The sequence below is a fragment of the Capricornis sumatraensis genome, unplaced genomic scaffold (genome assembly GCF_032405125.1).
Source record: "Capricornis sumatraensis isolate serow.1 unplaced genomic scaffold, serow.2 scaffold1, whole genome shotgun sequence".
NCBI classification, from domain to species: Eukaryota; Metazoa; Chordata; class Mammalia; order Artiodactyla; family Bovidae; genus Capricornis; species Capricornis sumatraensis.
Window position 1 is genome coordinate 10,465,664 of NW_027184612.1, and position 139,927 is coordinate 10,605,590.

A 139,927-nucleotide genomic window follows, 5' to 3' on the forward strand; every position below is an offset into this window, starting at 1 on the left:
CTGCAAGTCTTGATATAAAGTCTTCATATAGCTCTTCTGGTTTTTGTTTAACATTTGAGAAGGAAGAGGTAGATTCTTTCCCTTCAGGCAACAAACGCCAAGCCCCAAGGGCGCAGGCGGTTACTTGATCTAAAGTGGTTTTATCTAATCCCATTTGATCTCTAAGTGTTCCAAAATCATTAGTCCCTGCCAACATATTTTTTATAATATATCTTGGGCCATATTTTTGGTTAGCATCAGCCTGTTTTTGGGCTAGATCTTCATATTCAGTTCTCCAAAGTACATATTGACCTCCAGACAGACAAGCTTTAGCGACTGTCTTCCAGTCATGGGGTGTCATCCATCTGCCCGCTAAAGCTTCCACCAATGATACAGTGTACGGGGCTTTAGGCCCATACAAAGCACAAGCCTGTTTGAGTTCTTTAATCATTTTCATTGGAATGGGTTCCCAGTGGGGGGCTGTTCTCCCACCACTTCCACCAAATATTATGGGGAAACAAGCCTCAAGGTGGGGATCAAGTTCATCATCTGGGCTAGAGAAAACTCTTCTTCGGGGAGCTTCTAGTGGAGGCCCCTCACCCTTATAGGGAGGGGGGGGCAAGGGGTGTCCTATGTCACTTTCTTCGTACTTTGGGAATTTTTTATCCGTTCTGTGTTTAGGTCTTACGGATGTTTTATCTGGGGAATCTGGCCTTAAACTCTCAGGTGCATATAATCTGATGGGGGACATTTGTCTTGAGCCTCTGGAAGCAGAAGGCTTAATTAAGGAAATTTCTCTTGAATTTGTGGAAGCAGGTGGTCTGGTTGGGGAAGTTTTTATTAAGCTCTTTGGAGCAGATAATCTAATTGGAGAAGTTTCTCTTAAACTCCTTGGAGCATCTTTATTTAATAAAGACCAGTCCTCATCAGAATGATCTTGACTTACTTCCTCTTCCAAATCTTCCTCATCTGAAAGCTGCTCTTTTTTGTCATCTCTATCTATTACCTTTTCTTGGGCAGTCATTGCAGCTATCATTTGACTCAACTGCCGATAGTTAGGTGTAGCCTCCTTTTCATCACTCTCCTCTTCGATAGATACCTTTTTCTCTGCACTTTCCTCTTTAAGATGTACCTTTTCAGATTCAGGGGCAGGGTCTAGAGCGTCCCTAATTATATTCCATAAGGAAAAGGCGTCAGTAGGCACCTTTTGTGAGCCATGTTCAGCATGGTAAGTTTTTAGTTGTTTTCCTACTCTCTCCCAGGTGTCTAAGTTAACAGTGCCTTCTTCTGGAAACCAGGGACACTGTTCTTGTACAAAGGAAAAAAATGAATGAATATTGGATTTTTTAACTTTAATTCCTCGTTTAGTTAGTAACTGCAAGATTACTCCTGTAAAAAGCTGTCTTTCTTTTGATTCACTGTTACCCATGTCAGAAAATTAAGTCTTATAGAAAAGTCTACCTCAACAAAAAGGTTTTACCTTTGGCGAGGGGGGTTTTGTTTTCAACCCTAAGATAGCAGGTTTCTTTTCAACCTCTAGAGCACCAGGTTTCTCTTAAACCCTTGAACACTTCCCACTCCTCCTCACCCTGTCTATCCTACAGGGGGGTCCGCGGCACCCTGAGTGGGGTCCTAGCCGTCCCGAACACTCAACACTGGGGGAGTACCCGAAAGTACTCCGGGGGGAGTGATTAAGTCACTCCGGGGGGGAGCAACAGAGAGTGCTCCGGGGGGAGCAACAGAGAGTGCTCCGGGGGGAGCTACAGAGAGTGCTCCGGGGGGAGCTTTTGCTCCGAGGAACCTACCTTCGAATAGCCTGTTCCGGGCGCCACTTGCCGGGGTCCAGCCCCGGTGGATCCAGGGAATTCGAAGGGTGGACGGCGTTGGCGTGGAAAGACTTGTTTATTTATTAATATAAGATTAGATTAAGAAACTGTAGTGCAGTAGGAAGATTAAGTGGAGAAAGAGGGCTGAATAGCTTGGTTTACGCGGAAGACCAATAAAATTCCAGACAAGGAATTTGCACCATCTACGTTGGGCCACCGGTGCCCGCTTGAATATCTAAGGGTGCCTCGCCTTAAGCTGCCTTTCTCGCGGATCTTAATAACCAGGGCAAATAAGTAGACCTGGCGAGCCTCCGCGCCCCAGATGGAAATTCAGCCTGAAATTAAAGTAAAGAGCAGAGGGAAGAAAAGGGAGAGAAAAAGAGAGAGAGAGAGAGACAGGGGGGGAGCCAGATTCCCAAGAAACCAGGCCGAGACTAGTCCGAGAAACTGGTCTGAGAATCTGGTCCCGTCCTTTATTGTTCAGAAGGCCTTTTATACTTTTGATAAAACATGGAGATCAATGGGTAACACAAAGTTATGCAGCGTTAGCAGTCCAGACTCTTATCAAAACCAGGCTTTTCTCTCTGCATACCTAATTGTATACACAAGTCTTAGGTAATTTACATCATCTTCCAACCAAAAGGGCCAATTAACATTTTACAGCCTTTTTTCTGATAAGGGTTTGTCAACCACAAGACTTATTTGTGTTGATCTTCCCAAGGTCTGGTGCCACTCTCGGAAAGCACTAAAGAAAGTTACATTCTTAGACAGCAAGGATACAGCAACTTATAACAAGTAGAGGGAGTGCAGTGATTTATAGCAAAAGAGAAGCAATTAACTCAAAAGTCTAGTGTTGCTAACATCAAAACTACTATGTATCTTTTTCTACATCCTGCTTACATTAACATCCTTCCAGGTGCCTAAAAGATAAAGAATAAGGAGGTCTGGCAGCAATCCTTGAGTCAACAGTGAAAACCCTCTACCAATATAATTTTTAACTCTTTAGAAAAGGCTCTGTATCTTTAAGATGCTTTTAAGCTTTGTGCCTCCCGCGGTTGGGGGGCTGTAAGCAATTCACAAGCTGTAAGCTTTGTGCCTCTCGCGGTTGGGGGGCTGTAAGCAATTCACAAGCTGTAAGAGGTCTGGGGAACCTGTTAGGCAGACTAGAGAGCTATCAGAGGGGTTTAACTGAAACATCCCTTTCAAATGCAGAAGACTAAAACCCTGAATTGACTTTTTTCCAGAGAATATCAGAAAAGTGGAAAAGCAGAGCACAAAAGCCAGCAGATTTTTGCTGGGGTACATGCTTAGGAATATCCAGAGGGGTCCCTGAAGTCTGAGCACGCCTTGCGTATGTCAGCTTCCTTCCTCATGACCTTGTCACGGGCGGGATTCCTCACACTGGCTTCCGGCAGGGTATGGTGGTGAACTTCTTGAGTTGCAGCAAGGCTGTGAAAGACCCTTTCGAAGTTCCAGAGGTAAGGTGTCATTAGTCTCCAGACGCCTCATCGGAAATAGGCCTCATCTCGCCTGGAAGGGAGAACTTCCTGGATTTTCTCGAGTTGCGGCAGGTGTTCTCGAGTTACGACGGGGACCTCAGGGACCCGCCCTGGTGGCCTCAGGAGAGGCCAGTCCCTATGCGAGTTGCTAAGGGGCCTCTCGGGATTCCTCTCCCGTCGATACCGGGGCCAAAAACCTTGTGTGGAGTCAGGGCCGGAACCGAGGATTCCTCTCAGGGGCTGACATGGATCTTTGGGTACTTCTGGAGTCTCCCCAGGGGAGTCAGGCCTCGTCTCGAGTGGGGGCATGCACGTGCACTTTCCTTCCAGGCTGTAGCAGCAATGTCACGCTACCTGTCGCGTGGATCAAATGATCTGTGGTTTTCCCTCGAGGCTTTCCCACAGGGCTGTCCCACGTGCCACCGTGGTGTGAGTCGATCCTCGGCGTGAAAGATGAGCCAGTGCAGGGCAAAGAGGTTCCTCTGGAATGGACTGAGACATCTGGGGGACTCTTGGAATGGTGGTACGACCATGGAGTTCCTCTCGCCTTTCCTGTTGAGAGTGCCTCCTCTTGAGATGCGACGGGAACGCCGGGAATTCTTTCCCGTTGAAAGCAGGGAAAGGATCCCTCATCTCGAGCTACGAGGGGGAAACGGGGCTCCTCTGGATGTGGGCGGGACCATCGTGCTTCCTCTCGAGTGGAGACGGGTATGGCGGTGAACTTCTTGAGTTGCACCAAGGGTGTGAAAGACCCTTTCGAAGTTCAAGAGGTTTGGTGTCATTAGTCTCCAGAGGCCTCATCGGAAATAGGCCTCATCTCGCCTGGAAGGGAGAACTTCCTGGATTTTCTCGAGTTGCGGCAGGTGTTCTCGAGTTACGACGGGGACCTCAGGGACCCGCCCTGGTGGCCTCCGGAGAGGCCAGTCCCCATGCGAGTTGCTAGGGGGCCTCTCGGGATTCCTCTCCCGTCGATACCGGGGCCAAAAACCTTGTGTGGAGTCAGGGCCGGAACCGAGGATTCCTCTCAGGGGCTGACATGGATCTTTGGGTACTTCTGGAGTCTCCCCAGTGGAGTCAGACCTCGTCTCGAGTGGTGGCATGCACGTGCGCTTTCCTTCCAGGCTGTAGCAGCAATGTCACGCTTCCCGTCGCGTGGATCAAAGGATCTGTGGTTTTCCCTCGAGGCTTTCCCTCGAGGCTTTCCCACAGGGCTGTCCCACGTGCCACCGTGGTGTGAGTCGATCCTCGGCGTGAAAGATGAGCCAGTGCAGGGCAAAGAGGTTCCTCTGGAATGGACTGAGACATCTGGGGGACTCTTGGAATGGTGGTACGACCATGGAGATCCTCTCGCCTTTCCTGTTGAGAGTGCCTCCTCTTGAGATGCGACGGGAACGCCGGGAATTCTTTCCCGTTGAAAGCAGGGAAAGGATCCCTCATCTCGAGCACCGAGGGGAAAACGGGGCTCCTCTGGATGTGGGCGGGACCATCGTGCTTCCTCTCGAGTGGAGACGGGTATGGCGGAGAACTTCTTGAGTTGCAGCAAGGGTGTGAAAGACCCTTTCAAAGTTCCAGAGGTTAGGTGTCATTAGTCTCCAGACGCCTCATAGGAAATAGGCCTCATCTCGCCTGGAAGGGAGAACTTCCTGGATTTTCTCGAGTTGCGGCAGGTGTTCTCGAGTTACGACGGGGACCTCAGGGACCCGCCCTGGTGGCCTCAGGAGAGGCCAGTCCCCATGCGAGTTGCTAGGGGGCATCTCGGGATTCCTCTCCCGTCGATACCGGGGCCAAAAACCTTGTGTGGAGTCAGGGCCGGAACCGAGGATTCCTCTCAGGGGCTGACATGGATCTTTGGGTACTTCTGGAGTCTCCCCAGGGGAGTCAGGCCTCGTCTCGAGTGGGGGCATGCACGTGCACTTTCCTTCCAGGCTGTAGCAGCAATGTCACGCTTCCCGTCGCGTGGATCAAAGGATCTGTGGTTTTCCCTCGAGGCTTTCCCACAGGGCTGTCCCACGTGCCACCGTGGTGTGAGTCGATCCTCGGCGTGAAAGATGAGCCAGTGCAGGGCAAAGAGGTTCCTCTGGAATGGCCTGAGACATCTGGGGGACTCTTGGAATGGTGGTACGACCATGGAGTTCCTCTCGCCTTTCCTGTTGAGAGTGCCTCCTCTTGAGATGCGACGGGAACGCCGGGAATTCTTTCCCGTTTAAAGCAGGGAAAGGATCCCTCATCTCGAGCTACGAGGGGGAAACGGGGCTCCTCTGGATGTGGGCGGGACCATCGTGCTTCCTCTCGAGTGGAGACGGGTATGGCGGTGAACTTCTTGAGTTGCAGCAAGGGTGTGAAAGACCCTTTCGAAGTTCCAGAGGTTTGGTGTCATTAGTCTCCAGAGGCCTCATCGGAAATAGGCCTCATCTCGCCTGGAAGGGAGAACTTCCTGGATTTTCTCGAGTTGCGGCAGGTGTTCTCGAGTTACGACGGGGACCTCAGGGACCCGCCCTGGTGGCCTCAGGAGAGGCCAGTCCCCATGCGAGTTGCTAGGGGGCCTCTCGGGATTCCTCTCCCGTCGATACCGGGGCCAAAAAGCTTGTGTGGAGTCAGGGCCGGAACCGAGGATTCCTCTCAGGGGCTGACATGGATCTTTGGGTACTTCTGGAGTCTCCCCAGGGGAGTCAGGCCTCGTCTCGAGTGGGGGCATGCACGTGCGCTTTCCTTCCAGGCTGTAGCAGCAATGTCACGCTTCCCGTCGCGTGGATCAAAGGATCTGTGGTTTTCCCTCGAGGCTTTCCCTCGAGGCTTTCCCACAGGGCTGTCCCACGTGCCACCGTGTTGTGAGTCGATCCTCGGCGTGAAAGATGAGCCAGTGCAGGGCAAAGAGGTTCCTCTGGAATGGACTGAGACATCTGGGGGACTCTTGGAATGGTGGTACGACCATGGAGTTCCTCTCGCCTTTCCTGTTGAGAGTGCCTCCTCTTGAGATGCGACGGGAACGCCGGGAATTCTTTCCCGTTGAAAGCAGGGAAAGGATCCCTCATCTCGAGCTACGAGGGGGAACGGGGCTCCTCTGGATGTGGGCGGGACCATCGTGCTTCCTCTCGAGTGGAGACGGGTATGGCGGTGAACTTCTTGAGTTGCAGCAAGGGTGTGAAAGACCCTTTCGAAGTTCCAGAGGTTTGGTGTCATTAGTCTCCAGAGGCCTCATCGGAAATAGGCCTCATCTCGCCTGGAAGGGAGAACTTCCTGGATTTTCTCGAGTTGTGGCAGGTGTTCTCGAATTACGACGGGGACCTCAGGGACCCGCCCTGGTGGCCTCCGGAGAGGCCAGTCCCCATGCGAGTTGCTAGGGGGCCTCTCGGGATTCCTCTCCCGTCGATACCGGGGCCAAAAACCTTGTGTGGAGTCAGGGCCGGAACCGAGGATTCCTCTCAGGGGCTGACATGGATCTTTGGGTACTTCTGGAGTCACCCCAGTGGAGTCAGGCCTCGTCTCGAGTAGGGGCATGCACGTGCGCTTTCCTTTCAGGCTGTAGCAGCAATGTCACGCTTCCCGTCACGTGGATCAAAGGATCTGTGGTTTTCCCTCGAGGCTTTCCCTCGAGGCTTTCCCACAGGGCTGTCCCACGTGCCACCGTGGTGTGAGTCGATCCTCGGCGTGAAAGATGAGCCAGTGCAGGGCAAAGAGGTTCCTCTGGAATGGACTGAGACATCTGGGGGACTCTTGGAATGGTGGTACGACCATGGAGTTCCTCTCGCCTTTCCTGTTGAGAGTGCCTCCTCTTGAGATGCGACGGGAACGCCGGGAATTCTTTCCCGTTGAAAGCAGGGAAAGGATCCCTCATCTCGAGCTACGAGGGGGAAACGGGGCTCCTCTGGATGTGGGCGGGACCATCGTGCTTCCTCTCTAGTGGAGACGGGTATGGCGGTGAACTTCTTGAGTTGCAGCAAGGGTGTGAAAGACCCTTTCGAAGTTCCAGAGGTAAGGTGTCATTAGTCTCCAGACGCCTCATCGGAAATAGGCCTCATTTCGCCTGGAAGGGAGAACTTCCTGGATTTTCTCCAGTTGCGGCAGGTGTTCTCGAGTTACGACGGGGACCTCAGGGACCCGCCCTGGTGGCCTCAGGAGAGGCCAGTCCCTATGCGAGTTGCTAGGGGGCCTCTCGGGATTCCTCTCCCGTCGATACCGGGGCCAAAAAGCTTGTGTGGAGTCAGGGCCGGAACCGAGGATTCCTCTCAGGGGCTGACATGGATCTTTGGGTACTTCTGGAGTCTCCCCAGGGGAGTCAGGCCTCGTCTCGAGTGGGGGCATGCACGTGCACTTTCCTTCCAGGCTGTAGCAGCAATGTCACGCTTCCCGTCGCGTGGATCAAATGATGTGTGGTTTTCCCTAGAGGCTTTCCCACAGGGCTGTCCCACGTGCCACCGTGGTGTGAGTCGATCCTCGGCGTGAAAGATGAGCCAGTGCAGGGCAAAGAGGTTCCTCTGGAATGGACTGAGACATCTGGGGGACTCTTGGAATGGTGGTACGACCATGGAGTTCCTCTCGCCTTTCCTGTTGAGAGTGCCTCCTCTTGAGATGCGACGGGAACGCCGGGAATTTTTTGCCGTTGAAAGCAGGGAAAGGATCCCTCATCTCGAGCTACGAGGGGGAAACGGGGCTCCTCTGGATGTGGGCGGGACCATCGTGCTTTCTCTCGAGTGGAGACGGGTATGGCGGTGAACTTCTTGAGTTGCAGCAAGGGTGTGAAAGACCCTTTCGAAGTTCCAGAGGTTAGGTGTCATTAGTCTCCAGACGCCTCATCGGAAATAGGCCTCATCTCGCCTGGAAGGGAGAACTTCCTTGATTTTCTCGAGTTGCGGCAGGTGTTCTCGAGTAACGTCGGGGACCTCAGGGACCCGCCCTGTTGGCCTCAGGAGAGGCCAGTCCCTATGCGTGTTGCTAGGGGGCCTCTCGGGATTCCTCTCCCGTCGATACCGGGGCCAAAAACCTTGTGTGGAGTCAGGGCCGGAACCGAGGATTCCTCTCAGGGACTGATATGGATCTTTGGGTACTTCTGGAGACTCGCCAGGGGAGACAGGCCTCGTCTCGTGTGGGGGCATGCACGTGCACTTTCCTTCCAGGCTGTAGCAGCAATGTCACGCTTCCCGTCGCGTGGATCAAAGGATCTGCGGTTTTTGCTCAAGGCTTTCCCTCGAGGCTTTCCCACAGGGCTGTCCCACGTGACACCGTGGTGTGAGTCGATTCTCGGCGTGAAAAATGAGCCAGTGCAGGGCAAAGAGGTTCCTCTGGAATGGACTGAGACATCTGGGGGACTCTTGGAATGGTGGTACGACCATGGAGTTCCTCTCGCCTTTCCTGTGGAGAGTGCCTCCTCTTGAGATGCGACGGGAACGCCGGGAATTTTTTGCCGTTGAAAGCAGGGAAAGGATCCCTCATCTCGAGCTACGAGGGGGAAACGGGGCTCCTCTGGATATGGGCGGGACCATCGTGCATCCTCTCGAGTGGAGACGGGTATGGCGGTGAACTTCTTGAGTTGCAGCAAGGGTGTGAAAGACCCTTTCGAAGTTCCAGAGGTTAGGTGTCATTAGTCTCCAGAGGCCTCATCGGAAATAGGCCTAATCTCGCCTGGAAGGGAGAACTTCCTGGATTTTCTCGAGTTGCGGCAGGTGTTCTCGAGTTACGTCGGGGACCTCAGGGACCCGCCCTGGTGGCCTCAGGAGAGGCCAGTCCCCATGCGAGTTGCTAGGGGGCCTCTCGGGATTCCTCTCCCGTCGATACCGGGGCCAAAAACCTTGTGTGGAGTCAGGGCCGGAACCGAGGATTCCTCTCAGGGGCTGACATGGATCTTTGGGTACTTCTGGAGTCTCCCCAGGGGAGTCAGGCCTCGTCTCGAGTGGGGGCATGCACGTGCACTTTCCTTCCAGGCTGTAGCAGCAATGTCACGCTTCCCGTCGCGTGGATCAAAGGATCTGTGGTTTTCCCTCGAGGCTTTCCCACAGGGCTGTCCCACGTGCCACTGTGTTGTGAGTCGATCCTCGGCGTGAAAGATGAGCCAGTGCAGGGCAAAGAGGTTCCTCTGGAATGGACTGAGACATCTGGGGGACTCTTGGAATGGTGGTACGACCATGGAGTTCCTCTCGCCTTTCCTGTTGAGAGTGCCTCCTCTTGAGATGCGACGGGAACGCCGGGAATTCTTTCCCGTTGAAACCAGGGAAAGGATCCCTCATCTCGAGCTACAAGGGGGAAACGGGGCTCCTCTGGATGTGGGCGGGACCATCGTGCTTCCTCTCGAGTGGAGACGGGTATGGCGGTGAACTTCTTGAGTTGCAGCAAGGGTGTGAAAGATCCTTTCGAAGTTCCAGAGGTTAGGTGTCATTAGTCTCCAGACGCCTCATCGGAAATAGGCCTCATCTCGCCTGGAAGGGAGAACTTCCTGGATTTTCTCGAGTTGCGGCAGGTGTTCTCGACTTACGACGGGGACCTCAGGGACCCGCCCTGGTGGCCTCAGGAGAGGTCAGTCCCCATGCGAGTTGCTAGGGGGCCTCTCGGGATTCCTCTCCCGTCGATACCGGGGCCAAAAAGCTTGTGTGGAGTCAGGGCCGGAACCGAGGATTCCTCTCAGGGGCTGACATGGATCTTTGGGTACTTCTGGAGTCTCCCCAGGGGAGTCAGGCCTCGTCTCAAGTGGGGGCATGCACGTGCGCTTTCCTTCCAGGCTGTAGCAGCAATGTCACGCTTCCCGTCGCGTGGATCAAAGGATCTGTGGTTTTCCCTCGAGGCTTTCCCTCGAGGCTTTCCCACAGGGCTGTCCCACGTGCCACCGTGTTGTGAGTCGATCCTCGGCGTGAAAGATGAGCCAGTGCAGGGCAAAGAGGTTCCTCTGGAATGGACTGAGACATCTGGGGGACTCTTGGAATGGTGGTACGACCATGGAGTTCCTCTCGCCTTTCCTGTTGAGAGTGCCTCGGCTTGAGATGCGACGGGAACGCCGGGAATTCTTTCCCGTTGAAACCAGGGAAAGGATCCCTCATCTCGAGCTACGAGGGGGAAACGGGGCTCCTCTGGATGTGGGCGGGACCATCGTGCTTCCTCTCGAGTGGAGACGGGTATGGCGGTGAACTTCTTGAGTTGCAGCAAGGGTTTGAAAGACCCTTTCGAAGTTCCAGAGGTTTGGTGTCATTAGTCTCCAGAGGCCTCATCGGAAATAGGCCTCATCTCGCCTGGAAGGGAGAACTTCCTGGATTTTCTCGAGTTGTGGCAGGTGTTCTCGAATTACGACGGGGACCTCAGGGACCCGCCCTGGTGGCCTCCGGAGAGGCCAGTCCCCATGCGAGTTGCTAGGGGGCCTCTCGGGATTCCTCTCCCGTCGATACCGGGGCCAAAAACCTTGTGTGGAGTCAGGGCCGGAACCGAGGATTCCTCTCAGGGGCTGACATGGATCTTTGGGTACTTCTGGAGTCACCCCAGTGGAGTCAGGCCTCGTCTCGAGTAGGGGCATGCACGTGCGCTTTCCTTTCAGGCTGTAGCAGCAATGTCACGCTTCCCGTCACGTGGATCAAAGGATCTGTGGTTTTCCCTCAAGGCTTTCCCTCGAGGCTTTCCCACAGGGCTGTCCCACGTGCCACCGTGGTGTGAGTCGATCCTCGGCGTGAAAGATGAGCCAGTGCAGGGCAAAGAGGTTCCTCTGGAATGGACTGAGACATCTGGGGGACTCTTGGAATGGTGGTACGACCATGGAGTTCCTCTCGCCTTTCCTGTTGAGAGTGCCTCCTCTTGAGATGCGACGGGAACGCCGGGAATTCTTTCCCGTTGAAAGCAGGGAAAGGATCCCTCATCTCGAGCTACGAGGGGGAAACGGGGCTCCTCTGGATGTGGGCGGGACCATCGTGCTTCCTCTCTAGTGGAGACGGGTATGGCGGTGAACTTCTTGAGTTGCAGCAAGGGTGTGAAAGACCCTTTCGAAGTTCCAGAGGTAAGGTGTCATTAGTCTCCAGACGCCTCATCGGAAATAGGCCTCATTTCGCCTGGAAGGGAGAACTTCCTGGATTTTCTCCAGTTGCGGCAGGTGTTATCGAGTTACGACGGGGACCTCAGGGACCCGCCCTGGTGGCCTCAGGAGAGGCCAGTCCCTATGCGAATTGCTAGGGGGCCTCTCGGGATTCCTCTCCAGTCGATACCGGGGCCAAAAACCTTGTGTGGAGTCAGGGCCGGAACCGAGGATTCCTCTCAGGGGCTGACATGGATCTTTGGGTACTTCTGGAGTCTCCCCAGGGGAGTCAGGCCTCGTCTCGAGTGGGGGCATGCACGTGCACTTTCCTTCCAGGCTGTAGCAGCAATGTCACGCTTCCCGTCGCGTGGATCAAATGATGTGTGGTTTTCCCTAGAGGCTTTCCCACAGGGCTGTCCCACGTGCCACCGTGGTGTGAGTCGATCCTCGGCGTGAAAGATGAGCCAGTGCAGGGCAAAGAGGTTCCTCTGGAATGGACTGAGACATCTGGGGGACTCTTGGAATGGTGGTACGACCATGGAGTTCCTCTCGCCTTTCCTGTTGAGAGTGCCTCCTCTTGAGATGCGACGGGAACGCCGGGAATTTTTTGCCGTTGAAAGCAGGGAAAGGATCCCTCATCTCGAGCTACGAGGGGGAAACGGGGCTCCTCTGGATGTGGGCGGGACCATCGTGCTTTCTCTCGAGTGGAGACGGGTATGGCGGTGAACTTCTTGAGTTGCAGCAAGGGTGTGAAAGACCCTTTCGAAGTTCCAGAGGTTAGGTGTCATTAGTCTCCAGACGCCTCATCGGAAATAGGCCTCATCTCGCCTGGAAGGGAGAACTTCCTTGATTTTCTCGAGTTGCGGCAGGTGTTCTCGAGTTACGACGGGGACCTCAGGGACCCGCCCTGTTGGCCTCAGGAGAGGCCAGTCCCTATGCGTGTTGCTAGGGGGCCCCTCGGGATTCCTCTCCCGTCGATACCGGGGCCAAAAACCTTGTGTGGAGTCAGGGCCGGAACCGAGGATTCCTCTCAGGGACTGATATGGATCTTTGGGTACTTCTGGAGTCTCGCCAGGGGAGACAGGCCTCGTCTCGTGTGGGGGCATGCACGTGCACTTTCCTTCCAGCTGTAGCAGCAATGTCACACTTCCCGTCGCGTGGATCAAAGGATCTGCGGTTTTCGCTCAAGGCTTTCCCTCGAGGCTTTCCCACAGGGCTGTCCCACGTGACACCGTGGTGTGAGTCGATTCTCGGCGTGAAAAATGAGCCAGTGCAGGGCAAAGAGGTTCCTCTGGAATGGACTGAGACATCTGGGGGACTCTTGGAATGGTGGTACGACCATGGAGTTCCTCTCGCCTTTCCTGTTGAGAGTGCCTCCTCTTGAGATGCGACGGGAACGCCGGGAATTTTTTGCCGTTGAAAGCAGGGAAAGGATCCCTCATCTCGAGCTACGAGGGGGAAACGGGGCTCCTCTGGATGTGGGCGGGACCATCGTGCATCCTCTCGAGTGGAGACGGGTATGGCGGTGAACTTCTTGAGTTGCAGCAAGGGTGTGAAAGACCCTTTCGAAGTTCCAGAGGTTAGGTGTCATTAGTCTCCAGAGGCCTCATCGGAAATAGGCCTCATCTCGCCTGGAAGGGAGAACTTCCTGGATTTTCTCGAGTTGCGGCAGGTGTTCTCGAGTTACGACGGGGACCTCAGGGACCCGCCCTGGTGGCCTCAGGAGAGGCCAGTCCCCATGCGAGTTGCTAGGGGGCCTCTCGGGATTCCTCTCCCGTCGATACCGGGGCCAAAAACCTTGTGTGGAGTCAGGGCCGGAACCGAGGATTCCTCTCAGGGGCTGACATGGATCTTTGGGTACTTCTGGAGTCTCCCCAGGGGAGTCAGGCCTCGTCTCGAGTGGGGGCATGCACGTGCACTTTCCTTCCAGGCTGTAGCAGCAATGTCACGCTTCCCGTCGCGTGGATCAAAGGATCTGTGGTTTTCCCTCGAGGCTTTCCCACAGGGCTGTCCCACGTGCCACCGTGGTGTGAGTCGATCCTCGGCGTGAAAGATGAGCCAGTGCAGGGCAAAGAGGTTCCTCTGGAATGGCCTGAGACATCTGGGGGACTCTTGGAATGGTGGTACGACCATGGAGTTCCTCTCGTCTTTCCTGTTGAGAGTGCCTCCTCTTGAGATGCGACGGGAACGCCGGGAATTCTTTCCCGTTTAAAGCAGGGAAAGGATCCCTCATCTCGAGCTACGAGGGGGAAACGGGGCTCCTCTGGATGTGGGCGGGACCATCGTGCTTCCTCTCGAGTGGAGACGGGTATGGCGGTGAACTTCTTGAGTTGCAGCAAGGGTGTGAAAGACCCTTTCGAAGTTCCAGAGGTTTGGTGTCATTAGTCTCCAGAGGCCTCATCGGAAATAGGCCTCATCTCGCCTGGAAGGGAGAACTTCCTGGATTTTCTCGAGTTGCGGCAGGTGTTCTCGAGTTACGACGGGGACCTCAGGGACCCGCCCTGGTGGCCTCAGGAGAGGCCAGTCCCCATGCGAGTTGCTAGGGGGCCTCTCGGGATTCCTCTCCCGTCGATACCGGGGCCAAAAAGCTTGTGTGGAGTCAGGGCCGGAACCGAGGATTCCTCTCAGGGGCTGACATGGATCTTTGGGTACTTCTGGAGTCTCCCCAGGGGAGTCAGGCCTCGTCTCGAGTGGGGGCATGCACGTGCGCTTTCCTTCCAGGCTGTAGCAGCAATGTCACGCTTCCCGTCGCGTGGATCAAAGGATCTGTGGTTTTCCCTCGAGGCTTTCCCTCGAGGCTTTCCCACAGGGCTGTCCCACGTGCCACCGTGTTGTGAGTCGATCCTCGGCGTGAAAGATGAGCCAGTGCAGGGCAAAGAGGTTCCTCTGGAATGGACTGAGACATCTGGGGGACTCTTGGAATGGTGGTACGACCATGGAGTTCCTCTCGCCTTTCCTGTTGAGAGTGCCTCCTCTTGAGATGCGACGGGAACGCCGGGAATTCTTTCCCGTTGAAAGCAGGGAAAGGATCCCTCATCTCGAGCTACGAGGGGGAACGGGGCTCCTCTGGATGTGGGCGGGACCATCGTGCTTCCTCTCGAGTGGAGACGGGTATGGCGGTGAACTTCTTGAGTTGCAGCAAGGGTGTGAAAGACCCTTTCGAAGTTCCAGAGGTTTGGTGTCATTAGTCTCCAGAGGCCTCATCGGAAATAGGCCTCATCTCGCCTGGAAGGGAGAACTTCCTGGATTTTCTCGAGTTGTGGCAGGTGTTCTCGAATTACGACGGGGACCTCAGGGACCCGCCCTGGTGGCCTCCGGAGAGGCCAGTCCCCATGCGAGTTGCTAGGGGGCCTCTCGGGATTCCTCTCCCGTCGATACCGGGGCCAAAAACCTTGTGTGGAGTCAGGGCCGGAACCGAGGATTCCTCTCAGGGGCTGACATGGATCTTTGGGTACTTCTGGAGTCACCCCAGTGGAGTCAGGCCTCGTCTCGAGTAGGGGCATGCACGTGCGCTTTCCTTTCAGGCTGTAGCAGCAATGTCACGCTTCCCGTCACGTGGATCAAAGGATCTGTGGTTTTCCCTCGAGGCTTTCCCTCGAGGCTTTCCCACAGGGCTGTCCCACGTGCCACCGTGGTGTGAGTCGATCCTCGGCGTGAAAGATGAGCCAGTGCAGGGCAAAGAGGTTCCTCTGGAATGGACTGAGACATCTGGGGGACTCTTGGAATGGTGGTACGACCATGGAGTTCCTCTCGCCTTTCCTGTTGAGAGTGCCTCCTCTTGAGATGCGACGGGAACGCCGGGAATTCTTTCCCGTTGAAAGCAGGGAAAGGATCCCTCATCTCGAGCTACGAGGGGGAAACGGGGCTCCTCTGGATGTGGGCGGGACCATCGTGCTTCCTCTCTAGTGGAGACGGGTATGGCGGTGAACTTCTTGAGTTGCAGCAAGGGTGTGAAAGACCCTTTCGAAGTTCCAGAGGTAAGGTGTCATTAGTCTCCAGACGCCTCATCGGAAATAGGCATCATTTCGCATGGAAGGGAGAACTTCCTGGATTTTCTCCAGTTGCGGCAGGTGTTCTCGAGTTACGACGGGGACCTCAGGGACCCGCCCTGGTGGCCTCAGGAGAGGCCAGTCCCTATGCGAGTTGCTAGGGGGCCTCTCGGGATTCCTCTCCCGTCGATACCGGGGCCAAAAAGCTTGTGTGGAGTCAGGGCCGGAACCGAGGATTCCTCTCAGGGGCTGACATGGATCTTTGGGTACTTCTGGAGTCTCCCCAGGGGAGTCAGGCCTCGTCTCGAGTGGGGGCATGCACGTGCACTTTCCTTCCAGGCTGTAGCAGCAATGTCACGCTTCCCGTCGCGTGGATCAAATGATGTGTGGTTTTCCCTAGAGGCTTTCCCACAGGGCTGTCCCACGTGCCACCGTGGTGTGAGTCGATCCTCGGCGTGAAAGATGAGCCAGTGCAGGGCAAAGAGGTTCCTCTGGAATGGACTGAGACATCTGGGGGACTCTTGGAATGGTGGTACGACCATGGAGTTCCTCTCGCCTTTCCTGTTGAGAGTGCCTCCTCTTGAGATGCGACGGGAACGCCGGGAATTTTTTGCCGTTGAAAGCAGGGAAAGGATCCCTCATCTCGAGCTACGAGGGGGAAACGGGGCTCCTCTGGATGTGGGCGGGACCATCGTGCTTTCTCTCGAGTGGAGACGGGTATGGCGGTGAACTTCTTGAGTTGCAGCAAGGGTGTGAAAGACCCTTTCGAAGTTCCAGAGGTTAGGTGTCATTAGTCTCCAGACGCCTCATCGGAAATAGGCCTCTTCTCGCCTGGAAGGGAGAACTTCCTTGATTTTCTCGAGTTGCGGCAGGTGTTCTCGAGTAACGTCGGGGACCTCAGGGACCCGCCCTGTTGGCCTCAGGAGAGGCCAGTCCCTATGCGTGTTGCTAGGGGGCCTCTCGGGATTCCTCTCCCGTCGATACCGGGGCCAAAAACCTTGTGTGGAGTCAGGGCCGGAACCGAGGATTCCTCTCAGGGACTGATATGGATCTTTGGGTACTTCTGGAGTCTCGCCAGGGGAGACAGGCCTCGTCTCGTGTGGGGGCATGCACGTGCACTTTCCTTCCAGGCTGTAGCAGCAATGTCACGCTTCCCGTCGCGTGGATCAAAGGATCTGCGGTTTTCGCTCAAGGCTTTCCCTCGAGGCTTTCCCACAGGGCTGTCCCACGTGACACCGTGGTGTGAGTCGATTCTCGGCGTGAAAAATGAGCCAGTGCAGGGCAAAGAGGTTCCTCTGGAATGGACTGAGACATCTGGGGGACTCTTGGAATGGTGGTACGACCATGGAGTTCCTCTCGCCTTTCCTGTGGAGAGTGCCTCCTCTTGAGATGCGACGGGAACGCCGGGAATTTTTTGCCGTTGAAAGCAGGGAAAGGATCCCTCATCTCGAGCTACGAGGGGGAAACGGGGCTCCTCTGGATGTGGGCGGGACCATCGTGCATCCTCTCGAGTGGAGACGGGTATGGCGGTGAACTTCTTGAGTTGCAGCAAGGGTGTGAAAGACCCTTTCGAAGTTCCAGAGGTTAGGTGTCATTAGTCTCCAGAGGCCTCATCGGAAATAGGCCTAATCTCGCCTGGAAGGGAGAACTTCCTGGATTTTCTCGAGTTGCGGCAGGTGTTCTCGAGTTACGTCGGGGACCTCAGGGACCCGCCCTGGTGGCCTCAGGAGAGGCCAGTCCCCATGCGAGTTGCTAGGGGGCCTCTCGGGATTCCTCTCCCGTCGATACCGGGGCCAAAAACCTTGTGTGGAGTCAGGGCCGGAACCGAGGATTCCTCTCAGGGGCTGACATGGATCTTTGGGTACTTCTGGAGTCTCCCCAGGGGAGTCAGGCCTCGTCTCGAGTGGGGGCATGCACGTGCACTTTCCTTCCAGGCTGTAGCAGCAATGTCACGCTTCCCGTCGCGTGGATCAAAGGATCTGTGGTTTTCCCTCGAGGCTTTCCCACAGGGCTGTCCCACGTGCCACCGTGTTGTGAGTCGATCCTCGGCGTGAAAGATGAGCCAGTGCAGGGCAAAGAGGTTCCTCTGGAATGGACTGAGACATCTGGGGGACTCTTGGAATGGTGGTACGACCATGGAGTTCCTCTCGCCTTTCCTGTTGAGAGTGCCTCCTCTTGAGATGCGACGGGAACGCCGGGAATTCTTTCCCGTTGAAACCAGGGAAAGGATCCCTCATCTCGAGCTACAAGGGGGAAACGGGGCTCCTCTGGATGTGGGCGGGACCATCGTGCTTCCTCTCGAGTGGAGACGGGTATGGCGGTGAACTTCTTGAGTTGCAGCAAGGGTGTGAAAGATCCTTTCGAAGTTCCAGAGGTTAGGTGTCATTAGTCTCCAGACGCCTCATCGGAAATAGGCCTCATCTCGCCTGGAAGGGAGAACTTCCTGGATTTTCTCGAGTTGCGGCAGGTGTTCTCGACTTACGACGGGGACCTCAGGGACCCGCCCTGGTGGCCTCAGGAGAGGTCAGTCCCCATGCGAGTTGCTAGGGGGCCTCTCGGGATTCCTCTCCCGTCGATACCGGGGCCAAAAAGCTTGTGTGGAGTCAGGGCCGGAACCGAGGATTCCTCTCAGGGGCTGACATGGATCTTTGGGTACTTCTGGAGTCTCCCCAGGGGAGTCAGGCCTCGTCTCAAGTGGGGGCATGCACGTGCGCTTTCCTTCCAGGCTGTAGCAGCAATGTCACGCTTCCCGTCGCGTGGATCAAAGGATCTGTGGTTTTCCCTCGAGGCTTTCCCTCGAGGCTTTCCCACAGGGCTGTCCCACGTGCCACCGTGTTGTGAGTCGATCCTCGGCGTGAAAGATGAGCCAGTGCAGGGCAAAGAGGTTCCTCTGGAATGGACTGAGACATCTGGGGGACTCTTGGAATGGTGGTACGACCATGGAGTTCCTCTCGCCTTTCCTGTTGAGAGTGCCTCGGCTTGAGATGCGACGGGAACGCCGGGAATTCTTTCCCGTTGAAACCAGGGAAAGGATCCCTCATCTCGAGCTACGAGGGGGAAACGGGGCTCCTCTGGATGTGGGCGGGACCATCGTGCTTCCTCTCGAGTGGAGACGGGTATGGCGGTGAACTTCTTGAGTTGCAGCAAGGGTTTGAAAGACCCTTTCGAAGTTCCAGAGGTTTGGTGTCATTAGTCTCCAGAGGCCTCATCGGAAATAGGCCTCATCTCGCCTGGAAGGGAGAACTTCCTGGATTTTCTCGAGTTGTGGCAGGTGTTCTCGAATTACGACGGGGACCTCAGGGACCCGCCCTGGTGGCCTCCGGAGAGGCCAGTCCCCATGCGAGTTGCTAGGGGGCCTCTCGGGATTCCTCTCCCGTCGATACCGGGGCCAAAAACCTTGTGTGGAGTCAGGGCCGGAACCGAGGATTCCTCTCAGGGGCTGACATGGATCTTTGGGTACTTCTGGAGTCACCCCAGTGGAGTCAGGCCTCGTCTCGAGTAGGGGCATGCACGTGCGCTTTCCTTTCAGGCTGTAGCAGCAATGTCACGCTTCCCGTCACGTGGATCAAAGGATCTGTGGTTTTCCCTCAAGGCTTTCCCTCGAGGCTTTCCCACAGGGCTGTCCCACGTGCCACCGTGGTGTGAGTCGATCCTCGGCGTGAAAGATGAGCCAGTGCAGGGCAAAGAGGTTCCTCTGGAATGGACTGAGACATCTGGGGGACTCTTGGAATGGTGGTACGACCATGGAGTTCCTCTCGCCTTTCCTGTTGAGAGTGCCTCCTCTTGAGATGCGACGGGAACGCCGGGAATTCTTTCCCGTTGAAAGCAGGGAAAGGATCCCTCATCTCGAGCTACGAGGGGGAAACGGGGCTCCTCTGGATGTGGGCGGGACCATCGTGCTTCCTCTCTAGTGGAGACGGGTATGGCGGTGAACTTCTTGAGTTGCAGCAAGGGTGTGAAAGACCCTTTCGAAGTTCCAGAGGTAAGGTGTCATTAGTCTCCAGACGCCTCATCGGAAATAGGCCTCATTTCGCCTGGAAGGGAGAACTTCCTGGATTTTCTCCAGTTGCGGCAGGTGTTCTCGAGTTACGACGGGGACCTCAGGGACCCGCCCTGGTGGCCTCAGGAGAGGCCATTCCCTATGCGAATTGCTAGGGGGCCTCTCGGGATTCCTCTCCAGTCGATACCGGGGCCAAAAACCTTGTGTGGAGTCAGGGCCGGAACCGAGGATTCCTCTCAGGGGCTGACATGGATCTTTGGGTACTTCTGGAGTCTCCCCAGGGGAGTCAGGCCTCGTCTCGAGTGGGGGCATGCACGTGCACTTTCCTTCCAGGCTGTAGCAGCAATGTCACGCTTCCCGTCGCGTGGATCAAATGATGTGTGGTTTTCCCTAGAGGCTTTCCCACAGGGCTGTCCCACGTGCCACCGTGGTGTGAGTCGATCCTCGGCGTGAAAGATGAGCCAGTGCAGGGCAAAGAGGTTCCTCTGGAATGGACTGAGACATCTGGGGGACTCTTGGAATGGTGGTACGACCATGGAGTTCCTCTCGCCTTTCCTGTTGAGAGTGCCTCCTCTTGAGATGCGACGGGAACGCCGGGAATTTTTTGCCGTTGAAAGCAGGGAAAGGATCCCTCATCTCGAGCTACGAGGGGGAAACGGGGCTCCTCTGGATGTGGGCGGGACCATCGTGCTTTCTCTCGAGTGGAGACGGGTATGGCGGTGAACTTCTTGAGTTGCAGCAAGGGTGTGAAAGACCCTTTCGAAGTTCCAGAGGTTAGGTGTCATTAGTCTCCAGACGCCTCATCGGAAATAGGCCTCATCTCGCCTGGAAGGGAGAACTTCCTTGATTTTCTCGAGTTGCGGCAGGTGTTCTCGAGTTACGACGGGGACCTCAGGGACCCGCCCTGTTGGCCTCAGGAGAGGCCAGTCCCTATGCGTGTTGCTAGGGGGCCCCTCGGGATTCCTCTCCCGTCGATACCGGGGCCAAAAACCTTGTGTGGAGTCAGGGCCGGAACCGAGGATTCCTCTCAGGGACTGATATGGATCTTTGGGTACTTCTGGAGTCTCGCCAGGGGAGACAGGCCTCGTCTCGTGTGGGGGCATGCACGTGCACTTTCCTTCCAGCTGTAGCAGCAATGTCACACTTCCCGTCGCGTGGATCAAAGGATCTGCGGTTTTCGCTCAAGGCTTTCCCTCGAGGCTTTCCCACAGGGCTGTCCCACGTGACACCGTGGTGTGAGTCGATTCTCGGCGTGAAAAATGAGCCAGTGCAGGGCAAAGAGGTTCCTCTGGAATGGACTGAGACATCTGGGGGACTCTTGGAATGGTGGTACGACCATGGAGTTCCTCTCGCCTTTCCTGTTGAGAGTGCCTCCTCTTGAGATGCGACGGGAACGCCGGGAATTTTTTGCCGTTGAAAGCAGGGAAAGGATCCCTCATCTCGAGCTACGAGGGGGAAACGGGGCTCCTCTGGATGTGGGCGGGACCATCGTGCATCCTCTCGAGTGGAGACGGGTATGGCGGTGAACTTCTTGAGTTGCAGCAAGGGTGTGAAAGACCCTTTCGAAGTTCCAGAGGTTAGGTGTCATTAGTCTCCAGAGGCCTCATCGGAAATAGGCCTCATCTCGCCTGGAAGGGAGAACTTCCTGGATTTTCTCGAGTTGCGGCAGGTGTTCTCGAGTTACGACGGGGACCTCAGGGACCCGCCCTGGTGGACTCAGGAGAGGCCAGTCCCTAGGCGAGTTGCTAGGGGGCCTCTCGGGATTCCTCTCCCGTTGATACCGGGGCCAAAAAGCTTGTGTGGAGTCAGGGCCGGAACCGAGGATTCCTCTCAGGGGCTGACATGGATCTTTGGGTACTTCTGGAGTCTCCCCAGGGGAGTCAGGCCTCGTCTCGAGTGGGGGCATGCACGTGCGCTTTCCTTCCAGGCTGTAGCAGCAATGTCACGCTTCCCGTCGCGTGGATCAAAGGATCTGTGGTTTTCCCTCGAGGCTTTCCCTCGAGGCTTTCCCACAGGGCTGTCCCACGTGCCACCGTGGTGTGAGTCAATCCTGGGCGTGAAAGATGAGCCAGTGCAGGGCAAAGAGGTTCCTCTGGAATGGACTGAGACATCTGGGGGACTCTTGGAATGGTGGTACGACCATGGAGTTCCTCTCGCCTTTCCTGTTGAGAGTGCCTCCTCTTGAGATGCGACGGGAACGCCGGGAATTTTTTGCCGTTGAAAGCAGGGAAAGGATCCCTCATCTCGAGCTACGAGGGGGAAACGGGGCTCCTCTGGATGTGGGCGGGACCATCGTGCTTCCTCTCTAGTGGAGACGGGTATGGTGGTGAACTTCTTGAGTTGCAGCAAGGGTGTGAAAGACCCTTTCGAAGTTCCAGAGGTAAGGTGTCATTAGTCTCCAGACGCCTCATCGGAAATAGGCCTCATTTCGCCTGGAAGGGAGAACTTCCTGGATTTTCTCGAGTTGCGGCAGGTGTTCTCGAGTTACGACGGGGACCTCAGGGACCCGCCCTGGTGGCCTCAGGAGAGGCCAGTCCCCATGCGAGTTGCTAGGGGGCCTCTCGGGATTCCTCTCCCGTCGATACCGGGGCCAAAAACCTTGTGTGGAGTCAGGGCCGGAACCGAGGATTCCTCTCAGGGGCTGACATGGATCTTTGGGTACTTCTGGAGTCTCCCCAGGGGAGTCAGGCCTCGTCTCGAGTGGGGGCATGCACGTGCACTTTCCTTCCAGGCTGTAGCAGCAATGTCACGCTTCCCGTCGCGTGGATCAAATGATGTGTGGTTTTCCCTAGAGGCTTTCCCACAGGGCTGTCCCACGTGCCACCGTGGTGTGAGTCAATCCTGGGCGTGAAAGATGAGCCAGTGCAGGGCAAAGAGGTTCCTCTGGAATGGACTGAGACATCTGGGGGACTCTTGGAATGGTGGTACGACCATGGAGTTCCTCTCGCCTTTCCTGTTGAGAGTGCCTCCTCTTGAGATGCGACGGGAACGCCGGGAATTTTTTGCCGTTGAAAGCAGGGAAAGGATCCCTCATCTCGAGCTACGAGGGGGAAACGGGGCTCCTCTGGATGTGGGCGGGACCATCGTGCTTTCTCTCGAGTGGAGACGGGTATGGCGGTGAACTTCTTGAGTTGCAGCAAGGGTGTGAAAGACCCTTTCGAAGTTCCAGAGGTTAGGTGTCATTAGTCTCCAGACGCCTCATCGGAAATAGGCCTCATCTCGCCTGGAAGGGAGAACTTCCTTGATTTTCTCGAGTTGCGGCAGGTGTTCTCGAGTTACGACGGGGACCTCAGGGACCCGCCCTGTTGGCCTCAGGAGAGGCCAGTCCCTATGCGGGTTGCTAGGGGGCCCCTCGGGATTCCTCTCCCGTCGATACCGGGGCCAAAAACCTTGTGTGGAGTCAGGGCCGGAACCGAGGATTCCTCTCAGGGACTGATATGGATCTTTGGGTACTTCTGGAGTCTCGCCAGGGGAGACAGGCCTCGTCTCGTGTGGGGGCATGCACGTGCACTTTCCTTCCAGGCTGTAGCAGCAATGTCACGCTTCCCATCGCGTGGATCAAAGGATCTGCGGTTTTCGCTCAAGGCTTTCCCTCGAGGCTTTCCCACAGGGCTGTCCCACGTGCCACCGTGGTGTGAGTCGACCCTCGGCGTGAAAAATGAGCCAGTGCAGGGCAAAGAGGCTCCTCTGGAATGGACTGAGACATCTGGGGGACTCTTGGAATGGTGGTACGACCATGGAGTTCCTCTCGCCTTTCCTGTTGAGAGTGCCTCCTCTTGAGATGCGACGGGAACGCCGGGAATTTTTTGCCGTTGAAAGCAGGGAAAGGATCCCTCATCTCGAGCTACGAGGGGGAAACGGGGCTCCTCTGGATGTGGGCGGGACCATCATGCATCCTCTCGAGTGGAGACGGGTATGGCGGTGAACTTCTTGAGTTGCAGCAAGGGTGTGAAAGACCCTTTCGAAGTTCCAGAGGTTACGTGTCATTAGTCTCCAGACGCCTCATCGGAAATAGGCCTCATCTCGCCTGGAAGGGAGAACTTCCTGGATTTTCTCGAGTTGCGGCAGGTGTTCTCGAGTTACGACGGGGACCTAAGGGACCCGCCCTGGTGGCCTCAGGAGAGGCCAGTCCCCATGCGAGTTGCTAGGGGGCCTCTCGGGATTCCTCTCCCGTCGATACCGGGGCCAAAAACCTTGTGTGGAGTCAGGGCCGGAACCGAGGATTCCTCTCAGGGGCTGACATGGATCTTTGGGTACTTCTGGAGTCTCCCCAGGGGAGTCAGGCCTCGTCTCGAGTCGGGGCATGCACGTGCACTTTCCTTCCAGGCTGTAGCAGCAATGTCACGCTTCCCGTCGCGTGGATCAAAGGATCTGTGGTTTTCCCTCGAGGCTTTCCCACAGGGCTGTCCCACGTGCCACCGTGGTGTGAGTCGATCCTCGGCGTGAAAGATGAGCCAGTGCAGGGCAAAGAGGTTCCTCTGGAATGGACTGAGACATCTGGGGGACTCTTGGAATGGTGGTACGACCATGGAGTTCCTCTCGCCTTTCCTGTTGAGAGTGCCTCCTCTTGAGATGCGACGGGAACGCCGGGAATTCTTTCCCGTTGAAAGCAGGGAAAGGATCCCTCATGTCGAGCACCGAGGGGAAAACGGGGCTCCTCTGGATGTGGGCGGGACCATCGTGCTTCCTCTCGAGTGGAGACGGGTATGGCGGTGAACTTCTTGAGTTGCAGCAAGGGTGTGAAAGACCCTTTCGAAGTTCCAGAGGTTTGGTGTCATTAGTCTCCAGAGGCCTCATCGGAAATAGGCCTCATCTCGCCTGGAAGGGAGAACTTCCTGGATTTTCTCGAGTTGCGGCAGGTGTTCTCGAGTTACGACGGGGACCTCAGGGACCCGCCCTGGTGGCCTCCGGAGAGGCCAGTCCCCATGCGAGTTGCTAGGGGGCCTCTCGGGATTCCTCTCCCGTCGATACCGGGGCCAAAAACCTTGTGTGGAGTCAGGGCCGGAACCGAGGATTCCTCTCAGGGGCTTACATGGATCTTTGGGTACTTCTGGAGTCTCCCCAGTGGAGTCAGGCCTCGTCTCGAGTGGGGGCATGCACGTGCGCTTTCCTTCCAGGCTGTAGCAGCAATGTCACGCTTCCCGTCGCGTGCATCAAAGGATCTGTGGTTTTCCCTCGAGGCTTTCCCTCGAGGCTTTCCCACAGGGCTGTCCCACGTGCCACCGTGGTGTGAGTCGATCCTCGGCGTGAAAGATGAGCCAGTGCAGGGCAAAGAGCTTCCTCTGGAATGGACTGAGACATCTGGGGGACTCTTGGAATGGTGGTACGACCATGGAGTTCCTCTCGCCTTTCCTGTTGAGAGTGCCTCCTCTTGAGATGCGACGGGAACGCCGGGAATTCTTTCCCGTTGAAAGCAGGAAAAGGATCCCTCATCTCGAGCTACGAGGGGGAAACGGGGCTCCTCTGGATGTGGGCGGGACCATCGTGCTTCCTCTCGTGTGGAGACGGGTATGGCGGTAAAATTCTTGAGTTGCTGCAAGGGTGTGAAAGACCCTTTCGAAGTTCCAGAGGTTAGGTGTCATTAGTCTCCAGACGCCTCATCGGAAATAGGCCTCATCTCGCCTGGAAGGGAGAACTTCCTGGATTTTCTCGAGTTGCGGCAGGTGTTCTCGAGTTACGACGGGGACCTCAGGGACCGGCTCTGGTGGCCTCAGGAGAGGCCAGTCCCCATGCGAGTTGCTAGGGGGCCTCTCGGGATTCCTCTCCCGTCGATACCGGGGCCAAAATCCTTGTGTGGAGTCAGGGCCGGAACCGAGGATTCCTCTCAGGGGCTGACATGGATCTTTGGGTACTTCTGGAGTCTCCCCAGGGGAGTCAGGCCTCGTCTCGAGTGGGGGCATGCACGTGCGCTTTCCTTCCAGGCTGTAGCAGCAATGTCACGCTTCGCATCGCGAGGATTAAAGGATCTGTGGTTTTCCCTCGAGGCTTTCCCTCGAGGCTTTCCCACAGGGCTGTCCCACGTGCCACCGTGGTGTGAGTCGATCCTCGGCGTGAAAGATGAGCCAGTGCAGGGCAAAGAGGTTCCTCTGGAATGGACTGAGACATCTGGGGGACTCTTGGAATGGTGGTACGACCATGGAGTTCCTCTCGCCTTTCCTGTTGAGAGTGCCTCCTCTTGAGATGCGACGGGAATGCCGGGAATTCTTTCCCGTTGAAAGCAGGGAAAGGATCCCTCATCTCAAGCTACGAGGGGGAAACGTGGCTCCTCTGTATGTGGGCGGGACCATCGTGCTTTCTCTCGTGTGGAGACGGGTATGGCGGTAAACTTCTTGAGTTGCAGCAAGGGTGTGAAAGACCCTTTCGAAGTTCCAGAGGTTAGGTGTCATTAGTCTCCAGACGCCTCATCAGAAATAGGCCTCATCTCGCCTGGAAGGGAGAACTTCCTGGATTTTCTCGAGTTGCGGCAGGTGTTCTCGAGTTACGACGGGGACCTCAGGGACCCGCCCTGGTGGCCTCAGGAGAGGCCAGTCCCCATGCGAGTTGCTAGGGGGCCTCTCGGGATTCCTCTCCCGTCGATACCGGGGCCAAAAACCTTGTGTGGAGTCACGGCCGGAACCGAGGATTCCTCTCAGGGGCTGACATGGATCTTTGGGTACTTCTGGAGTCTCCCCAGGGGAGTCAGGCCTCCTCTCGAGTGGGGGCATGCACGTGTGCTTTCCTTCCAGGCTGTAGCAGCAATGTCACGCTTCCCGTCGCGTGGATCAAAGGATCTGTGGTTTTCCCTCGAGGCTTTCCCTCGAGGCTTTCCCACAGGGCTGTCCCACGTGCCACCGTGGTGTGAGTCGATCCTCGGCGTGAAAGATGAGCCAGTGCAAGGCAAAGAGGTTCCTCTGGAATGGACTGAGACATCTGGGGGACTCTTGGAATGGTGGTACGACCATGGAGTTCCTCTCGCCTTTCCTGTTGAGAGTGCCTCCTCTTGAGATGCGACGGGAATGCCGGGAATTCTTTCCCGTTGAAAGCAGGGAAAGGATCCCTCATCTCAAGCTACGAGGGGGAAACGTGGCTCCTCTGTATGTGGGCGGGACCATCGTGCTTTCTCTCGTGTGGAGACGGGTATGGCGGTAAACTTCTTGAGTTTCAGCAAGGGTGTGAAAGACCCTTTCGAAGTTCCAGAGTTTAGGTGTCATTAGTCTCCAGACGCCTCATCAGAAATAGGCCTCATCTCGCCTGGAAGGGAGAACTTCCTGGATTTTCTCGAGTTGCGGCAGGTGTTCTCGAGTTACGACGGGGACCTCAGGGACCCGCCCTGGTGGCCTCAGGAGAGGCCAGTCCCCATGCGAGTTGCTAGGGGGCCTCTCGGGATTCCTCTCCCGTCGATACCGGGGCCAAAAACCTTGTGTGGAGTCACGGCCGGAACCGAGGATTCCTCTCAGGGGCTGACATGGATTTTTGGGTACTTCTGGAGTCTCCCCAGGGGAGTCAGGCCTCGTCTCGAGTGGGGGCGTGCACGTGTGCTTTCCTTCCAGGCTGTAGCAGCAATGTCACGCTTCCCGTCGCGTGGATCAAAGGATCTGTGGTTTTCCCTCGAGGCTTTCCCTCGAGGCTTTCCCACAGGGCTGTCCCACGTGCCACCGTGGTGTGAGTCGATCCTCGGCGTGAAAGATGAGCCAGTGTAGGGCAAAGAGGTTCCTCTGGAATGGACTGAGACATCTGGGGGACTCTTGGAATGGTGGTACGACCATGGAGTTCCTCTCGCCTTTCCTGTTGAGAGTGCCTCCTCTTGAGATGCGACGGGAACGCCGGGAATTCTTTCCCGTTGAAAGCAGGGAAAGGATCCCTCATCTCGAGCTACGAGGGGGAAACGGGGCTCCTCGGGATGTGGGCGGGACCATCGTGCTTCCTCTCGAGTGGACACGGGTATGTCGGTGAACTTCTTGAGTTGCAGCAAGGGTGTGAAAGACCCTTTCGAAGTTCCAGAGGTTAGGTGTCATTAGTCTCCAGACGCCTCATCGGAAATAGGCCTCATCTCGCCTGGAAGGGAGAACTTCCTGGATTTTCTCGAGGTGCGGCAGGTGTTTTCGAGTTACGACGGGTACCACAGGGACCCGCCCTGATGGCCTCAGGAGAGGCCAGTCCCCATGCGAGTTGCTAGGGGGCCTCTCGGGATTCCTCTCCCGTCGATACCGGCGCCAAAAACCTTGTGTGTAGTCAGGGCCAGAACCGAGGATTCCTCTCAGGGGCTGACATGGATCTTTGGGTACTTCTGGAGTCTCCCCAGGGGAGTCAGGCCTCGTCTCGAGTGGGGGCATGCACGTGCGCTTTCCTTCCAGGCTGTAGCAGCAATGTCACGCTTCCCGTCGCGTGGATCAATGGATCTGTGGTTTTCCCTCGAGGCTTTCCCTCGAGGCTTTCCCACAGGGCTGTCCCACGTGCCACCGTGGTGTGAGTCGATCCTCGGCGTGAAAGATGAGCCAGTGCAGGGCAAAGAGGTTCCTCTGGAATGGACTGAGACATCTGGGGGACTCTTGGAATGGTGGTACGACCATGGAGTTCCTCTCGCCTTTCCTGTTGAGAGTGCCTCCTCTTGAGTTGTGACGGGAACGCCGGGAATTCTTTCCCGTTGAAAGCAGGGAAAGGATCCCTCATCTCGAGCTACGAGGGGGAAACGGGGCTCCTCGGGATGTGGGCGGGACCATCGTGCTTCCTCTCGAGTGGACACGGGTATGTCGGTGAACTTCTTGAGTTGCAGCAAGGGTGTGAAAGACCCTTTCGAAGTTCCAGAGGTTAGGTGTCATTAGTCTCCAGACGCCTCATCGGAAATAGGCCTCATCTAGCCTGGAAGGGAGAACTTCCTGGATTTTCTCGAGGTGCGGCAGGTGTTCTCGAGTTACGACGGGTACCACAGGGACCCGCCCTGATGGCCTCAGGAGAGGCCAGTCCCCATGCGAGTTGCTAGGGGGCCTGCCGGGATTCCTCTCCAGTCGATACCGGGGCCAAAAACCTTGTGTGGAGTCAGGGCCAGAACCGAGGATTCCTCTCAGGGGCTGACATGGATCTTTGGGTACTTCTAGAGTCTCCCCAGGGGAGTCAGGCCTCGTCTCGAGTGGGGGCATGCACGTGCGCTTTCCTTCCAGGCTGTAGCAGCAATGTCACGCTTCCCGTCGCGTGGATCAAATGATCTGTGGTTTTCCCTCGAGGCTTTCCCTCGAGGCTTTCCCACAGGGCTGTCCCATGTGCCACCGTGGTGTGAGTCGATCCTCGGAGTGAAAGATGAGCCAGTGCAGGGCAAAGAGGTTCCTCTGGAATGGACTGAGACATCTGGGGGACTCTTGGAATGGTGGTACGACCATGGAGTTCCTCTCGCCTTTCCTGTTGAGAGTGCCTCCTCTTGAGATGCGACGGGAACGCTGGGAATTCTTTCCCGTTGAAAGCAGGGAAAGGATCCCTCATGTCGAGCTACGAGGGGGAAACGGGGCTCCTCTGGATGTGGGCGGGACCATCGTGCTTCCTCTCGAGTGGAGACGGGTATGGCGGTGAACTTCTTGAGTTGCAGCAAGGGTGTGAAAGACCCTTTCGATGTTCCAGAGGTTACGTGTCAGTCTCCAGACGCCTCATCGGAAATAGACCTCATCTCGCCTGGAAGGGAGAACTTCCTGGATTTTCTCGAGTTGCGGCAGGTGTTCTCGAGTTACGACGGGGACCTCAGGGACCCGCCCTGGTGGCCTCAGGAGAGGCCAGTCCCCATGCGAGTTGCTAGGGGGCCTCTCGGGATTCCTCTCCCGTCGATACCGGGGCCAAAAACCTTGTGTGGAGTCAGGGCCGGAACCGAGGATTCCTCTCAGGGGCTGACATGGATCTTTGGGTACTTCTGGAGTCTCCCCAGGGGAGTCAGGCCTCGTCTCGAGTGGGGGCATGCACGTGCGCTTTCCTTCCAGGCTGTAGCAGAAATGTCACGCTTCCCGTCGCGTGGATCAAAGGATCTGTGGTTTTCCCTCGAGGCTTTCCCTCGAGGCTTTCCCACAGGGCTGTCCCACGTGCCACCGTGGTTTGAGTCGATTCTCGGCGTGAAAGATGAGCCAGTGCAGGGCAAAGAGGTTCCTCTGGAATGGACTGAGACATCTGGGGGACTCTTGGAATGGTGGTACGACCATGGAGTTCCTCTCGCCTTTCCTGTTGAGAGTGCCTCCTCTTGAGATGCGACGGGAATGCCGGGAATTCTTTCCCGTTGAAAGCAGGGAAAGGATCCCTCATCTCGAGCTACGAGGTGGAAACGGGGATCCTCTGGATGTGGGCGGGACCATCGTGCTTTCTCTCGTGTGGAGACGGGAATGGCGGTAAACTTCTTGAGTTGCAGCAAGGGTGTGAAAGACCCTTTCGAAGTTCCAGAGATTAGGTGTCATTAGTCTCCAGACGCCTCATCGGAAATAGGCCTCATCTCGCCTGGAAGGGAGAACTTCCTGGATTTTCTCGAGTTGCGGCAGGTGTTTTCGAGTTACGACGGGGACCTCAGGGACCGGCCCTGGTGGCCTCAGGAGAGGCCAGTCCCCATGCGAGTTGCTAGGGGGCCTCTCGGGATTCCTCTCCCGTCGATACCGGGGCCAAAAACCTTGTGTGGAGTCAGGGCCAGAACCGAGGATTCCTCTCAGGGGCTGACATGGATCTTTGGGTACTTCTGGAGTCTCCCCAGGGGAGTCAGGCCTCGTCTCGAGTGGGGGCATGCACGTGCGCTTTCCTTCCAGGCTGTAGCAGCAATGTCACGCTTCCCGTCGCGTGGATCAAAGGATCTGTGGTTTTCCCTCGAGGCTTTCCCTCGAGGCTTTCCCACAGGGCTGTCCCACGTGCCACCGTGGTGTGAGTCGATCCTCGGCGCGAATGATGAGCCAGTGCAGGGCAAAGAGGTTCCTCTGGAATGGACTGAGACATCTGGGGGACTCTTGGAATGGTGGTACGACCATGGAGTTCCTCTCGCCTTTCCTGTTGAGAGTGCCTCCTCTTGAGATGCGACGGGAATGCCGGGAATTCTTTCCCGTTGAAAGCAGGGAAAGGATCCCTCATCTCGAGCTACGAGGGGGAAACGGGGCTCCTCTGGATGTGGGCGGGACCATCGTGCTTTCTCTCGTGTGGAGACGGGTATGGCGGTAAACTTCTTGAGTTGCAGCAAGGGTGTGAAAGACCCTTTCGAAGTTCCAGAGTTTGGGTGTCATTAGTCTCCAGACGCCTCATCGGAAATAGGCCTCATCTCGCCTGGAAGGGAGAACTTCCTGGATTTTCTCGAGTTGCGGCAGGTGTTCTCGAGTTACGACGGGGACCTCAGGGACCCGCCCTGGTGGCCTCAGGAGAGGCCAGTCCCCATGCGAGTTGCTAGGGGGCCTCTCGGGATTCCTCTCCCGTCGATACCGGGGCCAAAAACCTTGTGTGGAATCAGGGCCGGAACCGAGGATTCCTCTCAGGGGCTGACATGGATCTTTGGGTACTTCTGGAGTCTCCCCAGGGGAGTCAGGCCTCGTCTCGAGTGGGGGCATGCACGTGCGCTTTCCTTCCAGGCTGTAGCAGCAATGTCACGCTTCCCGTCGCGTGGATCAAAGGATCTGTGGTTTTCCCTCGAGGCTTTCCCTCGAGGCTTTCCCACAGGGCTGTCCCACGTGCCACCGTGGTGTGAGTCGATCCTCGGCGTGAAAGATGAGCCAGTGCAGGGCAAAGAGGTTCCTCTGGAATGGACTGAGACATCTGGGGGACTCTTGGAATGGTGGTACGACCATGGAGTTCCTCTCGCCTTTCCTGTTGAGAGTGCCTCCTCTTGAGTTGTGACGAGAACGCCGGGAATTCTTTCCCGTTGAAAGCAGGGAAAGGATCCCTCATCTCGAGCTACGAGGGGGAAACGGGGCTCCTCGGGATGTGGGCGGGACCATCGTGCTTCCTCTCGAGTGGACACGGGTATGTCGGTGAACTTCTTGAGTTGCAGCAAGGGTGTGAAAGACCCTTTCGAAGTTCCAGAGGTTAGGTGTCATTAGTCTCCAGACGCCTCATCGGAAATAGGCCTCATCTAGCCTGGAAGGGAGAACTTCCTGGATTTTCTCGAGGTGCGGCAGGTGTTCTCGAGTTACGACGGGTACCACAGGGACCCGCCCTGATGGCCTCAGGAGAGGCCAGTCCCCATGCGAGTTGCTAGGGGGCCTCTCGGGATTCCTCTCCAGTCGATACCGGGGCCAAAAACCTTGTGTGGAGTCAGGGCCAGAACCGAGGATTCCTCTCAGGGGCTGACATGGATCTTTGGGTAATTCTAGAGTCTCCCCAGGGGAGTCAGGCCTCTTCTCGAGTGGGGGCATGCACGTGCGCTTTCCTTCCAGGCTGTAGCAGCAATGTCACGCTTCCCGTCCCGTGGATCAAATGATCTGTGGTTTTCCCTCGAGGCTTTCCCTCGAGGCTTTCCCACAGGGCTGTCCCATGTGCCACCGTGGTGTGAGTCGATCCTCGGAGTGAAAGATGAGCCAGTGCAGGGCAAAGAGGTTCCTCTGGAATGGACTGAGACATCTGGGGGACTCTTGGAATGGTGGTACGACCATGGAGTTCCTCTCGCCTTTCCTGTTGAGAGTGCCTCCTCTTGAGTTGTGACGGGAACTCCGGGAATTCTTTCCCGTTGAAATCAGGGAAAGGATCCCTCATCTCAAGCTACGAGGGGGAAACGGGGCTCCTCGGGATGTGGGCGGGACCATCGTGCTTCCTCTCGAGTGGACACGGGTATGTCGGTGAACTTCTTGAGTTGCAGCAAGGGTGTGAAAGACCCTTTCGAAGTTCCAGAGGTTACGTGTCAGTCTCCAGACGCCTCATCGGAAATAGACCTCATCTCGCCTGGAAGGGAGAACTTCCTGGATTTTCTCGAGGTGCGGCAGGTGTTCTCGAGTTACGACTGGTACCACAGGGACCCGCCCTGATGGCCTCAGGAGAGGCCAGTCCCCATGCGTGTTGCTAGGGGGCCTCTCGGGATTCCTCTCCCGTCGATACTGGGGCCAAATACCTTGTGTGGTGTCAGGGCCGGAACCGAGGATTCCTCTCAGGGGCTGACATGGATCTTTGGGTACTTCTGGAGTCTCCCCAGGGGAGTCAGGCCTCGTCTCGAGTGGGGGCATGCACGTGCGCTTTCCTTCCAGGCTATAGCAGCAATGTCACGCTTCCCGTCGCGTGGATCAAAGTATCTGTGGTTTTCCCTCTAGGCTTTCCCTCGAGGCTTTCCCACAGGGCTGTCCCACGTGCCACCGTGGTTTGAGTCGATTCTCGGCGTGAAAGATGAGCCAGTGCAGGGCAAAGAGGTTCCTCTGGAATGGACTGAGACATCTGGGGGACTCTTGGAATGGTGGTACGACCATGGAGTTCCTCTCGCCTTTCCTGTTGAGAGTGCCTCCTCTTGAGATGCGACGGGAATGCCGGGAATTCTTTCCCGTTGAAAGCAGGGAAAGGATCCCTCATCTCGAGCTACGAGGTGGAAACGGGGATCCTCTGGATGTGGGCGGGACCATCGTGCTTTCTCTCGTGTGGAGACGGGAATGGCGGTAAACTTCTTGAGTTGCAGCAAGGGTGTGAGAGACCCTTTCGAAGTTCCAGAGATTAGGTGTCATTAGTCTCCAGACGCCTCATCGGAAATAGGCCTCATCTCGCCTGGTAGGGAGAACTTCCTGGATTTTCTCGAGTTGCGGCTGGTGTTTTCGAGTTACGACGGGGACCTCAGGGACCCGCCCTGGTGGCCTCAGGAGAGGCCAGTCCCCATGCGAGTTGCTAGGGGGCCTCTCGGGATTCCTCTCCCGTCGATACCGGGGCCAAAAACCTTGTGTGGAGTCAGGGCCAGAACCGAGGATTCCTCTCAGGGGCTGACATGGACCTTTGGGTACTTCTGGAGTCTCCCCAGGGGAGTCAGGCCTCGTCTCGAGTGGGGGCATGCACGTGCGCTTTCCTTCCAGGCTGTAGCAGCAATGTCACGCTTCCCGTCGCGTGGATCAAAGGATCTGTGGTTTTCCCTCGAGGCTTTCCCTCGAGGCTTTCCCACAGGGCTGTCCCATGTGCCACCGTGGTGTGAGTCGATCCTCGGCGCGAATGATGAGCCAGTGCAGGGCAAAGAGGTTCCTCTGGAATGGACTGAGACATCTGGGGGACTCTTGGAATGGTGGTACGACCATGGAGTTCCTCTCGCCTTTCCTGTTAAGAGTGCCTCCTCTTGAGATCCGACGGGAACGCCGGGAATTCTTTCCCGTTGAAAGCAGGGAAAGGATCCCTCATCTCGAGCTACGAGGGGGAAACGGGGCTCCTCTGGATGTGGGCGGGACCATCGTGCTTCCTCTCGAGTGGAGACGGGTATGGCGGTGAACTTCTTGAGTTGCAGCAAGGGTGTGAAAGACCCTTTCGAAGTTCCAGAGGTTAGGTGTCATTAGTCTCCAGACGCCTCATCGGAAATAGGCCTCATCTCGCCTGGAAGGGAGAATTTCCTGGATTTTCTCGAGTTGGGGCAGGTGTTCTCGAGTTACGACGGGGACCTCAGGGACCCGCCCTGGTGGCCTCAGGAGAGGCCAGTCCCCATGCGAGTTGCTAGGGGGCCTCTCGGGATTCCTCTCCCGTCGATACCGGGGCCAAAAACCTTGTGTGGAGTCAGGGCCGGAACCGAGGATTCCTCTCAGGGGCTGACATGGATCTTTGGGTACTTCTGGAGTCTCCCCAGGGGAGTCAGGCCTCGTCTCGAGTGGGGGCATGCACGTGCGCTTTCCTTCCAGGCTGTAGCAGCAATGTCACGCTTCCCGTCGCGTGGATCAAATGATCTGTGGTTTTCCCTCGAGGCTTTCCCTCGAGGCTTTCCCACAGGGCTGTCCCACGTGCCACCGTGGTGTGAGTCGATCCTCGGCGTGAAAGATGAGCCAGTGCAGGGCAAAGGGGTTCCTCTGGAATGGACTGAGACATCTGGGGGACTCTTGGAATGGTGGTACGACCATGGAGTTCCTCTCGCCTTTCCTGTTGAGAGTGCCTCCTCTTGAGATGCGACGGGAACGCCGGGAATTCTTTCCCGTTGAAAGCAGGGAAAGGATCCCTCATCTCGAGCTCCGAGGGGGAAACGGGGCTCCTCTGGATGTGGGCGGGACCATCGTGCTTCCTCCCAAGTGGACACGGGTATGGCGGTGAACTTCTTTAGTTGCAGCAAGGGTGTGAAAGACCCTTTCGAAGTTCCAGAGGTTAGGTGTCATTAGTCTCCAGACGCCTCATCGGAAATAGGCCTCATCTCGCCTGGAAGGGAGAACTTCCTGGATTTTCTCGAGTTGCGTCAGGTGTTCTCGAGTTACGACGGGGACCTCAGGGACCCGCCCTGGTGGCCTCAGTAGAGGCCAGTCCCCATGCGAGTTGCTAGGGGGCCTCTCGGGATTCCTCTCCCGTCGATACCGGGGCCAAAAGCCTTGTGTGGAGTCAGGGCCGGAACCGAGCATTCCTCTCAGGGGTTACATGGATCTTTGGGTACTTCTGGAGTCTCCCCAGGGGAGTCAGGCCTCGTCTCGAGTGGGGGCATGCACGTGCGCTTTCCTTCCAGGCTGTAGCAGCAATGTCACGCTTCCCATCGCGAGGATTAAAGGATCTGTGGTTTTCCCTCGAGGCTTTCCCTCGAGGCTTTCCCACAGGGCTGTCCCACGTGCCACCTTTCTGTGAGTCGATCCTCGGCGTGAAAGATGAGCCAGTGCAGGGCAAAGAGGTTCCTCTGGAATGGACTGAGACATCTGGGGGACTCTTGGAATGGTGGTACGACCATGGAGTTCCTCTCGCCTTTCCTGTTGAGAGTGCCTCCTCTTGAGCTGCGACGGGAATGCCGGGAATTCTTTCCCGTTGGAAGCAGCGAAAGGATCCCTCATCTCGAGCTCCGAGGGGGAAACGTGGCTCCTCTGTATGTGGGCGGGACCATCATGCTTTCTCTCGTGTGGAGACGGGTATGGCGGTAAACTTCTTGAGTTGCAGCAAGGGTGTGAAAGACCCTTTCGAAGTTCCAGAGGTTAGGTGTCATTAGTCTCGAGACGCCTCATCGGAAATAGGCCTCATCTCGCCTGGAAGGGAGAACTTCCTGGATTTTCTCGAGTTGCAGCAGGTGTTCTCGAGTTACGACGGGGACCTCAGGGACCCGCCCTGGTGGCCTCAGGAGAGGCCAGTCCCCATGCAAGTTGCTAGGGGGCCTCTCGGGATTCCTCTCCCGTCGATACCGGGGCCAAAAAACTTGTGTGGTGTCAGGGCCGGAACCGAGGATTCCTCTCAGGGGCTGACATGGATCTTTGGGTACTTCTAGAGTCTCCCCAGGGGAGTCAGGCCTCGTCTCGAGTGGGGGCATGCACGTGCGCTTTCCTTCCAGGCTGTAGCAGCAATGTCACGCTTCCCGTCTTGTGGATTAAAGGATCTGTGGTTTTCCCTCGAGGCTTTCCCTCGAGGCTTTCCCACAGGGCTGTCCCACGTGCCACCGTGGTGTGAGTCGATCCTCGGCGTGAAAGATGAGCCAGTGCAGGGCAAAGAGGTTCCTCTGGAATGGACTGAGACATCTGGGGGACTCTTGGAATGGTGGTACGACCATGGAGTTCCTCTCGCCTTTCCTGTTGAGAGTGCCTCCTCTTGAGATTCGACGGGAATGCCGGGAATTCTTTCCCGTTGAAAGCAGGGAAAGGATCCCTCATCTCGAGCTCCGAGGGGGAAACGGGGCTCCTCTGGATGTGGGCGGGACCATCGTGCTTTCTCTCGTGTGGAGACGGGTATGGCGATAAACTTCTTGAGTTGCAGCAAGGGTGTGAAAGGCCCTTTCGAAGTTCCAGAGGTTAGGTGTCATTAGTCTCCAGACGCCTCATCGGAAATAGGCCTCATCTCGCCTGGAAGGGAGAACTTCCCGGATTTTCTCGAGGTGCGTCCGGTGTTCTCGAGTTACGACGGGGACCTCAGGGACCCGCTCTGGTGGCCTCAGGAGAGGCCAGTCCCCATGCGAGTTGCTAGGGGGCCTCTCGGGATTCCTCTCCCGTCGATACCGGGGCCAAAAACCTTGTGTGGAGTCAGGGCTGGAACCGAGGATTCCTCTAAGGAGCTGACATGGATCTTTGGGTACTTCTGGAATCCCACCAGGGGAGTCAGGCCTCTTCTCGATTGGGGGCATGCACGTGTGCTTTCCTTCCAGGCTGTAGCAGCAATGTCTCGCTTCCCGTCGCGTGGATCAAAGGATCTGTGGTTTTCCCTCGAGGCTTTCCCACAGGGCTGTCCCACGTGCCACCGTGGTGTGAGTCGATCCTCGGCGTGAAAGATGAGCCAGTGCAGGGCAAAGAGGTTCCTCTGGAATGGACTGAGACATCTGGGGGACTCTTGGAATGGTGGTACGACCATGGAGTTCCTCTCGCCTTTCCTGTTGAGAGTGCCTCCTCTTGAGATGCGACGGGAACGCCGGGAATTCTTTCCCGTTGAAAGCAGGGAAAGGATCCCTCATCTCGAGCTCCGAGGGGGAAATGGGGCTCCTCTGGATGTGGGCGGGACCATCGTGCTTCCTCCCGAGTGGACACGGGTATGGCGGTGAACTTCTTGAGTTGCAGCAAGGGTGTGAAAGACCCTTTCGAAGTTCCAGAGTTTAGGTGTCATTAGTCTGCAGACGCCTCATCGGAAATAGGCCTCATCTCGCCTGGAAGGGAGAACTTCCTGGATTTTCTCGAGTTGCGGCAGGTGTTCTCGAGTTACGACGGGGACCTCAGGGACCCGCCCTGGTGGCCTCAGGAGAGGCCAGTCCCCATGCGAGTTGCTAGGGGGCCTCTCGGGATTCCTCTCCCGTCGATACCGGGGCCAAAAGCCTTGTGTGGAGTCAGGGCCGGAACCGAGCATTCCTCTCAGGGGTGACATGGATCTTTGGATACTTCTGGAGTCTCCCCAGGGGAGTCAGGCCTCGTCTCGAGTGGGGGCATGCACGTGCGCTTTCCTTCCAGGCTGTAGCAGCAATGTCACGCTTCCCGTCGCGTGCATCAAAGGATCTGTGGTTTTCCCTCGAGGCTTTCCCACAGGGCTGTCCCACGTGCCACCGTGGTGTGAGTCGATCCTCGGCGTGAAAGATGAGCCAGTGCAGGGCAAAGAGGTTCCTCTGGAATGGACTGAGACATCTGGGGGACTCTTGGAATGGTGGTACGACCATGGAGTTCCTCTCGCCTTTCCTGTTGAGAGTGCCTCCTCTTTGGATGCGACGGGAACGCCGGGAATTCTTTCCCGTTGAAAGCAGGGAAAGGATCCCTCATCTCGAGCTACGAGGGGGAAACGGGGCTCATCTGGATGTGGGCGGGACCATCGTGCTTCCTCTCGAGTGGACACGGGTATGGCGGTGAACTTCTTGAGTTGCAGCAAGGGTGTGAAAGACCCTTTCGACGTTCCAGAGGTTAGGTGTCATTAGTCTCCAGACGCCTCATCGGAAATAGGCCTCATCTCGCCTGGAAGGGAGAACTTCCAGGATTTTCTCGAGTTGCGGCAGGTGTTCTCGAGTTACGACGGGGACCTCAGGGACCCGCCCTGGTGGCCTCAGGAGAGGCCAGTCCCCATGCGAGTTGCTAGGGGGCCTCTCGGGATTCCTCTCCCGTCGATACCGGGGCCAAAAACCTTGTGTGGAGTCAGGGCCGGAACCGAGGATTCCTCTCAGGGGCTGACATGGATCTTTGGGTACTTCTGGAGTCTCCCCAGGGGAGTCAGGCCTCGTCTCGAGAGGGGGCATGCACGTGCGCTTTCCTTCCAGGCTGTAGCAGCAATGTCACGCTTCCCGTCGCGTGCATCAAAGGATCTGTGGTTTTCCCTCGAGGCTTTCCCTCGAGGCTTTCCAGCAGGGCTGTCCCACGTGCCACCGTGGTGTGAGTCGATCCTCGGCGTGAAAGATGAGCCAGTGCAGGGCAAAGAGGTTCCTCTGGAATGGACTGAGACATCTGGGCGACTCTTGGAATGGTGGTACGACCATGGAGTTCCTCTCGCCTTTCCTGTTGAGAGTGCCTCCTCTTGAGATGCGACGGGAACGCCGGGAATTCTTTCCCGTTGAAAGCAGGGAAAGGATCCCTCATCTCGAGCTACGAGGGTGAAACGGGGCTCCTCTGGATGTGGGCGGGACCATCGTGCTTCCTCTCGAGTGGACACGGGTATGGCGCTGAACTTCTTGAGTTGCAGCAAGGGTGTGAAAGACCCTTTCGAAGTTCCAGAGGTTAGGTGTCATTAGTATCCAGACGCCTCATCGGAAATAGGCCTCATCTCGACTGGAAGGGAGAACTTCCTGGATTTTCTCGAGTTGCGGCAGGTGTTCTCGAGTTACGACGGGGACCTCAGGGACCCGCCCTGGTGGCCTCAGGAGAGGCCAGTCCCCATGCGAGTTGCTAGGGGGCCTCTCGGGATTCCTCTCCCGTCGATACCGGGGCCAAAAACCTTGTGTGGAGTCAAGGCCGGAACCGAGGATTCCTCTCAGGGGCTGACATGGATCTTTGGGTACTTCTGGAGTCTCCCCAGGGGAGTCAGGCCTCGTCTCCAGTGGGGGCATGCACGTGCGCTTTCCTTCCAGGCTGTAGCAGCAATGTCACGCTTCCCGTGGCGTGGATCAAAGGATCTGTGGTTTTCCCTCGAGGCTTTCCCTCGAGGCTTTCCCACAGGGCTGTCCCACGTGCCACCGTGTTGTGAGTCGATCCTCGGCGTGAAAGATGAGCCAGTGCAGGGCAAAGAGGTTCCTCTGGAATGGACTGAGACATCTGGGGGACTCTTGGAATGGTGGTACGACCATGGAGTTCCTCTCGCCTTTCCTGTTGAGAGTGCCTCCTCTTGAGATGCGACGGGAACGCCGGGAATTCTTTCCCGTTGAAAGCAGGGAAAGGATCCCTCATCTCGAGCTACGAGGGGGAACGGGGCTCCTCTGGATGTGGGCGGGACCATCGTGCTTCCTCTCGAGTGGAGACGGGTATGGCGGTGAACTTCTTGAGTTGCAGCAAGGGTGTGAAAGACCCTTTCGAAGTTCCAGAGGTTTGGTGTCATTAGTCTCCAGAGGCCTCATCGGAAATAGGCCTCATCTCGCCTGGAAGGGAGAACTTCCTGGATTTTCTCGAGTTGTGGCAGGTGTTCTCGAATTACGACGGGGACCTCAGGGACCCGCCCTGGTGGCCTCCGGAGAGGCCAGTCCCCATGCGAGTTGCTAGGGGGCCTCTCGGGATTCCTCTCCCGTCGATACCGGGGCCAAAAACCTTGTGTGGAGTCAGGGCCGGAACCGAGGATTCCTCTCAGGGGCTGACATGGATCTTTGGGTACTTCTGGAGTCACCCCAGTGGAGTCAGGCCTCGTCTCGAGTAGGGGCATGCACGTGCGCTTTCCTTTCAGGCTGTAGCAGCAATGTCACGCTTCCCGTCACGTGGATCAAAGGATCTGTGGTTTTCCCTCGAGGCTTTCCCTCGAGGCTTTCCCACAGGGCTGTCCCACGTGCCACCGTGGTGTGAGTCGATCCTCGGCGTGAAAGATGAGCCAGTGCAGGGCAAAGAGGTTCCTCTGGAATGGACTGAGACATCTGGGGGACTCTTGGAATGGTGGTACGACCATGGAGTTCCTCTCGCCTTTCCTGTTGAGAGTGCCTCCTCTTGAGATGCGACGGGAACGCCGGGAATTCTTTCCCGTTGAAAGCAGGGAAAGGATCCCTCATCTCGAGCTACGAGGGGGAAACGGGGCTCCTCTGGATGTGGGCGGGACCATCGTGCTTCCTCTCTAGTGGAGACGGGTATGGCGGTGAACTTCTTGAGTTGCAGCAAGGGTGTGAAAGACCCTTTCGAAGTTCCAGAGGTAAGGTGTCATTAGTCTCCAGACGCCTCATCGGAAATAGGCATCATTTCGCATGGAAGGGAGAACTTCCTGGATTTTCTCCAGTTGCGGCAGGTGTTCTCGAGTTACGACGGGGACCTCAGGGACCCGCCCTGGTGGCCTCAGGAGAGGCCAGTCCCTATGCGAGTTGCTAGGGGGCCTCTCGGGATTCCTCTCCCGTCGATACCGGGGCCAAAAAGCTTGTGTGGAGTCAGGGCCGGAACCGAGGATTCCTCTCAGGGGCTGACATGGATCTTTGGGTACTTCTGGAGTCTCCCCAGGGGAGTCAGGCCTCGTCTCGAGTGGGGGCATGCACGTGCACTTTCCTTCCAGGCTGTAGCAGCAATGTCACGCTTCCCGTCGCGTGGATCAAATGATGTGTGGTTTTCCCTAGAGGCTTTCCCACAGGGCTGTCCCACGTGCCACCGTGGTGTGAGTCGATCCTCGGCGTGAAAGATGAGCCAGTGCAGGGCAAAGAGGTTCCTCTGGAATGGACTGAGACATCTGGGGGACTCTTGGAATGGTGGTACGACCATGGAGTTCCTCTCGCCTTTCCTGTTGAGAGTGCCTCCTCTTGAGATGCGACGGGAACGCCGGGAATTTTTTGCCGTTGAAAGCAGGGAAAGGATCCCTCATCTCGAGCTACGAGGGGGAAACGGGGCTCCTCTGGATGTGGGCGGGACCATCGTGCTTTCTCTCGAGTGGAGACGGGTATGGCGGTGAACTTCTTGAGTTGCAGCAAGGGTGTGAAAGACCCTTTCGAAGTTCCAGAGGTTAGGTGTCATTAGTCTCCAGACGCCTCATCGGAAATAGGCCTCTTCTCGCCTGGAAGGGAGAACTTCCTTGATTTTCTCGAGTTGCGGCAGGTGTTCTCGAGTAACGTCGGGGACCTCAGGGACCCGCCCTGTTGGCCTCAGGAGAGGCCAGTCCCTATGCGTGTTGCTAGGGGGCCTCTCGGGATTCCTCTCCCGTCGATACCGGGGCCAAAAACCTTGTGTGGAGTCAGGGCCGGAACCGAGGATTCCTCTCAGGGACTGATATGGATCTTTGGGTACTTCTGGAGTCTCGCCAGGGGAGACAGGCCTCGTCTCGTGTGGGGGCATGCACGTGCACTTTCCTTCCAGGCTGTAGCAGCAATGTCACGCTTCCCGTCGCGTGGATCAAAGGATCTGCGGTTTTCGCTCAAGGCTTTCCCTCGAGGCTTTCCCACAGGGCTGTCCCACGTGACACCGTGGTGTGAGTCGATTCTCGGCGTGAAAAATGAGCCAGTGCAGGGCAAAGAGGTTCCTCTGGAATGGACTGAGACATCTGGGGGACTCTTGGAATGGTGGTACGACCATGGAGTTCCTCTCGCCTTTCCTGTGGAGAGTGCCTCCTCTTGAGATGCGACGGGAACGCCGGGAATTTTTTGCCGTTGAAAGCAGGGAAAGGATCCCTCATCTCGAGCTACGAGGGGGAAACGGGGCTCCTCTGGATGTGGGCGGGACCATCGTGCATCCTCTCGAGTGGAGACGGGTATGGCGGTGAACTTCTTGAGTTGCAGCAAGGGTGTGAAAGACCCTTTCGAAGTTCCAGAGGTTAGGTGTCATTAGTCTCCAGAGGCCTCATCGGAAATAGGCCTAATCTCGCCTGGAAGGGAGAACTTCCTGGATTTTCTCGAGTTGCGGCAGGTGTTCTCGAGTTACGTCGGGGACCTCAGGGACCCGCCCTGGTGGCCTCAGGAGAGGCCAGTCCCCATGCGAGTTGCTAGGGGGCCTCTCGGGATTCCTCTCCCGTCGATACCGGGGCCAAAAACCTTGTGTGGAGTCAGGGCCGGAACCGAGGATTCCTCTCAGGGGCTGACATGGATCTTTGGGTACTTCTGGAGTCTCCCCAGGGGAGTCAGGCCTCGTCTCGAGTGGGGGCATGCACGTGCACTTTCCTTCCAGGCTGTAGCAGCAATGTCACGCTTCCCGTGGCGTGGATCAAAGGATCTGTGGTTTTCCCTCGAGGCTTTCCCACAGGGCTGTCCCACGTGCCACCGTGTTGTGAGTCGATCCTCGGCGTGAAAGATGAGCCAGTGCAGGGCAAAGAGGTTCCTCTGGAATGGACTGAGACATCTGGGGGACTCTTGGAATGGTGGTACGACCATGGAGTTCCTCTCGCCTTTCCTGTTGAGAGTGCCTCCTCTTGAGATGCGACGGGAACGCCGGGAATTCTTTCCCGTTGAAACCAGGGAAAGGATCCCTCATCTCGAGCTACAAGGGGGAAACGGGGCTCCTCTGGATGTGGGCGGGACCATCGTGCTTCCTCTCGAGTGGAGACGGGTATGGCGGTGAACTTCTTGAGTTGCAGCAAGGGTGTGAAAGATCCTTTCGAAGTTCCAGAGGTTAGGTGTCATTAGTCTCCAGACGCCTCATCGGAAATAGGCCTCATCTCGCCTGGAAGGGAGAACTTCCTGGATTTTCTCGAGTTGCGGCAGGTGTTCTCGACTTACGACGGGGACCTCAGGGACCCGCCCTGGTGGCCTCAGGAGAGGTCAGTCCCCATGCGAGTTGCTAGGGGGCCTCTCGGGATTCCTCTCCCGTCGATACCGGGGCCAAAAAGCTTGTGTGGAGTCAGGGCCGGAACCGAGGATTCCTCTCAGGGGCTGACATGGATCTTTGGGTACTTCTGGAGTCTCCCCAGGGGAGTCAGGCCTCGTCTCAAGTGGGGGCATGCACGTGCGCTTTCCTTCCAGGCTGTAGCAGCAATGTCACGCTTCCCGTCGCGTGGATCAAAGGATCTGTGGTTTTCCCTCGAGGCTTTCCCTCGAGGCTTTCCCACAGGGCTGTCCCACGTGCCACCGTGTTGTGAGTCGATCCTCGGCGTGAAAGATGAGCCAGTGCAGGGCAAAGAGGTTCCTCTGGAATGGACTGAGACATCTGGGGGACTCTTGGAATGGTGGTACGACCATGGAGTTCCTCTCGCCTTTCCTGTTGAGAGTGCCTCGGCTTGAGATGCGACGGGAACGCCGGGAATTCTTTCCCGTTGAAACCAGGGAAAGGATCCCTCATCTCGAGCTACGAGGGGGAAACGGGGCTCCTCTGGATGTGGGCGGGACCATCGTGCTTCCTCTCGAGTGGAGACGGGTATGGCGGTGAACTTCTTGAGTTGCAGCAAGGGTTTGAAAGACCCTTTCGAAGTTCCAGAGGTTTGGTGTCATTAGTCTCCAGAGGCCTCATCGGAAATAGGCCTCATCTCGCCTGGAAGGGAGAACTTCCTGGATTTTCTCGAGTTGTGGCAGGTGTTCTCGAATTACGACGGGGACCTCAGGGACCCGCCCTGGTGGCCTCCGGAGAGGCCAGTCCCCATGCGAGTTGCTAGGGGGCCTCTCGGGATTCCTCTCCCGTCGATACCGGGGCCAAAAACCTTGTGTGGAGTCAGGGCCGGAACCGAGGATTCCTCTCAGGGGCTGACATGGATCTTTGGGTACTTCTGGAGTCACCCCAGTGGAGTCAGGCCTCGTCTCGAGTAGGGGCATGCACGTGCGCTTTCCTTTCAGGCTGTAGCAGCAATGTCACGCTTCCCGTCACGTGGATCAAAGGATCTGTGGTTTTCCCTCAAGGCTTTCCCTCGAGGCTTTCCCACAGGGCTGTCCCACGTGCCACCGTGGTGTGAGTCGATCCTCGGCGTGAAAGATGAGCCAGTGCAGGGCAAAGAGGTTCCTCTGGAATGGACTGAGACATCTGGGGGACTCTTGGAATGGTGGTACGACCATGGAGTTCCTCTCGCCTTTCCTGTTGAGAGTGCCTCCTCTTGAGATGCGACGGGAACGCCGGGAATTCTTTCCCGTTGAAAGCAGGGAAAGGATCCCTCATCTCGAGCTACGAGGGGGAAACGGGGCTCCTCTGGATGTGGGCGGGACCATCGTGCTTCCTCTCTAGTGGAGACGGGTATGGCGGTGAACTTCTTGAGTTGCAGCAAGGGTGTGAAAGACCCTTTCGAAGTTCCAGAGGTAAGGTGTCATTAGTCTCCAGACGCCTCATCGGAAATAGGCCTCATTTCGCCTGGAAGGGAGAAGTTCCTGGATTTTCTCCAGTTGCGGCAGGTGTTCTCGAGTTACGACGGGGACCTCAGGGACCCGCCCTGGTGGCCTCAGGAGAGGCCAGTCCCTATGCGAATTGCTAGGGGGCCTCTCGGGATTCCTCTCCAGTCGATACCGGGGCCAAAAACCTTGTGTGGAGTCAGGGCCGGAACCGAGGATTCCTCTCAGGGGCTGACATGGATCTTTGGGTACTTCTGGAGTCTCCCCAGGGGAGTCAGGCCTCGTCTCGAGTGGGGGCATGCACGTGCACTTTCCTTCCAGGCTGTAGCAGCAATGTCACGCTTCCCGTCGCGTGGATCAAATGATGTGTGGTTTTCCCTAGAGGCTTTCCCACAGGGCTGTCCCACGTGCCACCGTGGTGTGAGTCGATCCTCGGCGTGAAAGATGAGCCAGTGCAGGGCAAAGAGGTTCCTCTGGAATGGACTGAGACATCTGGGGGACTCTTGGAATGGTGGTACGACCATGGAGTTCCTCTCGCCTTTCCTGTTGAGAGTGCCTCCTCTTGAGATGCGACGGGAACGCCGGGAATTTTTTGCCGTTGAAAGCAGGGAAAGGATCCCTCATCTCGAGCTACGAGGGGGAAACGGGGCTCCTCTGGATGTGGGCGGGACCATCGTGCTTTCTCTCGAGTGGAGACGGGTATGGCGGTGAACTTCTTGAGTTGCAGCAAGGGTGTGAAAGACCCTTTCGAAGTTCCAGAGGTTAGGTGTCATTAGTCTCCAGACGCCTCATCGGAAATAGGCCTCATCTCGCCTGGAAGGGAGAACTTCCTTGATTTTCTCGAGTTGCGGCAGGTGTTCTCGAGTTACGACGGGGACCTCAGGGACCCGCCCTGTTGGCCTCAGGAGAGGCCAGTCCCTATGCGTGTTGCTAGGGGGCCCCTCGGGATTCCTCTCCCGTCGATACCGGGGCCAAAAACCTTGTGTGGAGTCAGGGCCGGAACCGAGGATTCCTCTCAGGGACTGATATGGATCTTTGGGTACTTCTGGAGTCTCGCCAGGGGAGACAGGCCTCGTCTCGTGTGGGGGCATGCACGTGCACTTTCCTTCCAGCTGTAGCAGCAATGTCACACTTCCCGTCGCGTGGATCAAAGGATCTGCGGTTTTCGCTCAAGGCTTTCCCTCGAGGCTTTCCCACAGGGCTGTCCCACGTGACACCGTGGTGTGAGTCGATTCTCGGCGTGAAAAATGAGCCAGTGCAGGGCAAAGAGGTTCCTCTGGAATGGACTGAGACATCTGGGGGACTCTTGGAATGGTGGTACGACCATGGAGTTCCTCTCGCCTTTCCTGTTGAGAGTGCCTCCTCTTGAGATGCGACGGGAACGCCGGGAATTTTTTGCCGTTGAAAGCAGGGAAAGGATCCCTCATCTCGAGCTACGAGGGGGAAACGGGGCTCCTCTGGATGTGGGCGGGACCATCGTGCATCCTCTCGAGTGGAGACGGGTATGGCGGTGAACTTCTTGAGTTGCAGCAAGGGTGTGAAAGACCCTTTCGAAGTTCCAGAGGTTAGGTGTCATTAGTCTCCAGAGGCCTCATCGGAAATAGGCCTCATCTCGCCTGGAAGGGAGAACTTCCTGGATTTTCTCGAGTTGCGGCAGGTGTTCTCGAGTTACGACGGGGACCTCAGGGACCCGCCCTGGTGGACTCAGGAGAGGCCAGTCCCTAGGCGAGTTGCTAGGGGGCCTCTCGGGATTCCTCTCCCGTTGATACCGGGGCCAAAAAGCTTGTGTGGAGTCAGGGCCGGAACCGAGGATTCCTCTCAGGGGCTGACATGGATCTTTGGGTACTTCTGGAGTCTCCCCAGGGGAGTCAGGCCTCGTCTCGAGTGGGGGCATGCACGTGCACTTTCCTTCCAGGCTGTAGCAGCAATGTCACGCTTCCCGTCGCGTGGATCAAATGATGTGTGGTTTTCCCTAGAGGCTTTCCCACAGGGCTGTCCCACGTGCCACCGTGGTGTGAGTCGATCCTCGGCGTGAAAGATGAGCCAGTGCAGGGCAAAGAGGTTCCTCTGGAATGGACTGAGACATCTGGGGGACTCTTGGAATGGTGGTACGACCATGGAGTTCCTCTCGCCTTTCCTGTTGAGAGTGCCTCCTCTTGAGATGCGACGGGAACGCCGGGAATTTTTTGCCGTTGAAAGCAGGGAAAGGATCCCTCATCTCGAGCTACGAGGGGGAAACGGGGCTCCTCTGGATGTGGGCGGGACCATCGTGCTTTCTCTCGAGTGGAGACGGGTATGGCGGTGAACTTCTTGAGTTGCAGCAAGGGTGTGAAAGACCCTTTCGAAGTTCCAGAGGTTAGGTGTCATTAGTCTCCAGACGCCTCATCGGAAATAGGCCTCATCTCGCCTGGAAGGGAGAACTTCCTTGATTTTCTCGAGTTGCGGCAGGTGTTCTCGAGTTACGACGGGGACCTCAGGGACCCGCCCTGTTGGCCTCAGGAGAGGCCAGTCCCTATGCGGGTTGCTAGGGGGCCCCTCGGGATTCCTCTCCCGTCGATACCGGGGCCAAAAACCTTGTGTGGAGTCAGGGCCGGAACCGAGGATTCCTCTCAGGGACTGATATGGATCTTTGGGTACTTCTAGAGTCTCCCCAGGAGAGTCAGGCCTCGTCTCGAGAGGGGGCATGCACGTGTGCTTTCCTTTCAGGCTGTAGCAGCAATGTCACGCTTCCCGTCGCGTGGATCAAATGATCTGTGGTTTTCCCTCGAGGCTTTCCCTCGAGGCTTTCCCACAGGGCTGTCCCACGTGCCACCGTGGTGTGAGTCGATCCTCGGCGTGAAAGATGAGCCAGTGCAGGGCAAAGGGGTTCCTCTGGAATGGACTGAGACATCTGGGGGACTCTTGGAATGGTGGTACGACCATGGAGTTCCTCTCGCCTTTCCTGTTGAGAGTGCCTCCTCTTGAGATGCGACGGGAACGCCGGGAATTCTTTCCCGTTGAAAGCAGTGAAAGGATCCCTCATCTCGAGCTACGAGGGGGAAACGGGGCTCCTCGGGATGTGGGCGGGACCATCGTGCTTCCTCTCGAGTGGACACGGGTATGTCGGTGAACTTCTTGAGTTGCAGCAAGGGTGTGAAAGACCCTTCCGAAGTTCCAGAGGTTAGGTGTCATTAGTCTCCAGACGCCTCATCGGAAATAGGCCTCATCTCGCCTGGAAGGGAGAACTTCCTGGATTTTCTCGAGGTGCGGCAGGTGTTTTCGAGTTACGACGGGTACCACAGGGACCCGCCCTGATGGCCTCAGGAGAGGCCAGTCCCCATGCGAGTTGCTAGGGGGCCTCTCGGGATTCCTCTCCCGTCGATACCGGCGCCAAAAACCTTGTGTGGAGTCAGGGCCAGAACCGAGGATTCCTCTCAGGGGTGACATGGATCTTTGGGTACTTCTGGAGTCGCCCCAGGGGAGTCAGGCCTCGTCTCGAGTGGGGGCATGCACGTGCGCTTTCCTTCCAGGCTGTAGCAGCAATGTCACGCTTCCCGTCGCGTGGATCAAAGGATCTGTGGTTTTCCCTCGAGGCTTTCCCTCGAGGCTTTCCCACAGGGCTGTCCCATGTGCCACCGTGGTGTGAGTCGATCCTCGGAGTGAAAGATGAGCCAGTGCAGGGCAAAGAGGTTCCTCTGGAATGGACTGAGACATCTGGGGGACTCTTGGAATGGTGGTACGACCATGGAGTTCCTCTCGCCTTTCCTGTTGAGAGTGCCTCCTCTTGAGATGGGACGGGAACGCTGGGAATTCTTTCCCGTTGAAAGCAGGGAAAGGATCCCTCATGTCGAGCTATGAGGGGGAAACGGGGCTCCTCTGGATGTGGGCGGGACCATCGTGCTTCCTCTCGAGTGGAGACGGGTATGGCGGTGAACTTCTTGAGTTGCAGCAAGGGTGTGAAAGACCCTTTCGAAGTTCCAGAGGTTACGTGTCAGTCTCCAGACGCCTCATCGGAAATAGACCTCATCTCGCCTGGAAGGGAGAACTTCCTGGATTTTCTCGAGGTGCGGCAGGTGTTCTCGAGTTACGACTGGTACCACAGGGACCCGCCCTGATGGCCTCAGGAGAGGCCAGTCCCCATGCGTGTTGCTAGGGGGCCTCTAGGGATTCCTCTCCCGTCGATACTGAGGCCAAATACCTTGTGTGGAGTCAGGGCCGGAACCGAGGATTCCTCTCAGGGGCTGACATGGATCTTTGGGTACTTCTGGAGTCTCCCCAGGGGAGTCAGGCCTCGTCTCGAGTGGGGGCATGCACGTGCGCTTTCCTTCCAGGCTGTAGCAGCAATGTCACGCTTCCCGTCCCGTGGATCAAATGATCTGTGGTTTTCCCTCGAGGTTTCCCTCGAGGCTTTCCCACAGGGCTGTCCCACGTGCCACCGTGGTGTGAGTCGATCCTCGGCGTGAAAGATGAGCCAGTGCAGGGCAAAGAGGTTCCTCTGGAATGGACTGAGACATCTGGGGGACTCTTGGAATGTTGGTACGACCATGGAGTTCCTCTCGCCTTTCCTGTTGAGAGTGCCTCCTCTTGAGATGCGACGGGAACGCCGGGAATTCTTTCCCGTTGAAAGCAGGGAAAGGATCCCTCATCTCGAGCTACGAGGGGGAAACGGGGCTCCTCGGGATGTGGGCGGGACCATCGTGCTTCCTCTCGAGTGGACACGGGTATGTCGGCGAACTTCTTGAGTTGCAGCAAGGGTGTGAAAGACCCTTCCGAAGTTCCAGAGGTTAGGTGTCATTAGTCTCCAGACGCCTCATCGGAAATAGGCCTCATCTCGCCTGGAAGGGAGAACTTCCTGGATTTTCTCGAGGTGCGGCAGGTGTTTTCGAGTTACGACGGGTACCACAGGGACCCGCCCTGATGGCCTCAGGAGAGGCCAGTCCCCATGCGAGTTGCTAGGGGGCCTCTCGGGATTCCTCTCCCGTCGATACTGGCGCCAAAAACCTTGTGTGGAGTCAGGGCCAGAACCGAGGATTCCTCTCAGGGGCTGACATGGATCTTTGGGTACTTCTGGAGTCTCCCCAGGGGAGTCAGGCCTCGTCTCGAGTGGGGGCATGCACGTGCGCTATCCTTCCAGGCTGTAGCAGCAATGTCACGCTTCCCGTCGCGTGGATCAAAGGATCTGTGGTTTTCCCTCGAGGCTTTCCCTCGAGGCTTTCCCACAGGGCTGTCCCACGTGCCACCGTGGTGTGAGTCGATCCTCGGCGTGAAAGATGAGCCAGTGCAGGGCAAAGAGGTTCCTCTGGAATGGACTGAGACATCTGGGAGACTCTTGGAATGGTGGTACGACCATGGAGTTCCTCTCGCCTTTCCTGTTGAGAGTGCCTCCTCTTGAGTTGTGACGAGAACGCCGGGAATTCTTTCCCGTTGAAAGCAGGGAAAGGATCCCTCATCTCGAGCTACGAGGGGGAAACGGGGCTCCTCGGGATGTGGGCGGGACCATCGTGCTTCCTCTCGAGTGGACACGGGTATGTCGGTGAACTTCTTGAGTTGCAGCAAGGGTGTGAAAGACCCTTTCGAAGTTCCAGAGGTTAGGTGTCATTAGTCTCCAGACGCCTCATCGGAAATAGGCCTCATCTAGCCTGGAAGGGAGAACTTCCTGGATTTTCTCGAGGTGCGGCAGGTGTTCTCGAGTTACGACGGGTACCACAGGGACCCGCCCTGATGGCCTCAGGAGAGTCCAGTCCCCATGCGAGTTGCTAGGGGGCCTCTCGGGATTCCTCTCCAGTCGATACCGGGGCCAAAAACCTTGTGTGGAGTCAGGGCCAGAACCGAGGATTCCTCTCAGGGGCTGACATGGATCTTTGGGTACTTCTAGAGTCTCCCCAGGGGAGTCAGGCCTCTTCTCGAGTGGGGGCATGCACGTGCGTTTTCCTTTCAGGCTGTAGCAGCAATGTCACGCTTCCCGTCCCGTGGATCAAATGATCTGTGGTTTTCCCTCGAGGCTTTCCCTCGAGGCTTTCCCACAGGGCTGTCCCATGTGCCACCGTGGTTTGAGTCGATCCTCGGAGTGAAAGATGAGCCAGTGCAGGGCAAAGAGGTTCCTCTGGAATGGACTGAGACATCTGGGGGACTCTTGGAATGGTGGTACGACCATGGAGTTCCTCTCGCCTTTCCTGTTGAGAGTGCCTCCTCTTGAGTTGTGACGGGAACTCCGGGAATTCTTTCCCGTTGAAAGCAGGGAAAGGATCCCTCATCTCGAGCTACGAGGGGGAAACGGGGCTCCTCGGGATGTGGGCGGGACCATCGTGCTTCCTCTCGAGTGGACACGGGTATGTCGGTGAACTTCTTGAGTTGCAGCAAGGGTGTGAAAGACCCTTTCGAAGTTCCAGAGGTTACGTGTCAGTCTCCAGACGCCTCATCGGAAATAGACCTCATCTCGCCTGGAAGGGAGAACTTCCTGGATTTTCTCGAGTTGCGGCAGGTGTTCTCGAGTTACGACGGGGACCTCAGGGACCCGCCCTGGTGGCCTCAGGAGAGGCCAGTCCCCATGCGAGTTGCTAGGGGGCCTCTCGGGATTCCTCTCCCGTCGATACCGGGGCCAAAAGCCTTGTGTGGAGTCAGGGCCGGAACCGAGCATTCCTCTCAGGGGTTACATGGATCTTTGGGTACTTCTGGAGTCTCCCCAGGGGAGTCAGGCCTCGTCTCGAGTGGGGGCATGCACGTGCGCTTTCCTTCCAGGCTGTAGCAGCAATGTCACGCTTCCCATCGCGAGGATTAAAGGATCTGTGGTTTTCCCTCGAGGCTTTCCCTCGAGGCTTTCCCACAGGGCTGTCCCACGTGCCACCTTTCTGTGAGTCGATCCTCGGCGTGAAAGATGAGCCAGTGCAGGGCAAAGAGGTTCCTCTGGAATGGACTGAGACATCTGGGGGACTCTTGGAATGGTGGTACGACCATGGAGTTCCTCTCGCCTTTCCTGTTGAGAGTGCCTCCTCTTGAGCTGCGACGGGAATGCCGGGAATTCTTTCCCGTTGGAAGCAGCGAAAGGATCCCTCATCTCGAGCTCCGAGGGGGAAACGTGGCTCCTCTGTATGTGGGCGGGACCATCGTGCTTTCTCTCGTGTGGAGACGGGTATGGCGGTAAACTTCTTGAGTTGCAGCAAGGGTGTGAAAGACCCTTTCGAAGTTCCAGAGGTTAGGTGTCATTAGTCTCGAGACGCCTCATCGGAAATAGGCCTCATCTCGCCTGGAAGGGAGAACTTCCTGGATTTTCTCGAGTTGCAGCAGGTGTTCTCGAGTTACGACGGGGACCTCAGGGACCCGCCCTGGTGGCCTCAGGAGAGGCCAGTCCCCATGCAAGTTGCTAGGGGGCCTCTCGGGATTCCTCTCCCGTCGATACCGGGGCCAAAAAACTTGTGTGGTGTCAGGGCCGGAACCGAGGATTCCTCTCAGGGGCTGACATGGATCTTTGGGTACTTCTAGAGTCTCCCCAGGGGAGTCAGGCCTCGTCTCGAGTGGGGGCATGCACGTGCGCTTTCCTTCCAGGCTGTAGCAGCAATGTCACGCTTCCCGTCTTGTGGATTAAAGGATCTGTGGTTTTCCCTCGAGGCTTTCCCTCGAGGCTTTCCCACAGGGCTGTCCCACGTGCCACCGTGGTGTGAGTCGATCCTCGGCGTGAAAGATGAGCCAGTGCAGGGCAAAGAGGTTCCTCTGGAATGGACTGAGACATCTGGGGGACTCTTGGAATGGTGGTACGACCATGGAGTTCCTCTCGCCTTTCCTGTTGAGAGTGCCTCCTCTTGAGATTCGACGGGAATGCCGGGAATTCTTTCCCGTTGAAAGCAGGGAAAGGATCCCTCATCTCGAGCTCCGAGGGGGAAACGGGGCTCCTCTGGATGTGGGCGGGACCATCGTGCTTTCTCTCGTGTGGAGACGGGTATGGCGATAAACTTCTTGAGTTGCAGCAAGGGTGTGAAAGGCCCTTTCGAAGTTCCAGAGGTTAGGTGTCATTAGTCTCCAGACGCCTCATCGGAAATAGGCCTCATCTCGCCTGGAAGGGAGAACTTCCCGGATTTTCTCGAGGTGCGTCCGGTGTTCTCGAGTTACGACGGGGACCTCAGGGACCCGCTCTGGTGGCCTCAGGAGAGGCCAGTCCCCATGCGAGTTGCTAGGGGGCCTCTCGGGATTCCTCTCCCGTCGATACCGGGGCCAAAAACCTTGTGTGGAGTCAGGGCTGGAACCGAGGATTCCTCTAAGGAGCTGACATGGATCTTTGGGTACTTCTGGAATCCCACCAGGGGAGTCAGGCCTCTTCTCGATTGGGGGCATGCACGTGTGCTTTCCTTCCAGGCTGTAGCAGCAATGTCTCGCTTCCCGTCGCGTGGATCAAAGGATCTGTGGTTTTCCCTCGAGGCTTTCCCACAGGGCTGTCCCACGTGCCACCGTGGTGTGAGTCGATCCTCGGCGTGAAAGATGAGCCAGTGCAGGGCAAAGAGGTTCCTCTGGAATGGACTGAGACATCTGGGGGACTCTTGGAATGGTGGTACGACCATGGAGTTCCTCTCGCCTTTCCTGTTGAGAGTGCCTCCTCTTGAGATGCGACGGGAACGCCGGGAATTCTTTCCCGTTGAAAGCAGGGAAAGGATCCCTCATCTCGAGCTCCGAGGGGGAAATGGGGCTCCTCTGGATGTGGGCGGGACCATCGTGCTTCCTCCCGAGTGGACACGGGTATGGCGGTGAACTTCTTGAGTTGCAGCAAGGGTGTGAAAGACCCTTTCGAAGTTCCAGAGTTTAGGTGTCATTAGTCTGCAGACGCCTCATCGGAAATAGGCCTCATCTCGCCTGGAAGGGAGAACTTCCTGGATTTTCTCGAGTTGCGGCAGGTGTTCTCGAGTTACGACGGGGACCTCAGGGACCCGCCCTGGTGGCCTCAGGAGAGGCCAGTCCCCATGCGAGTTGCTAGGGGGCCTCTCGGGATTCCTCTCCCGTCGATACCGGGGCCAAAAGCCTTGTGTGGAGTCAGGGCCGGAACCGAGCATTCCTCTCAGGGGTGACATGGATCTTTGGATACTTCTGGAGTCTCCCCAGGGGAGTCAGGCCTCGTCTCGAGTGGGGGCATGCACGTGCGCTTTCCTTCCAGGCTGTAGCAGCAATGTCACGCTTCCCGTCGCGTGCATCAAAGGATCTGTGGTTTTCCCTCGAGGCTTTCCCACAGGGCTGTCCCACGTGCCACCGTGGTGTGAGTCGATCCTCGGCGTGAAAGATGAGCCAGTGCAGGGCAAAGAGGTTCCTCTGGAATGGACTGAGACATCTGGGGGACTCTTGGAATGGTGGTACGACCATGGAGTTCCTCTCGCCTTTCCTGTTGAGAGTGCCTCCTCTTTGGATGCGACGGGAACGCCGGGAATTCTTTCCCGTTGAAAGCAGGGAAAGGATCCCTCATCTCGAGCTACGAGGGGGAAACGGGGCTCATCTGGATGTGGGCGGGACCATCGTGCTTCCTCTCGAGTGGACACGGGTATGGCGGTGAACTTCTTGAGTTGCAGCAAGGGTGTGAAAGACCCTTTCGACGTTCCAGAGGTTAGGTGTCATTAGTCTCCAGACGCCTCATCGGAAATAGGCCTCATCTCGCCTGGAAGGGAGAACTTCCAGGATTTTCTCGAGTTGCGGCAGGTGTTCTCGAGTTACGACGGGGACCTCAGGGACCCGCCCTGGTGGCCTCAGGAGAGGCCAGTCCCCATGCGAGTTGCTAGGGGGCCTCTCGGGATTCCTCTCCCGTCGATACCGGGGCCAAAAACCTTGTGTGGAGTCAGGGCCGGAACCGAGGATTCCTCTCAGGGGCTGACATGGATCTTTGGGTACTTCTGGAGTCTCCCCAGGGGAGTCAGGCCTCGTCTCGAGAGGGGGCATGCACGTGCGCTTTCCTTCCAGGCTGTAGCAGCAATGTCACGCTTCCCGTCGCGTGCATCAAAGGATCTGTGGTTTTCCCTCGAGGCTTTCCCTCGAGGCTTTCCAGCAGGGCTGTCCCACGTGCCACCGTGGTGTGAGTCGATCCTCGGCGTGAAAGATGAGCCAGTGCAGGGCAAAGAGGTTCCTCTGGAATGGACTGAGACATCTGGGCGACTCTTGGAATGGTGGTACGACCATGGAGTTCCTCTCGCCTTTCCTGTTGAGAGTGCCTCCTCTTGAGATGCGACGGGAACGCCGGGAATTCTTTCCCGTTGAAAGCAGGGAAAGGATCCCTCATCTCGAGCTACGAGGGTGAAACGGGGCTCCTCTGGATGTGGGCGGGACCATCGTGCTTCCTCTCGAGTGGACACGGGTATGGCGCTGAACTTCTTGAGTTGCAGCAAGGGTGTGAAAGACCCTTTCGAAGTTCCAGAGGTTAGGTGTCATTAGTATCCAGACGCCTCATCGGAAATAGGCCTCATCTCGACTGGAAGGGAGAACTTCCTGGATTTTCTCGAGTTGCGGCAGGTGTTCTCGAGTTACGACGGGGACCTCAGGGACCCGCCCTGGTGGCCTCAGGAGAGGCCAGTCCCCATGCGAGTTGCTAGGGGGCCTCTCGGGATTCCTCTCCCGTCGATACCGGGGCCAAAAACCTTGTGTGGAGTCAAGGCCGGAACCGAGGATTCCTCTCAGGGGCTGACATGGATCTTTGGGTACTTCTGGAGTCTCCCCAGGGGAGTCAGGCCTCGTCTCCAGTGGGGGCATGCACGTGCGCTTTCCTTCCAGGCTGTAGCAGCAATGTCACACTTCCCGTCGCGTGGATCAAAGGATCTGTGGTTTTCCCTCGAGGCTTTCCCTCGAGGCTTTCCCACAGGGCTGTCCCACGTGCCACCGTGGTGTGAGTCGATCCTGGGCGTGGAAGATGAGCCAGTGCAGGGCAAAGAGGTTCCTCTGGAATGGACTGAGACATCTGGGGGACTCTTGGAATGGTGGTACGACCCTGGAGTTCCTCTCGACTTTCCTGTTGAGAGTGCCTCCTCTTGAGATGCGACGGGAACGCCGGGAATTCTTTCCCGTTGAAAGCAGGGAAAGGATCCCACATCTCGAGCTCCGAGGGGGAAACGGGGCTCCTCTGGAAGTGGGCGGGACCATCGTGCTTCCTCTCGAGTGGAGACGGGTATGGCGGTGAACTTCTTGAGTTGCAGCAAGGGTGTGAAAGACCCTTTCGAAGTTCCAGAGGTTAGGTGTCATTAGTCTCCAGACGCCTCATCGGAAATGCGCCTCATCTCGCCTGGAAGGGAGAACTTCCTGGATTTTCTCGAGTTGCGGCAGGTGTCCTCGAGTAATGACGGGGACCTCAGGGACACGCCCTGGTGGCCTCAGGAGAGGCCAGTCCCCATGCGAGTTGCTAGGGGGCCTCTCGGGATTCCTCTCCCCTCGATACCGGGGCCAAAAACCTTGTGTGGAGTCAGGGCCGGAACCGAGGATTCCTCTCAGGGGTGATATGGATCTTTGGGTACTTCTGGAGTCTCCCCAGGGGAGTCAGGCCTCGTCTCGAGTGGGGGCATGCACGTGCGCTTTCCTTCCAGGCTGTAGCAGCAATGTCACGCTTCCCGTCGCGTGCATCAAAGGATCTGTGGTTTTCCCTCGAGGCTTTCCCTCGAGGCTTTACCACAGGGCTGTCCCACGTGCCACCGTGTTGTGAGTCGATCCTCGGCGTGAAAGATGAGCCAGTGCAGGGCAAAGAGGTTCCTCTGGAATGGACTGAGACATCTGGGGGACTCTTGGAATGGTGGTACGACCATGGAGTTCCTCTCGCCTTTCCTGTTGAGAGTGCCTCCTCTTGAGATGCGACGGGAACGCCGGGAATTCTTTCCCGTTGAAAGCAGGGAAAGGATCCCTCATCTGGAGTTACGAGGGGGAAACGGGGCTCCTCTGGATGTGGGTGGGACCATCGTGCTTCCTCTCGAGTGGAGACGGGTATGGCGGTGAACTTCTTGAGTTGCAGCAAGGGTGTGAAAGACCCTTTCGAGTTCCAGAGGTTACGTGTCAGTCTCCAGATGCCTCATCGGAAATAGACCTCATCTCGCCTGGAAGGGAGAACTTCCTGGATTTTCTCGAGGTGCGGCAGGTGTTCTCGAGTTACGACGGGTACCACAGGGACCCGCCCTGATGGCCTCAGGAGAGGCCAGTCCCCATGCGAGTTGCTAGGGGGCCTCTCGGGATTCCTCTCCCGTCGATACTAGGGCCAAAAACCTTGTGTGGAGTCAGGGCCGGAACCGAGGATTCCTCACAGGGGTGACATGGATCTTTGGGTACTTCTGGAGTCTCCCCAGGGGAGTCAGGCCTCGTCTCGAGTGGGGGCATGCACGTGCGCTTTCCTTCCAGGCTGTAGCAGCAATGTCACGCTTCCCGTCGCGTGCATCAAAGGATCTGTGGTTTTCCCTCGAGGCTTTCCCTCGAGGCTTTCCCGCAGGGCTGTCCCACGTGCCACCGTGGTGTGAGTCGATCCTCGGCGTCAAAGATGAGCCAGTGCAGGGCAAAGAGGTTCCTCTGGAATGGACTGAGACATCTGGGGGACTCTTGGAATGGTGGTACGACCATGGAGTTCCTCTCGCCTTTCCTGTTGAGAGTGCCTCCTCTTGAGATGCGACGGGAACGCCGGGAATTCTTTCCCATTGAAAGCAGGGAAAGGATCCCTCATCTCGAGCTATGAGGGGGAAACGGGGCTCCTCTGGATGTGGGCGGGACCATCGTGCTTCCTCTCGAGTGGAGACGGGTATGGCGGTGAACTTCTTGAGTTGCAGCAAGGGTGTGAAAGACCCTTTCGAAGTTCCAGAGGTTAGGTGTCATTAGTCTCCAGACGCCTCATCGGAAATAGGCCTCATCTCGCCTGCAAGGGAGAACTTCCTTGATTTTCTCGAGTTGCGGCAGGTGTTCTCGAGTTACGACGGGGACCTCAGGGACCCGCCCTGGTTGCCTCAAGAGGCCAGTCCCCATGCGATTTGATACGGGGCCTCTCGGGATTCCTCTCCCGTCGATACCGGGGCCAAAAACCTTGTGTGGAGTCAGGGCCAGAACCGAGGATTCCTCTCAGGGGCTGATATGGATCTTTGGGTACTTCTGGAGTCTCGCCAGGGGAGACAGGCCTCGTCTCGTGAGGGGGTATGCACGTGCACTTTCCTTCCAGGCTGTAGCAGCAATGTCACGCTTCCCGTCGCGTGGATCATAGGATCTGTGGTTTTCCCTCGAGGCTTTCCCTCGAGGCTTTCCCACAGGGCTGTCCCACGTGCCACCGTGGTGTGAGTCGATCCTCGGCGTGAAAGATGAGCCAGTGCAGGGCAAAGAGCTTCCTCTGGAATGGACTGAGACATCTGGGGGACTCTTGGAATGGTGGTACCACCATGGAGTTCCTCTCGCCTTTCCTGTTGAGAGTGCCTCCTCTTGAGATGCGACGGGAACGCCGGGAATTCTTTCCCGTTGAAACCAGGGAAAGGATCCCTCATCTCGAGCTACGAGGGGGAAACGGGGCTCCTCTGGATGTGGGCGGGACCATCCTGCTTCCTCTCGAGTGGAGACGGGTATGGAAGTGAACTTCTTGAGTTGCAGCAAGGGTGTGAAAGACCCTTTCGAAATTCCAGAGGTTAGGTGTCATTAGTCTCCAGACGCCTCATCGGAAATAGGATTCTTCTCGCCTGGAAGGGAGAACTTCCTGGATTTTCTCGAGATGCGGCAGGTGTCCTCGAGTTACGACGGGGACCTCAGGGACCCGCCCTGGTGGCCTCAGGAGAGGCCAGTCCCTATGCGAGTTGCTAGGGGGCCTCTCGGGATTCCTCTCCCGTCGATACCGGGGCCAAAAACCTTGTGTGGAGTCAGGGCCGGAACCGAGGATTCCTCTCAGGGGCTGACATGGATCTTTGGGTACTTCTGGAGTCTCCGCAGGGGAGTCAGGCCTCGTCTCGAGTGGGGGCATGCACGTGCGTTTTCTTTCCAGGCTGTAGCAGCAATGTCACGCTTCCCGTCGCGTGGATCAAAGGATCTGTGGTTTTCCCTCGAGGCTTTCCCACAGGGCTGTCCCACGTGCCACCGTGGTGTGAGTCGATCCTCGGCGTGAAAGATGAGCCAGTGCAGGGCACAGAGGTTCCTCTGGAATGGACTGAGACATCTGGGGGACTCTTGGAATGGTGGTACGACCATGGAGTTCCTCTCGCCTTTCCTGTTGAGAGTGCCTCCTCTTGAGATGTGACGGGAACGCCGGGAATTCTTTCCCGTTGAAAGCAGGGAAAGGATCCCTCATCTCGAGCTACGAGGGGTAAACGGGGCTCCTCTGGATGTGGGCGGGACCATCGTGCTTCCTCTCTAGTGGAGACGGGTATTGCCGGGGTCCAGCCCCGGTGGATCCAGGGAATTCGTAGGGTGGACGGCGTTGGCGTGGAAAGACTTGTTTATTTATTAATATAAGATTAGATTAAGAAACTGTAGTGCAGTAGGAAGATTAAGTGGAGAAATAGGGCTGAATAGCTTGGTTTATGCGGAAGACCAATAAAATTCCAGACAAGGAATTTGCACCATCTACGTTGGGCCACCGGTGCCCGCTTGAATATCTAAGGGTGCCTCGCCTTAAGCTCCCTTTCTCGCGGATCTTAATAACCAGGGCAAATAAGTAGACCTGGCGAGCCTCCGCGCCCCAGATGGAAATTCAGCCTGAAATTAAAGTAAAGAGCAGAGGGAAGAAAAGGGAGAGAAAAAGAGAGAGAGAGAGAGACACGGGGGGAGCCATATTCCCAAGACACCAGGCCGAGACTAGTCCGAGAAACTGGTCTGAGAATCTGGTCCCGTCCTTTATTGTTCAGAAGGCCTTTTATACTTTTGATAAAACATGGAGATCAATGGGTAACACAAAGTTATGCAGCGTTAGCAGTCCAGACTCTTATCAAAACCAGGCTTTTCTCTCTGCATACCTAATTGTATACACAAGTCTTAGGTAATTTACATCATCTTCCAACCAAAAGGGCCAATTAACATTTTACAGCCTTTTTTCTGATAAGGGTTTGTCAACCACAAGACTTATTTGTGTTGATCTTCCCAAGGTCTGGTGCCACTCTCGGAAAGCACTAAAGAAAGTTACATTCTTAGACAGCAAGGATACAGCAACTTATAACAAGTAGAGGGAGTGCAGTGATTTATAGCAAAAGAGAAGCAATTAACTCAAAAGTCTAGTGTTGCTAACATCAAAACTACTATGTATCTTTTTCTACATCCTGCTTACATTAACATCCTTCCAGGTGCCTAAAAGATAAAGAATAAGGAGGTCTGGCAGCAATCCTTGAGTCAACAGTGAAAACCCTCTACCAATATAATTTTTAACTCTTTAGAAAAGGCTCTGTATCTTTAAGATGCTTTTAAGCTTTGTGCCTCCCGCGGTTGGGGGGCTGTAAGCAATTCACAAGCTGTAAGCTTTGTGCCTCTCGCGGTTGGGGGGCTGTAAGCAATTCACAAGCTGTAAGAGGTCTGGGGAACCTGTTAGGCAGACTAGAGAGCTATCAGAGGGGTTTAACTGAAACATCCCTTTCAAATGCAGAAGACTAAAACCCTGAATTGACTTTTTTCCAGAGAATATCAGAAAAGTGGAAAAGCAGAGCACAAAAGCCGGCAGATTTTTGCTGGGGTACATGCTTAGGAATATCCAGAGGGGTCCCTGAAGTCTGAGCACGCCTTGCGTATGTCAGCTTCCTTCCTCATGACCTTGTCACGGGCGGGATTCCTCACACTGGCTTCCGGCAACTCCCCCTTCTTTATTAGTTTTTTAAAAAAATTAGGTGCAGTTCAGTCGCGAGATTCCGAATGCTCTGCCGAAGAGTCCTGACAACACAAGGAAGCAGGATTACAAGGAGCAGGATTATGGCACCCACAGCAGCATAGCTAGAGACAGTAGTCAGAAGAGTTTTTCCAGAAATGAAGTCAGAGAAGGTGTGGAAAAAGTCATTGGCTTCTCCTGCGGCGGTAAAATCTAATCGGGAGTGTTCCAAGGTCTGAATCTGATTATGAAGTTTCCCTAAATCTAAACTAATATCTGAGCTGTTCCAGACACCTAAAATATGATTTTTGACCCTCTCCCATTTAAAATCTGTCTCATTTACTTTCAGGGATGTAACACATATCCACCGGTAATCGGCATGACATGAAAGAGCCAATTTCATTTTCAGACTCTGTAATTCATTCCCAATATGCATTACTGCTTCTTCTAAGGCATCAATCCTTATTTCTAGCTTCCTATCTATAATTTCCTGGGTTGCCAGCGTTAGAGAAACATTTTTGGATACGGTGTCAACATATTGGGCAGTATACACTTGTTGAGACAATGATAATGCCGCCACAGTAACAGAAGTAATTGCGGTTATCAAAGCTGATATTCCCAAAACAAGTAAGCCCACAAACCGTCGTGTTCGCATTAAATCTTGTAGCTGTTGCAGTACAGCTAGGCCATGGTTATCATACCAATACGTGGCTACAGTTACAGGTACCATGAGATAGGGCGGACGTTTTAAAACCATGAAAGAGCAAACTTTATATTGAGGAGTTAAACAGGATGAAAGCATACATTGTTCACAAGACACTACATGGGGTCCACCTGTATAATTCAATTGTATGTTAAGTCTTTCAGAATCATTAGTGAAAAGAAAAACATAAGGAGAGAGTAGACAAGCTAAAATAGAGTAAATAGAGGTATTTTTTTGTCGGATTAAAATAATAGGGGCGGTAGCCGCAAGGGCTCTCCAAATTTCTGGCTGCCAAAAGGTTTTACCTCTAGTTATATAAGACAGCATAGGGGGAACAAATTGGTTATGATGCCGTCTGGTGGCAACTAACGGCCAAGAAATTGAATATTCTTTCCAATTATCCAATCTATTGATAAAGTCATCGTCAGACTCAGGGTCTTGACCTGGATTTGGGTTGCTCCAGTCCTGAATCGCACAATTTCTTCCTCCCGGCATATTGTAATCTACTCTCGAATTATAAATACAAGATTTCCAAATCGGATATCCTGAATGATCATCTATAGTTTTCCAAATAACATCTGAGGGAGCAACATCATCACAATTTGGATATTCTGATGGAGTTTTGAGAGACAAAGACTTATAGGGGCCAAGGACCCCAGGCATACGGGCTCGTAATATCCAAGCAGACCGATCCCCTATAGATGCAAATTTAGAGGTTGGGGAATCTGTCATAACTGCTTTTGTGGAGGCTCCAATGCATCCTGTCTTGGTAAAGAAGTCTCCTGTAAGGCCAGGAGGAAAATTAAAGCAGACAGGAAAATCATCTGCTAGTCCTTTAAAGGTATAATTGAAATTAATAGGGTATTGGTCTTTTGTATAGGAAGTATAAGATCCTCCCAAAAGGCGAGGCTGGTCTGTACTAACTCGTATGGGGTCACTGTTCCAAGTAACAACTTGGAAAGTTGGAGGATCCGGGAGAAACGCCCAATATTTGGTTGGAATGGAAGCAGCGCTTACCTGGCAAGAGAGCAAGGCAAGCATGGCAATAAACACCTTTTCAGGAGAGACTGACGATCCCTGTAGGGTAGCTATCCCCTGTGCCTGGCGACAAAGAGCTTTAATCTGTCCCCAGGTGGGCAAGGAGGCTTGTTGGGTTGACTGAGCTGGGCGTCCTAATGGATTCCTGCGAGGCAAAATGTCAGGGGGTGCAATATCCTGTATCTGAAGTCGTGACATCTGTCCAGTGGGTGGCTCCGATCCGCGCCTATCCGGGATCTCCAATGTCAGCTGTCCTGGGGTCAGCGGCGTTTCCCGTGCTGGCGGAGGGAGCGGGGGAAGAGGGAGTTTCTTCCTTTTTAGAGATCGCGGTGGCGGGGGATTCTGGTATCCGGGGAGCTGAGACATGGCGAATTAGTCTGTCTGGAACCCAAATCGGAGCGTCCGCGTCCTGTGGAAAAACACAAGCATACCCTCGCCCATTGGTTAATAAGGGGTCAGGACCTTTCCATTGTCCGGAAAGAAGGTCCCTCCATTTTACTAATGGTTTTGCATTCAATTGCTCTGGGCACCAATGGCGAAGCATTGCAGTGTTTCCGGATGAATCAGCATTTAAGTTATTTATTACGAAAAGAGCATGTTGCAAAATCTGATGGGGGGAACTATATTTAAATTCCCCTTCTTTTAGTTTTTGAATATGGATTTTCAGTGTTTGATGTGCTCTTTCCACAATGGCTTGTCCTTGTGGGTTATAAGGGATGCCGGTGTTATGTTTAATTTGAAATCTTGTACAGAATTGCTGAAAAGATTTAGAAGTGTAAGCAGGAGCATTATCAGTTTTTAAAGCTTTTGGCAAGCCCAGATAGGAAAAGCATGTAAAAAGATGTTGTATTACATCTTTAACTGCTTCCCCTGTACGAGCAGTGGCAATAATAACATGAGAGAAGGTATCTACAGTTACATGAACAAAAGACAGTTTTCCAAATGAAGAGACATGGGTTACATCCATTTGCCAGAGTGCATTAGGTTTGAGACCGCGAGGGTTAACTCCCAGAGGCAAAGCATTCACGGTAGTAGGACAATGTGAACAAGAACGAACAATCTCTCGGGCAGATTCTCGAGGAATTTGAAACTGGTATCGTAAGGCAGTGGCATTTTGGTGATGAAGTGAGTGAGAAGCTCGAGCTTCTTCAAAAACAGAAGCCACTGAAATCCTGGTTAACGAATCTGCCAATTCATTGAGAGCATTTAAAGGGCCAGGCAGGCCGGAATGAGCCCGAATGTGGCCGATAAAGAACGCCCGATTTCTTTTCCATATTTGCTGCTGCAGTTTAGTTAACAAATGGAAGATAGCAGTTTTGTTTTCAGGCAAAACTGCAGTCTCAATGTGTGGAAACAGCCTGACCACATACTGAGAGTCAGAATAAAGGTTAAATTCTTTCTCCGCAAACATAACAAAGGCCTCAATAACAGCTGTGATTTCAGCCCTTTGAGCTGAAGTTTCTTGTGTTTCCAAAAGTTTTTGATGATCTCTTGTGACTATAGAGGCTCTACCGTTAGCCGATCCATCAGTAAAGACTACCTGAGCATCTGAAATAGGGAACTGTTTACACCGGACAGGAAAAATAACTGGATGGTTAGACATAAAATTTAGTAAAACATGCGAGGGTAAATGATGCAAAATTTGACCACAGTAATTCCCTATGGCAATCTGCCAGTCTTCATCAAACATTAAAAGAGCATCAAGCTGCTCCTTATTATATGGAATTACAATCTCTGATGGCTCTTTACCAAACAATTCAATGCTCCGCTTCCTTCCTTTTAGCATTAATGTGGCAATTAAACCAGGATAAGAAGCCACGACTTTTTTAGCTTGGGTAGGAAGATGGATCCATTCTAAAGGGCCGCGTTGCCACAGAACTCCCATAGGCGCCGTTGGAGTAGCTAGGCAAAGGAACTGCCACGTCATCGTCAAATCAATTCTTTTTACATAGCTATTTGATAAGGCTGCTTCTACTTTGCCTAGGGCTTCTTGAGCCTCAGCTGTTAATTGTCTTTTTGAGGTTGGATCAGGATCCCCGCGTAAAGTGTTAAAAAGAGGTTTTAATTCGGCAGTGGTTAATTTTAAATATGGTCTAATCCAATTAATATCACCTAAGAGTTTTTGATAATCATTTAAAGTAATAAGATGGTCTTTTCTCAATTGCAGCGGGGTATGAGTCACCGTTTCCGAATTTATGACTCTTCCTAAGTAAGTTATGGGCGGATTGATTTGAATTTTTTCTGGGGCAATTTTTAGGCCTCTGTCTGTCAATGCCTGGGTCAGGTCCTGGAGCACAGTCTGCAGGTGAACTCTATCAGGATGAGCTATTAAAATATCATCCATATAGTGAATCATATACACGTGTTCATATTTAGCCCTAGTATCTTCTAGAGCGGCATTAACAAATTTTTGGCATAAAGTAGGGCTATTTTTCATTCCCTGAGGCAGAACCTTCCACTGAAACCGTAAATAAGGCTGTTTAAGATTTTCTGATGGCAGACTAAAGGCAAATCGCTTTTTATCCTCAGGATTTAAGGGAATAGTGAAAAAACAATCTTGTAAATCAATAACAATTATATTATATCCCTCTGGAACGGCTACTGGGGAAGGGAGCCCAGGCTGTAAGGCCCCCATGTCCTCCATGGTGGCATTAATAGCTCTCAAATCCTGTAAAAGTCGCCATTTACCAGATTTTTTCTTAATGACAAAAATAGGAGTGTTCCAGGGGCTATTGGAGGGCTCAATATGTCCCAATTCTAATTGTTCAAAGATTAATGCTTTAGCTGCCAATAATTTTTCCTTATGCAGAGGCCACTGTTCTACCCACACCGGATCTTGAGATTTCCATGTGATGGGGTCGGCAGCAAAAACAATGGCCTCAATTATAAATTTGGATATCCCAATCCAGCACGTAGCTTGCGAGGAGTTGGGCAAATTGGCTCAATTATTCCTGTCTGTTGTTTACCCAATCCTTTTGATGGATCATAGCCCATCTGCAACATCTGAGAGGTCACTTTATCATCAGGGCTAAAAAGTAACACTCCCATTTGAGATAGCACGTCCCTCCCCCACAGGGTAAGGGGGAGCGAAGGAACGACATAAGGTTGGAAAGTTCCACGGGTATCCTCAAATTGCCAATCTAAAATTTTTGCACTTTTGGCTATTGTGGGGGCTCTTCCTATCCCCACCAAGTTATTTTCAGTAGTATGTGTGGGCCAGGAGCTGGGCCAGTCTTTTCCTGAAATGCAAGAAACATCTGCTCCTGTGTCTAATAACCCCACAATAGACTTGCCATTAATCAGGATAGTCTTCATAGGACGTTTCTGAGTAATTTCTGTTATCCAAAAAACCATATCACTAGACCCAAATCCTTTATCCTGCCTTTCATTTTGAGTAGCTGTGCGCCCAATTGCAGTGTGGTAAGGCAAAAGCAAAAGTTGGGCTATTCTTTGTCCCTGATGTATTTGGAAAGTTTTAGTTGGGGGTGAAATCATTATCTGGATTTCTCCTGTATAATCTGAGTCAATTACTCCAGGGATGATTGTGAGACCTTGCATAGCTAAGGAACTTCTGCCTAGTATAATTCCTACTAAACCTGTTGGTAATGGGCCTTTAACTCCTGTAGGTATTTTTACAGTGGGGCTATCTGGTGTTAATATTGCTGAGGTGGTGGAACTGAGGTCCAGTCCTGCGCTGCCTGGGGTTGCTCTGATGAGTTCTGCGATGGGACGAAGGGAATGAATGGGTTCAGTGAGGCTGCCCCAATTGTTGTCGGGGCCTGAGGCTGGCCCCTCAATCCGTTTCCCGACTGCTGGTCGGGGCCCAAAAAGGCTCCATTTCTATGGAATTGTGACCTACATTCTTTTGCCCAGTGATATCCTTTTTGACAACGAGGGCAGAGAGATCTAGGGAGATTAGTAGGCACAGCCGGGGAGGGAGAATTCGGCAGAGAAGAACCGGCTGCTTTTTGGGGACAAGCTCGCATAAGGTGCCCTTCCCGTCCGCAAGAGAAGCAGGCCTTGGATAAACCAATATTCTGGCCTGGACTACTGGAATGACTCTTTGACGGGTTATTTCTATTTGTAAAAAAAGACTGTACTGCCTGCTGGTAAGAATTTCCCTTTATGGCTGCAGCTATGGCAACGCCCTGCATCATCGCTGGTCCTACATCTGCACATTGCCTGATATAATCTATTATTTCCCCAGTTTTTTTAATAGGACGTAAAATGGCCTGGCAGGTAGAATTAGCATTTTCAAATGCCAGTTGTTTTATCAATATACTAGCTGCCTCAGTGTTGGAAATTACTCTGTTGACTGCCTCTGCAAGTCTTGATATAAAGTCTTCATATAGCTCTTCTGGTTTTTGTTTAACATTTGAGAAGGAAGAGGTAGATTCTTTCCCTTCAGGCAACAAACGCCAAGCCCCAAGGGCGCAGGCGGTTACTTGATCTAAAGTGGTTTTATCTAATCCCATTTGATCTCTAAGTGTTCCAAAATCATTAGTCCCTGCCAACATATTTTTTATAATATATCTTGGGCCATATTTTTGGTTAGCATCAGCCTGTTTTTGGGCTAGATCTTCATATTCAGTTCTCCAAAGTACATATTGACCTCCAGACAGACAAGCTTTAGCGACTGTCTTCCAGTCATGGGGTGTCATCCATCTGCCCGCTAAAGCTTCCACCAATGATACAGTGTACGGGGCTTTAGGCCCATACAAAGCACAAGCCTGTTTGAGTTCTTTAATCATTTTCATTGGAATGGGTTCCCAGTGGGGGGCTGTTCTCCCACCACTTCCACCAAATATTATGGGGAAACAAGCCTCAAGGTGGGGATCAAGTTCATCATCTGGGCTAGAGAAAACTCTTCTTCGGGGAGCTTCTAGTGGAGGCCCCTCACCCTTATAGGGAGGGGGGGGCAAGGGGTGTCCTATGTCACTTTCTTCGTACTTTGGGAATTTTTTATCCGTTCTGTGTTTAGGTCTTACGGATGTTTTATCTGGGGAATCTGGCCTTAAACTCTCAGGTGCATATAATCTGATGGGGGACATTTGTCTTGAGCCTCTGGAAGCAGAAGGCTTAATTAAGGAAATTTCTCTTGAATTTGTGGAAGCAGGTGGTCTGGTTGGGGAAGTTTTTATTAAGCTCTTTGGAGCAGATAATCTAATTGGAGAAGTTTCTCTTAAACTCCTTGGAGCATCTTTATTTAATAAAGACCAGTCCTCATCAGAATGATCTTGACTTACTTCCTCTTCCAAATCTTCCTCATCTGAAAGCTGCTCTTTTTTGTCATCTCTATCTATTACCTTTTCTTCGGCAGTCATTGCAGCTATCATTTGACTCAACTGCCGATAGTTAGGTGTAGCCTCCTTTTCATCACTCTCCTCTTCGATAGATACCTTTTTCTCTGCACTTTCCTCTTTAAGATGTACCTTTTCAGATTCAGGGGCAGGGTCTAGAGCGTCCCTAATTATATTCCATAAGGAAAAGGCGTCAGTAGGCACCTTTTGTGAGCCATGTTCAGCATGGTAAGTTTTTAGTTGTTTTCCTACTCTCTCCCAGGTGTCTAAGTTAACAGTGCCTTCTTCTGGAAACCAGGGACACTGTTCTTGTACAAAGGAAAAAAATGAATGAATATTGGATTTTTTAACTTTAATTCCTCGTTTAGTTAGTAACTGCAAGATTACTCCTGTAAAAAGCTGTCTTTCTTTTGATTCACTGTTACCCATGTCAGAAAATTAAGTCTTATAGAAAAGTCTACCTCAACAAAAAGGTTTTACCTTTGGCGAGGGGGGTTTTGTTTTCAACCCTAAGATAGCAGGTTTCTTTTCAACCTCTAGAGCACCAGGTTTCTCTTAAACCCTTGAACACTTCCCACTCCTCCTCACCCTGTCTATCCTACAGGGGGGTCCGCGGCACCCTGAGTGGGGTCCTAGCCGTCCCGAACACTCAACACTGGGGGAGTACCCGAAAGTACTCCGGGGGGAGTGATTAAGTCACTCCGGGGGGGAGCAACAGAGAGTGCTCCGGGGGGAGCAACAGAGAGTGCTCCGGGGGGAGCTACAGAGAGTGCTCCGGGGGGAGCTTTTGCTCCGAGGAACCTACCTTCGAATAGCCTGTTCCGGGCGCCACTTGCCGGGGTCCAGCCCCGGTGGATCCAGGGAATTCGAAGGGTGGACGGCGTTGGCGTGGAAAGACTTGTTTATTTATTAATATAAGATTAGATTAAGAAACTGTAGTGCAGTAGGAAGATTAAGTGGAGAAAGAGGGCTGAATAGCTTGGTTTACGCGGAAGACCAATAAAATTCCAGACAAGGAATTTGCACCATCTACGTTGGGCCACCGGTGCCCGCTTGAATATCTAAGGGTGCCTCGCCTTAAGCTGCCTTTCTCGCGGATCTTAATAACCAGGGCAAATAAGTAGACCTGGCGAGCCTCCGCGCCCCAGATGGAAATTCAGCCTGAAATTAAAGTAAAGAGCAGAGGGAAGAAAAGGGAGAGAAAAAGAGAGAGAGAGAGAGACAGGGGGGGAGCCAGATTCCCAAGAAACCAGGCCGAGACTAGTCCGAGAAACTGGTCTGAGAATCTGGTCCCGTCCTTTATTGTTCAGAAGGCCTTTTATACTTTTGATAAAACATGGAGATCAATGGGTAACACAAAGTTATGCAGCGTTAGCAGTCCAGACTCTTATCAAAACCAGGCTTTTCTCTCTGCATACCTAATTGTATACACAAGTCTTAGGTAATTTACATCATCTTCCAACCAAAAGGGCCAATTAACATTTTACAGCCTTTTTTCTGATAAGGGTTTGTCAACCACAAGACTTATTTGTGTTGATCTTCCCAAGGTCTGGTGCCACTCTCGGAAAGCACTAAAGAAAGTTACATTCTTAGACAGCAAGGATACAGCAACTTATAACAAGTAGAGGGAGTGCAGTGATTTATAGCAAAAGAGAAGCAATTAACTCAAAAGTCTAGTGTTGCTAACATCAAAACTACTATGTATCTTTTTCTACATCCTGCTTACATTAACATCCTTCCAGGTGCCTAAAAGATAAAGAATAAGGAGGTCTGGCAGCAATCCTTGAGTCAACAGTGAAAACCCTCTACCAATATAATTTTTAACTCTTTAGAAAAGGCTCTGTATCTTTAAGATGCTTTTAAGCTTTGTGCCTCCCGCGGTTGGGGGGCTGTAAGCAATTCACAAGCTGTAAGCTTTGTGCCTCTCGCGGTTGGGGGGCTGTAAGCAATTCACAAGCTGTAAGAGGTCTGGGGAACCTGTTAGGCAGACTAGAGAGCTATCAGAGGGGTTTAACTGAAACATCCCTTTCAAATGCAGAAGACTAAAACCCTGAATTGACTTTTTTCCAGAGAATATCAGAAAAGTGGAAAAGCAGAGCACAAAAGCCAGCAGATTTTTGCTGGGGTACATGCTTAGGAATATCCAGAGGGGTCCCTGAAGTCTGAGCACGCCTTGCGTATGTCAGCTTCCTTCCTCATGACCTTGTCACGGGCGGGATTCCTCACACTGGCTTCCGGCAGGGTATGGTGGTGAACTTCTTGAGTTGCAGCAAGGCTGTGAAAGACCCTTTCGAAGTTCCAGAGGTAAGGTGTCATTAGTCTCCAGACGCCTCATCGGAAATAGGCCTCATCTCGCCTGGAAGGGAGAACTTCCTGGATTTTCTCGAGTTGCGGCAGGTGTTCTCGAGTTACGACGGGGACCTCAGGGACCCGCCCTGGTGGCCTCAGGAGAGGCCAGTCCCTATGCGAGTTGCTAAGGGGCCTCTCGGGATTCCTCTCCCGTCGATACCGGGGCCAAAAACCTTGTGTGGAGTCAGGGCCGGAACCGAGGATTCCTCTCAGGGGCTGACATGGATCTTTGGGTACTTCTGGAGTCTCCCCAGGGGAGTCAGGCCTCGTCTCGAGTGGGGGCATGCACGTGCACTTTCCTTCCAGGCTGTAGCAGCAATGTCACGCTACCTGTCGCGTGGATCAAATGATCTGTGGTTTTCCCTCGAGGCTTTCCCACAGGGCTGTCCCACGTGCCACCGTGGTGTGAGTCGATCCTCGGCGTGAAAGATGAGCCAGTGCAGGGCAAAGAGGTTCCTCTGGAATGGACTGAGACATCTGGGGGACTCTTGGAATGGTGGTACGACCATGGAGTTCCTCTCGCCTTTCCTGTTGAGAGTGCCTCCTCTTGAGATGCGACGGGAACGCCGGGAATTCTTTCCCGTTGAAAGCAGGGAAAGGATCCCTCATCTCGAGCTACGAGGGGGAAACGGGGCTCCTCTGGATGTGGGCGGGACCATCGTGCTTCCTCTCGAGTGGAGACGGGTATGGCGGTGAACTTCTTGAGTTGCACCAAGGGTGTGAAAGACCCTTTCGAAGTTCAAGAGGTTTGGTGTCATTAGTCTCCAGAGGCCTCATCGGAAATAGGCCTCATCTCGCCTGGAAGGGAGAACTTCCTGGATTTTCTCGAGTTGCGGCAGGTGTTCTCGAGTTACGACGGGGACCTCAGGGACCCGCCCTGGTGGCCTCCGGAGAGGCCAGTCCCCATGCGAGTTGCTAGGGGGCCTCTCGGGATTCCTCTCCCGTCGATACCGGGGCCAAAAACCTTGTGTGGAGTCAGGGCCGGAACCGAGGATTCCTCTCAGGGGCTGACATGGATCTTTGGGTACTTCTGGAGTCTCCCCAGTGGAGTCAGACCTCGTCTCGAGTGGTGGCATGCACGTGCGCTTTCCTTCCAGGCTGTAGCAGCAATGTCACGCTTCCCGTCGCGTGGATCAAAGGATCTGTGGTTTTCCCTCGAGGCTTTCCCTCGAGGCTTTCCCACAGGGCTGTCCCACGTGCCACCGTGGTGTGAGTCGATCCTCGGCGTGAAAGATGAGCCAGTGCAGGGCAAAGAGGTTCCTCTGGAATGGACTGAGACATCTGGGGGACTCTTGGAATGGTGGTACGACCATGGAGATCCTCTCGCCTTTCCTGTTGAGAGTGCCTCCTCTTGAGATGCGACGGGAACGCCGGGAATTCTTTCCCGTTGAAAGCAGGGAAAGGATCCCTCATCTCGAGCACCGAGGGGAAAACGGGGCTCCTCTGGATGTGGGCGGGACCATCGTGCTTCCTCTCGAGTGGAGACGGGTATGGCGGAGAACTTCTTGAGTTGCAGCAAGGGTGTGAAAGACCCTTTCAAAGTTCCAGAGGTTAGGTGTCATTAGTCTCCAGACGCCTCATAGGAAATAGGCCTCATCTCGCCTGGAAGGGAGAACTTCCTGGATTTTCTCGAGTTGCGGCAGGTGTTCTCGAGTTACGACGGGGACCTCAGGGACCCGCCCTGGTGGCCTCAGGAGAGGCCAGTCCCCATGCGAGTTGCTAGGGGGCATCTCGGGATTCCTCTCCCGTCGATACCGGGGCCAAAAACCTTGTGTGGAGTCAGGGCCGGAACCGAGGATTCCTCTCAGGGGCTGACATGGATCTTTGGGTACTTCTGGAGTCTCCCCAGGGGAGTCAGGCCTCGTCTCGAGTGGGGGCATGCACGTGCACTTTCCTTCCAGGCTGTAGCAGCAATGTCACGCTTCCCGTCGCGTGGATCAAAGGATCTGTGGTTTTCCCTCGAGGCTTTCCCACAGGGCTGTCCCACGTGCCACCGTGGTGTGAGTCGATCCTCGGCGTGAAAGATGAGCCAGTGCAGGGCAAAGAGGTTCCTCTGGAATGGCCTGAGACATCTGGGGGACTCTTGGAATGGTGGTACGACCATGGAGTTCCTCTCGCCTTTCCTGTTGAGAGTGCCTCCTCTTGAGATGCGACGGGAACGCCGGGAATTCTTTCCCGTTTAAAGCAGGGAAAGGATCCCTCATCTCGAGCTACGAGGGGGAAACGGGGCTCCTCTGGATGTGGGCGGGACCATCGTGCTTCCTCTCGAGTGGAGACGGGTATGGCGGTGAACTTCTTGAGTTGCAGCAAGGGTGTGAAAGACCCTTTCGAAGTTCCAGAGGTTTGGTGTCATTAGTCTCCAGAGGCCTCATCGGAAATAGGCCTCATCTCGCCTGGAAGGGAGAACTTCCTGGATTTTCTCGAGTTGCGGCAGGTGTTCTCGAGTTACGACGGGGACCTCAGGGACCCGCCCTGGTGGCCTCAGGAGAGGCCAGTCCCCATGCGAGTTGCTAGGGGGCCTCTCGGGATTCCTCTCCCGTCGATACCGGGGCCAAAAAGCTTGTGTGGAGTCAGGGCCGGAACCGAGGATTCCTCTCAGGGGCTGACATGGATCTTTGGGTACTTCTGGAGTCTCCCCAGGGGAGTCAGGCCTCGTCTCGAGTGGGGGCATGCACGTGCGCTTTCCTTCCAGGCTGTAGCAGCAATGTCACGCTTCCCGTCGCGTGGATCAAAGGATCTGTGGTTTTCCCTCGAGGCTTTCCCTCGAGGCTTTCCCACAGGGCTGTCCCACGTGCCACCGTGTTGTGAGTCGATCCTCGGCGTGAAAGATGAGCCAGTGCAGGGCAAAGAGGTTCCTCTGGAATGGACTGAGACATCTGGGGGACTCTTGGAATGGTGGTACGACCATGGAGTTCCTCTCGCCTTTCCTGTTGAGAGTGCCTCCTCTTGAGATGCGACGGGAACGCCGGGAATTCTTTCCCGTTGAAAGCAGGGAAAGGATCCCTCATCTCGAGCTACGAGGGGGAACGGGGCTCCTCTGGATGTGGGCGGGACCATCGTGCTTCCTCTCGAGTGGAGACGGGTATGGCGGTGAACTTCTTGAGTTGCAGCAAGGGTGTGAAAGACCCTTTCGAAGTTCCAGAGGTTTGGTGTCATTAGTCTCCAGAGGCCTCATCGGAAATAGGCCTCATCTCGCCTGGAAGGGAGAACTTCCTGGATTTTCTCGAGTTGTGGCAGGTGTTCTCGAATTACGACGGGGACCTCAGGGACCCGCCCTGGTGGCCTCCGGAGAGGCCAGTCCCCATGCGAGTTGCTAGGGGGCCTCTCGGGATTCCTCTCCCGTCGATACCGGGGCCAAAAACCTTGTGTGGAGTCAGGGCCGGAACCGAGGATTCCTCTCAGGGGCTGACATGGATCTTTGGGTACTTCTGGAGTCACCCCAGTGGAGTCAGGCCTCGTCTCGAGTAGGGGCATGCACGTGCGCTTTCCTTTCAGGCTGTAGCAGCAATGTCACGCTTCCCGTCACGTGGATCAAAGGATCTGTGGTTTTCCCTCGAGGCTTTCCCTCGAGGCTTTCCCACAGGGCTGTCCCACGTGCCACCGTGGTGTGAGTCGATCCTCGGCGTGAAAGATGAGCCAGTGCAGGGCAAAGAGGTTCCTCTGGAATGGACTGAGACATCTGGGGGACTCTTGGAATGGTGGTACGACCATGGAGTTCCTCTCGCCTTTCCTGTTGAGAGTGCCTCCTCTTGAGATGCGACGGGAACGCCGGGAATTCTTTCCCGTTGAAAGCAGGGAAAGGATCCCTCATCTCGAGCTACGAGGGGGAAACGGGGCTCCTCTGGATGTGGGCGGGACCATCGTGCTTCCTCTCTAGTGGAGACGGGTATGGCGGTGAACTTCTTGAGTTGCAGCAAGGGTGTGAAAGACCCTTTCGAAGTTCCAGAGGTAAGGTGTCATTAGTCTCCAGACGCCTCATCGGAAATAGGCCTCATTTCGCCTGGAAGGGAGAACTTCCTGGATTTTCTCCAGTTGCGGCAGGTGTTCTCGAGTTACGACGGGGACCTCAGGGACCCGCCCTGGTGGCCTCAGGAGAGGCCAGTCCCTATGCGAGTTGCTAGGGGGCCTCTCGGGATTCCTCTCCCGTCGATACCGGGGCCAAAAAGCTTGTGTGGAGTCAGGGCCGGAACCGAGGATTCCTCTCAGGGGCTGACATGGATCTTTGGGTACTTCTGGAGTCTCCCCAGGGGAGTCAGGCCTCGTCTCGAGTGGGGGCATGCACGTGCACTTTCCTTCCAGGCTGTAGCAGCAATGTCACGCTTCCCGTCGCGTGGATCAAATGATGTGTGGTTTTCCCTAGAGGCTTTCCCACAGGGCTGTCCCACGTGCCACCGTGGTGTGAGTCGATCCTCGGCGTGAAAGATGAGCCAGTGCAGGGCAAAGAGGTTCCTCTGGAATGGACTGAGACATCTGGGGGACTCTTGGAATGGTGGTACGACCATGGAGTTCCTCTCGCCTTTCCTGTTGAGAGTGCCTCCTCTTGAGATGCGACGGGAACGCCGGGAATTTTTTGCCGTTGAAAGCAGGGAAAGGATCCCTCATCTCGAGCTACGAGGGGGAAACGGGGCTCCTCTGGATGTGGGCGGGACCATCGTGCTTTCTCTCGAGTGGAGACGGGTATGGCGGTGAACTTCTTGAGTTGCAGCAAGGGTGTGAAAGACCCTTTCGAAGTTCCAGAGGTTAGGTGTCATTAGTCTCCAGACGCCTCATCGGAAATAGGCCTCATCTCGCCTGGAAGGGAGAACTTCCTTGATTTTCTCGAGTTGCGGCAGGTGTTCTCGAGTAACGTCGGGGACCTCAGGGACCCGCCCTGTTGGCCTCAGGAGAGGCCAGTCCCTATGCGTGTTGCTAGGGGGCCTCTCGGGATTCCTCTCCCGTCGATACCGGGGCCAAAAACCTTGTGTGGAGTCAGGGCCGGAACCGAGGATTCCTCTCAGGGACTGATATGGATCTTTGGGTACTTCTGGAGACTCGCCAGGGGAGACAGGCCTCGTCTCGTGTGGGGGCATGCACGTGCACTTTCCTTCCAGGCTGTAGCAGCAATGTCACGCTTCCCGTCGCGTGGATCAAAGGATCTGCGGTTTTTGCTCAAGGCTTTCCCTCGAGGCTTTCCCACAGGGCTGTCCCACGTGACACCGTGGTGTGAGTCGATTCTCGGCGTGAAAAATGAGCCAGTGCAGGGCAAAGAGGTTCCTCTGGAATGGACTGAGACATCTGGGGGACTCTTGGAATGGTGGTACGACCATGGAGTTCCTCTCGCCTTTCCTGTGGAGAGTGCCTCCTCTTGAGATGCGACGGGAACGCCGGGAATTTTTTGCCGTTGAAAGCAGGGAAAGGATCCCTCATCTCGAGCTACGAGGGGGAAACGGGGCTCCTCTGGATGTGGGCGGGACCATCGTGCATCCTCTCGAGTGGAGACGGGTATGGCGGTGAACTTCTTGAGTTGCAGCAAGGGTGTGAAAGACCCTTTCGAAGTTCCAGAGGTTAGGTGTCATTAGTCTCCAGAGGCCTCATCGGAAATAGGCCTAATCTCGCCTGGAAGGGAGAACTTCCTGGATTTTCTCGAGTTGCGGCAGGTGTTCTCGAGTTACGTCGGGGACCTCAGGGACCCGCCCTGGTGGCCTCAGGAGAGGCCAGTCCCCATGCGAGTTGCTAGGGGGCCTCTCGGGATTCCTCTCCCGTCGATACCGGGGCCAAAAACCTTGTGTGGAGTCAGGGCCGGAACCGAGGATTCCTCTCAGGGGCTGACATGGATCTTTGGGTACTTCTGGAGTCTCCCCAGGGGAGTCAGGCCTCGTCTCGAGTGGGGGCATGCACGTGCACTTTCCTTCCAGGCTGTAGCAGCAATGTCACGCTTCCCGTCGCGTGGATCAAAGGATCTGTGGTTTTCCCTCGAGGCTTTCCCACAGGGCTGTCCCACGTGCCACCGTGTTGTGAGTCGATCCTCGGCGTGAAAGATGAGCCAGTGCAGGGCAAAGAGGTTCCTCTGGAATGGACTGAGACATCTGGGGGACTCTTGGAATGGTGGTACGACCATGGAGTTCCTCTCGCCTTTCCTGTTGAGAGTGCCTCCTCTTGAGATGCGACGGGAACGCCGGGAATTCTTTCCCGTTGAAACCAGGGAAAGGATCCCTCATCTCGAGCTACAAGGGGGAAACGGGGCTCCTCTGGATGTGGGCGGGACCATCGTGCTTCCTCTCGAGTGGAGACGGGTATGGCGGTGAACTTCTTGAGTTGCAGCAAGGGTGTGAAAGATCCTTTCGAAGTTCCAGAGGTTAGGTGTCATTAGTCTCCAGACGCCTCATCGGAAATAGGCCTCATCTCGCCTGGAAGGGAGAACTTCCTGGATTTTCTCGAGTTGCGGCAGGTGTTCTCGACTTACGACGGGGACCTCAGGGACCCGCCCTGGTGGCCTCAGGAGAGGTCAGTCCCCATGCGAGTTGCTAGGGGGCCTCTCGGGATTCCTCTCCCGTCGATACCGGGGCCAAAAAGCTTGTGTGGAGTCAGGGCCGGAACCGAGGATTCCTCTCAGGGGCTGACATGGATCTTTGGGTACTTCTGGAGTCACCCCAGTGGAGTCAGGCCTCGTCTCGAGTAGGGGCATGCACGTGCGCTTTCCTTTCAGGCTGTAGCAGCAATGTCACGCTTCCCGTCACGTGGATCAAAGGATCTGTGGTTTTCCCTCAAGGCTTTCCCTCGAGGCTTTCCCACAGGGCTGTCCCACGTGCCACCGTGGTGTGAGTCGATCCTCGGCGTGAAAGATGAGCCAGTGCAGGGCAAAGAGGTTCCTCTGGAATGGACTGAGACATCTGGGGGACTCTTGGAATGGTGGTACGACCATGGAGTTCCTCTCGCCTTTCCTGTTGAGAGTGCCTCCTCTTGAGATGCGACGGGAACGCCGGGAATTCTTTCCCGTTGAAAGCAGGGAAAGGATCCCTCATCTCGAGCTACGAGGGGGAAACGGGGCTCCTCTGGATGTGGGCGGGACCATCGTGCTTCCTCTCTAGTGGAGACGGGTATGGCGGTGAACTTCTTGAGTTGCAGCAAGGGTGTGAAAGACCCTTTCGAAGTTCCAGAGGTAAGGTGTCATTAGTCTCCAGACGCCTCATCGGAAATAGGCCTCATTTCGCCTGGAAGGGAGAACTTCCTGGATTTTCTCCAGTTGCGGCAGGTGTTCTCGAGTTACGACGGGGACCTCAGGGACCCGCCCTGGTGGCCTCAGGAGAGGCCAGTCCCTATGCGAATTGCTAGGGGGCCTCTCGGGATTCCTCTCCAGTCGATACCGGGGCCAAAAACCTTGTGTGGAGTCAGGGCCGGAACCGAGGATTCCTCTCAGGGGCTGACATGGATCTTTGGGTACTTCTGGAGTCTCCCCAGGGGAGTCAGGCCTCGTCTCGAGTGGGGGCATGCACGTGCACTTTCCTTCCAGGCTGTAGCAGCAATGTCACGCTTCCCGTCGCGTGGATCAAATGATGTGTGGTTTTCCCTAGAGGCTTTCCCACAGGGCTGTCCCACGTGCCACCGTGGTGTGAGTCGATCCTCGGCGTGAAAGATGAGCCAGTGCAGGGCAAAGAGGTTCCTCTGGAATGGACTGAGACATCTGGGGGACTCTTGGAATGGTGGTACGACCATGGAGTTCCTCTCGCCTTTCCTGTTGAGAGTGCCTCCTCTTGAGATGCGACGGGAACGCCGGGAATTTTTTGCCGTTGAAAGCAGGGAAAGGATCCCTCATCTCGAGCTACGAGGGGGAAACGGGGCTCCTCTGGATGTGGGCGGGACCATCGTGCTTTCTCTCGAGTGGAGACGGGTATGGCGGTGAACTTCTTGAGTTGCAGCAAGGGTGTGAAAGACCCTTTCGAAGTTCCAGAGGTTAGGTGTCATTAGTCTCCAGACGCCTCATCGGAAATAGGCCTCATCTCGCCTGGAAGGGAGAACTTCCTTGATTTTCTCGAGTTGCGGCAGGTGTTCTCGAGTTACGACGGGGACCTCAGGGACCCGCCCTGTTGGCCTCAGGAGAGGCCAGTCCCTATGCGTGTTGCTAGGGGGCCCCTCGGGATTCCTCTCCCGTCGATACCGGGGCCAAAAACCTTGTGTGGAGTCAGGGCCGGAACCGAGGATTCCTCTCAGGGACTGATATGGATCTTTGGGTACTTCTGGAGTCTCGCCAGGGGAGACAGGCCTCGTCTCGTGTGGGGGCATGCACGTGCACTTTCCTTCCAGCTGTAGCAGCAATGTCACACTTCCCGTCGCGTGGATCAAAGGATCTGCGGTTTTCGCTCAAGGCTTTCCCTCGAGGCTTTCCCACAGGGCTGTCCCACGTGACACCGTGGTGTGAGTCGATTCTCGGCGTGAAAAATGAGCCAGTGCAGGGCAAAGAGGTTCCTCTGGAATGGACTGAGACATCTGGGGGACTCTTGGAATGGTGGTACGACCATGGAGTTCCTCTCGCCTTTCCTGTTGAGAGTGCCTCCTCTTGAGATGCGACGGGAACGCCGGGAATTTTTTGCCGTTGAAAGCAGGGAAAGGATCCCTCATCTCGAGCTACGAGGGGGAAACGGGGCTCCTCTGGATGTGGGCGGGACCATCGTGCATCCTCTCGAGTGGAGACGGGTATGGCGGTGAACTTCTTGAGTTGCAGCAAGGGTGTGAAAGACCCTTTCGAAGTTCCAGAGGTTAGGTGTCATTAGTCTCCAGAGGCCTCATCGGAAATAGGCCTCATCTCGCCTGGAAGGGAGAACTTCCTGGATTTTCTCGAGTTGCGGCAGGTGTTCTCGAGTTACGACGGGGACCTCAGGGACCCGCCCTGGTGGCCTCAGGAGAGGCCAGTCCCCATGCGAGTTGCTAGGGGGCCTCTCGGGATTCCTCTCCCGTCGATACCGGGGCCAAAAACCTTGTGTGGAGTCAGGGCCGGAACCGAGGATTCCTCTCAGGGGCTGACATGGATCTTTGGGTACTTCTGGAGTCTCCCCAGGGGAGTCAGGCCTCGTCTCGAGTGGGGGCATGCACGTGCACTTTCCTTCCAGGCTGTAGCAGCAATGTCACGCTTCCCGTCGCGTGGATCAAAGGATCTGTGGTTTTCCCTCGAGGCTTTCCCACAGGGCTGTCCCACGTGCCACCGTGGTGTGAGTCGATCCTCGGCGTGAAAGATGAGCCAGTGCAGGGCAAAGAGGTTCCTCTGGAATGGCCTGAGACATCTGGGGGACTCTTGGAATGGTGGTACGACCATGGAGTTCCTCTCGCCTTTCCTGTTGAGAGTGCCTCCTCTTGAGATGCGACGGGAACGCCGGGAATTCTTTCCCGTTTAAAGCAGGGAAAGGATCCCTCATCTCGAGCTACGAGGGGGAAACGGGGCTCCTCTGGATGTGGGCGGGACCATCGTGCTTCCTCTCGAGTGGAGACGGGTATGGCGGTGAACTTCTTGAGTTGCAGCAAGGGTGTGAAAGACCCTTTCGAAGTTCCAGAGGTTTGGTGTCATTAGTCTCCAGAGGCCTCATCGGAAATAGGCCTCATCTCGCCTGGAAGGGAGAACTTCCTGGATTTTCTCGAGTTGCGGCAGGTGTTCTCGAGTTACGACGGGGACCTCAGGGACCCGCCCTGGTGGCCTCAGGAGAGGCCAGTCCCCATGCGAGTTGCTAGGGGGCCTCTCGGGATTCCTCTCCCGTCGATACCGGGGCCAAAAAGCTTGTGTGGAGTCAGGGCCGGAACCGAGGATTCCTCTCAGGGGCTGACATGGATCTTTGGGTACTTCTGGAGTCTCCCCAGGGGAGTCAGGCCTCGTCTCGAGTGGGGGCATGCACGTGCGCTTTCCTTCCAGGCTGTAGCAGCAATGTCACGCTTCCCGTCGCGTGGATCAAAGGATCTGTGGTTTTCCCTCGAGGCTTTCCCTCGAGGCTTTCCCACAGGGCTGTCCCACGTGCCACCGTGTTGTGAGTCGATCCTCGGCGTGAAAGATGAGCCAGTGCAGGGCAAAGAGGTTCCTCTGGAATGGACTGAGACATCTGGGGGACTCTTGGAATGGTGGTACGACCATGGAGTTCCTCTCGCCTTTCCTGTTGAGAGTGCCTCCTCTTGAGATGCGACGGGAACGCCGGGAATTCTTTCCCGTTGAAAGCAGGGAAAGGATCCCTCATCTCGAGCTACGAGGGGGAACGGGGCTCCTCTGGATGTGGGCGGGACCATCGTGCTTCCTCTCGAGTGGAGACGGGTATGGCGGTGAACTTCTTGAGTTGCAGCAAGGGTGTGAAAGACCCTTTCGAAGTTCCAGAGGTTTGGTGTCATTAGTCTCCAGAGGCCTCATCGGAAATAGGCCTCATCTCGCCTGGAAGGGAGAACTTCCTGGATTTTCTCGAGTTGTGGCAGGTGTTCTCGAATTACGACGGGGACCTCAGGGACCCGCCCTGGTGGCCTCCGGAGAGGCCAGTCCCCATGCGAGTTGCTAGGGGGCCTCTCGGGATTCCTCTCCCGTCGATACCGGGGCCAAAAACCTTGTGTGGAGTCAGGGCCGGAACCGAGGATTCCTCTCAGGGGCTGACATGGATCTTTGGGTACTTCTGGAGTCACCCCAGTGGAGTCAGGCCTCGTCTCGAGTAGGGGCATGCACGTGCGCTTTCCTTCCAGGCTGTAGCAGCAATGTCACGCTTCCCGTCGCGTGGATCAAAGGATCTGTGGTTTTCCCTCGAGGCTTTCCCTCGAGGCTTTCCCACAGGGCTGTCCCACGTGCCACCGTGTTGTGAGTCGATCCTCGGCGTGAAAGATGAGCCAGTGCAGGGCAAAGAGGTTCCTCTGGAATGGACTGAGACATCTGGGGGACTCTTGGAATGGTGGTACGACCATGGAGTTCCTCTCGCCTTTCCTGTTGAGAGTGCCTCCTCTTGAGATGCGACGGGAACGCCGGGAATTCTTTCCCGTTGAAAGCAGGGAAAGGATCCCTCATCTCGAGCTACGAGGGGGAACGGGGCTCCTCTGGATGTGGGCGGGACCATCGTGCTTCCTCTCGAGTGGAGACGGGTATGGCGGTGAACTTCTTGAGTTGCAGCAAGGGTGTGAAAGACCCTTTCGAAGTTCCAGAGGTTTGGTGTCATTAGTCTCCAGAGGCCTCATCGGAAATAGGCCTCATCTCGCCTGGAAGGGAGAACTTCCTGGATTTTCTCGAGTTGTGGCAGGTGTTCTCGAATTACGACGGGGACCTCAGGGACCCGCCCTGGTGGCCTCCGGAGAGGCCAGTCCCCATGCGAGTTGCTAGGGGGCCTCTCGGGATTCCTCTCCCGTCGATACCGGGGCCAAAAACCTTGTGTGGAGTCAGGGCCGGAACCGAGGATTCCTCTCAGGGGCTGACATGGATCTTTGGGTACTTCTGGAGTCACCCCAGTGGAGTCAGGCCTCGTCTCGAGTAGGGGCATGCACGTGCGCTTTCCTTTCAGGCTGTAGCAGCAATGTCACGCTTCCCGTCACGTGGATCAAAGGATCTGTGGTTTTCCCTCGAGGCTTTCCCTCGAGGCTTTCCCACAGGGCTGTCCCACGTGCCACCGTGGTGTGAGTCGATCCTCGGCGTGAAAGATGAGCCAGTGCAGGGCAAAGAGGTTCCTCTGGAATGGACTGAGACATCTGGGGGACTCTTGGAATGGTGGTACGACCATGGAGTTCCTCTCGCCTTTCCTGTTGAGAGTGCCTCCTCTTGAGATGCGACGGGAACGCCGGGAATTTTTTGCCGTTGAAAGCAGGGAAAGGATCCCTCATCTCGAGCTACGAGGGGGAAACGGGGCTCCTCTGGATGTGGGCGGGACCATCGTGCTTTCTCTCGAGTGGAGACGGGTATGGCGGTGAACTTCTTGAGTTGCAGCAAGGGTGTGAAAGACCCTTTCGAAGTTCCAGAGGTTAGGTGTCATTAGTCTCCAGACGCCTCATCGGAAATAGGCCTCATCTCGCCTGGAAGGGAGAACTTCCTTGATTTTCTCGAGTTGCGGCAGGTGTTCTCGAGTTACGACGGGGACCTCAGGGACCCGCCCTGTTGGCCTCAGGAGAGGCCAGTCCCTATGCGTGTTGCTAGGGGGCCCCTCGGGATTCCTCTCCCGTCGATACCGGGGCCAAAAACCTTGTGTGGAGTCAGGGCCGGAACCGAGGATTCCTCTCAGGGACTGATATGGATCTTTGGGTACTTCTGGAGTCTCGCCAGGGGAGACAGGCCTCGTCTCGTGTGGGGGCATGCACGTGCACTTTCCTTCCAGCTGTAGCAGCAATGTCACACTTCCCGTCGCGTGGATCAAAGGATCTGCGGTTTTCGCTCAAGGCTTTCCCTCGAGGCTTTCCCACAGGGCTGTCCCACGTGACACCGTGGTGTGAGTCGATTCTCGGCGTGAAAAATGAGCCAGTGCAGGGCAAAGAGGTTCCTCTGGAATGGACTGAGACATCTGGGGGACTCTTGGAATGGTGGTACGACCATGGAGTTCCTCTCGCCTTTCCTGTTGAGAGTGCCTCCTCTTGAGATGCGACGGGAACGCCGGGAATTTTTTGCCGTTGAAAGCAGGGAAAGGATCCCTCATCTCGAGCTACGAGGGGGAAACGGGGCTCCTCTGGATGTGGGCGGGACCATCGTGCATCCTCTCGAGTGGAGACGGGTATGGCGGTGAACTTCTTGAGTTGCAGCAAGGGTGTGAAAGACCCTTTCGAAGTTCCAGAGGTTAGGTGTCATTAGTCTCCAGAGGCCTCATCGGAAATAGGCCTCATCTCGCCTGGAAGGGAGAACTTCCTGGATTTTCTCGAGTTGCGGCAGGTGTTCTCGAGTTACGACGGGGACCTCAGGGACCCGCCCTGGTGGCCTCAGGAGAGGCCAGTCCCCATGCGAGTTGCTAGGGGGCCTCTCGGGATTCCTCTCCCGTCGATACCGGGGCCAAAAACCTTGTGTGGAGTCAGGGCCGGAACCGAGGATTCCTCTCAGGGGCTGACATGGATCTTTGGGTACTTCTGGAGTCTCCCCAGGGGAGTCAGGCCTCGTCTCGAGTGGGGGCATGCACGTGCACTTTCCTTCCAGGCTGTAGCAGCAATGTCACGCTTCCCGTCGCGTGGATCAAAGGATCTGTGGTTTTCCCTCGAGGCTTTCCCACAGGGCTGTCCCACGTGCCACCGTGGTGTGAGTCGATCCTCGGCGTGAAAGATGAGCCAGTGCAGGGCAAAGAGGTTCCTCTGGAATGGCCTGAGACATCTGGGGGACTCTTGGAATGGTGGTACGACCATGGAGTTCCTCTCGCCTTTCCTGTTGAGAGTGCCTCCTCTTGAGATGCGACGGGAACGCCGGGAATTCTTTCCCGTTTAAAGCAGGGAAAGGATCCCTCATCTCGAGCTACGAGGGGGAAACGGGGCTCCTCTGGATGTGGGCGGGACCATCGTGCTTCCTCTCGAGTGGAGACGGGTATGGCGGTGAACTTCTTGAGTTGCAGCAAGGGTGTGAAAGACCCTTTCGAAGTTCCAGAGTTTTGGTGTCATTAGTCTCCAGAGGCCTCATCGGAAATAGGCCTCATCTCGCCTGGAAGGGAGAACTTCCTGGATTTTCTCGAGTTGCGGCAGGTGTTCTCGAGTTACGACGGGGACCTCAGGGACCCGCCCTGGTGGCCTCAGGAGAGGCCAGTCCCCATGCGAGTTGCTAGGGGGCCTCTCGGGATTCCTCTCCCGTCGATACCGGGGCCAAAAAGCTTGTGTGGAGTCAGGGCCGGAACCGAGGATTCCTCTCAGGGGCTGACATGGATCTTTGGGTACTTCTGGAGTCTCCCCAGGGGAGTCAGGCCTCGTCTCGAGTGGGGGCATGCACGTGCGCTTTCCTTCCAGGCTGTAGCAGCAATGTCACGCTTCCCGTCGCGTGGATCAAAGGATCTGTGGTTTTCCCTCGAGGCTTTCCCTCGAGGCTTTCCCACAGGGCTGTCCCACGTGCCACCGTGTTGTGAGTCGATCCTCGGCGTGAAAGATGAGCCAGTGCAGGGCAAAGAGGTTCCTCTGGAATGGACTGAGACATCTGGGGGACTCTTGGAATGGTGGTACGACCATGGAGTTCCTCTCGCCTTTCCTGTTGAGAGTGCCTCCTCTTGAGATGCGACGGGAACGCCGGGAATTCTTTCCCGTTGAAAGCAGGGAAAGGATCCCTCATCTCGAGCTACGAGGGGGAACGGGGCTCCTCTGGATGTGGGCGGGACCATCGTGCTTCCTCTCGAGTGGAGACGGGTATGGCGGTGAACTTCTTGAGTTGCAGCAAGGGTGTGAAAGACCCTTTCGAAGTTCCAGAGGTTTGGTGTCATTAGTCTCCAGAGGCCTCATCGGAAATAGGCCTCATCTCGCCTGGAAGGGAGAACTTCCTGGATTTTCTCGAGTTGTGGCAGGTGTTCTCGAATTACGACGGGGACCTCAGGGACCCGCCCTGGTGGCCTCCGGAGAGGCCAGTCCCCATGCGAGTTGCTAGGGGGCCTCTCGGGATTCCTCTCCCGTCGATACCGGGGCCAAAAACCTTGTGTGGAGTCAGGGCCGGAACCGAGGATTCCTCTCAGGGGCTGACATGGATCTTTGGGTACTTCTGGAGTCACCCCAGTGGAGTCAGGCCTCGTCTCGAGTAGGGGCATGCACGTGCGCTTTCCTTTCAGGCTGTAGCAGCAATGTCACGCTTCCCGTCACGTGGATCAAAGGATCTGTGGTTTTCCCTCGAGGCTTTCCCTCGAGGCTTTCCCACAGGGCTGTCCCACGTGCCACCGTGGTGTGAGTCGATCCTCGGCGTGAAAGATGAGCCAGTGCAGGGCAAAGAGGTTCCTCTGGAATGGACTGAGACATCTGGGGGACTCTTGGAATGGTGGTACGACCATGGAGTTCCTCTCGCCTTTCCTGTTGAGAGTGCCTCCTCTTGAGATGCGACGGGAACGCCGGGAATTCTTTCCCGTTGAAAGCAGGGAAAGGATCCCTCATCTCGAGCTACGAGGGGGAAACGGGGCTCCTCTGGATGTGGGCGGGACCATCGTGCTTCCTCTCTAGTGGAGACGGGTATGGCGGTGAACTTCTTGAGTTGCAGCAAGGGTGTGAAAGACCCTTTCGAAGTTCCAGAGGTAAGGTGTCATTAGTCTCCAGACGCCTCATCGGAAATAGGCATCATTTCGCATGGAAGGGAGAACTTCCTGGATTTTCTCCAGTTGCGGCAGGTGTTCTCGAGTTACGACGGGGACCTCAGGGACCCGCCCTGGTGGCCTCAGGAGAGGCCAGTCCCTATGCGAGTTGCTAGGGGGCCTCTCGGGATTCCTCTCCCGTCGATACCGGGGCCAAAAAGCTTGTGTGGAGTCAGGGCCGGAACCGAGGATTCCTCTCAGGGGCTGACATGGATCTTTGGGTACTTCTGGAGTCTCCCCAGGGGAGTCAGGCCTCGTCTCGAGTGGGGGCATGCACGTGCACTTTCCTTCCAGGCTGTAGCAGCAATGTCACGCTTCCCGTCGCGTGGATCAAATGATGTGTGATTTTCCCTAGAGGCTTTCCCACAGGGCTGTCCCACGTGCCACCGTGGTGTGAGTCGATCCTCGGCGTGAAAGATGAGCCAGTGCAGGGCAAAGAGGTTCCTCTGGAATGGACTGAGACATCTGGGGGACTCTTGGAATGGTGGAACGACCATGGAGTTCCTCTCGCCTTTCCTGTTGAGAGTGCCTCCTCTTGAGATGCGACGGGAACGCCGGGAATTTTTTGCCGTTGAAAGCAGGGAAAGGATCCCTCATCTCGAGCTACGAGGGGGAAACGGGGCTCCTCTGGATGTGGGCGGGACCATCGTGCTTTCTCTCGAGTGGAGACGGGTATGGCGGTGAACTTCTTGAGTTGCAGCAAGGGTGTGAAAGACCCTTTCGAAGTTCCAGAGGTTAGGTGTCATTAGTCTCCAGACGCCTCATCGGAAATAGGCCTCTTCTCGCCTGGAAGGGAGAACTTCCTTGATTTTCTCGAGTTGCGGCAGGTGTTCTCGAGTAACGTCGGGGACCTCAGGGACCCGCCCTGTTGGCCTCAGGAGAGGCCAGTCCCTATGCGTGTTGCTAGGGGGCCTCTCGGGATTCCTCTCCCGTCGATACCGGGGCCAAAAACCTTGTGTGGAGTCAGGGCCGGAACCGAGGATTCCTCTCAGGGACTGATATGGATCTTTGGGTACTTCTGGAGTCTCGCCAGGGGAGACAGGCCTCGTCTCGTGTGGGGGCATGCACGTGCACTTTCCTTCCAGGCTGTAGCAGCAATGTCACGCTTCCCGTCGCGTGGATCAAAGGATCTGCGGTTTTCGCTCAAGGCTTTCCCTCGAGGCTTTCCCACAGGGCTGTCCCACGTGACACCGTGGTGTGAGTCGATTCTCGGCGTGAAAAATGAGCCAGTGCAGGGCAAAGAGGTTCCTCTGGAATGGACTGAGACATCTGGGGGACTCTTGGAATGGTGGTACGACCATGGAGTTCCTCTCGCCTTTCCTGTGGAGAGTGCCTCCTCTTGAGATGCGACGGGAACGCCGGGAATTTTTTGCCGTTGAAAGCAGGGAAAGGATCCCTCATCTCGAGCTACGAGGGGGAAACGGGGCTCCTCTGGATGTGGGCGGGACCATCGTGCATCCTCTCGAGTGGAGACGGGTATGGCGGTGAACTTCTTGAGTTGCAGCAAGGGTGTGAAAGACCCTTTCGAAGTTCCAGAGGTTAGGTGTCATTAGTCTCCAGAGGCCTCATCGGAAATAGGCCTAATCTCGCCTGGAAGGGAGAACTTCCTGGATTTTCTCGAGTTGCGGCAGGTGTTCTCGAGTTACGTCGGGGACCTCAGGGACCCGCCCTGGTGGCCTCAGGAGAGGCCAGTCCCCATGCGAGTTGCTAGGGGGCCTCTCGGGATTCCTCTCCCGTCGATACCGGGGCCAAAAACCTTGTGTGGAGTCAGGGCCGGAACCGAGGATTCCTCTCAGGGGCTGACATGGATCTTTGGGTACTTCTGGAGTCTCCCCAGGGGAGTCAGGCCTCGTCTCGAGTGGGGGCATGCACGTGCACTTTCCTTCCAGGCTGTAGCAGCAATGTCACGCTTCCCGTCGCGTGGATCAAAGGATCTGTGGTTTTCCCTCGAGGCTTTCCCACAGGGCTGTCCCACGTGCCACCGTGTTGTGAGTCGATCCTCGGCGTGAAAGATGAGCCAGTGCAGGGCAAAGAGGTTCCTCTGGAATGGACTGAGACATCTGGGGGACTCTTGGAATGGTGGTACGACCATGGAGTTCCTCTCGCCTTTCCTGTTGAGAGTGCCTCGGCTTGAGATGCGACGGGAACGCCGGGAATTCTTTCCCGTTGAAACCAGGGAAAGGATCCCTCATCTCGAGCTACGAGGGGGAAACGGGGCTCCTCTGGATGTGGGCGGGACCATCGTGCTTCCTCTCGAGTGGAGACGGGTATGGCGGTGAACTTCTTGAGTTGCAGCAAGGGTTTGAAAGACCCTTTCGAAGTTCCAGAGGTTTGGTGTCATTAGTCTCCAGAGGCCTCATCGGAAATAGGCCTCATCTCGCCTGGAAGGGAGAACTTCCTGGATTTTCTCGAGTTGTGGCAGGTGTTCTCGAATTACGACGGGGACCTCAGGGACCCGCCCTGGTGGCCTCCGGAGAGGCCAGTCCCCATGCGAGTTGCTAGGGGGCCTCTCGGGATTCCTCTCCCGTCGATACCGGGGCCAAAAACCTTGTGTGGAGTCAGGGCCGGAACCGAGGATTCCTCTCAGGGGCTGACATGGATCTTTGGGTACTTCTGGAGTCACCCCAGTGGAGTCAGGCCTCGTCTCGAGTAGGGGCATGCACGTGCGCTTTCCTTTCAGGCTGTAGCAGCAATGTCACGCTTCCCGTCACGTGGATCAAAGGATCTGTGGTTTTCCCTCAAGGCTTTCCCTCGAGGCTTTCCCACAGGGCTGTCCCACGTGCCACCGTGGTGTGAGTCGATCCTCGGCGTGAAAGATGAGCCAGTGCAGGGCAAAGAGGTTCCTCTGGAATGGACTGAGACATCTGGGGGACTCTTGGAATGGTGGTACGACCATGGAGTTCCTCTCGCCTTTCCTGTTGAGAGTGCCTCCTCTTGAGATGCGACGGGAACGCCGGGAATTCTTTCCCGTTGAAAGCAGGGAAAGGATCCCTCATCTCGAGCTACGAGGGGGAAACGGGGCTCCTCTGGATGTGGGCGGGACCATCGTGCTTCCTCTCTAGTGGAGACGGGTATGGCGGTGAACTTCTTGAGTTGCAGCAAGGGTGTGAAAGACCCTTTCGAAGTTCCAGAGGTAAGGTGTCATTAGTCTCCAGACGCCTCATCGGAAATAGGCCTCATTTCGCCTGGAAGGGAGAACTTCCTGGATTTTCTCCAGTTGCGGCAGGTGTTCTCGAGTTACGACGGGGACCTCAGGGACCCGCCCTGGTGGCCTCAGGAGAGGCCAGTCCCTATGCGAATTGCTAGGGGGCCTCTCGGGATTCCTCTCCAGTCGATACCGGGGCCAAAAACCTTGTGTGGAGTCAGGGCCGGAACCGAGGATTCCTCTCAGGGGCTGACATGGATCTTTGGGTACTTCTGGAGTCTCCCCAGGGGAGTCAGGCCTCGTCTCGAGTGGGGGCATGCACGTGCACTTTCCTTCCAGGCTGTAGCAGCAATGTCACGCTTCCCGTCGCGTGGATCAAATGATGTGTGGTTTTCCCTAGAGGCTTTCCCACAGGGCTGTCCCACGTGCCACCGTGGTGTGAGTCGATCCTCGGCGTGAAAGATGAGCCAGTGCAGGGCAAAGAGGTTCCTCTGGAATGGACTGAGACATCTGGGGGACTCTTGGAATGGTGGTACGACCATGGAGTTCCTCTCGCCTTTCCTGTTGAGAGTGCCTCCTCTTGAGATGCGACGGGAACGCCGGGAATTTTTTGCCGTTGAAAGCAGGGAAAGGATCCCTCATCTCGAGCTACGAGGGGGAAACGGGGCTCCTCTGGATGTGGGCGGGACCATCGTGCTTTCTCTCGAGTGGAGACGGGTATGGCGGTGAACTTCTTGAGTTGCAGCAAGGGTGTGAAAGACCCTTTCGAAGTTCCAGAGGTTAGGTGTCATTAGTCTCCAGACGCCTCATCGGAAATAGGCCTCATCTCGCCTGGAAGGGAGAACTTCCTTGATTTTCTCGAGTTGCGGCAGGTGTTCTCGAGTTACGACGGGGACCTCAGGGACCCGCCCTGTTGGCCTCAGGAGAGGCCAGTCCCTATGCGTGTTGCTAGGGGGCCCCTCGGGATTCCTCTCCCGTCGATACCGGGGCCAAAAACCTTGTGTGGAGTCAGGGCCGGAACCGAGGATTCCTCTCAGGGACTGATATGGATCTTTGGGTACTTCTGGAGTCTCGCCAGGGGAGACAGGCCTCGTCTCGTGTGGGGGCATGCACGTGCACTTTCCTTCCAGCTGTAGCAGCAATGTCACACTTCCCGTCGCGTGGATCAAAGGATCTGCGGTTTTCGCTCAAGGCTTTCCCTCGAGGCTTTCCCACAGGGCTGTCCCACGTGACACCGTGGTGTGAGTCGATTCTCGGCGTGAAAAATGAGCCAGTGCAGGGCAAAGAGGTTCCTCTGGAATGGACTGAGACATCTGGGGGACTCTTGGAATGGTGGTACGACCATGGAGTTCCTCTCGCCTTTCCTGTTGAGAGTGCCTCCTCTTGAGATGCGACGGGAACGCCGGGAATTTTTTGCCGTTGAAAGCAGGGAAAGGATCCCTCATCTCGAGCTACGAGGGGGAAACGGGGCTCCTCTGGATGTGGGCGGGACCATCGTGCATCCTCTCGAGTGGAGACGGGTATGGCGGTGAACTTCTTGAGTTGCAGCAAGGGTGTGAAAGACCCTTTCGAAGTTCCAGAGGTTAGGTGTCATTAGTCTCCAGAGGCCTCATCGGAAATAGGCCTCATCTCGCCTGGAAGGGAGAACTTCCTGGATTTTCTCGAGTTGCGGCAGGTGTTCTCGAGTTACGACGGGGACCTCAGGGACCCGCCCTGGTGGACTCAGGAGAGGCCAGTCCCTAGGCGAGTTGCTAGGGGGCCTCTCGGGATTCCTCTCCCGTTGATACCGGGGCCAAAAAGCTTGTGTGGAGTCAGGGCCGGAACCGAGGATTCCTCTCAGGGGCTGACATGGATCTTTGGGTACTTCTGGAGTCTCCCCAGGGGAGTCAGGCCTCGTCTCGAGTGGGGGCATGCACGTGCGCTTTCCTTCCAGGCTGTAGCAGCAATGTCACGCTTCCCGTCGCGTGGATCAAAGGATCTGTGGTTTTCCCTCGAGGCTTTCCCTCGAGGCTTTCCCACAGGGCTGTCCCACGTGCCACCGTGGTGTGAGTCAATCCTGGGCGTGAAAGATGAGCCAGTGCAGGGCAAAGAGGTTCCTCTGGAATGGACTGAGACATCTGGGGGACTCTTGGAATGGTGGTACGACCATGGAGTTCCTCTCGCCTTTCCTGTTGAGAGTGCCTCCTCTTGAGATGCGACGGGAACGCCGGGAATTTTTTGCCGTTGAAAGCAGGGAAAGGATCCCTCATCTCGAGCTACGAGGGGGAAACGGGGCTCCTCTGGATGTGGGCGGGACCATCGTGCTTCCTCTCTAGTGGAGACGGGTATGGTGGTGAACTTCTTGAGTTGCAGCAAGGGTGTGAAAGACCCTTTCGAAGTTCCAGAGGTAAGGTGTCATTAGTCTCCAGACGCCTCATCGGAAATAGGCCTCATTTCGCCTGGAAGGGAGAACTTCCTGGATTTTCTCGAGTTGCGGCAGGTGTTCTCGAGTTACGACGGGGACCTCAGGGACCCGCCCTGGTGGCCTCAGGAGAGGCCAGTCCCCATGCGAGTTGCTAGGGGGCCTCTCGGGATTCCTCTCCCGTCGATACCGGGGCCAAAAACCTTGTGTGGAGTCAGGGCCGGAACCGAGGATTCCTCTCAGGGGCTGACATGGATCTTTGGGTACTTCTGGAGTCTCCCCAGGGGAGTCAGGCCTCGTCTCGAGTGGGGGCATGCACGTGCACTTTCCTTCCAGGCTGTAGCAGCAATGTCACGCTTCCCGTCGCGTGGATCAAATGATGTGTGGTTTTCCCTAGAGGCTTTCCCACAGGGCTGTCCCACGTGCCACCGTGGTGTGAGTCGATCCTCGGCGTGAAAGATGAGCCAGTGCAGGGCAAAGAGGTTCCTCTGGAATGGACTGAGACATCTGGGGGACTCTTGGAATGGTGGTACGACCATGGAGTTCCTCTCGCCTTTCCTGTTGAGAGTGCCTCCTCTTGAGATGCGACGGGAACGCCGGGAATTTTTTGCCGTTGAAAGCAGGGAAAGGATCCCTCATCTCGAGCTACGAGGGGGAAACGGGGCTCCTCTGGATGTGGGCGGGACCATCGTGCTTTCTCTCGAGTGGAGACGGGTATGGCGGTGAACTTCTTGAGTTGCAGCAAGGGTGTGAAAGACCCTTTCGAAGTTCCAGAGGTTAGGTGTCATTAGTCTCCAGACGCCTCATCGGAAATAGGCCTCATCTCGCCTGGAAGGGAGAACTTCCTTGATTTTCTCGAGTTGCGGCAGGTGTTCTCGAGTTACGACGGGGACCTCAGGGACCCGCCCTGTTGGCCTCAGGAGAGGCCAGTCCCTATGCGGGTTGCTAGGGGGCCCCTCGGGATTCCTCTCCCGTCGATACCGGGGCCAAAAACCTTGTGTGGAGTCAGGGCCGGAACCGAGGATTCCTCTCAGGGACTGATATGGATCTTTGGGTACTTCTGGAGTCTCGCCAGGGGAGACAGGCCTCGTCTCGTGTGGGGGCATGCACGTGCACTTTCCTTCCAGGCTGTAGCAGCAATGTCACGCTTCCCATCGCGTGGATCAAAGGATCTGCGGTTTTCGCTCAAGGCTTTCCCTCGAGGCTTTCCCACAGGGCTGTCCCACGTGCCACCGTGGTGTGAGTCGACCCTCGGCGTGAAAAATGAGCCAGTGCAGGGCAAAGAGGCTCCTCTGGAATGGACTGAGACATCTGGGGGACTCTTGGAATGGTGGTACGACCATGGAGTTCCTCTCGCCTTTCCTGTTGAGAGTGCCTCCTCTTGAGATGCGACGGGAACGCCGGGAATTTTTTGCCGTTGAAAGCAGGGAAAGGATCCCTCATCTCGAGCTACGAGGGGGAAACGGGGCTCCTCTGGATGTGGGCGGGACCATCATGCATCCTCTCGAGTGGAGACGGGTATGGCGGTGAACTTCTTGAGTTGCAGCAAGGGTGTGAAAGACCCTTTCGAAGTTCCAGAGGTTACGTGTCATTAGTCTCCAGACGCCTCATCGGAAATAGGCCTCATCTCGCCTGGAAGGGAGAACTTCCTGGATTTTCTCGAGTTGCGGCAGGTGTTCTCGAGTTACGACGGGGACCTAAGGGACCCGCCCTGGTGGCCTCAGGAGAGGCCAGTCCCCATGCGAGTTGCTAGGGGGCCTCTCGGGATTCCTCTCCCGTCGATACCGGGGCCAAAAACCTTGTGTGGAGTCAGGGCCGGAACCGAGGATTCCTCTCAGGGGCTGACATGGATCTTTGGGTACTTCTGGAGTCTCCCCAGGGGAGTCAGGCCTCGTCTCGAGTCGGGGCATGCACGTGCACTTTCCTTCCAGGCTGTAGCAGCAATGTCACGCTTCCCGTCGCGTGGATCAAAGGATCTGTGGTTTTCCCTCGAGGCTTTCCCACAGGGCTGTCCCACGTGCCACCGTGGTGTGAGTCGATCCTCGGCGTGAAAGATGAGCCAGTGCAGGGCAAAGAGGTTCCTCTGGAATGGACTGAGACATCTGGGGGACTCTTGGAATGGTGGTACGACCATGGAGTTCCTCTCGCCTTTCCTGTTGAGAGTGCCTCCTCTTGAGATGCGACGGGAACGCCGGGAATTCTTTCCCGTTGAAACCAGGGAAAGGATCCCTCATCTCGAGCACCGAGGGGAAAACGGGGCTCCTCTGGATGTGGGCGGGACCATCGTGCTTCCTCTCGAGTGGAGACGGGTATGGCGGTGAACTTCTTGAGTTGCAGCAAGGGTGTGAAAGACCCTTTCGAAGTTCCAGAGGTTTGGTGTCATTAGTCTCCAGAGGCCTCATCGGAAATAGGCCTCATCTCGCCTGGAAGGGAGAACTTCCTGGATTTTCTCGAGTTGCGGCAGGTGTTCTCGAGTTACGACGGGGACCTCAGGGACCCGCCCTGGTGGCCTCCGGAGAGGCCAGTCCCCATGCGAGTTGCTAGGGGGCCTCTCGGGATTCCTCTCCCGTCGATACCGGGGCCAAAAACCTTGTGTGGAGTCAGGGCCGGAACCGAGGATTCCTCTCAGGGGCTGACATGGATCTTTGGGTACTTCTGGAGTCTCCCCAGTGGAGTCAGGCCTCGTCTCGAGTGGGGGCATGCACGTGCGCTTTCCTTCCAGGCTGTAGCAGCAATGTCACGCTTCCCGTCGCGTGCATCAAAGGATCTGTGGTTTTCCCTCGAGGCTTTCCCTCGAGGCTTTCCCACAGGGCTGTCCCACGTGCCACCGTGGTGTGAGTCGATCCTCGGCGTGAAAGATGAGCCAGTGCAGGGCAAAGAGCTTCCTCTGGAATGGACTGAGACATCTGGGGGACTCTTGGAATGGTGGTACGACCATGGAGTTCCTCTCGCCTTTCCTGTTGAGAGTGCCTCCTCTTGAGATGCGACGGGAACGCCGGGAATTCTTTCCCGTTGAAAGCAGGAAAAGGATCCCTCATCTCGAGCTACGAGGGGGAAACGGGGCTCCTCTGGATGTGGGCGGGACCATCGTGCTTCCTCTCGAGTGGAGACGGGTATGGCGGTGAACTTCTTGAGTTGCAGCAAGGGTGTGAAAGACCCTTTCGAAGTTCCAGAGGTTAGGTGTCATTAGTCTCCAGACGCCTCATCGGAAATAGGCCTCATCTCGCCTGGAAGGGAGAACTTCCTGGATTTTCTCGAGTTGCGGCAGGTGTTATCGAGTTACGACGGGGACCTCAGGGACCCGCCCTGGTGGCCTCAGGAGAGGCCAGTCCCCATGCGAGTTGCTAGGGGGCCTCTCGGGATTCCTCTCCCGTCGATACCGGGGCCAAAAACCTTGTGTGGAGTCAGGGCCGGAACCGAGGATTCCTCTCAGGGGCTGACATGGATCTTTGGGTACTTCTGGAGTCTCCCCAGGGGAGTCAGGCCTCGTCTCGAGTGGGGGCATGCACGTGCACTTTCCTTCCAGGCTGTAGCAGCAATGTCACGCTTCCCGTCGCGTGGATCAAAGGATCTGTGGTTTTCCCTCGAGGCTTTCCCACAGGGCTGTCCCACGTGCCACCGTGGTGTGAGTCGATCCTCGGCGTGAAAGATGAGCCAGTGCAGGGCAAAGAGGTTCCTCTGGAATGGACTGAGACATCTGGGGGACTCTTGGAATGGTGGTACGACCATGGAGTTCCTCTCGCCTTTCCTGTTGAGAGTGCCTCCTCTTGAGATGCGACGGGAACGCCGGGAATTCTTTCCCGTTGAAAGCAGGGAAAGGATCCCTCATCTCGAGCATCGAGGGGGAAACGGGGCTCCTCTGGATGTGGGCGGGACCATCGTGCTTCCTCTCGAGTGGAGACGGGTATGGCGGTGAACTTCTTGAGTTGCAGCAAGGGTGTGAAAGACCCTTTCGAAGTTCCAGAGGTTAGGTGTCATTAGTCTCCAGAGGCCTCATCGGAAATAGGCCTCATCTCGCCTGGAAGGGAGAACTTCCTGGATTTTCTCGAGGTGCGGCAGGTGTTCTCGAGTTACGACGGGGACCTCAGGGACCCGCCCTGGTGGCCTCAGGAGAGGCCAGTCCCTAGGCGAGTTGCTAGGGGGCCTCTCGGGATTCCTCTCCCGTTGATACCGGGGCCAAAAACCTTGTGTGGAGTCAGGGCCGGAACCGAGGATTCCTCTCAGGGGCTGACATGGATCTTTGGGTACTTCTGGAGTCTCCCCAGGGGAGTCAGGCCTCGTCTCGAGTGGGGGCATGCACGTGCGCTTTCCTTCCAGGCTGTAGCAGCAATGTCACGCTTCCCGTCGCGTGGATCAAAGGATCTGTGCTTTTCCCTCGAGGCTTTCCCTCGAGGCTTTCCCACAGGGCTGTCCCACGTGCCACCGTGGTGTGAGTCAATCCTGGGCGTGAAAGATGAGCCAGTGCAGGGCAAAGAGGTTCCTCTGGAATGGACTGAGACATCTGGGGGACTCTTGGAATGGTGGTACGACCATGGAGTTCCTCTCGCCTTTCCTGTTGAGAGTGCCTCCTCTTGAGATGCGACGGGAACGCCGGGAATTCTTTCCCGTTGAAAGCAGGGAAAGGATCCCTCATCTCGAGCTACGAGGGGGAAACGGGGCTCCTCTGGATGTGGGCGGGACCATCGTGCTTCCTCTCTAGTGGAGACGGGTATGGTGGTGAACTTCTTGAGTTGCAGCAAGGATGTGAAAGACCCTTTCGAAGTTCCAGAGGTAAGGTGTCATTAGTCTCCAGACGCCTCATCGGAAATAGGCCTCATTTCGCCTGGAAGGGAGAACTTCCTGGATTTTCTCCAGTTGCGGCAGGTGTTCTCGAGTTACGACGGGGACCTCAGGGACCCGCCCTGGTGGCCTCAGGAGAGGCCAGTCCCCATGCGAGTTGCTAGGGGGCCTCTTGGGATTCCTCTCCCGTCGATACCGGGGCCAAAAACCTTGTGTGGAGTCAGGGCCGGAACCGAGGATTCCTCTCAGGGGCTGACATGGATCTTTGGGTACTTCTGGAGTCTCCCCAGGGGAGTCAGGCCTCGTCTCGAGTGGGGGCATGCACGTGCACTTTCCTTCCAGGCTGTAGCAGCAATGTCACGCTTCCCGTCGCGTGGATCAAATGATGTGTGGTTTTCCCTAGAGGCTTTCCCACAGGGCTGTCCCACGTGCCACCGTGGTGTGAGTCGATCCTCGGCGTGAAAGATGAGCCAGTGCAGGGCAAAGAGGTTCCTCTGGAATGGACTGAGACATCTGGGGGACTCTTGGAATGGTGGTACGACCATGGAGTTCCTCTCGCCTTTCCTGTTGAGAGTGCCTCCTCTTGAGATGCGACGGGAACGCCGGGAATTTTTTGCCGTTGAAAGCAGGGAAAGGATCCCTCATCTCGAGCTACGAGGGGGAAACGGGGCTCCTCTGGATGTGGGCGGGACCATCGTGCTTTCTCTCGAGTGGAGACGGGTATGGCGGTGAACTTCTTGAGTTGCAGCAAGGGTGTGAAAGACCCTTTCGAAGTTCCAGAGGTTAGGTGTCATTAGTCTCCAGACGCCTCATCGGAAATAGGCCTCATCTCGCCTGGAAGGGAGAACTTCCTTGATTTTCTCGAGTTGCGGCAGGTGTTCTCGAGTTACGACGGGGACCTCAGGGACCCGCCCTGTTGGCCTCAGGAGAGGCCAGTCCCTATGCGTGTTGCTAGGGGGCCCCTCGGGATTCCTCTCCCGTCGATACCGGGGCCAAAAACCTTGTGTGGAGTCAGGGCCGGAACCGAGGATTCCTCTCAGGGACTGATATGGATCTTTGGGTACTTCTGGAGTCTCGCCAGGGGAGACAGGCCTCGTCTCGTGTGGGGGCATGCACGTGCACTTTCCTTCCAGGCTGTAGCAGCAATGTCACGCTTCCCGTCGCGTGGATCAAAGGATCTGCGGTTTTCGCTCGAGGCTTTCCCTCGAGGCTTTCCCACAGGGCTGTCCCACGTGACACCGTGGTGTGAGTCGATTCTCGGCGTGAAAAATGAGCCAGTGCAGGGCAAAGAGGTTCCTCTGGAATGGACTGAGACATCTGGGGGACTCTTGGAATGGTGGTACGACCATGGAGTTCCTCTCGCCTTTCATGTTGAGAGTGCCTCCTCTTGAGATGCGACGGGAACGCCGGGAATTCTTTCCCGTTGAAAGCAGGGAAAGGATCCCTCATCTCGAGCTACGAGGGGGAAACGGGGCTCCTCTGGATGTGGGCGGGACCATCGTGCTTCCTCTTGAGTGGACACGGGTATGGCGGTGAACTTCTTGAGTTGCAGCAAGGGTGTGAAAGACCCTTTCGAAGTTCCAGAGGTTAGGTGTCATTAGTCTCCAGACGCCTCATCGGAAATAGGCCTCATCTCGCCTGGAAGGGAGAACTTCCTGGATTTTCTCGATTTGCGGCTGGTGTTCTCGAGTTACGACGGGGACCTCAGGGACCCGCCCTGGTGGCCTCAGGAGAGGCCAGTCCCCATGCGAGTTGTTAGGGGGCCTCTCGGGATTCCTCTCCCGTCGATACCGGGGCCAAAAACCTTGTGTGGAGTCAGGGCCGGAACCGAGGATTCCTCTCAGGGGCTGACATGGATCTTTGGGTACTTCTGGAGTCTCCCCAGGAGAGTCAGGCCTCGTCTCGAGTGGGGGCATGCGCGTGCGCTTTCCTTCCAGGCTTTAGCAGCAATGTCACGCTTCCCGTCGCTTGGATCAAAGGATCTGTGGTTTTCCCTCGAGGCTTTCCCTCGAGGCTTTCCCACAGGGCTGTCCCACGTGCCACCGTGGTGTGAGTCGATCCTCGGCGTGAAAGATGAGCCAGTGCAGGGCAAAGAGGTTCCTCTGGAATGGACTGAGACATCTGGGGGACTCTTGGAATGGTGGTACGACCATGGAGTTCCTCTCGCCTTTCCTGTTGAGAGTGCCTCCTCTTGAGATGCGACGGGAACGCCGGGAATTTTTTGCCGTTGAAAGCAGGGAAAGGATCCCTAATCTCGAGCTACGAGGGGGAAACGGGGCTCCTCTGGATGTGGGCGGGACCATCGTGCTTCCTCTCGAGTGGAGACGGGTATGGCAGTGAACTTCTTGAGTTGCAGCAAGGGTGTGAAAGACCCTTTCGAAGTTCCAGAGGTTAGGTGTCATTAGTCTCCAGAGGCCTCATCGGAAATAGGCCTCATCTCGCCTGGAAGGGAGAGCTTCCTGGATTTTCTCGAGTGGCGGCAGGTGTTCTCGAGTTACGACGGGGACCTCAGGGACCCGCCCTGGTGGCCTCAGGAGAGGCCAGTCCCCATGCGAGTTGCTAGGGGGCCTCTCGGGATTCCTCTCCCGTCGATACCGGGGCCAAAAACCTTGTGTGGAGTCAGGGCCGGAACCGAGGATTCCTCTCAGGGGCTGACATGGATCTTTGGGTACTTCTGGAGTCTCCCCAGGGGAGTCAGGCCTCGTCTCGAGTGGGGGCATGCACGTGCACTTTCCTTCCAGGCTGTAGCAGCAATGTCACGCTTCCCGTCGCGTGGATCAAAGGATCTGTGGTTTTCCCTCGAGGCTTTCCCACAGGGCTGTCCCACGTGCCACCGTGGTGTGAGTCGATCCTCGGCGTGAAAGATGAGCCAGTGCAGGGCAAAGAGGTTCCTCTGGAATGGACTGAGACATCTGGGGGACTCTTGGAATGGCGGTACGACCATGGAGTTCCTCTCGCCTTTCCTGTTGAGAGTGCCTCCTCTTGAGATGCGACGGGAACGCCGGGAATTCTTTCCCGTTGAAAGCAGGGAAAGTATCCGTCATCTCGAGCTACGAGGGGGAAACGGGGCTCCTCTGGATGTGGGCGGGACCATCGTGCTTCCTCTCTAGTGGAGACGGGTATGGCGGTGAACTTCTTGAGTTGCAGCAAGGGTGTGAAAGACCCTTTCGAAGTTCCAGAGGTTAGGTGTCATTAGTCTCCAGAGGCCTCATCGGAAATAGGCCTCATCTCGCCTGGAAGGGAGAACTTCCTGGATTTTCTCGAGTTGCGGCAGGTGTTCTCGAGTTACGACGGGGACCTCAGGGACCCGCCCTGGTGGCCTCAGGAGAGGCCAGTCCCTAGGCGAGTTGCTAGGGGGCCTCTCGGGATTCCTCTCCCGTTGATACCGGGGCCAAAAACCTTGTGTGGAGTCAGGGCTGGAACCGAGGATTCCTCTCAGGGGCTGACATGGATCTTTGGGTACTTCTGGAGTCTCCCCAGGGGAGTCAGGCCTCGTCTCGAGTGGGGGCATGCACGTGCGCTTTCCTTCCAGGCTGTAGCAGCAATGTCACGCTTCCCGTCGCGTGGATCAAAGGATCTGTGATTTTCCCTCGAGGCTTTCCCTCGAGGCTTTCCCACAGGGCTGTCCCACGTGCCACCGTGGTGTGAGTCAATCCTGAGCGTGAAAGATGAGCCAGTGAAGGGCAAAGAGGTTCCTCTGGAATGGACTGAGACATCTGGGGGACTCTTGGAATGGTGGTACGACCATGGAGTTCCTCTCGCCTTTCCTGTTGAGAGTGCCTCCTCTTGAGATGCGACGGGAACGCCGGGAATTCTTTCCCGTTGAAAGCAGGGAAAGGATCCCTCATCTCGAGCTACGAGGGGGAAACGGGGCTCCTCTGGATGTGGGCGGGACCATCGTGCTTCCTCTCTAGTGGAGACGGGTATGGTGGTGAACTTCTTGAGTTGCAGGAAGGATGTGAAAGACCCTTTCGAAGTTCCAGAGGTAAGGTGTCATTAGTCTCCAGACGCCTCATCGGAAATAGGCCTCATTTCGCCTGGAAGGGAGAACTTCCTGGATTTTCTCGAGTTGCGGCAGGTGTTCTCGAGTTACGACGGGGACCTCAGGGACCCGCCCTGGTGGCCTCAGGAGAGGCCAGTCCCCATGCGAGTTGCTAGGGGGCCTCTCGGGATTCCTCTCCCGTCGATACCGGGGCCAAAAAGCTTGTGTGGAGTCAAGGCCGGAACCGAGGATTCCTCTCAGGGGCTGACATGGATCTTTGGGTACTTCTGGAGTCTCCCCAGGGGAGTCAGGCCTCGTCTCGAGTGGGGGCATGCACGTGCGCTTTCCTTCCAGGCTGTAGCAGCAATGTCACGCTTCCCGTCGCGTGGATCAAAGGATCTGTGGTTTTCCCTCGAGGCTTTCCCTCGAGGCTTTCCCACAGGGCTGTCCCACGTGCCTCCGTGTTATGAGTCGATCCTCGGCGTGAAAGATGAGCCAGTGCAGGGCAAAGAGGTTCCTCTGGAATGGACTGAGACATCTGGGGGACTATTGGAATGGTGGTACGACCATGGAGTTCCTCTCGCCTTTCCTGTTGAGAGTGCCTCCTCTTGAGATGCGAAGGGAACGCCGGGAATTCTTTCCCGTTGAAACCAGGGAAAGGATCCCTCATCTCGAGCTACGAGGGGGAAACGGGGCTCCTCTGGATGTGGGCGGGACCATCGTGCTTCCTCTCGAGTGGACACGGGTATGGCGGTGAACTTCCTGAGTTGCAGCAAGGGTGTGAAAGACCCTTTCGAAGTTCCAGAGGTTTGGTGTCATTAGTCTCCAGAGGCCTCATCGGAAATAGGCCTCATCTCGCCTGGAAGGGAGAACTTCCTGGATTTTCTCGAGTTGCGGCAGGTGTTCTCGAGTTACGACGGGGACCTCAGGGACCCGCCCTGGTGGCCTCCGGAGAGGCCAGTCCCCATTCGAGTTGCTAGGGGGCCTCTCGGGATTCCTCTCCCGTCGATACCGGGGCCAAAAACCTTGTGTGGAGTCAGGGCCGGAACCGAGGGTTCCTCGCAGGGGCTGACATGGATCTTTGGGTACTTCTGGAGTCTCCCCAGTGGAGTCAGGCCTCGTCTCGAGTGGGGGCATGCACGTGCGCTTTCCTTCCAGGCTGTAGCAGCAATGTCACGCTTCCCTTCGCGTGGATCAAAGGATCTGTGGTTTTCCCTCGAGGCTTTCCCTCGAGGCTTTCCCACTGGGATATCCCACGTGCCACCGTGGTGTGAGTCGATCCTCGGCGTGAAAGATGAGCCAGTGCAGGGCAAAGAGCTTCCTCTGGAATGGACTGAGACATCTGGGGGACTCTTGGAATGGTGGTACGACCATGGAGTTCCTCTCGCCTTTCCTGTTGAGAGTGCCTCCTCTTGAGATGCGACGGGAACGCAGGGAATTCTTTCCCGTTGAAAGCAGGGAAAGGATCCCTCATCTCGAGCTACGAGGGGGAAACGGGGCTCCTTTGGATGTGGTCGGGATCATCGTGCTTCCTCTCGAGTGGAAACGGGTATGGTGGTGAACTTCTTGAGTTGCAGCAAGGGTGTGAAAGACCCTTTCGAAGTTCCAGAGGTTAGGTGTCATTAGTCTCCAGACGCCTCATCGGAAATAGGCCTCATCTCGCCTGGAAGGGAGAACTTCCTGGATTTTCTCGAGTTGCGGCAGGTGTTCTCGAGTTACGACGGGGACCTCAGGGACCGGCCCTGGTGGCCTCAGGAGAGGCCAGTCCCCATGCGAGTTGCTAGGGGGCCTCTCGGGATTCCTCTCCCGTTGATACCGGGGCCAAAAAGCTTGTGTGGAGTCAGGGCCGGAACCGAGGATTCCTCTCAGGGGCTGACATGGATCTTTGGGTACTTCTGGAGTCTCCCCAGGGGAGTCAGGCCTCGTCTCGAGTGGGGGCATGCACGTGCGCTTTCCTTCCAGGCTGTAGCAGCAATGTCACGCTTCCCGTCGCGTGGATCAAAGGATCTGTGGTTTTCCCTCGAGGCTTTCACTCGAGGCTTTCCCACAGGGCTATCCCACGTGCCACCGTGTTGTGAGTCGATCCTCGGCGTGAAAGATGAGCCAGTGCAGGGCAAAGAGGTTCCTCTGGAATGGACTGAGACATCTGGGGGACTCTTGGAATGGTGGTACGACCATGGAGTTCCTCTCGCCTTTCCTGTTTAGAGTGCCTCCTCTTGAGATGCGACGGGAACGCCGGGAATTCTTTCCCGTTGAAAGCAGGGAAAGGATCCCTCATCTCGAGCTACGAGGGGGAAACGGGGCTCCTCTGGATGTGGGCGGGACCATCGTGCTTTCTCTCGAGTGGAGACGGGTATGGCGGTGAACTTCTTGAGTTGCAGCAAGGGTGTGAAAGACCCTTTCGAAGTTCCAGAGGTTTGGTGTCATTAGTCTCCAGAGGCCTCATCGGAAATAGGCCTCATCTCGCCTGGAAGGGAGAACTTCCTGGATTTTCTCGAGTTGCGGCAGGTGTTCTCGAGTTACGTCGGGGACCTCAGGGACCCGCCCTGGTGGCCTCCGGAGAGGCCAGTCCCCATCCGAGTTGCTAGGGGGCCTCTCGGGATTCCTCTCCCGTCGATACCGGGGCCAAAAACCTTGTGTGGAGTCAGGGCCGGAACCGAGGATTCCTCTCAGGGGCTGACATGGATCTTTGGGTACTTCTGGAGTCTCCCCAGTGGAGTCAGGCCTCGTCTCGAGTGGGGGCATGCACGTACGCTTTCCTTCCAGGCTGTAGCAGCAATGTCACGCTTCCCGTCGCTTGGATCAAAGGATCTGTGGTTTTCCCTCGAGGCTTTCCCTCGAGGCTTTCCCACAGGGCTATCCCACGTGCCACCGTGGTGTGAGTCGATCCTCGGCGTGAAAGATGAGCCAGTGCAGGGCAAAGAGCTTCCTCTGGAATGGACTGAGACATCTGGGGGACTCTTGGAATGGTGGTACGACCATGGAGTTCCTCTCGCCTTTCCTGTTTAGAGTGCCTCCTCTTGAGATGCGACGGGAACGCCGGGAATTCTTTCCCGTTGAAAGCAGGGAAAGGATCCCTCATCTCGAGCTACGAGGGGGAAACGGGGCTCCTCTGGATGTGGGCGGGACCATCGTGCTTCCTCTCGAGTGGAGACGGGTATGGCGGTGAACTTCTTGAGTTGCAGCAAGGGTGTGAAAGACCCTTTCGAAGTTCCAGAGGTTAGGTGTCATTAGTCTCCAGAGGCCTCATCGGAAATAGGCCTCATCTCGCCTGGAAGGGAGAACTTCCTGGATTTTCTCGAGTTGCGGCAGGTGTTCTCGAGTTACGACGGGGACCTCAGGGACCCGCTCTGGTGGCCTCAGGAGAGGCCAGTCCCTAGGCGAGTTGCTAGGGGGCCTCTCGGGATTCCTCTCCCGTTGATACCGGGGCCAAAAACCTTATGTGGAGTCAGGGCTGGAACCGAGGATTCCTCTCAGGGGCTGACATGGATCTTTGGGTACTTCTGGAGTCTCCCCAGGGGAGTCAGGCCTCGTCTCGAGTGGGGGCATGCACGTGCGCTTTCCTTCCAGGCTGTAGCAGCAATGTCACGCTTCCCGTCGCGTGGATCAAAGGATCTGTGATTTTCCCTCGAGGCTTTCCCTCGAGGCTTTCCCACAGGGCTGTCCCACGTGCCACCGTGGTGTGAGTCAATCCTGGGCGTGAAAGATGAGCCAGTGCAGGGCAAAGAGGTTCCTCTGGAATGGACTGAGACATCTGGGGGACTCTTGGAATGGTGGTACGACCATGGAGTTCCTCTCGCCTTTCCTGTTGAGAGTGCCTCCTCTTGAGATGCGACGGGAACGCCGGGAATTCTTTCCCGTTGAAAGCAGGGAAAGGATCCCTCATCTCGAGCTACGAGGGGGAAACGGGGCTCCTCTGGATGTGGGCGGGACCATCGTGCTTCCTCTCTAGTGGAGACGGGTATGGTGGTGAACTTCTTGAGTTGCAGCAAGGATGTGAAAGACCCTTTCGAAGTTCCAGAGGTAAGGTGTCATTAGTCTCCAGACGCCTCATCGGAAATAGGCCTCATTTCGCCTGGAAGGGAGAACTTCCTGGATTTTCTCGAGTTGCGGCAGGTGTTCTCGAGTTACGACGGGGACCTCAGGGACCCGCCCTGGTGGCCTCAGGAGAGGCCAGTCCCCATGCGAGTTGCTAGGGGGCCTCTCGGGATTCCTCTCCCGTCGATACCGGGGCCAAAAAGCTTGTGTGGAGTCAAGGCCGGAACCGAGGATTCCTCTCAGGGGCTGACATGGATCTTTGGGTACTTCTGGAGTCTCCCCAGGGGAGTCAGGCCTCGTCTCGAGTGGGGGCATGCACGTGCGCTTTCCTTCCAGGCTGTAGCAGCAATGTCACGCTTCCCGTCGCGTGCATCAAAGGATCTGTGGTTTTCCCTCGAGGCTTTCCCTCGAGGCTTTCCCACAGGGCTGTCCCACGTGCCTCCGTGTTATGAGTCGATCCTCGGCGTGAAAGATGAGCCAGTGCAGGGCAAAGAGGTTCCTCTGGAATGGACTGAGACATCTGGGGGACTATTGGAATGGTGGTACGACCATGGAGTTCCTCTCGCCTTTCCTGTTGAGAGTGCCTCCTCTTGAAATGCGAAGGGAACGCCGGGAATTCTTTCCCGTTGAAACCAGGGAAAGGATCCCTCATCTCGAGCTACGAGGGGGAAACGGGGCTCCTCTGGATGTGGGCGGGACCATCGTGCTTCCTCTCGAGTGGAGACGGGTATGGCGGTGAACTTCCTGATTTGCAGCAAGGGTGTGAAAAACCCTTTCGAAGTTCCAGAGGTTTGGTGTCATTAGTCTCCAGAGGCCTCATCGGAAATAGGCCTCATCTCGCCTGGAAGGTAGAACTTCCTGGATTTTCTCGAGTTGCGGCAGGTGTTCTCGAGTTACGACGGGGACCTCAGGGACCCGCCCTGGTGGCCTCCGGAGAGGCCAGTCCCCATGCGAGTTGCTAGGGGGCCTCTCGGGATTCCTCTCCCGTCGATACCGGGGCCAAAAACCTTGTGTGGAGTCAGGGCCGGAACCGAGGATTCCTCTCAGGGGCTGACATGGATCTTTGGGTACTTCTGGAGTCTCCCCAGTGGAGTCAGGCCTCGTCTCGAGTGGGGGCATGCACGTGCGCTTTCCTTCCAGGCTGTAGCAGCAATGTCACGCTTCCCTTCGCGTGGATCAAAGGATCTGTGGTTTTCCCTCGAGGCTTTCCCTCGAGGCTTTCCCACTGGGCTATCCCACGTGCCACCGTGGTGTGAGTCGATCCTCGGCGTGAAAGATGAGCCAGTGCAGGGCAAAGAGCTTCCTCTGGAATGGACTGAGACATCTGGGGGACTCTTGGAATGGTGGTACGACCATGGAGTTCCTCTCACCTTTCCTGTTGAGAGTGCCTTCTCTTGAGATGCGACGGGAACGCAGGGAATTCTTTCCCGTTGAAAGCAGGGAAAGGATCCCTCATCTCGAGCTACGAGGGGGAAACGGGGCTCCTTTGGATGTGGTCGGGACCATCGTGCTTCCTCTCGAGTGGAAACGGGTATGGTGGTGAACTTCTTGAGTTGCAGCAAGGGTGTGAAAGACCCTTTCGAAGTTCCAGAGGTTAGGTGTCATTAGTCTCCAGACGCCTCATCGGAAATAGGCCTCATCTCGCCTGGAAGGGAGAACTTCCTGGATTTTCTCGAGTTGCGGCAGGTGTTCTCGAGTTACGACGGGGACCTCAGGGACCGGCCCTGGTGGCCTCAGGAGAGGCCAGTCCCCATGCGAGTTGCTAGGGGGCCTCTCGGGATTCCTCTCCCGTCGATACCGGGGCCAAAAAGCTTGTGTGGACTCAGGGCCGGAACCGAGGATTCCCCTCAGGGGCTGACATGGATCTTTGGGTACTTCTGGAGTCTCCCCAGGGGAGTCAGGCCTCGTCTCGAGTGGGGGCATGCACGTGCGCTTTCCTTCCAGGCTGTAGCAGCAATGTCACGCTTCCCGTCGCGTGGATCAAAGGATCTGTGGTTTTCCCTCGAGGCTTTCCCTCGAGGCTTTCCCACAGGGCTGTCCCACGTGCCACCGTGTTGTGAGTCGATCATCGGCGTGAAAGATGAGCCAGTGCAGGGCAAAGAGGTTCCTCTGGAATGGACTGAGACATCTGGGGGACTCTTGGAATGGTGGTACGACCATGGAGTTCCTCTCGCCTTTCCTGTTTAGAGTGCCTCCTCTTGAGATGCGACGGGAACGCCGGGAATTCTTTCCCGTTGAAAGCAGGGAAAGGATCCTTCATCTCGAGCTACGAGGGGGAAACGGGGCTCCTCTGGATGTGGGCGGGACCATCGTGCTTCCTCTCGAGTGGAGACGGGTATGGCGGTGAACTTCTTGAGTTGCAGCAAGGGTGTGAAAGACCCTTTCGAAGTTCCAGAGGTTTGGTGTCATTAGTCTCCAGAGGCCTCATCGGAAATAGGCCTCATCTCGCCTGGAAGGGAGAACTTCCTGGATTTTCTCGAGTTGCGGCAGGTGTTCTCGAGTTACGACGGGGACCTCAGGGACCCGCCCTGGTGGCCTCAGGAGAGGCCAGTCCCCATGCGAGTTGCTAGGGGGTCTCTCGGGATTCCTCTCCCGTCGATACCGGGGCCAAAATGCTTATGTGGAGTCAGGGCCGGAACCGAGGATTCTTCTCAGGGGCTGACATGGATCTTTGGGTACTTCTGGAGACTCCCCAGGGGAGTCAGGCCTCGTCTCGAGTGGGGGCATGCATGTGCGCTTTCCTTCCAGGCTGTAGCAGCAATGTCATGCTTCCCGTCGCGTGGATCAAAGGATCTGTGGTTTTCCCTCGAGGCTTTCCCTCGAGGCTTTCCCACAGGGCTGTCCCACGTGCCACCGTGTTGTGAGTCGATCCTCGGCGTGAAAGATGAGCCAGTGCAGGGCAAAGAGGTTCCTCTGAAATGGACTGAGACATCTGGGGGACTCTTGGAATGGTGGTACGACCATGGAGTTCCTCTCGCCTTTCCTGTTGAGAGTGCCTCCTCTTGATATTCGACGGGAACGCCGGGAATTCTTTCCCGTTGAAAGCAGGGAAAGGATCCCTCATCTCGAGCTACGAGGGGGAAACGGGGCTCCTCTGGATGTGGGCGGGACCCTCGTGCTTCCTCTCGAGTGGAGACGGGTATGGCGGTGAACTTCTTGAGTTGCACCAAGGGTGTGAAAGACCCTTGCGAAGTTCCAGAGGTTTGGTGTCATTAGTCTCCAGAGGCCTCATCGGAAATAGGCCTCATCTCGCCTGGAAGGGAGAACTTCCTGGATTTTCTCGAGTTGCGGCAGGTGTTCTCGAGTTACGACGGGGACCTCAGGGACCCGCCCTGGTGGCCTCAGGAGAGGCCAGTCCCCATGCGAGTTGCTAGGGGGCCTCTCGGGATTCCTCTCCCGTCGATACCGGGGCCAAAAACCTTGTGTGGAGTCAGGGCCGGAACCGAGGATTCCTCTCAGGGGCTGACATGGATCTTTGGGTACTTCTGGAGTCTCCCCAGGGGAGTCAGGCCTCGTCTCGAGTGGGGGCATGCACGTGCGCTTTCCTTCCAGGCTGTAGCAGCAATGTCACGCTTCCCGTCGCTTGGATCAAAGGATCTGTGGTTTTCCCTCGAGGCTTTCCCTCGAGGCTTTCCCACTGGGCTATCCCACGTGCCACCGTGGTGTGAGTCGATCCTCGGCGTGAAAGATGAGCCAGTGCAGGGCAAAGAGCTTCCTCTGGAATGGACTGAGACATCTGGGGGACTCTTGGAATGGTGGTACGACCATGGAGTTCCTCTCACCTTTCCTGTTGAGAGTGCCTTCTCTTGAGATGCGACGGGAACGCAGGGAATTCTTTCCCGTTGAAAGCAGGGAAAGGATCCCTCATCTCGAGCTACGAGGGGGAAACGGGGCTCCTTTGGATGTGGTCGGGACCATCGTGCTTCCTCTCGAGTGGAAACGGGTATGGTGGTGAACTTCTTGAGTTGCAGCAAGGGTGTGAAAGACCCTTTCGAAGTTCCAGAGGTTAGGTGTCATTAGTCTCCAGACGCCTCATCGGAAATAGGCCTCATCTCGCCTGGAAGGGAGAACTTCCTGGATTTTCTCGAGTTGCGGCAGGTGTTCTCGAGTTACGACGGGGACCTCAGGGACCGGCCCTGGTGGCCTCAGGAGAGGCCAGTCCCCATGCGAGTTGCTAGGGGGCCTCTCGGGATTCCTCTCCCGTCGATACCGGGGCCAAAAAGCTTGTGTGGACTCAGGGCCGGAACCGAGGATTCCCCTCAGGGGCTGACATGGATCTTTGGGTACTTCTGGAGTCTCCCCAGGGGAGTCAGGCCTCGTCTCGAGTGGGGGCATGCACGTGCGCTTTCCTTCCAGGCTGTAGCAGCAATGTCACGCTTCCCGTCGCGTGGATCAAAGGATCTGTGGTTTTCCCTCGAGGCTTTCCCTCGAGGCTTTCCCACAGGGCTGTCCCACGTGCCACCGTGTTGTGAGTCGATCCTCGGCGTGAAAGATGAGCCAGTGCAGGGCAAAGAGGTTCCTCTGAAATGGACTGAGACATCTGGGGGACTCTTGGAATGGTGGTACGACCATGGAGTTCCTCTCGCCTTTCCTGTTGAGAGTGCCTCCTCTTGATATTCGACGGGAACGCCGGGAATTCTTTCCCGTTGAAAGCAGGGAAAGGATCCCTCATCTCGAGCTACGAGGGGGAAACGGGGCTCCTCTGGATGTGGGCGGGACCATCGTGCTTCCTCTCGAGTGGAGACGGGTATGGCGGTGAACTTCTTGAGTTGCACCAAGGGTGTGAAAGACCCTTGCGAAGTTCCAGAGGTTTGGTGTCATTAGTCTCCAGAGGCCTCATCGGAAATAGGCCTCATCTCGCCTGGAAGGGAGAACTTCCTGGATTTTCTCGAGTTGCGGCAGGTGTTCTCGAGTTACGACGGGGACCTCAGGGACCCGCCCTGGTGGCCTCAGGAGAGGCCAGTCCCCATGCGAGTTGCTAGGGGGCCTCTCGGGATTCCTCTCCCGTCGATACCGGGGCCAAAAACCTTGTGTGGAGTCAGGGCCGGAACCGAGGATTCCTCTCAGGGGCTGACATGGATCTTTGGGTACTTCTGGAGTCTCCCCAGGGGAGTCAGGCCTCGTCTCGAGTGGGGGCATGCACGTGCGCTTTCCTTCCAGGCTGTAGCAGCAATGTCACGCTTCCCGTCGCTTGGATCAAAGGATCTGTGGTTTTCCCTCGAGGCTTTCCCTCGAGGCTTTCCCACTGGGCTATCCCACGTGCCACCGTGGTGTGAGTCGATCCTCGGCGTGAAAGATGAGCCAGTGCAGGGCAAAGAGCTTCCTCTGGAATGGACTGAGACATCTGGGGGACTCTTGGAATGGTGGTACGACCATGGAGTTCCTCTCACCTTTCCTGTTGAGAGTGCCTTCTCTTGAGATGCGACGGGAACGCAGGGAATTCTTTCCCGTTGAAAGCAGGGAAAGGATCCCTCATCTCGAGCTACGAGGGGGAAACGGGGCTCCTTTGGATGTGGTCGGGACCATCGTGCTTCCTCTCGAGTGGAAACGGGTATGGTGGTGAACTTCTTGAGTTGCAGCAAGGGTGTGAAAGACCCTTTCGAAGTTCCAGAGGTTAGGTGTCATTAGTCTCCAGACGCCTCATCGGAAATAGGCCTCATCTCGCCTGGAAGGGAGAACTTCCTGGATTTTCTCGAGTTGCGGCAGGTGTTCTCGAGTTACGACGGGGACCTCAGGGACCGGCCCTGGTGGCCTCAGGAGAGGCCAGTCCCCATGCGAGTTGCTAGGGGGCCTCTCGGGATTCCTCTCCCGTCGATACCGGGGCCAAAAAGCTTGTGTGGACTCAGGGCCGGAACCGAGGATTCCCCTCAGGGGCTGACATGGATCTTTGGGTACTTCTGGAGTCTCCCCAGGGGAGTCAGGCCTCGTCTCGAGTGGGGGAATGCACGTGCGCTTTCCTTCCAGGCTGTAGCAGCAATGTCACGCTTCCCGTCGCGTGGATCAAAGGATCTGTGGTTTTCCCTCGAGGCTTTCCCTCGAGGCTTTCCCACAGGGCTGTCCCACGTGCCACCGTGTTGTGAGTCCATCCTCGGCGTGAAAGATGAGCCAGTGCAGGGCAAAGAGGTTCCTCTGGAATGGACTGAGACATCTGGGGGACTCTTGGAATGGTGGTACGACCATGGAGTTCCTCTCGCCTTTCCTGTTTAGAGTGCCTCCTCTTGAGATGCGACGGGAACGCCGGGAATTCTTTCCCGTTGAAAGCAGGGAAAGGATCCTTCATCTCGAGCTACGAGGGGGAAACGGGGCTCCTCTGGATGTGGGCGGGACCATCGTGCTTCCTCTCGAGTGGAGACGGGTATGGCGGTGAACTTCTTGAGTTGCAGCAAGGGTGTGAAAGACCCTTTCGAAGTTCCAGAGGTTTGGTGTCATTAGTCTCCAGAGGCCTCATCGGAAATAGGCCTCATCTCGCCTGGAAGGGAGAACTTCCTGGATTTTCTCGAGTTGCGGCAGGTGTTCTCGAGTTACGACGGGGACCTCAGGGACCCGCCCTGGTGGCCTCAGGAGAGGCCAGTCCCCATGCGAGTTGCTAGGGGGTCTCTCGGGATTCCTCTCCCGTCGATACCGGGGCCAAAATGCTTATGTGGAGTCAGGGCCGGAACCGAGGATTCTTCTCAGGGGCTGACATGGATCTTTGGGTACTTCTGGAGTCTCCCCAGGGGAGTCAGGCCTCGTCTCGAGTGGGGGCATGCATGTGCGCTTTCCTTCCAGGCTGTAGCAGCAATGTCATGCTTCCCGTCGCGTGGATCAAAGGATCTGTGGTTTTCCCTCGAGGCTTTCCCTCGAGGCTTTCCCACAGGGCTGTCCCACGTGCCACCGTGTTGTGAGTCGATCCTCGGCGTGAAAGATGAGCCAGTGCAGGGCAAAGAGGTTCCTCTGAAATGGACTGAGACATCTGGGGGACTCTTGGAATGGTGGTACGACCATGGAGTTCCTCTCGCCTTTCCTGTTGAGAGTGCCTCCTCTTGATATTCGACGGGAACGCCGGGAATTCTTTCCCGTTGAAAGCAGGGAAAGGATCCCTCATCTCGAGCTACGAGGGGGAAACGGGGCTCCTCTGGATGTGGGCGGGACCATCGTGCTTCCTCTCGAGTGGAGACGGGTATGGCGGTGAACTTCTTGAGTTGCACCAAGGGTGTGAAAGACCCTTGCGAAGTTCCAGAGGTTTGGTGTCATTAGTCTCCAGAGGCCTCATCGGAAATAGGCCTCATCTCGCCTGGAAGGGAGAACTTCCTGGATTTTCTCGAGTTGCGGCAGGTGTTCTCGAGTTACGACGGGGACCTCAGGGACCGGCCCTGGTGGCCTCAGGAGAGGCCAGTCCCCATGCGAGTTGCTAGGGGGCCTCTCGGGATTCCTCTCCCGTCGATACCGGGGCCAAAAACCTTGTGTGGAGTCAGGGCCGGAACCTAGGATTCCTCTCAGGGGCTGACATGGATCTTTGGGTACTTCTGGAGTCTCCCCAGTGGAGTCAGGCCTCGTCTCGAGTGGGGGCATGCACGTGCGCTTTCCTTCCAGGCTGTAGCAGCAATGTCACGCTTCCCGTCGCTTGGATCAAAGGATCTGTGGTTTTCCCTCGAGGCTTTCCCTCGAGGCTTTCCCACAGGGCTATTCCACGTGCCACCGTGGTGTGAGTCGATCCTCGGCGTGAAAGATGAACCAGTGCAGGGCAAAGAGCTTCCTCTGGAATGGACTGAGACATCTGGGGGACTCTTGGAATGGTGGTACGACCATGGAGTTCCTCTCACCTTTCCTGTTGAGAGTGCCTTCTCTTGAGATGCGACGGGAACGCAGGGAATTCTTTCCCGTTGAAAGCAGGGAAAGGATCCCTCATCTCGAGCTACGAGGGGGAAACGGGGCTCCTTTGGATGTGGTCGGGACCATCGTGCTTCCTCTCGAGTGGAAACGGGTATGGTGGTGAACTTCTTGAGTTGCAGCAAGGGTGTGAAAGACCCTTTCGAAGTTCCAGAGGTTAGGTGTCATTAGTCTCCAGACGCCTCATCGGAAATAGGCCTCATCTCGCCTGGAAGGGAGAACTTCCTGGATTTTCTCGAGTTGCGGCAGGTGTTCTCGAGTTACGACGGGGACCTCAGGGACCGGCCCTGGTGGCCTCAGGAGAGGCCAGTCCCCATGCGAGTTGCTAGGGGGCCTCTCGGGATTCCTCTCCCGTCGATACCGGGGCCAAAAAGCTTGTGTGGACTCAGGGCCGGAACCGAGGATTCCCCTCAGGGGCTGACATGGATCTTTGGGTACTTCTGGAGTCTCCCCAGGGGAGTCAGGCCTCGTTTCGAGTGGGGGCATGCACGTGCGCTTTCCTTCCAGGCTGTAGCAGCAATGTCACGCTTCCCGTCGCGTGGATCAAAGGATCTGTGGTTTTCCCTCGAGGCTTTCCCTCGAGGCTTTCCCACAGGGCTGTCCCACGTGCCACCGTGTTGTGAGTCGATCCTCGGCGTGAAAGATGAGCCAGTGCAGGGCAAAGAGGTTCCTCTGGAATGGACTGAGACATCTGGGGGACTCTTGGAATGGTGGTACGACCATGGAGTTCCTCTCGCCTTTCCTGTTTAGAGTGCCTCCTCTTGAGATGCGACGGGAACGCCGGGAATTCTTTCCCGTTGAAAGCAGGGAAAGGATCCTTCATCTCGAGCTACGAGGGGGAAACGGGGCTCCTCTGGATGTGGGCGGGACCATCGTGCTTCCTCTCGAGTGGAGACGGGTATGGCGGTGAACTTCTTGAGTTGCAGCAAGGGTGTGAAAGACCCTTTCGAAGTTCCAGAGGTTTGGTGTCATTAGTCTCCAGAGGCCTCATCGGAAATAGGCCTCATCTCGCCTGGAAGGGAGAACTTCCTGGATTTTCTCGAGTTGCGGCAGGTGTTCTCGAGTTACGACGGGGACCTCAGGGACCCGCCCTGGTGGCCTCAGGAGAGGCCAGTCCCCATGCGAGTTGCTAGGGGGTCTCTCGGGATTCCTCTCCCGTCGATACCGGGGCCAAAATGCTTATGTGGAGTCAGGGCCGGAACCGAGGATTCTTCTCAGGGGCTGACATGGATCTTTGGGTACTTCTGGAGTCTCCCCAGGGGAGTCAGGCCTCGTCTCGAGTGGGGGCATGCATGTGCGCTTTCCTTCCAGGCTGTAGCAGCAATGTCATGCTTCCCGTCGCGTGGATCAAAGGATCTGTGGTTTTCCCTCGAGGCTTTCCCTCGAGGCTTTCCCACAGGGCTGTCCCACGTGCCACCGTGTTGTGAGTCGATCCTCGGCGTGAAAGATGAGCCAGTGCAGGGCAAAGAGGTTCCTCTGAAATGGACTGAGACATCTGGGGGACTCTTGGAATGGTGGTACGACCATGGAGTTCCTCTCGCCTTTCCTGTTGAGAGTGCCTCCTCTTGATATTCGACGGGAACGCCGGGAATTCTTTCCCGTTGAAAGCAGGGAAAGGATCCCTCATCTCGAGCTACGAGGGGGAAACGGGGCTCCTCTGGATGTGGGCGGGACCATCGTGCTTCCTCTCGAGTGGAGACGGGTATGGCGGTGAACTTCTTGAGTTGCACCAAGGGTGTGAAAGACCCTTGCGAAGTTCCAGAGGTTTGGTGTCATTAGTCTCCAGAGGCCTCATCGGAAATAGGCCTCATCTCGCCTGGAAGGGAGAACTTCCTGGATTTTCTCGAGTTGCGGCAGGTGTTCTCGAGTTACGACGGGGACCTCAGGGACCCGCCCTGGTGGCCTCAGGAGAGGCCAGTCCCCATGCGAGTTGCTAGGGGGCCTCTCGGGATTCCTCTCCCGTCGATACCGGGGCCAAAAACCTTGTGTGGAGTCAGGGCCGGAACCGAGGATTCCTCTCAGGGGCTGACATGGATCTTTGGGTACTTCTGGAGTCTCCCCAGGGGAGTCAGGCCTCGTCTCGAGTGGGGGCATGCACGTGCGCTTTCCTTCCAGGCTGTAGCAGCAATGTCACGCTTCCCGTCGCGTGGATCAAAGGATCTGTGGTTTTCCTTCGAGGCTTTCCCACAGGGCTGTCCCACGTGCCACCGTGGTGTGAGTCGATCCTCGGCGTGAAAGATGAGCCAGTGCAGGGCAAAGAGGTTCCTCTGGAATGGACTGAGACATCTGGGGGACTCTTGGAATGGTGGTACGACCATGGAGTTCCTCTCGCCTTTCCTGTTGAGAGTGCCTCCTCTTGAGATGCGACGGGAACGCCGGGAATTCTTTCCCGTTGAAAGCAGGGAAAGGATCCCTCATCTCGAGCTACGAGGGGGAAACGGGGCTCCTCTGGATGTGGGCGGGACCATCGTGCTTCCTCTCGAGTGGAGACGGGTATGGCGGTGAACTTCTTGAGTTGCACCAAGGGTGTGAAAGACCCTTTCGAAGTTCCAGAGGTTTGGTGTCATTAGCCTCCAGAGGCCTCATCGGAAATAGGCCTCATCTCGCCTGGAAGGGAGAACTTCCTGGATTTTCTCGAGTTGCGGCAGGTGTTCTCGAGTTACGACGGGGACCTCAGGGACCCGCCCTGGTGGCCTCAGGAGAGGCCAGTCCCCATGCGAGTTGCTAGGGGGCCTCTCGGGATTCCTCTCCGGTCGATACCGGGGCCAAAAACCTTGTGTGGAGTCAGGGCCGGAACCGAGGATTCCTCTCAGGGGCTGACATGGATCTTTGGGTACTTCTGGAGTCTCCCCAGTGGAGTCAGACCTCGTCTCGAGTGGGGGCATGCACGTGCGCTTTCCTTCCAGGCTGTAGCAGCAATGTCACGCTTCCCGTCGCGTGGATCAAAGGATCTGTGGTTTTCCCTCGAGGCTTTCCCTCGAGGCTTTCCCACAGGGCTGTCCCACGTGCCACCGTGGTGTGAGTCGATCCTCGGCGTGAAAGATGAGCCAGTGCAGGGCAAAGAGGTTCCTCAGGAATGGACTGAGACATCTGGGTGACTCTTGGAATGGTGGTACGACCATGGAGATCCTCTCGCCTTTCCTGTTGAGAGTGCCTCCTCTTGAGATGCGACGGGAACGCCGGGAATTCTTTCCCGTTGAAAGCAGGGAAAGGATCCCTCATCTCGAGCACCGAGGGGAAAACGGGGCTCCTCTGGATGTGGGCGGGACCATCATGCTTCCTCTCGAGTGGAGACGGGTATGGCGGAGAACTTCTTGAGTTGCAGCAAGGGTGTGAAAGACCCTTTCAAAGTTCCAGAGGTTAGGTGTCATTAGTCTCCAGACGCCTCATCGGAAATAGGACTCATCTCGCCTGGAAGGGAGAACTTCCTGGATTTTCTCGAGTTGCGGCTGGTGTTCTCGAGTTACGACGGGGACCTCTGGGACCGGCCCTGGTGGCCTCAGGAGAGGCCAGTCCCCATGCGAGTTGCTAGGGGGCCTCTCGGGATTCCTCTCCCGTCGATACCGGGGCCAAAAAGCTTGTGTGGAGTCAGGGCCGGAACCGAGGATTCCTCTCAGGGGCTGACATGGATCTTTGGGTACTTCTGGAGTCTCCCCAGGGGAGTCAGGCCTCGTCTCGAGTGGGGGCATGCACGTGCGCTTTCCTTCCAGGCTGTAGCAGCAATGTCACGCTTCCCGTCGCGTGGATCAAAGGATCTGTGGTTTTCCCTCGAGGCTTTCCCACAGGGCTGTCCCACGTGCCACCGTGGTGTGAGTCGATCCTCGGCGTGAAAGATGAGCCAGTGCAGGGCAAAGAGGTTCCTCTGGAATGGACTGAGACATCTGGGGGACTCTTGGAATGGTGGTACGACCATGGAGTTCCTCTCGACTTTCCTGTTTAGAGTGCCTCCTCTTGAGATGCGACGGGAACGCCGGGAATTCTTTCCCGTTGAAAGCAGGGAAAGGATCCCTCATCTCGAGCTACGAGGGGGAAACGGGGCTCCTCTGGATGTGGGCGGGACCATCGTGCTTCCTCTCAAGTGGAGACGGGTATGGCGGTGAACTTCTTGAGTTGCACCAAGGGTGTGAAAGACCCTTTCGAAGTTCCAGAGGTTTGGTGTCATTAGCCTCCAGAGGCCTCATCGGAAATAGGCCTCATCTCGCCTGGAAGGGAGAACTTCCTTGATTTTCTCGAGTTGCGGCAGGTGTTCTCGAGTTACGACGGGGACCTCAGGGACCCGCCCTGTTTTCCTCAGGAGAGGCCAGTCCCTATGCGTGTTGCTAGGGGGCCCCTCGGGATTCCTCTCCCGTCGATACCGGGGCCAAAAACCTTGTGTGGAGTCAGGGCCGGAACCGAGGATTCCTCTCAGGGGCTGACATGGATCTTTGGGTACTTCTGGAGTCTCCCCAGTGGAGTCAGGCCTCGTCTCGAGTGGGGGCATGCAAGTGCGCTTTCCTTTCAGGCTGTAGCAGCAATGTCACGCTTCCCGTCACGTGGATCAAAGGATATGTGGTTTTCCCTCGAGGCTTTCCCTCGAGGCTTTCCCACAGGGCTGTCCCACGTGCCACCGTGGTGTGAGTCGATCCTCGGCGTGAAAGATGAGCCAGTGCAGGGCAAAGAGGTTCCTCTGGAATGGACTGAGACATCTGGGGGACTCTTGGAATGGTGGTACGACCATGGAGTTCCTCTCGCCTTTCCTGTTGAGAGTGCCTCCTCTTGAGATGCGACGGGAACGCCGGGAATTCTTTCCCGTTGAAAGCAGGGAAAGGATCCCTCATCTCGAGCTACGAGGGGGAAACGGGGCTCCTCTGGATGTGGGCGGGACCATCGTGCTTCCTCTCGAGTGGAGACGGATATGGTGGTGAACTTCTTGAGTTGCAGCAAGGCTGTGAAAGACCCTTTCGAAGTTCCAGAGGTTAGGTGTCATTAGTCTCCAGACGCCTCATCGGAAATAGGCCTCATCTCGCCTGGAAGGGAGAACTTCCTGGATTTTCTCGAGTTGCGGCAGGTGTTCTCGAGTTACGACGGGGACCTCAGGGACCCGCCCTGGTGGCCTCAGGAGAAGCCAGTCCCTATGCGAGTTGATAGGGGGCCTCTCGGGATTCCTCTCCCGTCGATACCGGGGCCAAAAACCTTGTGTGGAGTCAGGGCCGGAACCGAGGATTCCTCTCAGGGGCTGACATGGATCTTTGGGTACTTCTGGAGTCTCCCCAGGGGAGTCAGGCCTCGTCTCGAGTGGGGGCATGCACGTGCACTTTCCTTCCAGGCTGTAGCAGCAATGTCACGCTTCCTGTCGCGTGGATCAAATGATGTGTGGTTTTCCCTCGAGGCTTTCCCACAGGGCTGTCCCACGTGCCACCGTGGTGTGAGTCGATCCTCGGCGTGAAAGATTAGCCAGTGCAGGGCAAAGAGCTTCCTCTGGAATGGACTGAGACATCTGGGGGACTCTTGGAATGGTGGTACGACCATGGAGTTCCTCTCGCCTTTCCTGTTGAGAGTGCCTCCTCTTGAGATGCGACGGGAACGCAGGGAATTCTTTCCCGTTGAAAGCAGGGAAAGGATCCCTCATCTCGAGCTACGAGGGGGAAACGGGGCTCCTTTGGATGTGGTCGGGACCATCGTGCTTCCTCTCGAGTGGAGACGGGTATGGTGGTGAACTTCTTGAGTTGCAGCAAGGGTGTGAAAGACCCTTTCGAAGTTCCAGAGGTTAGGTGTCATTAGTCTCCAGACGCCTCATCGGAAATAAGCCTCATCTCGCCTGGAAGGGAGAACTTCCTGGATTTTCTCGAGTTGTGGCAGGTGTTCTCGAGTAACGACGGGGACCTCAGGGACCCGCCCTGGTGGCCTCAGGAGAGGCCAGTCCCCATGCGAGTTGCTAGGGGGCCTCTCGGGATTCCTCTCCCGTCGATACCGGGGCCAAAAAGCTTGTGTGGAGTCAGGGCCGGAACCGAGGATTCCTCTCAGGGGCTGACATGGATCTTTGGGTACTTCTGGAGTCTCCCAAGGGGAGTCAGGCCTCGTCTCGAGTGGGGGCATGCACGAGCGCTTTCCTTCCAGGCTGTAGCAGCAATGTCACGCTTCCCGTCGCGTGGATCAAAGGATCTGTGGTTTTCCCTCGAGGCTTTCCCTGGAGGCTTTCCCACAGGGCTGTCCCACGTGCCACCGTGGTGTGAGTCGATCCTCGGCGTGAAAGATGAGCCAGTGCAGGGCAAAGAGGTTCCTCTGGAATGGACTGAGACATCTGGGGGACTCTTGGAATGGTGGTACGACCATGGAGTTCCTCTCGCCTTTCCTGTTGAGAGTGCCTCCTCTTGAGATGCGACGGGAACGCCGGGAATTCTTTCCCGTTGAAACCAGGGAAAGGATCCCTCATCTCGAGCTACGAGGGGGAAACGGGGCTCCTCTGGATGTGGGCGGGACCATCGTGCTTCCTCTCGAGTGGAGACGGGTATGGCGGTGAACTTCTTGAGTTGCACCAAGGGTGTGAAAGACCCTTTCGAAGTTCCAGAGGTTTGGTGTCATTAGTCTCCAGAGGCCTCATCGGAAATAGGCCTCATCTCGCCTGGAAGGGAGAACTTCCTGGATTTTCTCGAGTTGCGGCAGGTGTTCTCGAGTTACGACGGGGACCTCAGGGACCCGCCCTGGTGGCCTCAGGAGAGGCCAGTCCCCATGTGAGTTGCTAGGGGGCCTCTCGGGATTCCTCTCCCGTCGATACCGGGGCCAAAAACCTTGAGTGGAGTCAGGGCCGGAACCGAGGATTCCTCTCAGGGGCTGACATGGATCTTTGGGTACTTCTGGAGTCTCCCCAGGGGAGTCAGGCCTCGTCTCGAGTGGGGGCATGCACGTGCGCTTTCCTTCCAGGCTGTAGCAGCAATGTCACGCTTCCCGTCACGTGGATCAAAGGATCTGTGGTTTTCCCTCGAGGCTTTCCCTCGAGGCTTTCCCACAGGGCTGTCCCACGTGCCACCGTGGCGTGAGTCGATCCTCGGCGTGAAAGATGAGCCAGTGCAGGGCAAAGAGTTTCCTCTGGAATGGACTGAGACATCTGGGGGACTCTTGGAATGGTGGTACGACCATGGAGTTCCTCTCGCCTTTCCTGTTGAGAGTGCCTCCTCTTGATATGCGACGGGAACGCCGAGAATTCTTTCCCGTTGAAAGCAGGGAAAGGATCCCTCATCTCGAGCTACGAGGGGGAAACGGGGCTCCTCTGGATGTGGGCGGGACCATCGTGCTTCCTCTCGAGTGGAAACGGATATGGCGGTGAACTTCTTGAGTTGCAGCAAGGGTGTGAAAGACCCTTTCGAAGTTCCAGAGTTTAGGTGTCATTAGTCTCCAGACGCCTCATCGGAAATAGGCCTCATCTCGCCTGGAAGGGAGAACTTCCTGGATTTTCTCGAGTTGCGGCAGGTGTTCTCGAGTTACGACGGGGACCTCAGGGACCCGCCCTGGTGGCCTCAGGAGAGGCCAGTCCCCATGCGAGTTGCTAGGGGGCCTCTCGGGATTCCTCTCCCGTCGATACCGGGGCCAAAAACCTTGTGTGGAGTCAGTGCCGGAACCGAGGATTCCTCTCAGGGGCTGACATGGATCTTTGGGTACTTCTGGAGTCTCCCCAGGGGAGTCAGGCCTCGTCTCGAGTGGGGGCATGCACGTGCACTTTCCTTCCAGGCTGTAGCAGCAATGTCACGCTTCCCGTCGCGTGGATCAAAGGATCTGTGGTTTTCCCTCGAGGCTTTCCCACAGGGCTGTCCCACGTGCCACCGTGGTGTGAGTCGATCCTCGGCGTGAAAGATGAGCCAGTGCAGGGCAAAGAGGTTCCTCTGGAATGGACTGAGACATCTGGGGGACTCTTGGAATGGTGGTACGACCATGGAGTTCCTCTCGCCTTTCCTGTTGAGAGTGCCTCCTCTTGAGATGCGACGGGAACGCCGGGAATTCTTTCCCGTTGAAAGCAGGGAAAGGATCCCTCATCTCGAGCTACGAGGGGGAAACGGGGCTCCTCTGGATGTGGGCGGGACCATCGTGCTTCCTCTCTAGTGGAGACGGGTATGGCGGTGAACTTCTTGAGTTGCAGCAAGGGTGTGAAAGACCCTTTCGAAGTTCCAGAGGTTAGGTGTCATTAGTCTCCAGAGGCCTCATCGGAAATAGGCCTCATCTCGCTTGGAAGGGAGAACTTCCTGGATTTTCTCGAGTTGCGGCAGGTGTTCTCGAGTTACGACGGGGACCTCAGGGACCCGCCCTGGTGGCCTCAGGAGAGGCCAGTCCCTAGGCGAGTTGCTAGGGGGCCTCTCGGGATTCCTCTCCCCTCGATACCGGGGCCAAAAACCTTGTGTGGAGTCAGGGCCGGAACCGAGGATTCCTCTCAGGGGCTGACATGGATCTTTGGGTACTTCTGGAGTCTCACCAGGGGAGTCAGGCCTCGTCTCGAGTGGGGGCATGCACGTGCGCTTTCCTTCCAGGCTGTAGCAGCAATGTCACGCTTCCCGTCGCGTGGATCAAATGATGTGTGGTTTTCCCTCGAGGCTTTCCCACAGGGCTGTCCCACGTGCCACCGTGGTGTGAGTCGATCCTCGGCGTGAAAGATGAGCCAGTGCAGGGCAAAGAGGTTCCTCTGGAATGGACTGAGACATCTGGGGGACTCTTGGAATGGTGGTACGACCATGGAGTTCCTCTCGCCTTTCCTGTTGAGAGTGCCTCCTCTTGAGATGCGACGGGAACGCCGGGAATTCTTTCCCGTTGAAAGCAGGGAAAGGATCCCTCATCTCGAGCTACGAGGGGGAAACGGGGCTCCTCTGGATGTGGGCGGGACCATCGTGCTTCCTCTCGAGTGGAGACGGGTATGGTGGTGAACTTCTTGAGTTGCAGCAAGGCTGTGAAAGACCCTTTCGAAGTTCCAGAGGTTAGGTGTCATTAGTCTCCAGACGCCTCATCGGAAATAGGCCTCATCTCGCCTGGAAGGGAGAACTTCCTGGATTTTCTCGAGTTGCGGCAGGTGTTCTCGAGTTACGACGGGGACCTCAGGGACCCGCCCTGGTGGCCTCAGGAGAAGCCAGTCCCTATGCGAGTTGATAGGGGGCCTCTCGGGATTCCTCTCCCGTCGATACCGGGGCCAAAAACCTTGTGTGGAGTCAGGGCCGGAACCGAGGATTCCTCTCAGGGGCTGACATGGATCTTTGGGTACTTCTGGAGTCTCCCCAGGGGAGTCAGGCCTCGTCTCGAGTGGGGGCATGCACGTGCACTTTCCTTCCAGGCTGTAGCAGCAATGTCACGCTTCCTGTCGCGTGGATCAAATGATGTGTGGTTTTCCCTCGAGGCTTTCCCACAGGGCTGTCCCACGTGCCACCGTGGTGTGAGTCGATCCTCGGCGTGAAAGATTAGCCAGTGCAGGGCAAAGAGCTTCCTCTGGAATGGACTGAGACATCTGGGGGACTCTTGGAATGGTGGTACGACCATGGAGTTCCTCTCGCCTTTCCTGTTGAGAGTGCCTCCTCTTGAGATGCGACGGGAACGCAGGGAATTCTTTCCCGTTGAAAGCAGGGAAAGGATCCCTCATCTCGAGCTACGAGGGGGAAACGGGGCTCCTTTGGATGTGGTCGGGACCATCGTGCTTCCTCTCGAGTGGAGACGGGTATGGTGGTGAACTTCTTGAGTTGCAGCAAGGGTGTGAAAGACCCTTTCGAAGTTCCAGAGGTTAGGTGTCATTAGTCTCCAGACGCCTCATCGGAAATAAGCCTCATCTCGCCTGGAAGGGAGAACTTCCTGGATTTTCTCGAGTTGTGGCAGGTGTTCTCGAGTAACGACGGGGACCTCAGGGACCCGCCCTGGTGGCCTCAGGAGAGGCCAGTCCCCATGCGAGTTGCTAGGGGGCCTCTCGGGATTCCTCTCCCGTCGATACCGGGGCCAAAAAGCTTGTGTGGAGTCAGGGCCGGAACCGAGGATTCCTCTCAGGGGCTGACATGGATCTTTGGGTACTTCTGGAGTCTCCCAAGGGGAGTCAGGCCTCGTCTCGAGTGGGGGCATGCACGAGCGCTTTCCTTCCAGGCTGTAGCAGCAATGTCACGCTTCCCGTCGCGTGGATCAAAGGATCTGTGGTTTTCCCTCGAGGCTTTCCCTGGAGGCTTTCCCACAGGGCTGTCCCACGTGCCACCGTGGTGTGAGTCGATCCTCGGCGTGAAAGATGAGCCAGTGCAGGGCAAAGAGGTTCCTCTGGAATGGACTGAGACATCTGGGGGACTCTTGGAATGGTGGTACGACCATGGAGTTCCTCTCGCCTTTCCTGTTGAGAGTGCCTCCTCTTGAGATGCGACGGGAACGCCGGGAATTCTTTCCCGTTGAAACCAGGGAAAGGATCCCTCATCTCGAGCTACGAGGGGGAAACGGGGCTCCTCTGGATGTGGGCGGGACCATCGTGCTTCCTCTCGAGTGGAGACGGGTATGGCGGTGAACTTCTTGAGTTGCACCAAGGGTGTGAAAGACCCTTTCGAAGTTCCAGAGGTTTGGTGTCATTAGTCTCCAGAGGCCTCATCGGAAATAGGCCTCATCTCGCCTGGAAGGGAGAACTTCCTGGATTTTCTCGAGTTGCGGCAGGTGTTCTCGAGTTACGACGGGGACCTCAGGGACCCGCCCTGGTGGCCTCAGGAGAGGCCAGTCCCCATGTGAGTTGCTAGGGGGCCTCTCGGGATTCCTCTCCCGTCGATACCGGGGCCAAAAACCTTGAGTGGAGTCAGGGCCGGAACCGAGGATTCCTCTCAGGGGCTGACATGGATCTTTGGGTACTTCTGGAGTCTCCCCAGGGGAGTCAGGCCTCGTCTCGAGTGGGGGCATGCACGTGCGCTTTCCTTCCAGGCTGTAGCAGCAATGTCACGCTTCCCGTCACGTGGATCAAAGGATCTGTGGTTTTCCCTCGAGGCTTTCCCTCGAGGCTTTCCCACAGGGCTGTCCCACGTGCCACCGTGGCGTGAGTCGATCCTCGGCGTGAAAGATGAGCCAGTGCAGGGCAAAGAGTTTCCTCTGGAATGGACTGAGACATCTGGGGGACTCTTGGAATGGTGGTACGACCATGGAGTTCCTCTCGCCTTTCCTGTTGAGAGTGCCTCCTCTTGATATGCGACGGGAACGCCGAGAATTCTTTCCCGTTGAAAGCAGGGAAAGGATCCCTCATCTCGAGCTACGAGGGGGAAACGGGGCTCCTCTGGATGTGGGCGGGACCATCGTGCTTCCTCTCGAGTGGAAACGGATATGGCGGTGAACTTCTTGAGTTGCAGCAAGGGTGTGAAAGACCCTTTCGAAGTTCCAGAGTTTAGGTGTCATTAGTCTCCAGACGCCTCATCGGAAATAGGCCTCATCTCGCCTGGAAGGGAGAACTTCCTGGATTTTCTCGAGTTGCGGCAGGTGTTCTCGAGTTACGACGGGGACCTCAGGGACCCGCCCTGGTGGCCTCAGGAGAGGCCAGTCCCCATGCGAGTTGCTAGGGGGCCTCTCGGGATTCCTCTCCCGTCGATACCGGGGCCAAAAACCTTGTGTGGAGTCAGTGCCGGAACCGAGGATTCCTCTCAGGGGCTGACATGGATCTTTGGGTACTTCTGGAGTCTCCCCAGGGGAGTCAGGCCTCGTCTCGAGTGGGGGCATGCACGTGCACTTTCCTTCCAGGCTGTAGCAGCAATGTCACGCTTCCCGTCGCGTGGATCAAAGGATCTGTGGTTTTCCCTCGAGGCTTTCCCACAGGGCTGTCCCACGTGCCACCGTGGTGTGAGTCGATCCTCGGCGTGAAAGATGAGCCAGTGCAGGGCAAAGAGGTTCCTCTGGAATGGACTGAGACATCTGGGGGACTCTTGGAATGGTGGTACGACCATGGAGTTCCTCTCGCCTTTCCTGTTGAGAGTGCCTCCTCTTGAGATGCGACGGGAACGCCGGGAATTCTTTCCCGTTGAAAGCAGGGAAAGGATCCCTCATCTCGAGCTACGAGGGGGAAACGGGGCTCCTCTGGATGTGGGCGGGACCATCGTGCTTCCTCTCTAGTGGAGACGGGTATGGCGGTGAACTTCTTGAGTTGCAGCAAGGGTGTGAAAGACCCTTTCGAAGTTCCAGAGGTTAGGTGTCATTAGTCTCCAGAGGCCTCATCGGAAATAGGCCTCATCTCGCTTGGAAGGGAGAACTTCCTGGATTTTCTCGAGTTGCGGCAGGTGTTCTCGAGTTACGACGGGGACCTCAGGGACCCGCCCTGGTGGCCTCAGGAGAGGCCAGTCCCTAGGCGAGTTGCTAGGGGGCCTCTCGGGATTCCTCTCCCCTCGATACCGGGGCCAAAAACCTTGTGTGGAGTCAGGGCCGGAACCGAGGATTCCTCTCAGGGGCTGACATGGATCTTTGGGTACTTCTGGAGTCTCACCAGGGGAGTCAGGCCTCGTCTCGAGTGGGGGCATGCACGTGCGCTTTCCTTCCAGGCTGTAGCAGCAATGTCACGCTTCCCGTCGCGTGGATCAAATGATGTGTGGTTTTCCCTCGAGGCTTTCCCACAGGGCTGTCCCACGTGCCACCGTGGTGTGAGTCGATCCTCGGCGTGAAAGATGAGCCAGTGCAGGGCAAAGAGGTTCCTCTGGAATGGACTGAGACATCTGGGGGACTCTTGGAATGGTGGTACGACCATGGAGTTCCTCTCGCCTTTCCTGTTGAGAGTGCCTCCTCTTGAGATGCGACGGGAACGCCGGGAATTTTTTGCCGTTGAAAGCAGGGAAAGGATCCCTCATCTCGAGCTACGAGGGGGAAACGGGGCTCCTCTGGATGTGGCCGGGACCATCGTGCTTTCTCTCGAGTGGAGACGGGTATGGCGGTGAACTTCTTGAGTTGCAGCAAGGGTGTGAAAGACCCTTTCGAAGTTCCAGAGGTTAGGTGTCATTAGTCTCCAGACGCCTCATCGGAAATAGGCCTCATCTCGCCTGGAAGGGAGAACTTCCTTGATTTTCTCGAGTTGCGGCAGGTGTTCTCGAGTTACGACGGGGACCTCAGGGACCCGCCCTGGTGGCCTCAGGAGAGGCCAGTCCCTATGCGTGTTGCTAGGGGACCCCTCGGGATTCCTCTCCCGTCGATACCGGGGCCAAAAACCTTGTGTGGAGTCAGGGCCGGAACCGAGGATTCCTCTCAGGGACTGATATGGATCTTTGGGTACTTCTGGAGTCTCGCCAGGGGAGACAAGCCTCGTCTCGTGTGGGGGCATGCACGTGCACTTTCCTTCCAGGCTGTAGCAGCAATGTCACGCTTCCCGTCGCGTGGATCAAAGGATCTGCGGTTTTCCCTCGAGGCTTTCCCTCGAGGCTTTCCCACAGGGCTGTCCCACGTGACACCGTGGTGTGAGTCGATTCTCGGCGTGAAAAATGAGCCAGTGCAGGGCAAAGAGGTTCCTCTGGAATGGACTGAGACATCTGGGGGACTCTTGGAATGGTGGTACGACCATGGAGTTCCTCTCGCCTTTCCTGTTGGGAGTGCCTCCTCTTGAGATGCGACGGGAACGCCGGGAATTCTTTCCCGTTGAAAGCAGGGAAAGGATCCCTCATCTCGAGCTACGAGGGGGAAACGGGGCTCCTCTGGATGTGGGCGGGACCATCGTGCTTCCTCTCGAGTGGAGACGGGTATGGCGGTGAACTTCTTGAGTTGCAGCAAGGGTGTGAAAGACCCTTTCGAAGTTCCAGAGGTTAGGTGTCATTAGTCTCCAGACGCCTCATCGGAAATAGGCCTCATCTCGCCTGGAAGGGAGAACTTCCTGGATTTTCTCGAGTTGCGGCAGGTGTTCTCGAGATTCGACGGGGACCACAGGGACCCGCCCTGGTGGCCTCAGGAGAGGCCAGTCCCCATGCGAGTTGCTAGGGGGCCTCTCGGGATTCCTCTCCCGTCGATACCGGGGCCAAAAAGCTTGTGTGGAGTCAGGGCCGGAACCGAGGATTCCTCTCAGGGGCTGACATGGATCTTTGGGTACTTCTGGAGTCTCCCCAGTGGAGTCAGGCCTCGTCTCGAGTGGGGGCATGCACGTGCGCTTTCCTTTCAGGCTGTAGCAGCAATGTCACGCTTCCCGTCACGTGGATCAAAGGATCTGTGGTTTTCCCTCGAGGCTTTCCCTCGAGGCTTTCCCACAGGGCTGTCCCACGTGCCACCGTGGTGTGAGTCGATCCTCGGCGTGAAAGATGAGCCAGTGCAGGGCAAAGAGGTTCCTCTGGAATGGACTGAGACATCTGGGGGACTCTTGGAATGGTGGTACGACCATGGAGTTCCTCTCGCCTTTCCTGTTGAGAGTGCCTCCTCTTGAGATGCGACGGGAACGCCGGGAATTCTTTCCCGTTGAAAGCAGGGAAAGGATCCCTCATCTCGAGCTACGAGGGGGAAACGGGGCTCCTCTGGATGTGGGCGGGACCACCGTGCTTCCTCTCTAGTGGAGACGGGTATGGTGGTGAACTTCTTGAGTTGCAGCAAGGGTGTGAAAGACCCTTTCGAAGTTCCAGAGGTTAGGTTTCATTAGTCTCCAGAGGCCTCATCGGAAATAGGCCTCATCTCGCCTGGAAGGGAGAACTTCCTGGATTTTCTCGAGTTGCGGCAGGTGTTCTCGAGTTACGACGGGGACCTCAGGGACCCGCCCTGGTGGCCTCAGGAGAGGCCAGTCCCCATGCGAGTTGCTAGGGGGCCTCTCGGGATTCCTCTCCCGTCGATACCGGGGCCAAAAAGCTTGTGTGGAGTCAGGGCCGGAACCGAGGATTCCTCTCAGGGGCTGACATGGATCTTTGGGTACTTCTGGAGTCTCCCCAGGGGAGTCAGGCCTCGTCTCGAGTGGGGGCATGCACGTGCGCTTTCCTTCCAGGCTGTAGCAGCAATGTCACGCTTCCCGTCGCGTGGATCAAAGGATCTGTGGTTTTCCCTCGAGGCTTTCCCTGGAGGCTTTCCCACAGGGCTGTCCCAAGTGCCACCGTGTTGTGAGTCGATCCTCGGCGTGAAAGATGAGCCAGTGCAGGGCAAAGAGTTTCCTCTGGAATGGACTGAGACATCTGGGGGACTCTTGGAATGGTGGTACGACCATGGAGTTCCTCTCGCCTTTCCTGTTGAGAGTGCCTCCTCTTGAGATGCGACGGGAACGCCGGGAATTCTTTCCCGTTGAAACCAGGGAAAGGATCCCTCATCTCGAGCTACGAGGGGGAAACGGGGCTCCTCTGGATGTGGGCGGGACCATCGTGCTTCCTCTCGAGTGGAGGCGGGTATGGCGGTGAACTTCTTGAGTTGCAGCAAGGGTGTGAAAGACCCTTTCGAAGTTCCAGAGATTTGGTGTCATTAATCTCCAGACGCCTCATCGGAAATAGGCCTCATCTCGCCTGGAAGGGAGAACTTCCTGGATTTTCTCGAGTTGCGGCAGGTGTTCTCGAGTTACGACGGGGACCTCAGGGACCCGCCCTGGTGGCCTCAGGAGAGGCCAGTCCCTAGGCGTGTTGCTAGGGGGCCTCTCGGGATTTCTCTCCCGTTGATACCGGGGCGAAAAACCTTGTGTGGAGTCAGGGCCGGAACCGAGGATTCCTCTCAGGGGCTGACATGGATCTTTGGGTACTTCTGGAGTCTCCCCAGGGGAGTCAGGCCTCGTCTCGAGTGGGGGCATGCACGTGCGCTTTCCTTCCAGGCTGTAGCAGCAATGTCACGCTTCCCGTCGCGTGGATCAAAGGATCTGTGGTTTTCCCTCGAGGCTTTCCCTCGAGGCTTTCCCACAGGGCTGTCCCACGTGCCACCGTGGTGTGAGTCGATCCTCGGCGTGAAAGATGAGCCAGTGCAGGGCAAAGAGGTTCCTCTGGAATGGACTGAGACATCTGGGGGACTCTTGGAATGGTGGTATGACCATGGAGTTCCTCTCGCCTTTCCTGTTGAGAGTGCCTCCTCTTGAGATGCGACGGGAACGCCGGGAATTCTTTCCCGTTGAAAGCAGGGAAAGGATCCCTCATCTCGAGCTACGAGGGGGAAACGGGGCTCCTCTGGATGTGGGCGGGACCATCGTGCTTCCTCTCTAGTGGAGACGGGTATGGTGGTGAACTTCTTGAGTTGCAGCAAGGCTGTGAAAGACCCTTTCGAAGTTCCAGAGGTAAGGTGTCATTAGTCTCCAGACGCCTCATCGGAAATAGGCCTCATCTCGCCTGGAAGGGAGAACTTCCTGGATTTTCTCGAGTTGCGGCATGTGTTCTCGAGTTACGACGGGGACCTCAGGGACCCGCCCTGGTGGCCTCAGGAGAGGCCAGTCCCTATGCGAGTTGCTAGGGGGCCTCTCGGGATTCCTCTCCCGTCGATACCGGGGCCAAAAACCTTGTGTGGAGTCAGGGCCGGAACCGAGGATTCCTCTCAGGGGCTGACATGGATCTTTGGGAACTTCTGGAGTCTCCCCAGGGGAGTCAGGCCTCGTCTCGAGTGGGGGCATGGACGTGCACTTTCCTTCCAGGCTGTAGCAGCAATGTCACGCTTCCCGTCGCGTGGATCAAATGATGTGTGGTTTTCCCTAGAGGCTTTCCCACAGGGCTGTCCCACGTGCCCCGTGGTGTGAGTCGATCCTCGGCGTGAAAGATGAGCCAGTGCAGGGCAAAGAGGTTCCTCTGGAATGGACTGAGACATCTGGGGGACTCTTGGAATGGTGGTACGACCATGGAGTTCCTCTCGCCTTTCCTGTTGAGAGTGCCTCCTCTTGAGATGCGACGGGAACGCCGGGAATACTTTCCCGTTGAAAGCAGGGAAAGGATCCCTCATCTCGAGCTACGAGGGGGAAACGGGGCTCCTCTGGATGTGGGCGGGACCATCGTGCTTCCTCTCGAGTGGAGACGGGTATGGCAGTGAACTTCTTGAGTTGCAGCAAGGGTGTGAAACACCCTTTCGAAGTTCCAGAGGTTAGGTGTCATTAGTCTCCAGACGCCTCATCGGAAATAGGCCTCATCTCGCCTGGAAGGGAGAACTTCCTGGATTTTCTCGAGTTGCGGCAGGTGTTCTCGAGTTACGACGGGGACCTCAGGGACCCGCCCTGGTGGCCTCAGGAGAGGCCAGTCCCCATGCGAGTTGCTAGGGGGCCTCTCGGGATTCCTCTCCCGTCGATACCGGGGCCAAAAACCTTGTGTGCAGTCAGGGCCGGAAACGAGGATTCCTCTCAGGGGCAGACATGGATCTTTGGGTACTTCTGGAGTCTCCCCAGGGGAGTCAGGCCTCGTCTCGAGTGGGGGCATGCACGTGCGCTTTCCTTCCAGGCTGTAGCAGCAATGTCACGCTTCCCGTCGCGTGGATCAAAGTTCTGTGGTTTTCCCTCGAGGCTTTCCCTCGAGGCTTTCCCACAGGGCTGTCCCAAGTGCCACCGTGGTGTGAGTCGATCCTCGGCGTGAAAGATGAGCCAGTGCAGGGCAAAGAGGTTCCTCTGGAATGGACTGATACATCTGGGGGACTCTTGGAATGGTGGTACGACCATGGAGTTCCTCTCGCCTTTCCTGTTGAGAGTGCCTCCTCTTGAGATGCGACGGGAACGCCGGGAATTCTTTCCCGTTGAAAGCAGGGAAAGGATCCCACATCTCGAGCTACGAGAGGGAAACGGGGCTCCTCTGGATGTGGGTGGGACCATCGTGCTTCCTCTCGAGTGGAGACGGGTATGGCGGTGAACTTCTTGAGTTGCAGCAAGGGTGTGAAAGACCCTTTCGAAGTTCCAGAGGTTTCGTGTCATTAGTCTCCAGAGGACTCATCGGAAATAGGCCTAATCTCGCCTGGAAGGGAGAACTTCCTGGATTTTCTCGAGTTGCGGCAGGTGTTCTCGAATTACGACGGGGACCTCAGGGACCCGCCCTGGTGGCCTCCGGAGAGGCCAGTCCCCATGCGAGTTGCTAGGGGGCCTCTCGGGATTCCTCTCCCATCGATACCGGGGCCAAAAACCTTGTGTGGAGTCAGGGCCGGAACCGAGGATTCCTCTCAGGGGCTGACATGGATCTTTGGGTACTTCTGTAGTCTCCCCAATGGAGTCAGGCCTCGTCTCGAGTGGGGGCATGCACGTGCGCTTTCCTTCCAGGCTGTAGCAGCAATGTCACGCTTCCCGTCGCGTGGATCAAAGGATCTGTGGTTTTCCCTCGAGGCTTTCCCTCGAGGCTTTCCCACAGGGCTGTCCCACGTGCCACCGTGGTGTGAGTCGATCCTCGGCGTGAAAGATGAGCCAGTGCAGGGCAAAGAGGTTCCTCTGGAATGGACTGAGACATCTGGGGGACTCTTGGAATGGTGGTACGACCATGGAGTTCCTCTCGCCTTTCCTGTTGAGAGTGCCTCCTCTTGAGATGCGACGGGAACGCCGGGAATTCTTTCCCGTTGAAAGCAGGGAAAGGATCCCTCATCTCGAGCTACGAGGGGGAAACGGGGCTCCTCTGGATGTGGGCGGGACCATCTTGCTTCCTCTCTAGTGGAGACGGGTATGGTGGTGAACTTCTTGAGTTGCAGCAAGGCTGTGAAAGACCCTTTCGAAGTTCCAGAGGTAAGGTGTCATTAGTCTCCAGACGCCTCATCGGAAATAGGCCTCATCTCGCCTGGAAGGGAGAACTTCCTGGATTTTCTCGAGTTGCGGCAGGTGTTCTCGAGTTACGACGGGGACCTCAGGGACCCGCCCTGGTGGCCTCAGGAGAGGCCAGTCCCTATGCGAGTTGCTAGGGGGCCTCTCGGGATTCCTCTCCCGTCGATACCGGGGCCAAAATCCTTGTGTGGAGTCAGGGCCGGAACCGAGGATTCCTCTCAGGGGCTGACATGGATCTTTGGGTACTTCTGGAGTCTCCCCAGGGGAGTCAGGCCTCGTCTCGAGTGGGGGCATGCACGTGCACTTTCCTTCCAGGCTGTAGCAGCAATGTCACGCTTCCCGTCGCGTGGATCAAATGATGTGTGGTTTTCCCTAGAGGCTTTCCCACAGGGCTGTCCCACGTGCCACCGTGGTGTGAGTCGATCCTCGGCGTGAAATATGAGCCAGTGCAGGGCAAAGAGGTTCCTCTGGAATGGACTGAGACATCTGGGGGACTCTTGGAATGGTGGTACGACCATGGAGTTCCTCTCGCCTTTCCTGTTGAGAGTGCCTCCTCTTGAGATGCGACGGGAACGCCGGGAATTTTTTCCCGTTGAAAGCAGGGAAAGGATCCCTCATCTCGAGCTATGAGGGGGAAACGGGGCTCCTCTGGATGTGGGCGGGACCATCGTGCTTTCTCTCGAGTGGAGACGGGTATGGCGGTGAACTTCTTGAGTTGCAACAAGGGTGTGAAAGACCCTTTCGAAGTTCCAGAGGTTAGGTGTCATTAGTCTCCAGACGCCTCATCGGAAATAGGCCTCATCTCGCCTGGAAGGGAGAACTTCCTGGATTTTCTCGAGTTGCGGCAGGTGTTCTCGAGTTACGACGGGGACCTCAGGAACCGGCCCTGGTGGCCTCAGGAGAGGCCAGTCCCCATGCGAGTTGCTAGGGGGCCACTCGGGATTCCTCTCCCGTCGATACCGGGGCCAAAAACCTTGTGTGGAGTCAGGGCCGTAACCGAGGATTCCTCTTAGGGGCTGATATGGATCTTTGGATACTTCTGGAGTCTCGCCAGGGGAGACAGGCCTCGTTTCGTGAGGGGGCATGCACGTGCACTTTCCTTCCAGGCTGTAGCAGCAATGTCACGCTTCCCGTCGCGTGGATCAAAGGATCTGTGGTTTTCCCTCGAGGCTTTCCCTCGAGGCTTTCCCACAGGGCTGTCCCACGTGCCACCGTGGTGTGAGTCGATCCTCGGCGTGAAAGATGAGCCAGTGCAGGGCAAAGAGGTTCCTCTGGAATGGACTGAGACATCTGGGGGACTCTTGGAATGGTGGTATGACCATGGAGTTCCTCTCGCCTTTCCTGTTGAGAGTGCCTCCTCTTGAGATGCGACGGGAACGCCGGGAATTCTTTCCCGTTGAAAGCAGGGAAAGGATCCCTCATCTCGAGCTACGAGGGGGAAACGGGGCTCTTCTGGATGTGGGCGGGACCATCGTGCTTCCTCTCGAGTGGAGACGGGTATGGCGGTGAACTTCTTGAGTCGCAGCAAGGGTGTGAAAGACCCTTTCGAAGTTCCAGCGGTTAGGTGTCATTAGTCTCCAGACGCCTCATCGGAAATAAGCCTCATCTCGCCTGGAAGGGAGAACTTCCTGGATTTTCTCGAGTTGCGGCAGGTGTTCTCGAGTTACGACGGGGACCTCAGGGACCCGCCCTGGTGGCCTCAGGAGAGGCCAGTCCCCATGCGAGTTGCTAGGGGGCCTCTCGGGATTCCTCTCCCGTCGATACCGGGGCCAAAAACCTTGTGTGGAGTCAGGGCCGGAACCGAGGATTCCTCTCAGGGGCTGACATGGATCTTTGGGTACTTCTGTAGTCTCCCCAGTGGAGTCAGGCCTCGTCTCGAGTGGGGGCATGCACGTGCGCTTTCCTTCCAGGCTGTAGCAGCAATGTCACGCTTCCCGTCGCGTGGATCAAAGGATCTGTGGTTTTCCCTCGAGGCTTTCCCTCGAGGCTTTCCCACAGGGCTGTCCCACGTGCCACCGTGGTGTGAGTCGATCCTCGGCGTGAAAGATGAGCCAGTGCAGGGCAAAGAGGTTCCTCTGGAATGGACTGAGACATCTGGGGGACTCTTGGAATGGTGGTACGACCATGGAGTTCCTCTCGCCTTTCCTGTTGAGAGTGCCTCCTCTTGAGATGCGACGGGAACGCCGGGAATTCTTTCCCGTTGAAAGCAGGGAAAGGATCCCTCATCTCGAGCTACGAGGGGGAAACGGGGCTCCTCTGGATGTGGGCGGGACCATCGTGCTTCCTCTCTAGTGGAGACGGGTATGGTGGTGAACTTCTTGAGTTGCAGCAAGGCTGTGAAAGACCCTTTCGAAGTTCCAGAGGTAAGGTGTCATTAGTCTCCAGACGCCTCATCGGAAATAGGCCTCATCTCGCCTGGAAGGGAGAACTTCCTGGATTTTCTCGAGTTGCGGCAGGTGTTCTCGAGTTACGACGGGGACCTCAGGGACCCGCCCTGGTGGCCTCAGGAGAGGCCAGTCCCTATGCGAGTTGCTAGGGGGCCTCTCGGGATTCCTCTCCCGTCGATACCGGGGCCAAAAACCTTGTGTGGAGTCAGGGCCGGAACCGAGGATTCCTCTCAGGGGCTGACATGGATCTTTGGGTACTTCTGGAGTCTCCCCAGGGGAGTCAGGCCTCGTCTCGAGTGGGGGCATGCACGTGCACTTTCCTTCCAGGCTGTAGCAGCAATGTCACGCTTCCCGTCGCGTGGATCAAATGATGTGTGGTTTTCCCTAGAGGCTTTCCCACAGGGCTATCCCACGTGCCACCGTGGTGTGAGTCGATCCTCGCCGTGAAAGATGAGCCAGTTCAGGGCAAAGAGGTTCCTCTGGAATGGACTGAGACATCTGGGGGACTCTTGGAATGGTGGTATGACCATGGAGTTCCTCTCGCCTTTCCTGTTGAGAGTGCCTCCTCTTGAGATGCGACGGGAACGCCGGGAATTCTTTCCCGTTGAAAGCAGGGAAAGGATCCCTCATCTCGAGCTACGAGGGGGAAACGGGGCTCTTCTGGATGTGGGCGGGACCATCGTGCTTCCTCTCGAGTGGAGACGGGTATGGCGGTGAACTTCTTGAGTCGCAGCAAGGGTGTGAAAGACCCTTTCGAAGTTCCAGAGGTTAGCTGTCATTAGACTCCAGACGCCTCATCGGAAAGAGGCCTCATCTCGCCTGGAAGGGAGAACTTCCTGGATTTTCTCGAGTTGCGGCAGGTGTTCTCGAGTTACGACGGGGACCTCAGGGACCCGCCCTGGTGGCCTCAGGAGAGGCCAGTCCCCATGCGAGTTGCTAGGGGGCCTCTCGGGATTCCTCTCCCGTCGATACCGGGGCCAAAAACCTTGTGTGGAGTCAGGGCCGGAACCGAGGATTCCTCTCAGGGGCTGACATGGATCTTTGGGTACTTCTGTAGTCTCCCCAGTGTAGTCAGGCCTCGTCTCGAGTGGGGGCATGCACGTGCGCTTTCCTTCCAGGCTGTAGCAGCAATGTCACGCTTCCCGTCGCGTGGATCAAAGGATCTGTGGTTTTCCCTCGAGGCTTTCCCTCGAGGCTTTCCCACAGGGCTGTCCCACGTGCCACCGTGGTGTGAGTCGATCCTCGGCGTGAAAGATGAGCCAGTGCAGGGCAAAGAGGTTCCTCTGGAATGGACTGAGACATCTGGGGGACTCTTGGAATGGTGGTACGACCATGGAGTTCCTCTCGCCTTTCCTGTTGAGAGTGCCTCCTCTTGAGATGCGACGGGAACGCCGGGAATTCTTTCCCGTTGAAAGCAGGGAAAGGATCCCTCATCTCGAGCTACGAGGGGGAAACGGGGCTCCTCTGGATGTGGGCGGGACCATCGTGCTTCCTCTCTAGTGGAGACGGGTATGGTGGTGAACTTCTTGAGTTGCAGCAAGGCTGTGAAAGACCCTTTCGAAGTTCCAGAGGTAAGGTGTCATTAGTCTCCAGACGCCTCATCGGAAATAGGCCTCATCTCGCCTGGAAGGGAGAACTTCCTGGATTTTCTCGAGTTGCGGCAGGTGTTCTCGAGTTACGACGGGGACCTCAGGGACCCGCCCTGGTGGCCTCAGGAGAGGCCAGTCCCTATGCGAGTTGCTAGGGGGCCTCTCGGGATTCCTCTCCCGTCGATACCGGGGCCAAAAACCTTGTGTGGAGTCAGGGCCGGAACCGAGGATTCCTCTCAGGGGCTGACATGGATCTTTGGGTACTTCTGGAGTCTCCCCAGGGGAGTCAGGCCTCGTCTCGAGTGGGGGCATGCACGTGCACTTTCCTTCCAGGCTGTAGCAGCAATGTCACGCTTCCCGTCGCGTGGATCAAATGATGTGTGGTTTTCCCTAGAGGCTTTCCCACAGGGCTGTCCCACGTGCCACCGTGGTGTGAGTCGATCCTCGGCGTGAAAGATGAGCCAGTGCAGGGCAAAGAGGTTCCTCTGGAATGGACTGAGACATCTGGGGGACTCTTGGAATGGTGGTACGACCATGGAGTTCCTCTCGCCTTTCCTGTTGAGAGTGCCTCCTCTTGAGATGCGACGGGAACGCCGAGAATTCTTTCCCGTTGAAAGCAGGGAAAGGATCCCTCATCTCGAGCTACGAGGGGGAAACGGGGCTCCTTTGGATGTGGTCGGGACCATCGTGCTTCCTCTCGAGTGGAGACGGGTATGGTGGTGAACTTCTTGAGTTGCAGCAAGGGTGTGAAAGACCCTTTCGAAGTTCCAGAGGTTAGGTGTCATTAGTCTCCAGACGCCTCATCGGAAATAGGCCTCATCTCGCCTGGAAGGGAGAACTTCCTGGATTTTCTCGAGTTGCGGCAGGTGTTCTCGAGTTACGACGGGGACCTCAGGGACCGGCCCTGGTGGCCTCAGGAGAGGCCAGTCCCCATGCGAGTTGCTAGGGGGCCTCTCGGGATTCCTCTCCCGTCGATACCGGGGCCAAAAACCTTGTGTGGAGTCAGGGCCGGAACCGAGGATTCCTCTCAGGGGCTGATATGGATCTTTGGATTCTTCTGGAGTCTCGCCAGGGGAGACAGGCCTCGTTTCGTGAGGGGGCATGCACGTGCACTTTCCTTCCAGGCTGTAGCAGCAATGTCACGCTTCCCGTCGCGTGGATCAAAGGATCTGTGGTTTTCCCTCGAGGCTTTCCCTCGAGGCTTTCCCACAGGGCTGTCCCACGTGCCACCGTGGTGTGAGTCGATCCTCGGCGTGAAAGATGAGCCATGCAGGGCAAAGAGGTTCCTCTGGAATGGACTGAGACATCTGGGGGACTCTTGGAATGGTGGTACGACCATGGAGTTCCTCTCGCCTTTCCTGTTGAGAGTGCCTCCTCTTGAGATGTGACGGGAACGCCGGGAATTCTTTCCCGTTGAAAACAGGGAAAGGATCCCTCATCTCGAGCTACGAGGGGGAAACGGGGCTCCTCTGGATGTGGGCGGGACCATCGTGCTTCCTCTCGAGTGGAGACGGGTATGGTGGTGAACTTCTTGAGTTGCAGCAAGGGTGTGAAAGACCCTTTCGAAGTTCCAGAGGTTAGGTGTCATTAGTCTCCAGACGCCTCATCGGAAATAGGCCTCATCTCGCCTGGAAGGGAGAACTTCCTGGATTTTCTCGAGTTGCGGCAGGTGTTCTCGAGTTACGACGGGGACCTCAGGGACCGGCCCTGGTGGCCTCAGAAGAGGCCAGTCCCCATGCGAGTTGCTAGGGGGCCTCTCGTGATTCCTCTCCCGTCGATACCGGGGCCAAAAACCTTGTGTGGAGTCAGGGCCGGAACCGAGGATTCCTCTCAGGGGCTGACATGGATCTTTGGGTACTTCTGGAGTCTCCCCAGTGGAGTCAGGCCTCGTCTCGAGTTGGGGCATGCACGTGCGCTTTCCTTCCAGGCTGTAGCAGCAATGTCACGCTTCCCGTCGCGTGGATCAAAGGATCTGTGGTTTTCCCTCGAGGCTTTCCCTCGAGGCTTTCCCACAGGGCTGTCCCACGTGCCACCGTGTTGTGAGTCGTTCCTGGGCGTGAAAGATGAGCCAGTGCAGGGCAAAGAGGTTCCTCTGGAATGGACTGAGACATCTGGGGGACTCTTGGAATGGTGGTACGACCATGGAGTTCCTCTCGCCTTTCCTGTTGAGAGTGCCTCCTCTTGAGATGCGACGGGAACGCAGGGAATTCTTTCCCGTTGAAAGCAGGGAAAGGATCCCTCATCTCGAGCTACGAGGGGGAAACGGGGCTCCTTTGGATGTGGTCGGGACCATCGTGCTTCCTCTCGAGTGGAGACGGGTATGGTGGTGAACTTCTTGAGTTGCAGCAAGGGTGTGAAAGACCCTTTCGAAGTTCCAGAGGTTAGGTGTCATTAGTCTCCAGACGCCTCATCGGAAATAGGCCTCATCTCGCCTGGAAGGGAGAACTTCCTGGATTTTCTCGAGTTGCGGCAGGTGTTCTCGAGTTACGACGGGGACCTCAGGGACCGGCCCTGGTGGCCTCAGGAGAGGCCAGTCCCCATGCGAGTTGCTAGGGGGCCTCTCGGGATTCCTCTCCCGTCGATACCGGGGTCAAAAACCTTGTGTGGAGTCAGGGCCGGAACCGAGGATTCCTCTCAGGCGCTGATATGGATCTTTGGATACTTCTGGAGTCTCGCCAGGGGAGACAGGCCTCGTTTCGTGAGGGGGCATGCACGTGCACTTTCCTTCCAAGCTGTAGCAGCAATGTCACGCTTCCCGTCGCGTGGATCAAAGGATCTGTGGTTTTCCCTCGAGGCTTTCCCTCGAGGCTTTCCCACAGGGCTGTCCCACGTGCCACCGTGGTGTGAGTCGATCCTCGGCGTGAAAGATGAGCCAGTGCAGGGCAAAGAGGTTCCTCTGGAATGGACTGAGACATCTGGGGGACTCTTGGAATGGTGGTACGACCATGGAGTTCCTCTCGCCTTTCCTGTTGAGAGTGCCTCCTCTTGAGATGCGACGGGAACGCCGGGAATTCTTTCCCGTTGAAAGCAGGGAAAGGATCCCTCATCTCGAGCTACGAGGGGGAAACGGGGCTCCTCTGGATGTGGGCGGGACCATCGTGCTTCCTCTCGAGTGGAGACGGGTATGGCGGTGAACTTCTTGAGTTGCAGCAAGGGTGTGAAAGACCCTTTCGAAGTTCCAGAGGTTAGGTGTCATTAGTCTCCAGACGCCTCATCGGAAATAGGCCTCATCTCGCCTGGAAGGGAGAACTTCCTGGATTTTCTCGAGTTGCGGCAGGTGTTCTCGAGTTACGACGGGGAACTCAGGGACCGGCCCTGGTGGCCTCAGGAGAGGCCAGTCCCCATGCGAGTTGCTAGGGGGCCTCTCGGGATTCCTCTCCCGTCGATACCGGGGCCAAAAACCTTGTGTGGAGTCAGGGCTTGAACCGAGGATTCCTCTCAGGGGCTGACATGGATCTTTGGGTACTTCTGGAGTCTCCCCAGGGGAGTCAGGCCTCGTCTCGAGTGGGGGCATGCACGTGCACTTTCCTTCCAGGCTGTAGCAGCAATGTCAAGCTTCCCGTCGCGTGGATCAAAGGATCTGTGCTTTTCCCTCGAGGCTTTCCCTCGAGGCTTTCCCACAGGGCTGTCCCACGTGCCACCGTGGTGTGAGTCGATCCTCGGCGTGAAAGATGAGCCAGTGCAGGGCAAAGAGCTTCCTCTGGAATGGACTGAGACATCTGGTGGACTCTTGGAATGGTGGTACGACCATGGAGTTCCTCTCGCCTTTCCTGTTGAGAGTGCCTCCTCTTGAGATGCGACGGGAACGCCGAGAATTCTTTCCCGTTGAAAGCAGGGAAAGGATCCCTCATCTCGAGCTACGAGGGGGAAACGGGGATCCTCTGGATGTGGGCGGGACCATCGTGCTTCCTCTCGAGTGGAGACGGGTATGGCGGTGAACTTCTTGAGTCGCAGCAAGGGTGTGAAAGACCCTTTCGAAGTTCCAGAGGTTACGTGTCATTAGTCTCCAGACGCCTCATCGGAAATAGGCCTCATCTCGCCTGGAAGGGAGAACTTCCTGGATTTTCTCGAGTTGCGGCAGGTGCTCTCGAGTTACGACGAGGACCTCAGGGACACGCCCTCGTGGCCTCAGGAGAGGCCAGTCCCCATGCGAGTTGCTAGGGGGCCTCTCGGGATTCCTCTCCCGTCGATACCGGGGCCAAAAACCTTGTGTGGAGTCAGGGCCGGAACCGAGGATTCCTCTCAGGGGCTGACATGGATCTTTGGGTACTTCTGGAGTCTCCCCAGGGGAGTCAGGCCTCGTCTCGAGTGGGGGCATGCACGTGCGCTTTCCTTCCAGGCTGTAGCAGCAATGTCACGCTTCCCGTGGCGTGGATCAAAGGATCTGTGGTTTTCCCTCGAGGCTTTCCCTCGAGGATTTCCCACAGGGCTGTCCCACGTGCCACCGTGGTGTGAGTCGATCCTCGGCGTGAAAGATGAGCCAGTGCAGGGCAAAGAGGTTCCTCTGGAATGGACTGAGACATCTGGGGGACTCTTGGAATGGTGGTACGACCATGGAGTTCCTCTCGCCTTTCCTGTTGAGAATGCCTCCTCTTGAGATGCGACGGGAACGCAGGGAATTCTTTCCCGTTGAAAGCAGGGAAAGGATCCCTCATCTCGAGCTACGAGGGGGAAACGGGGCTCCTCTGGATGTGGTCGGGACCATCGTGCTTCCTCTCGAGTGGAGACGGGTATGGTGGTGAACTTCTTGAGTTGCAGCAAGGGTGTGAAAGACCCTTTCGAAGTTCCAGAGGTTAGGTGTCATTAGTCTCCAGACGCCTCATCGGAAATAGGCCTCATCTCGCCTGGAAGGGAGAACTTCCTGGATTTTCTCGAGTTGCGGCAGGTGTTCTCGAGTTACGACGGGGACCTCAGGGACCGGCCCTGGTGGCCTCAGGAGAGGCCAGTCCCCATGCGAGTAGCTAGGGGGCCTCTCGGGATTCCTCTTCCGTCGATAGCGGGGCCAAAAACCTTGTGTGGAGTCAGGGCCGGAACCGAGGATTCCTCTCAGGGGCTGATGTGTATCTTTGGATACTTCTGGAGTCTCGCCAGGCGAGACAGGCCTCGTTTCGTGAGGGGGCATGCACGTGCACTTTCCTTCCAGGCTTTAGCAGCAATGTCACGCTTCCCGTGGTGTGGATCAAAGGATCTGTGGTTTTCCCTCGAGGCTTTCCCTCGAGGCTTTCCCACAGGGCTGTCCCACGTGCCACCGTGGTGTGAGTCGATCCTCGGCGTGAAAGATGAGCCAGTGCAGGGCAAAGAGGTTCCTCTGGAATGGACTGAGACATCTGGGGGACTCTTGGAATGGTGGTACGACCATGGAGTTCCTCTCGCCTTACCGGTTGAGAGTGCCTCCTCTTGAGATGCGACGGGAACGCCGGGAATTCTTTCCCGTTGAAAGCAGGGAAAGGTTCCCTCATCTCGAGCTACGAGGGGGAAACGGGGATCCTATGGATGTGGGCGGGACCATCGTGCTTCCTCTCGAGTGGAGACGGGTATGGCGGTGAACTTCTTGAGTCGCAGCAAGGGTGTGAAAGGCCCTTTCGAAGTTCCAGAGGTTAGGTGTCATTAGTCTCCAGACGCCTCATCGGAAATAGGCCTCATCTCGCCTGGAAGGGAGAACTTCCTGGATTTTCTCGAGGTGCGGCAGGTGCTCTCCAGTTACGACGAGGACCTCAGCGACCCGCCCTGGTGGCCTCAGGAGAGGCCAGTCCCCATGCGAGTTGCTAGGGGGCCTCTCGGGATTCCTCTCCCGTCGATACCGGGGCCAAAAACCTTGTGTGGAGTCAGGGCCGGAACCGAGGATTCCTCTCAGGGGCTGACATGGATCGTTGGGTACTTCTGGAGTCTCCCCAGGGGAGTCAGGCCTCGTCTCGAGTGGGGGCATGCACGTGCGCTTTCCTTCCAGGCTGTAGCAGCAATGTCACGCTTCCCGTCGCGTGGATCAAAGGATCTGTGGTTTTCCCTCGAGGCTTTCCCTCGAGGCTTTCCCACAGGGCTGTCCCACGTGCCACCGTGGTGTGAGTCGATCCTCGGCGTGAAAGATGAGCCAGTGCAGGGCAAAGAGGTTCCTCTGGAATGGACTGAGACATCTGGGGGACTCTTGGAATGGTGGTACGACCATGGAGTTCCTCTCGCCTTTCCTGTTGAGAGTGCCTCCTCTTGAGATGCGACGGGAACGCCGGGAATTCTTTCCCGTTGAAAGCAGGGAAAGGATCCCTCATCTCGAGCTACGAGGGGGAAACGGGGCTCCTCTGGATGTGGGCGGGACCATCGTGCTTCCTCTCTAGTGGAGACGGGTATGGCGGTGAACTTCTTGAGTTGCAGCAAGGGTGTGAAAGACCCTTTCGAAGTTCCAGAGGTTAGGTGTCATTAGTCTCCAGAGGCCTCATCGGAAATAGGCCTCATCTCGCTTGGAAGGGAGAACTTCCTGGATTTTCTCGAGTTGCGGCAGGTGTTCTCGAGTTACGACGGGGACCTCAGGGACCCGCCCTGGTGGCCTCAGGAGAGGCCAGTCCCTAGGCGAGTTGCTAGGGGGCCTCTCGGGATTCCTCTCCCGTTGATACCGGGGCCAAAAACCTTGTGTGGAGTCAGGGCCGGAACCGAGGATTCCTCTCAGGGGCTGACATGGATCTTTGGGTACTTCTGGAGTCTCCCCAGGGGAGTCAGGCCTCGTCTCGAGTGGGGGCATGCACGTGCGCTTTCCTTCCAGGCTGTAGCAG